The sequence below is a fragment of the Salarias fasciatus genome, chromosome 7 (genome assembly GCF_902148845.1).
Source record: "Salarias fasciatus chromosome 7, fSalaFa1.1, whole genome shotgun sequence".
In the NCBI taxonomy this organism is placed as follows: Eukaryota; Metazoa; Chordata; class Actinopteri; order Blenniiformes; family Blenniidae; genus Salarias; species Salarias fasciatus.
The window spans coordinates 23,871,341-23,994,085 of record NC_043751.1 but is presented as its reverse complement, the minus strand read 5'-3'; the positions used below and the strand labels follow the sequence as shown (position 1 = coordinate 23,994,085).

The 122,745-nt window shown below is 44.3% G+C and overlaps 6 protein-coding genes across 7 annotated transcripts; 5 read left to right on the top strand and 1 right to left on the bottom strand.

Moving 5' to 3' along the window:
• The first annotated feature begins 36,382 nt into the window (after nt 1–36,382).
• Nucleotides 36,383–42,098, top strand: LOC115392494 (olfactomedin-4-like). Its single transcript, XM_030097136.1, has 7 exons — nt 36,383–36,491; nt 36,569–36,691; nt 37,211–37,429; nt 39,411–39,564; nt 39,777–40,004; nt 40,947–41,115; nt 41,550–42,098. Exons 1-7 carry the CDS (start codon nt 36,438–36,440, stop codon nt 41,983–41,985), a joined length of 1,383 nt encoding a protein of 460 aa, XP_029952996.1. The 5' UTR covers nt 36,383–36,437; the 3' UTR covers nt 41,986–42,098.
• Nucleotides 42,099–50,912: 8,814 nt separating this feature from the next.
• On the bottom strand, nt 50,913–55,676 carry olfm4l2 (olfactomedin 4-like 2). Its single transcript, XM_030097134.1, has 5 exons — nt 55,581–55,676; nt 55,251–55,415; nt 53,461–53,673; nt 53,222–53,354; nt 50,913–52,280 (listed from the first exon to the last, which is right to left on the bottom strand). The coding sequence occupies exons 1-5, from the start codon at nt 55,617–55,619 to the stop codon at nt 51,433–51,435; spliced, it is 1,398 nt and encodes a 465-aa protein (XP_029952994.1). The 5' UTR covers nt 55,620–55,676; the 3' UTR covers nt 50,913–51,432.
• A 2,632-nt stretch (nt 55,677–58,308) lies between these two features.
• On the top strand, nt 58,309–61,470 carry olmf4l1 (olfactomedin 4-like 1). The gene is made up of 7 exons (XM_030097135.1): nt 58,309–58,429; nt 58,505–58,627; nt 59,139–59,357; nt 59,534–59,687; nt 59,804–60,031; nt 60,557–60,725; nt 60,927–61,470. The coding sequence occupies exons 1-7, from the start codon at nt 58,376–58,378 to the stop codon at nt 61,360–61,362; spliced, it is 1,383 nt and encodes a 460-aa protein (XP_029952995.1). The 5' UTR covers nt 58,309–58,375; the 3' UTR covers nt 61,363–61,470.
• A 3,201-nt stretch (nt 61,471–64,671) lies between these two features.
• On the top strand, nt 64,672–106,865 carry hydin (HYDIN axonemal central pair apparatus protein). The gene is given in 88 exon segments (XM_030095917.1): nt 64,672–64,758; nt 65,121–65,246; nt 65,425–65,544; nt 65,743–65,874; nt 66,451–66,650; nt 66,829–66,953; nt 69,341–69,542; nt 69,897–69,954; nt 70,231–70,330; nt 70,574–70,692; nt 70,892–71,115; nt 71,224–71,291; nt 71,736–71,977; nt 72,416–72,516; nt 72,734–72,869; nt 74,124–74,288; nt 74,363–74,515; nt 74,779–75,017; nt 75,516–75,810; nt 76,660–76,803; nt 77,122–77,265; nt 77,809–77,901; nt 77,987–78,198; nt 78,853–79,018; nt 79,325–79,534; nt 79,639–79,815; nt 79,903–80,077; nt 80,427–80,554; nt 81,329–81,456; nt 81,641–81,777; nt 82,044–82,171; nt 83,120–83,233; nt 83,962–84,042; nt 84,134–84,283; nt 84,356–84,595; nt 84,828–84,957; nt 85,033–85,161; nt 85,246–85,416; nt 85,841–85,978; nt 86,404–86,546; nt 87,822–87,896; nt 87,978–88,178; nt 88,364–88,492; nt 89,462–89,626; nt 89,997–90,191; nt 90,273–90,473; nt 90,684–90,806; nt 90,809–91,047; nt 91,373–91,492; nt 91,885–92,044; nt 92,119–92,291; nt 92,382–92,580; nt 92,655–92,748; nt 93,124–93,214; nt 93,312–93,480; nt 93,727–93,809; nt 93,899–94,030; nt 94,404–94,506; nt 95,085–95,289; nt 95,469–95,701; nt 95,815–95,963; nt 96,222–96,396; nt 96,477–96,585; nt 97,130–97,363; nt 97,448–97,590; nt 97,805–98,014; nt 98,105–98,265; nt 98,580–98,668; nt 98,776–99,028; nt 99,201–99,401; nt 99,468–99,594; nt 99,667–99,826; nt 99,976–100,123; nt 100,202–100,409; nt 100,494–100,715; nt 101,339–101,508; nt 101,763–101,961; nt 102,066–102,218; nt 102,290–102,457; nt 102,637–102,746; nt 103,330–103,552; nt 103,758–103,967; nt 104,049–104,212; nt 104,314–104,464; nt 104,557–104,787; nt 104,870–105,091; nt 105,488–105,769; nt 106,656–106,865. Coding segments are annotated over 88 exon segments (14,202 nt in total).
• A 1,756-nt stretch (nt 106,866–108,621) lies between these two features.
• Nucleotides 108,622–113,692, top strand: chmp1a (charged multivesicular body protein 1A). The gene is made up of 7 exons (XM_030097039.1): nt 108,622–108,750; nt 109,696–109,715; nt 109,804–109,881; nt 110,381–110,527; nt 110,608–110,736; nt 110,884–111,077; nt 112,679–113,692. Exons 1-7 carry the CDS (start codon nt 108,744–108,746, stop codon nt 112,698–112,700), a joined length of 597 nt encoding a protein of 198 aa, XP_029952899.1. The 5' UTR covers nt 108,622–108,743; the 3' UTR covers nt 112,701–113,692.
• Nucleotides 113,693–115,890: 2,198 nt separating this feature from the next.
• On the top strand, nt 115,891–121,775 carry slc10a3 (solute carrier family 10 member 3). 2 transcript variants are annotated; one of them, XM_030096897.1, is made up of 2 exons: nt 115,891–116,441; nt 117,743–121,775. In XM_030096897.1, exons 1-2 carry the CDS (start codon nt 116,311–116,313, stop codon nt 119,061–119,063), a joined length of 1,452 nt encoding a protein of 483 aa, XP_029952757.1. In that variant the 5' UTR covers nt 115,891–116,310; the 3' UTR covers nt 119,064–121,775. The 2 variants fall into 2 exon arrangements, with proteins under 2 accessions (XP_029952757.1, XP_029952756.1); XM_030096896.1 differs by having other exon boundaries at nt 117,740–121,775.
• Nucleotides 121,776–122,745: the final 970 nt, after the last annotated feature.

Genomic DNA, 122,745 nt, shown 5'->3' with positions numbered 1-122,745 from the left:
TTCTGAGCTTCCTCCACCTTTGGTCAGAAGATGCTCCTCGTCCTTTCCTCCCTCTTGTGCTTCTCCTGGACCTTCTGTTCAGGTTTATGTGTCCCTTCAAGAGGAGGAAGCCTCTAAAAAAAAGGAAGTGGAGCCCATTCAGAGACAATCTTCCCACCACTGAGTCTCTGCTCTGAACTGGAATCGCAATCGACCAGGAAAGCGTCTGGAAAAGTAGATTCAAACAACAGCAAAGTACAATCAACCCGCTAAATGACTCCCTGATGTCTTCCTCCTCTGCTGGATTCCTGCTCATCACCATCATCATCATCAACATCATCTCTTGGTCGCAGTCATGTGATCGTTTGACGGCCATTATGGGGCTCACCATGCCGGCTGCTCTGCTGCCATGACTCACAGTTACCCAGCAGCCCCTCTGGCTGCAGCCATCCACACGGGCGCAGAAGAAAAGCTGTGTGTTCTGTGTTTGCAGTGAATCGATCGTTCACATCGATGCCTCATAGCTGATCGCCCCACTTATCAAAATACTGCATCGAAACAGCCGCTCTTAAAATCCTCCTTCCAGACAAATTACTGCTTTTAAAAAAAAATTATTATTGCACCTCATTACACTAATTCTTGGGACTGAAACCACCTCAGCTGTGACTCCAACTTTTATGTGACCACATGTCCTCCTTTTTGGCCATAAAATTATGTCCCGAGGGGATTTTATACATTTTGCTCAGCTTGTTCTGCAGACAATCAATATTTTAACGCCACCAATGTGTGCAACAGAGAGAGATCTCTGATATGAGGACACCTCAGAATCCCAATTCATTTACCTCAAAGCATTATTTAAGCAATGGGCTGCCTCTTATTGTGAGATAATATTTATTCTACAAATTTTTCATGTCAAACAGAAAAGAAATGTTTTCTTTGTGTATGTTTGGGTATTTTTTTGCAGTATCTCTAAAAGAGGTGTCCTCTTTTGGGGGTTTTCTCAATATGGTCACCCTGTTCAACCGAGACATCCAGAACAGTCTTTCTTTACACTAGTAAGGCAAGGATTTTCTTACAGTGCAACTCATCTGCCATTGTGCACATTCAGTTTTATTATTTTCATGAATCAGGGAGTTTTCAGAACGGAAAAAAAATGGACTGAAGTGCTGATTTTGAGCATTTGACATGAGCATTTCTGAAGACACAGGCCAAACTTGAGTAAGTTTTGTACTTCACATCACTGAAGTCGCAAAACTGGGTTATAGCCAGAGGCATTGTGCATCTTTGTGATGTGTAAAATGCTTTAATTTCATTAGCACAACCCATTTACGCAAAAACATTTCAAGTGAAACTTGCCTGAAATGAGAACTCAAAAAACATGTTGTTTTTTTGCGTTTTCTTTTCAGGCAAGTTTCAATCCCACATGCTATAAACCTGTTCTGTAACACAAAAGCAGAAGCAATGCATGTAAATGGGGTCTAGCAGATCTTCCTGATGATGATCTGATCAGAAATCACCTGTACTATAAAATCCTCCTTTTTTAGTGAATCAAAGGAGCAGAGTATCATTTCTGGAGAAGCATGCTGAATGAACAACAAAAAAATCATTTTTTAAAAAGTCAGTTTAAATATAGAAAAAAAAAACTACCCATGAAATAAATATAGGGTGATTACAATATGGCTAGGCAAACCCATGATTAGGACTTCTATGTCAGCCCCAGAATGTTTGGAGTCTGGAATGTTTTTCGAGGGAACTGGTTGATTTTCTGGGTGTATTTCAGCCACAGAGCCAGGCCACAGCTCAGCGATCTCACAGGTCTCCTGTGGCTGCTATACATCTCTGGCATTTGTCACATGGTCGAGATTTGTGTGAAAGCTCAACGGGAAGTGCACGCTCCAGCGGACACCTGTGACATGCATGAGCTGCGCAGTGGAAGTGAGCAGATGGATGAACACGGAGAAAACATGAGCGTCTACCTCTTCAGCATCACATTTCAAGTTTCATGTCCCTGAAGAGAGAGAGGTTGTTTTTCCTGGATTACCACCATTTGAATGCTCTTCTTTTTATCTTTTTCATGTCAAAAGACTCAATCTTGTACATCTCTATGAGTTAGCAAGTATGATTTAGCCAAATGCAGCATGCTACATCAACACACAGCACTTCTATTTGGCAGCATTAGCATGATTTAGCGAGACCCAGCATGCTTCAGATTGTGATTTTGGTTATTCCAGCTTAGGAGCATTAACATAATTCAACATGATGTAGCATGCTACATTACCACACAGTTTGTCTCCGCTGGTTAGCACTAGCATAATAAAGCTATTTATGTCATGCTCCATTACTACACTGCACCTGTTTATCTCACTGAGTAGCATTAGCATTATTTAGTCACATATAGCGCTCCAAAGTACCACAGTCCGCTTCGATTTAATTCCGTTAAGAACCGTTAGCATCATTTAGCCAAACCCAAAATACTACACTGCTGGAACTCTGTTTAAACCGGCCAAGTAGCATTAGCATTATTTAGACAGGGATAGAACGCTAAATGACTGCACTATGCCACTGTTTAAATCAGCCAAGTAGCAACATTTAGCCACGTATAGCATTCCAAATGAGCAAGAAGAAGCCTAAATTTAAATAGATTTAAAAAAAAGCTCCATTACCAACATGAATCTATGTTTGTTGCAGTGAGTTAGCATTAGCATTCTGTAGCCAGATATAACCTGTAACATGAGCACACTGTGTTTCCATGTATATGATCCAGATAGTATTATCTAGGCCAAACAGCCTCATTATGCATCACTCTCACCCAGGTAGCATTAGCATTATTTATAACTATTCATTTGGGCAAAATGATAAAAATTAAACCTCAACTTACATCAACTTGCGACAACAAAACGTTTCCGTCTCACCAACATGAAATCACAGCCTCAAACTGGCCCAAACTCTCTGTCCCACTGACCTCTGACCTCTGGCCCCTCCCCCCACCAGACACAGAGGCTGAACGAGTCATCGATACACTGAAATGCACTTTCAGCACACGCATACACACAGAGAGGGAGAGAGAGTTTGTATGGATCGCTGTGCATCGATCGGCTCTTTGTGAACAGCTGCCTGCTGTCAAAACACAATCACGCACAAACTATTTCACTCTGTTAAAATCCATCCAACGTCCACTTCATCTCTGTTTACGTGTATCTGTGTGATGTCTACGTGCGTGTGCACTTACACACTCACTGCATTTGCAGCCCTGGATTTCTATCCCATTTTATTTAAGCGTTTCGCTGACGTTTGGGCTTGAATGAGGTTCATGCAGAAAACATGGAATTATTTATGTGCCACAATCCTGAGCGCAAAGTATTGATCACAGGAAAGAAAAAAAAATACAAAAACTCCAGTAAAGTAAAACTTAATCGGAGAGACAATCCAAATTCACACACAGTCCCAATGTTTTTATGGTTTTGTGATTTGCTCTCTGTTTGAAAACCTTGTGTAATGTTGCACACTTAGCTCAGACTGGAATGATGTTTGGGTTTGTGCATGCTCCCAGTGGTCAGGTCACATCGCTGCTTTTCTCATGCTTCTTATAAACACAGAGAGAATTTCACACTCATGATCCTCTTTTTTAAATTCCACAACTGGCTTTCTCACCACAGCAAGATGCTGAAAATGAGTCCCTGCGAGGATTTCAATGCGCTGACAGAAGAAGTGTGTGTTGTCGAAAACTGAGATAGAAGTATAGCGAAATTATCAGAGCAGAAATATTGAGGAGGGAGAGGAGAGGAGGAAGACTCACAGCTTAAACTGGACCAGCAAACAGACTTCACACAGATTACACACAGACCAAAAGAGCCGAGGGGCCAATTCAGTGTGTTGTTCTCCAAACTGCATTTCTTCCTTTAAAATGGATCACATTAAACTGTAAAGAGCTGAGGTTCACATTTGTACTTCTTTTTCTACTCCTATAACTGTAATATGCGTGTTTTTGATCATTTAAAACGCACAACAAATGATAAAATGCACGATACTTTGGACGTATATTGATTTAGACTCGGGTCATGTTCACATGATGACGTTTTCAAGAGCAAACAGAAAACTTCCATGGGCCTCCATATCAGGTTTTTTCTTTAGCTTATTTACACACCAGTCATTCACAAAATTACTCATAACTGGGAAAGAAAACAAAAAAGTGGAAGGGGAATTGCTAAAATGATTCAAATCTCTAAAAGAGATAAAAATAAAGTCATTCTTTCCTGCCATATGGTTGGTTAATGTCATCCTTTCTGTGTTTATTTTGTTCACTGTTAAACCTTGCACATATTGATATTTACAATTCACTATTGAGAATTTCTGTCTGTAACTTATTCCAATTCTTTTGTATTTTGTTCTATTCTATAAAGTCAAAATTGCCTGAAAAATGAAAAAGAAAACCTGCTCAAAGCAGGGAAAATAAAAATAAAGTTAAAGATAAATCATCCCAAACTCTAATTGAACATTTCATACATGCAACATATACAGTTGATGTATGTGTTTCAAAACTACTGTATATATGAAACTTCAGAAGCTGTGTTCACCTCATTTCAAAGGTTAAACGTGTTTACTGAAATTCCACTTGTTGGAGAGAGGCAGACGTCGATTTGTTCATAAAGGTTGCAGATCCTGGGTTAGTAGAGACTCAGGACTTCACAGCTCTTCTTGAGATATGAAGAGGAGAAAAAAGAGAGACTGTGGATCCAGTGTAACTTCTGCCTGAAAACTCTCACTGACAGCACTTCACTTCTCTACAACTGCTGCAACTTTCCAACTCCCTGTCATGTGATGGTTTAAATCCCTCTTGCTAGTTATTTTCCGTCTCTTTGTGGCCCTTCAGCGCCTCTTTGTTTTTGTTCAGCCTCTCCCGGCGGTTGTGTCGAGTCCCGTTATTGTGCTTTCGCTTGTCGTCGGAAACATGTTCCACAGACAGAATGTGAAGTAAAAGCGTGCGGCCCTCCTGAGTGTGCGCCCGGCAGGACCGCTCAATAATCCATCCATGTTTGTACCGCCGTCCTGCCCACCGGTGAGTCTGTTTTTAGCACCGTCGCCTTTTCGCTGCCTCATACGATCGATCACACACTCGTGTCGAATGGTGGAGATCATGGCGGCTCCTGAGCGGGAGGTTGAAGGCACCGGCCCCCCCCCCCCCCCCACATGTCTCTGCTCCGGCCTGATGGAGGAAAACTTCTTCTTCCTCTCCACTCATTATTCATCAAACGTGTGACAGCACTCCCTGCCTTGTGCATAATGTACGCCTCGCATCTCAGTCACGGCTCGTGTGCTCGGGGCGAAGTTCTCCTGGTCTGGACGCTTCCTGCAGCCATCAGCTCCGACCTGCCTCCAAATGCTCTCCACACACACACACACACGGGTTCAGCTGTTTATATCTCGGAACAAGTTAAAAACGCAGCATATTTTCTGTTTCCATTTCTGAAAAGTTCTGATGTGAAAGTGATGTAGTTAGCATGTTGGGCCTCTAGTGGGTGCTGTTTGGTTGTTTTGTGATGTAACCACATTAACAATGGGAGAACATATGGACTTGTAACATTCAGTTTTACAGCTACGTTCACTCTGCAGGCCTTGACGCTTAATCCCGATTTAATGCCGAGATCTGATTTCTTTGTGTGATCTGCCGTGTGAACGTTAGACGACCAGAAAGTGAACGACAGAATGAGGGACGCCATGCCCAGTGGGCTGTCTACGAAGAAGAATACGGATGCTACACAGATCCATTTTCAAGTGGTAGAGCAATAGAAGCCCACAAAGTTTAGAGAAATTGATATGGAAAAGAGGATTAGTTTTGGAACGTACCACTTCCTCTGGCGCTTTTCTTGCTCCTGACTCAGTTTTGCGATCTACCTCCAGCTGAGCGCCACCCACCAGCCATCCCCGTCCCCTCACCTCTCAGTGGTCATAATGTTCTGGCTGCTCGCTGCAGACAGAAAACGACTGCCGGCTGGCTGTCGCTGTTACCGAGTGTGGTGAGTGTTGCTATGGAAACAGCCCAAAGTTCAGGCCAAAGCAAACACAGGTAAGTGTTTGGGTGAGAGAGGAAGAGACTGGAAATGAAATCTACTGTCACATTTTTTATATAGCAGACTTAAGTTTGAAATCTTTGAAACCTTTTTCATCCCTTTTTTTAAAATCCTCATGATTTTTGATTTAGTGATTCTGGTATTTGGGAATGAATTTGGTTGGAGTTAGAGTTGTAGAATTCGAAACATATATATTGACGTTGGAAGTTCTGTTTAATTTAACGTGTTACATTACATTAACATTTGTTGATGCTTTTTATAGATGTAATGAAAATTTAAAAACAATCTAACTAAAGTCAGTCCATTCGAAAAGAAGAAACTCACTAAAATGATCTTAATGTGCCGTGATGGGCAGTAGATACAGAAAATAGACACACACACACACACACACACACACACACACACACACACACACACACACACACACACACACACACAGGCACACTCGTCTTCAGCTCTAAAGCTGTGTGATTTTTATGTGCTGGCTTTATCTCCCGTACGAGCCCCCTGTGGGACCGCTGCAGTCATGTTGAATTATGAATCCGGGGTCGGCCTCGTAGCTTTCTGCTTTCAGAGGAAATTACGAAGCCGTGAAGAGAAACGAAGAAACACACAGCAGCCTTCAAAACACCCGCAGACTGCTGGGAAGACATTTATTAACCTCATGTCTCTGTGTTTGATCATTAATTCTAAAAGTCTTCAGAAAACTGAAGACGATCAGCCGTGTGTGTGTGTGTGTGTGTGTGTGTGTGTGTGTGTGTTTTCCTATAAACACTAGATTATTGCCCCTGACAGCAACAATTAGGTTATAAACCTTTATTTATTTCAGACTATTTATTTTACAGTAAAGACTGTGGTGACTGTGAGTACCACATTACTCATTTCTTATTTCTGACCACTTTTTTCAGCCGTTTTATTTACCATGTTTAGTTGTAACTTTCACATCATGAGTTCATGAAACACTTTATATTGGTTAAGATTCATATTGGGAACTGAAGTAGAGTTTGATGCAAATGCTGAACGCACCTCAACGTTTACACATTTCAGAAAAGTTTTGTACTTTTCTGTATTGTTGGTTTACGTCTCCTCCCCCACCTGCCAGCAGCATGGTTGTTGTCCATCAATGATTCAAACTGCTGCAGACACTTGATGGAGTCTCTCCTGAACTTGAATAATTGATTGGAATAAGTACGATGAGACAGTTTGCATCCATTAAACGATCACCATCTTGAGTTTGTGCAGCCTTCAGAGAGCTGCGTCATGGGCGGAGAGCCGGAGAGCTGCCACTCATCAGGACGGGATTCCATCGTTAAAATGTCAACCGAAACTATTAAAGATGACGGTGCCTCCCGCGGCTCACGGCCACTTTTATGATGGGATCCTCGTTGGGATTCTGACATGACGGATGGGGTCCAGCTCAGCTCTGAGTCGACACGGAGCTCTGATGACGAATGACTTCAGCCGACTCGGGTGTTTTCTGTATTCTGGTAATTGTCTGACGAACGTTTCACCCTGCAGCCCACCACAGAGCGCCTCCAAGAAACCCAGTAAAGGAAATTTGAAATGAAAGTACTGGTTGGTTAATTTTTACAGGTTTATTTTCTAGAAAGTGCCTTTCAATGTGATCAGTTTGCACATGAAAACAGAAAACTTTCGTGTACGGTGCTTGGAGCCACTGAAAACACAACTTTTTGAAAGCTCTCATTCTCCGTCTCCATGGAAACAGTGAGAAAACAACAACAGCACCCACCAGTGGTCCGGCATGCAAACGCCTTGGTTTTTAGTGCTGTTTCAGTGTAAATGGGCATCATTAAAACGTGAACACAAAACTTATCTGAAACAAAAGTGCAAATCGATGGGCTTTTTTCAATTGAAGCGATGTTGTTTAAATGGGGCCTCGGTTGGTCACCCTCAGCGCAGACGAAGCCTCAGGCTGTCCGCTGCTTAATGGCTTTAATTTCCAGTCTGTACATCAGAGCAGATCTATGTCCTGATATAATTTATAATCTCTTCTGCTCGTGATGACGTTTGTTCAGTGGCTCAGATAAATTTATGAGTTTATGCAACGCACTAATCTCCCGTGATTTCCTGCGAGGTGCTCTGTACATACGTGTGATATTAGCTTTGTGTCGCTGCTGCTGGTCACATTTTTAATCACTTTATATCAGCAGTGTTGAGGAGATGATGACTTCTCTTCATTTCCAGGTTTGCCGCTCCCACGGCCTGATTCGTCCTTGACTGTTTAGACAAGCGAGCTTTTCAGTTTGGGATGTGAAAGCACTTGGTTTTTGGCTGGAACGTCTGAACGGTCACGTGAACCCAGAGATCACAAGAATAGCTCCGTATGGGAACCGACACACACTGACTGGCAGCAGCACAACAAGCCAGAGACGAACTGTAGCTGCCCTCTGTCAGCAGTTCTGCACCAGTCTGAGCTCCGAGGGTCATTTTACATCAAGTGAAAATCACATTTCATGATTCTATTTCCTGCAGTAACAAACATGGGCTCCCTGCAATCATCAAATCACACACACACACACACGTTTCCTCAGCCTCTGAACATTTTGTCTTTAACATTTAGTGTTCATTTGGACGAGCTCACGAGTTGGAAGAAGTCTGGAGAATTGGCTTGAAATGACTCATAATCATGTTCTCACTGACATCCAAAGACTGAGTGAAAGTAATGAAGCAAACTGAGAGGAGTTCGGAGGGGGAACTTTATTCTGAAAAGCGGTGCACCCCGGTCACATCTGTACTTTGAATTCACCACACGGGAGGACGAGAATAGAAGGAACACGAAGAGGAAGCTGGAAATCAGGTTAACATGCAGCACAGGAGCGCCGGCCCACCGGCCGCCATGTCATCTTTAACCTCAGCACCTCGCTAATTACTGCACAGGGCTTCCTGGCATCCTGTCACACACACCCACACCCACACATGCACTGACACACACACACACACACACACACACACACACACACACACACACACACACACACACACACACACTCTGAGGTCAGAACATGGCCTGCAGTCCACGCAGGTAATGAGAGAGGGAGCTCGTTTGTTTGAGTTTCCTCCTCCCTGTTATCAGCATGCGGCTGCTTTTCTTTAACCATATGCTTCTTATAACCAGCCACATCTTACACACACGCGCACACACACAGGGTTCCACCCAGACTGCCTCGCCCCGACCTCACAGATGAGAGAAAAGATGAGCTTTATCCCAAAAAAAAAAAACTATCTGAAGGAAACTGAAATATTTACATGGAAGATGGATGATGACATACAAAAGTGAAAAAGGCCAAAATGTGTGAATTTAAAGAGCCACAAAACAAAAACAGCTAAAAAGGCTGAAGTGTAATAAAAATAAAAAAAATAAATGACCAATAAAATCAAAATAATTCCAAATAATTTCAAAATGCAACTAATCATAACAATATGTGGATCAAATGACCAGAAAAGTAGCTGAAAAAGAATAAAATGCAATCATGAAATCAGTGTTAAGTTACAAAACTTGAAGGAACTGAAAGACGCCCCCCAAAAAAATAACTGCTTAAAAAATACTAAATATCTAAATTTGAAGATGAGCTCTGTGGCATGAAGCAATAACAATTAAAAGAGCTTAAAGAGGCTAAAATTCACAAAACATGAGAGGTGAGCTACTAACCAATGAAAATTTTAAAGGAGATAAAATATGAGTTATATTTAACAAAGACAAAAGAGCTAAAAGAGGATAAAATAATCTAATCATCAAAAAAAATAGCTGTGAGTCACAAATTGTCAACATGAACTGAACTCTTGGTTCGTTTGAGTCTCCCTGTTATCAGTGTGCAGCTAATTCTCCTGAATCCTGTGCTTCAGTTCCATGAACCACACTGACACACACACACACACACACACACACACACTGAGCGGCAGATTGGGCCCTGTGGGGCAGGCTGGGTGGAAACAGGGTTCCACCGAAAAGGGTTTCTTTGTTCGTCCTCGCAGACGGAGTAATGGCGCCCGCGATTTCATCAGCTAACAGCCCACAGTGACTGACGGCGACACGCTTCCAAATATAAACCTGGAAGATTAACTCAACCGGACCCAAATCCCACTCTGCGCGCCCTCTCAGCAGAGGTAACCAGCGGTGGAAACCTAATCTGGCGTGTTCACACAGTGTGCTCGCTCTGACCTGCCAGCATCAGGCGGGCGGGACGCCGAGCGGCCCCCAAACAAACCGCCGCCGCCACACAGCTGTCCGCTCCGCTCCAGCTGAATGAGGATAATCCATGGTAAATATCGTCCGGCCAATCTCATTGGGATGGATTACAAAGAAGAACCGCTCGCTTTTCCAAACCCCGTCTCTCTTAAAAACCCAATCCGAGCATGTTGAGGTCTGTAATCTTCGAGCATTTTCAGTCACCCAGTGGTCACTTAGTAAAGCTGTGACATACAGATTAGCAATACATGTTGCTCTTCGCTGTTTATTGGTGTTATTTGTGAATTCTGAGCAGCTTTATGGAAAAAATAATGCAGAAAATTTAATATTGCAGAAAGTAACTGAAGCCGTTTGTTGCAGTTCTACTGAAAGTTCACCCCAAAACCAGATCGCTGCACTTCCAGTGAAACCTTTGAAGGGAAAAATACTTTTTTTTTTCCCTTCATCAGTATGAAGCTTCAAACAGACAGATAAATGGTAATAAAGAGTTCTAACTCTTTTCATGCAGATGTTGAAGTCAGTCTAAATGCTTCACATTTCACGATGTCAGAACAGTTTTGTTTAATCAGTCGCATTGATCCGTCCTGTATTTTAATCCCGGCTCAGGCTTTTTATCGGTGGATGTTGGAGATCCTCCGTCGGCAGTGAATTAAAGCTGCCTGCTGTTGATTCACGGCTCCTCTCGAAAAAAAAAAATGTGAAAAAAAAAATGGCACAAACTTTCTGGACAGCGTCCAGACGGCCGGCCGGCCGGCCGGCCGGCCGGCCGGCTGCAGTGGGCGCGGTATCTAACCGCCTTTTCTGGCCAATCAATCAGACATGAGCGCTGCAGGGTTTCTGGATTTAAGGCCAGAAAAAGTCAGCAGGAATTAAACATCTGAAGCTGGTTAGCCGGGCGATACATCAGCTGTTCAGCCGATGGTCACGTCGCCGCCTCTGCTCTACACTCCGCGCCTCAACTGCATCTCAGATCGGCAGCAACAGGCCGAGCAGAAACGTGTGTGTGTGTGTGTGTGTGTGTGTCTGTGTGACGCATGAGATGATTTATATAATCTCCTTTATGTGTCACAGAGCACAAGTGAGGTTAACGTGGATCCGTGAAGTCATCGTCCCTGCAGCGGGCGCGCGACCTTGGCTGGATCGTCTGGTTGTGGCTCCTCAGAGCCTCAGATTGTAACTTCCACTGATGCCATTATCACCTGGGATCTAAATGTGATGTGATGCTGACCTTTAGATTTAAAAAAACAAAAAACAACAACTGAGAAGTGTGGCGCTGCAGGGGGGCAGAGATACATTGAGGAAGAGTCCTCCGCAGCTGCTCTGCACGTCTTCCGGCCTCCGCCGGCTCTATTTTCTGAAACGGGAGGACGAGATGAGAGAGCTGGGAGGGATGATCCAGGTGGGATCTGTGCCAGCAGCTTGAGTCAGTGAAGGCTTCGTTTTTACACTGCGAACCGTACGAGAGGCCGCTCCGACGGCGCGCAGGGCCAAGGAGACCAACTATTTTGGGCCGCTTAAATAAAACTGATGTGACTTGACGACCTCGACGCCGCACCCCGGAGCCATGCATCCATCACCAGAACCGACCCGGGAGAGCAACGATCTGCTTTATTCTCTGAGAAAAAATACACCCACTCAGTCCGGAGCCACGTTCGTCTTCAAAGTCACACATTTAGGGGCCGTTTCCACGACAACGTTTCAAGAGAAAACTCGTCATTTGGGCATGTTCGTATCAGTAAAGATTCACGTTTACACGGCACCGTTTTGAAAATGAAATGGCAGAAACGCTGAAAATGACGTTTCATGTTGGGCCACTACATAAATATGCATAATTGATTTAAATAAACAGCATATCAAGAAAGGTACGATACCAGAGGAGACCAGTGATCTGCCATGCCCCATTTATATGCCTCATACTCAAGATAGAACTCCAACCTTTCCACATCCACAGCTTCAACAGATAACCAGCAAAGAACACTGAATACCTGAATAATAATTCACGCTTGTTATTGTCGATCTGGCAGAAAAGACACCGCTGAGCCTTCAAACATGAAAATGTCTTGGTTTACTGCGCAGGATGAAGGGAACTGAGCGGCTGCCACCACACAAACTAAATTACCTTTTTCTCTCGGCAGCGGCCAAACACAGCAAACGTGCCATTTTAATTTCTTAACCACCCACCATCCAGATGGAGACGACAAAGCCAGTGCCATTATTGTGAGTGGAGAATTTTCATCTCACGTGTTGAATGTTGGCTTGATTAAAGCACTGAAGTGCTTCTAAATGAAACAAATGAGAGAGAGAAAAAAAGACAAGACAAGAGCGAGGCTGCTTTTGTTCCTGACTGGAGTGGGTGACGGGGGTCCGACTTTTATCTTCTGTTGTTCGAGGCACTTGTAAATCTAAAGGCTGATGAGGACGAGGCTGCCTGCCTGCGTCTTCAACGCAACGAGAGACGGACAGACGGAGGATCCAGAAAAGACGTGAAGACGGGAGGAGGAAGAGATGTAAAGGACACTCACATGAAGGCAGGGGAGGAAAACAAGGAGTCTGGGCAGAAATGAAAGAGAAAAGAGGAGGAGGCGGGTGGAGAGGGTGGAGGAGAGGAGGGTAAGTGGATGTTAATACAACGCCTGCTCTCTAATCAGCTCTGCAAGGTCTCATTATGTCTGTAATCATATAGTCCAATGACATACATGCATACATATATAGGTGCCTCTTAAACACAGCCCGAGTGGTTTCACTCACAATACTTTGCGTCCTTCATTTGAGCCCAGAGGCTATTTTTTGACATTTCCAACTGAAAACAGAATATGAATTTTAGTCAAGAACCCCATGAGCTCGTTGCAAAAAAAAAAAAAAAAAAAAAGAGGCAACATGTTTCACAGGATCCACATTTGCAGCCAAACTCATAATTTCTCAGGTAGTTCAGTTTGTACAACTGAAAATGTTGGATGGGCAGCATCCACGCAATACTGGAGAAGCAACAACAAACATACCTGAATCCCCCCTGTGGTTCTGCCAAGATTTACAAACAGCTGAGCAGAGCTTCCAAACTCCAGGCTATTCTCAAAAAATGAAAAAAACAACATTTTTTTTTCATCATGAGTCTAAGTGTAAAAATATACAATGGTTTATATCAATTCTACACTTTGGATGGAGACAGAAATCATCAGAAACAGGAGAGGAAAATCCTTATCCTTCATTATGAAGCGCAAATTGAAAAAAAAAAAAAAATTCCTCAGGGATCAATTCTGGGTCCATAATTGCAGATAAATGAAAAAACTGTGACACTTACAAATGAACCACTTCATCAGTTAACTGTAACATGATCACAACAGTTTCCACTGAACTTTTTTCATGAAATATTGTTTGAATCAGAAAACATTTGAAGCAGTTGCATGATTGGACGAGTTCTTGTGTTTGAGTTAGAAAAAGCAGCTCAGTGACCGTCAAAAGGGAAATTTCCCGTGGTTCCATTAAAAGAAAATAAATATGGATTAATGCAACTCTATTAAACAACCTCAGCCGCACCAAATGGACCTTCATTTTTTAAACAGATTAAAAGGATTCCTTTGCAGCGCTGTAGACCAGCTGTGGCTTCATGTGGCTCGTCTAAATAAGCTAATCCTGCAGGATTCAGTGAGCAGAGCCCACAGACGCCGTCCAACATCAAGGAGGTGGGAAATGTGTCCGTTGAGAGCCGGCACCAGGAAAGTACATCTTTTTCCTCTCCGCTCACCAAAAGGTGCCAGTCAATGCAAATGATGTGCTAACTGCTTCCACCTGTTTTCCGACACAAAGTGTTCATGTTTGTAGTAAAAAGCAAAGAGGAAATGGAGTTTTTCTCAGACTTGAAGCTGTTATAGATGCTCTCTCTGTTGTCCTTGTCTGTACTTTGAAAGTCTGTCATGCCTCTCCTGGTGTGATCAAAACGTTTATAAGATCGTGCAGAGCTTCAGTCTAGAAACTCCATGATCATCACAACTCTCCTCCATCTGCTCACAGTGTGATTGCAGAGCTTCAGTCTGTTTTCTCCGTCAGGTGTCCCTCCACTTCCTTCCTGCAGCGTTGGATTATCGCGCCATATATGTACATGTATTACCGATGTGTCTGCAGCTGGGCATACTTTTTGTACACCTGATTCCAGCTCCTGAAATGTCTCCACCTGCTCAGCCTTACTGACAAGAACGACTGAAGTGTCTCCACATGATAGCAGGTGGAGAAACATGATGCTGAGCGAGTTGGTGACGGAAGTCTCTTCTGGAGGACCCGTCTCCAACCTCCACTTCCAACCAGAAACCCAGTTCCAACCACACTGTCATCTCCAACCACACCCCAATCTCCAACCCCAACCACACCTCCAACTCTACCTCCACTTCCAACCCCATTCCCACCCCTACATCCACCTCCAACCACATTTTCACTTTTAATCCCACCTCCTATCTCCAACTCCAACCCCAACCACACACCTCCACCTCCAATCCCACCTCCACTTCGAACCCCATCCCCAATCCTACTTCCGCCCCCAACCCCACCTCTACTTCCAACCCACACAACCTTACATCGAACCCTCCCTCCAAGCACACCTCCAACCCTACTTCCATTTACAACCCCACTTCCAACTCCACATCCAACCTGACCTCAAACCCTACCTCCGAGTGCAACTCCACCTTCAATTCTACATCCAAACCCAGCTGCAACCCCATCTCCAACCTCCACCAACAATCCTAACTCCATTCGTATGTCCAAAACTACTTCCAACCCCACCTCCACCTCCAGCCCCCCCTGACCTGCGAGCTCAACTGAATCACGTGTGGGGACATCGGGAGGTGGAGGAGGAAGGTGATCTGACCTTCTCGTCATCACAGAAAGGCCAGAGGAGGTGGGGGGTCGACCTGGACACTAAAAACAAACATGAATCTGCAGAAAGCGAAGCAGCCGTTCGTCGAGCCTCCAGACTCATCCTGAGATATTAATCATCGACTCTCTCGGCTTCCACCGAGTCTCACAAAAACATTGGGTCATTAATCTGCTAAATAACACGTCCAAAACTCACACTCAGACCAGAATTCAGCAGAGAAATCCCTGACTGACTAACGTGAGAACATCCAACAGAAGGTGCAGATCTGGGCGAGGCAGAGCGAGCAGGCCGAGGATCCAGATTCAGAGGAAACATTCGCACATATTGAGGGGACTTCTGCCGAGCTGTCGGCCAGTCGGAAGCCAAAAGCTCCACAGAGACAAAAGCAAACATGGTGATTCCTCTAGTAGCAGCAGGTTTCCTCTAATGCACAGGTTCCTGTGGGGAAACGTGGTACTGCTCTTCCTCTTGAGGCCTTTGCCAGCTGAGTGAACATCTGGTAACTTCCTACAGTTCTTCCTGTTGTGTATATTTTTGATTTCAGATTTCACATAACTTCCTCCAATAATACCTGTGAAGGTCAAACGGGCTCCAAAATCCCCCAATCCTCCAATCTGAGCAACATATTTCCAATATGTGACATTTGTGGACAGTTATCTTTTACATTAGGAAGAAAATTGTGAGGCGTTGAAAAAGGATGCTCCTGCAAGGAGAAGAAAGGCAAAAACAGGAGAGGAAGGAGGAAGAAAAAACAAGTTGAAAAGAACAAGGAGGAAAAAGGAAAGAGGATGGATAAAGACAATAGAAATTCAGAAGGGTGGAGAGAATAAATGCAAAGAGAGGGAAAGATCAGGAGATATGAGGAGAGGAGAGATAGAAGAGGATAAACTGATGAAGGGAAAAAGAAGAAAATGGAGAAAATGAAAAAGAAAAAGCAAAAAGGAGGAGAAAATGTGGCAGAGAGGTTGAAAAAAGAAAAAATGGGAAGGAAGGAGTGGAAAATGAGGAAAAATAGAAAGAGGAGTAAATGAGACAATAAAGACATGAAAGAAAACAGTTAATGAATGAAAAATGAGTTGAGAAAATAAAAAGATACAAATGAGAAAAAAGACTAAAGGAAAAAACAAGTATAGAGGAAGAGAAAGTGATCAGAAACGAGGGAATGGGAAAGAAGGACTGCAAGGAGGACAAAGGTGAAAAGAAAACAATAGGGAAGTTTTAGCAAAGAAAGAGGAGGAAAGCAGAAATGGAAAAGAAAGGATGGTGGAACGAAAACAACAAGAGCTGTACAAGAATGAAAGGAAGAAAGAAAGCAAGAGAAATAGAGAAAAGAGAAGTTAGAAGAAAAGGGAGAACAAAATGAGAGCAAAAATGTTTCAAGAGAAAGATTAACATGAGGGAGGACAATAGAGGACAATGGAAGGATGAAAAAGAAGGGAAGACAGGAGAGAGTGAGTGAGTGAGTGAGTGAGTGAGTGAGTGAGTGAGTGAGTGAGTGAGTGAGTGAGTGAGAATGAAAGGATGTTTGAAAGAAAAAAGAGGAAAGGCTGAGAAGAGAAAACGAGGGGAGAGGATGAGGAAATATGGAAGGAAAGGAGGTGTGAAAGGAAAGAACGGTTGGATGAGGAAGAAAAGGAAAAGAATTTAGAGCTGTGGTATGGAGAGATGAAAAGAAAGAGAGGATGAGTAAGACAGGGGAAGAAAAGGTAAGAAACCAGAGGGGGAGGAAAGGGTGGATGAAGGAAGAAGAGCAGGAAAATGGGGAGGTACTGTAGAAGAGAGAGAGAGAGAGTCAGGGTTTGGAGAAAGAAAGGATGAAATTAAGATTCAGGAAAAAGGAAGAGTGATAAGAAAACAGAGGAAGGGAATAGATGGAGCGAAAGAAAGAGTGAAGGAGAAAAGTAAATCGGAGGAAAGGAAATGAGATGGATCTAAGAACAGAGGGAAGCAGAGAGAGAAAAGGAAATGATTTAAAAAGGATATGACAGAATGAGTTAAAGGAAGATGAGAGAGGAGAAGAGAGGAGGCCACACCTTGAAAAAGACTTCAACAGATTCTACTACAATTTCCCTTTATACACCTGTGATGAGCACACACACAAACACACACACACACACACACACACACACACAGTGAAGAACTGCACTATGCGTTATTATGAAATGTGTGAATGACCAGTCTGGAGCCCAATAGGTGTGTGTGTGTGTGTGTGTGTGTGTGTGTGTGTGTGTGTGTGTGTGTGTGTGTGTGTGTGTGTGTGTGTGTGTGTGTGTGTGTGTGTTGCTAAAATGTAGAAATAAGAAGACAGACAGCACGAGGTGTGTGTGGAAGAGTGTGTATTTCCATTCATGCAAAGAAAACAGTGTGTGTGTGTGTGTGTGTGTGTGTGTGTGTGTGTGTGTGTGTGTGTGCGTGTGTGTGTGTGTGTGTGTGTGTGTGTGTGTGTGTGTGTGTGTGTGTGTGTGTGTGTGTGTGTGCGTGTGTGTGTGTGTGTGTGTGTGTGTGTGTGTGTGTGTGCGGGGTGGGGGTTACCATGTCTACCAATTGGATCATGCAAATATGAGTCAAATGTTTCACTCTGGGCAGAAGGAAGGCAGAAGGAGAAGAATTAGGCGCGGCTGGAACACAAACGCACACACACACACACCCACACGCACGCACGCACACACACACACACACACACACACACACACACACACACACACACACACACACACACACACACACACTGATAAAGCGGGTTATTAAACGTGGAGCCACTGCTGGCGGGTCCGACACACGAGGCAAGAAAGAGGCCACTTACTTGATGGAGGTCTCCCCCACATGGACTCCTTCTTCCCGCGTCCTTCCGACGAGCCGGCCGGGGAAATCCAGCGTCAGAGAGAGACGAAGCGAGCCGGCCGGAGGAGTGAGCTCCGAGCAGGAGGAGAAAGAAGAACCGAGAGCGGGAGCAAAGGAGTCAGAGGCAGCGGGAGGAGTGAGCACCGAGCGGACAGAAAAGAGCCAAGACTCGGAGCGAGTCGGGCGGACGGGGGAGCTCCGAGTGGGTAGACAGAAGAGCCAAGAGCCGGAGCGAGCCGGGCGGAAGAGTGAGGTCCGAGCGCGCAGAGAAGAACCGAGAGCCGGAGCGAGCGACCGAGCCAGAGGCGGCCGGAGGAGTGAGCTCCGAGCGGCTTCAGCACCACACCGTCTGGACAGCTCCCGCTGACGTCACTGCCTGGAGACCACGCCCCGCCCGTTCACACAGAGGCCGCCCCTTTAGGGGCGGGGCGAAGCGGCGTCTCAAAACGAGCCATCATCAAAAATATCACCAAAAAATGTTGAAGATAAAAAGTGAACGTAATCTCTATAAGGTCATGGGTGTGGGGAAAAACCTTGGGAGCCAAAAATAAAATAGAAATGAACATACCTGTCAAAAAGAGCATCTGTAGCATCTGTAGCATCTAATGTAATTGCAAATAATAACAAGTCAGCTTTAAGTAACAGCATCAGCAACTATTGAGGCTCAAAAGTAAGCAAATAAATGGGGAGGAGAAGAGTGAATTTACCAGATCCTGGATTCATCAGCAGTAAAGTGAAAAAAAACACTCTTTATTCAACTCAGCAACAAAGCTAATATTACAACTGAACAACTGGCTCTTCTCACAGACTTTGCATAATAAAATGGAGTACACTTATATAGTGCTTTTTATTATGCATATCACATTCACACACACCGGTGGAGGCATCTGCCATCGAAGCACTCAATGCATCCACTGGGGTTTAGTTCAGGGTTTAGTGTCTTGCTCCTTCAACAAACTGATAGGGCAAGACGGGGAATCAAACCAATGCTCCTTCAATTGCAAGACAACCTGCTCTGTGAGTATGTTACTCACACTAAAATTCAGATCATCTTCTTCAAATAAGGTTTCCTCTGTGAATTCAGCAGGAGAGTAGCAACCTATTCAATTTGAGCTGTTGCCTGTCTTTTTAAAATTTATCATCATTTGGATCAAACTTCCTCATGCTCATCCCATCAATCCCTCACTGTGTGTTTGCAGACTGCACAGAGAAATATGGAGTTCACTTTCGCAGTTTCACAGATGTGGAACTATTCAGGCTGCAGAGAACGCTCAGTGACGGTCGATCACACGGATTCCTCCTGCCCGCAGCTTTCTGACCGGCGAGCGTCGGTCCTGTGTGACGGGCTGAAAGCACTCGGGAGGTGGATCAGCTCAAAGCCTCTTTAATCGCATAATCTTTAATAGAGTAGCTCTTGTTAGCTGCTTCTGGCCCTGCGGGGGAAAACTCCTTGTTGCCCCCGCTCCTCTGTTCCTGCCTGTTACCATCACATCTGCATGCACACATACACTTATACCTCACACACGCAGATGCTGCAGGCTGAAGAAACGAGACAAACACAAATGAAACGTGTTTATTTCATTGAATTACTGAGCGAAAGCAGCTGACACACTTTCTCTTGTTTTCTATCCCACCTCCGCCCATTCCATTGTCACTTCCCAGCCATCTTCCATCCATAAAGACCTGAATCAGCCAATAGCTGGAGGCCGCCCGGCAGATTAGCACAGACACATCATTCATTCATAAACTGAGTCTCACTGATAAAAGTAACTTTTCTTTTCTGTGTGATAAATACTGGAGTGTTCTACAAGTTACTGAAACTTCATACTTTTCATGCTTCATTACAGTGACTTCTGTCAGGATACCATTGTCTGTCTGCTGCTCCCATCTCTCTCCCCCCCGTGTTTCCTAGAATCCAATAGTCTCTCCCCACCTGTGTATTTCCTATTTAAACCCTTGGGTCATCTTCGTTCGCTCTCTGTCGTCCCACAACCTTGTGTGTTTTTGGATTTTCACTCAGTAAATCCTTCAGAACTCCACCCTTGTGTATATCTGCTTTTGGTTTCACCACAGTCATGACAACTTCTTCTTCTTTCTCTTCAAAAAAGTGTTAATTTATTACAAATAAAAAGAAAGTGGTTACCTGCTAAAATATATTCTCCTTCAATGTAATAATAATGATCACATAGCTGGATTAGTGGTGAAAGGGTAACTGTGCTGTTAGCAGTCATGTAAATGCAAACAATCGAGCCATGATCCTTCTGATTATTTGGGTTTTAAAGGTAAAATGGACGATGTTTTAGCCAATGAATGGCGTGATGCGAGCGCCAACTATTGGTCCTCCGACATGTCAATCACGCGGAAAAAATGCTTGCGTCACGCCGTCAAGCGCGCTCGTAGTAGCAGCAGAGCAGGTAGGATGGTCTGGCGCATGCGCGTCTCCAAAAAGCGAGTAACAGACATTTGGCTTTGACATTTTAGAGAAAATCGTCCATTATACTTTTAAACAGGAGGCGTTACCACAGGGATAACTGGCTTGTGGTGGCCAAGCATTCATAGCGACTTCGCTGATGTGTTGTTGCAATAGAAATCCTACATCACTTATTGGGAGGAAGATGTGCTGTAATCTGGATTTTTCTTCAGTTACATCAGTCAGTGGAAGGAAGACACTGCTATTAAAGCTCTTAGCTGATATTATCTGATGAATTTTTGTTCCAATTTACGACTGGAACCGCCGGATCGACTTTCCAGAAAAAAATTCTAATAGAATTTTAAGTGACAGATCAAGATGAACCAATAGAAAAGGAGCCGCTGGTCATATGTGGCAAAGGAAATATTCAAGGACTGTATCCAAGTCTGGAGTTTTGAAACAACGGCTGTTTGGCCAAATGACAACCTCACACTGAACAATCTCTGCAGTTCCAGGTGTATTTATGTCGCAATTCATGCTAAAAAAGTGAAGGTTATTCTCTGTTCCACAGTCTCATCAAGTGTATGGAAATGCAAACCACAGGCAGCTGTAGGCATTCAAGGTCCTTCTCATTGTTCTCTGGACAGAGAAACATCAAGGTTTCTCACACTGACCAGCTTTCTTCAGGGTCACCCAACAGGATCACGATGTGTGTTCTCAGAAAAGTATTCTCAGAAATGCATGCCGGTTCAGATTTATAAATCAAAGTATTAGATTTAAATGTTCACAGTTCTTTCTGAGGTGTCAGAGGTAGAAAACAGTGCGTTGCTTGGGTCGTGTTAGACTCCGTTTCCATGTGTCAAGTAAAAATGCATCCTTTTCACATTTTCATTTCAGAAAAGTTTAGAGAACAATATCTGTGTTCCTGAAAACAGCTGGAAACGATTCTTACCTGTTGGGCTGCTTGTGGGCGCTATTGGTGATTTTTGCAATACAACCACACACACTTGCAGAGGATAATGCACTATAAACATTAAAAAGGTTCCTTTTTCGTTGTTCTACCCACCGTTGTTGCATAAACAGACCGCCATGTTTTCATTTACCAAACCTTGTCATGTACACTGGACCTTCTCCCATCCGTCTAAAAATTCATTAATTCACCAAAGAAAATGCCTCAAGATAATCTTGAGTGCTTGTTTTCTTATTAGCTAATGTTTATCCTTTCACAAAAAAAGTTCCACGCAGACAATCATCTTCATCGTCTCTTTGTTCTGTTTGATTCCTGTAACTTTGTCCATACATGAAAGCTTGGTGTCATTTCTATTCCAGGTCTTCATGCGCATGAAGAGCAGAAGATTCTGACAGAGCTAACTGGAGTTAGCTGACTGGATGTACAGTTAGTTTGTCTTTCCATCTCCAGAGCAGTCATTACATTCCTGGAAGTCATGGGTAATCATCAAAGTTTTACTTTCAGACTAAACACGTCGAGTTTGGATGTTCAAACACGCAGAAACACCCACTCTGTGTCCAACACAACAGCAGACTTTTCTGAAGGGAAATTTAATGCAACTTGTGCTCTGTCTCGTGTGACTTCACGTTTTCTCTTCATATTCAATTCCTTGGAGGGTTTTTTTGTGTTTCTCACATCCATGTTTGTCAGGTTATCTTGTTTTCATGTCTAATTCAGTCGAAGCCACGTCGCAGTGTTTTAACATCTTCTTTTGTTATCAAAGCTGGGTTTCTATTGGTTGTGTCTCATCCTGTCCAGTTTGTCTACACACCAGCTCATGAAGGGCTGTGCACACATAAACACAGCTTCTGGTTGGAGTGCACCACCATGCAGGCTGAAGCATACTTTATTCTGTTAACGACCACAGAGAAGTGTTTTCATTAGTGGAACTGTCTAACTAAGCCCCCATAATGATGGACTTTTCAACTTCGCTGCATTTGAACAAACTGGCTGTGTGTGTGTGTCTGTGTGTGTGGCTTCTTTTCCTCTTTTCTCATTACAAATGAAAAGGATTCAAGTTTCTAAGTGAAGGCAGTATCCATCACGCAGGCTCTTCACATCTTACTCCACCTCCACTTTAAATTGCTCCCTTCAGGTAAACACCAGCGAGTACCGCTGGCCAGAAAAACGGTTATACAAGAACTCCTTCATTCCCTCTTCAACTGGCATTTTAAAAAAGAGACACTTTTCTTTCTCACAGTTTCTCAATTCATCCCCTGCGTTCACCAGCTAGTCATTTATATTGTGTGTGGATTTCTTACATTATCTAAGCCCGAAGACGGTTTTTCGTGAATCTTAAAAGCCAGTTTCTGTTGCAGGAGTCCCTGACGCCACATGAAGGAAGCTCCACATGTGAAGCCTTTTCTCTACATGTAAATCAGGTAACAGGAGCACAAACCCCAGGCTCTGTGCTCTTTGGTGTGTGGCGGCAGAGAAACAAAGCTCTCTGTCCCGTCATTAACAGGAGCACGGGGATTAGATTTTGTGGAGGGGAAAAGCTTTTCTGTTCTGCCCCGTCCTGCTCTATATAAAACACAGAGGCTGATCCAGCTGGACTGCCACACACTGCAACACTGCAACAGCTTAGTGTCACCGTGTACGTGCGCGTGTGCGTGCGCGTGTGCGTGCGCGCACTCACACGCGCACGCACACACACACACACACACACACACACACACACACACACACACACACACACACACACACACACACACACACACACACAACCACGTGAAACTCGAAGGAAGTTGTTGTTATATAAACCAGACAGTGTTTATAACATGGGAATATAATTAAATTCTCCCGGGTGTTCCAAATATAAATAAAAAAAAAGTACAATAACAAGGCCAAATTTGATATCCCTAAAGTTTTACTTTGGCTTTACTATTGGAATACGAGACCAGAATTTATACCAATATCAGTAAATTTCCAAGATGCAATGATCCAACTACTTTGGACACATGTTTGAGGCCATATCCCACTTCTGTAGTGTCAATACATCCTGACTCAGCAACCAGCATTTTTGGAGCAAAACCCCTTCATAATATGAGACTTGAGCCAGATGACGGCACAGGGACTAATTCTTCTGCAGTGGAAGCCAACGACACGACCAGGCTGGGAACACTCACAGTAGAGAGAGAGAGAGAGAGAGAGAGACAACTAACAATCATCTTGTTGCTAACTTACAGATCCAAACACTTCCCAACCAGCAACAGTTCCACAGTCAGACCAGCTTGAGCAGCACCTTCCATGCATTAATAAATACAGACCAACTACATTAAAACGCCGGGCTGGCGAGTTGCTTTCTATTGGTTCATTCTGCTGGAGAAGATCCAGCCGTTGTTTCATTCAGACCTGGACTCATGCTATAGAATTTATCAAGCCCCTATCTGTCATCGTTCACGGTTTGTTGCTTGAGTTGCTTAGTGCGAGAGTCTGGCGCTCCGTTTACAACAACTTTTCATTGTTTCTGGGCTTTCGTTTCAGAAAAGTTTCACATTTCTTGTGGCAACGTTCTAAAAACGATCTTCACTTGCACTGAAACGGTAGAAACAATGTAGGTTTCATGGTGGGCCGCTTGTGGGTGCTGTCGTTTGTTTTTGTAATGAAATCACACACACACGCATGCAGAGAAAATATACTGGAGAAACAGTTAAGTAAAGTTGTGTCCCCCCAATTTTTAGAAAGTTGTGTTTTCACTATCTTCAAGCACTGTTGTCTCATAAATGGAATCCCAAAACGCAACCAAGTTTTTGTGTTTTCACTGGAAATGTCGTATAAATGCAGTCTGACACATTTACATTTAATAAAAGTTACAGTCTCACTCTACATGCAGTTATAATTCAGTATTATTTGTCAACATACACTGTCTCTGTCTATATTTCGATAAAATATTCTTTTCTGCCCCTGATATCTGCAGAACTTCAAACTCTGATCTTGTTTCCTTCTGACTGAACCTTACAGCCGAATGCAGTTCAGCTCCATGCTGTACAGATGCCAGATATTTCCAGGAATTAATGTGGCTACACAGAGAAAACACAGAAATATTCATATGAAATGACAGCATGGAAGGTTCAGGTGAGGAGAGAAGAGGCCAAAAACATTAGAAATGTACCAACTCATTAGCACAAGCTGGAAATATTCCGTTTGCTGAAGCACATTTTGGCTCACCAACGACATAAAATAGTAGACTTTTGTGTAACAGAGTGTTTTTCTGTCTTAATGTGATTGAAGTTGTGTCTAGCATAAACATAAGAGAACTGTATGTGTGTGTGTGTGTGTGTGTGTGTTTGATCAGCAGTGGGGACACGGCTGTAATCGTTTTGAGCTATGAGCTGAGGGGACAGTGTTGAGGCCTCCAGCAGCTCATCACAATGTGTGAGACCCAACATTTGACCAAAAACCCATCAGTCCGTCACTGTTACACAGAGAGGTCTACTGTTGGTGTTTCTGGGTTTTCAGCCATGAAGAACATCTGCAGCAGAAACTCAGAGTGGAAAAGCACAAGTTCAACATTCAAACAGTAAAATAACATACACTCTCTGGACTTTTCCTTTCAGCCTTTCATTTAACTCGGGGACGGTGGATTGTTTCCAGATTTTCCTTCTGGAGCAGCATTTCTCCAAAAATAAATCCGAACTATGAGCTGCCTTGTCATTAGATGGCCTCTTATAGCAGCGAGAACCGATCCCACCCATGCAGGGCCACTCCCTCCCTCCTCCCTCCTGACATCGTCCTCTCTACTCCAGGCCAACACCACTGTGGTTTTGTTCAAACTGCCAGCACAAACTTCTGCTCGTCCTTTTTCAGCAGTGGCAAACATGCGGCCAGCCTGCTCGTAAATCTGCACTCAGCATTCAAAATCAAGCTCCTTTTAAAACCCGCTCAGCTCTGTAAAACAGCTAACATAGAGAGAAACATGCAGTGAAACATGCAGTGGAACATGCAGTGAAACATGCAGTGAAATGTTTTCCTTTCAGACAATTCTGACATTTACTTTTTGAAAAATGATGTCCATTTCCACAGAAGTGGCAGAAATTTTAAAAATAATGTAGTTAGCATGTTGGGCCACAAGATGACTCTGTACAAAGTTTGAACATTTAATCATGTAGAAAGAGCCTGAGGGTGTACCTACCCATCCAAAACAAATTACAGTGAAAAATCAACAATTTTATTAATTCAGTTTGAAAAATATATGAAGGAATTTACTCAACATGGGTTTTATTATGTCTTCAGTCAGTGACTTCTTCATCTCTCCCTTTTGAATTATACCAGTGAAAGGTGAAAATGTGGCGTGGATGTGAACCTGAGAGCGATGTAAAGAGGACTAGGAGGAGAAGAAGAAGGAGGAGTAAGAAGAGGAGGGTGGAGGCCGCGAGGAGGAGGAGGTGTAGTTAAAAGTAGAGCATAATTACTCTCCTAGTGTCTTAAATTAAAGGGGAGGGAGTCTCTGTCAGCCTCCTGCTGGTGCCACTGGCGTTCCTCCTTCACCTCCTCCTCCTCCTGCTCTTCATCCTCCTCTTTCTCATCTACTCCTTTCTATTTTACTCCACCATATGGAGCATCATGAGGAATTCCAACCTCGAGTTTCGTAAGATCAGGAAACACGACGGAACTAAATGCGCCGATAGGCTCACTGTTGCTCTCCTGCTCACTTGATTTCTTCCAGTTAAATCAGATTAAATTGTTTCCATGAACTCAGAATCAAGCGACTGGAATGATGTTCATTTTCTATACACCAAGAAAATAATCGCATACGGTCAGTGGGTCAATCCCATGATGCTTTGCACTGTGATAGTGAGAGAGATGATTATTTGATTCACAGCACCATTTCTCCTGAATCCTCCAGTCCGGCTTTGACACAGACAGTTTCTATGAAGCATTACATAAGAGGCATTTACAGTGAAGATAATCTGACCTGAGCTGGGGAGACATGGAGGATCTGGTTCAGAATATAACATAAAAGGCTGAAATCTTTGAAAAAAAATCAAAGAAAATGTTGCCCAGTAATTAATCTAATCCTGTTATCTTTTATTTATTTATTTATTTATGATTTTTTTTTCTTATATCTGTTTTGTTATGAAACTTGGAATACTTTTCTGCATTTGGCCCTTCTTCTTTGGCCATAGAGGACTGAGTTTTGGGATTTTGTATCATAGTCTGTTTCTATACAAGCCAGGCTTTTGAAATCCATGGAACCTCAGACTTTATCTTTGGATTCTCCGTGACAGAGGAGATGGCGAACCTCCAGTGAGTGAATACTTTCTTAACCCAAAGGGAGGATCAAGATTGCTGAGGATGGGTTGCTTCATTTTCGTTGTTGAGAGGCTGTGGTAGAATTGTTCATTCACCACACCTAACTAATATTTGACTTTCGACAGATTTACTGTAACAAGAACACTTGAAAACTTCACTTGATTGACATTCTCCCCTTTGACTAAAGCAGCTGAACTGAGCAAACCTGGAATTTAAAGGAACAATTTAAATGAAGCATTGAATGAACACTTGAGCCACTATAACATTTCTTTTTGCAACTTCTTGTTTATGATTGAATTGTGTTTACGTTATGTTAAAGAGTTGAATATGATGATCTGAGCAATCTATGCTCTGAACTTTAATTTTTTTCCAATTTTTTAAATAAAATTCATCAACTTTCTGGTTCAAACCATCTTGTGGCTCTATTTATTCATTGCACCTTTTTTCCTTTCTGGTAAATCATCCTACAAACCTAGTTTGCCCCATATCACTCTGTGACAAAAACATTGATTTTAAACAAATTTCTTAAGAGTAGGACACAACACAACACTGAGACCGAGCTGAGATAATAATAATAATGCATTGGTTTTATATAGCGCTTTTCAGGACACTCAAAGACGCTTTACATAGCATTGCATTATTCATTCACACCATACCAGGTGGTGGCAAGCTACTACTGTAGCCACAGCTGCCCTGAGGCAGACTGACGGAAGCGAGGCTGCCAATCGGCCCCTCCGATCACCACCAACCATTCACTCTCACAACTTTCATACTAGGCAAGGTGGGTGAAGTGTCTTGCCCAAGGACACAATGACAGTTTTACGCCTGCGGGAGCGGGGATCGAACCGCCAACCTTCCAGTTATAAGACGATCTGCTCTACCAACTGAGCTACTGTCGCCCAAGAGACATTGGCGATTTTGAAATGAGAGTCAACTAACCAGCATTAAGCCATAGAGTACAAGATGCTACAGGATTTTGAGATATTTCACTGTACTTTTGCCAGAATTCAAACTTGCTTCATGCTGCGATTGCAGTCATTTTCATCACATCTAAATCTATTCACTTCGGCTTGGAGTATCGCAAAAATGGGCCGTGAGCTCAGATTGCGCTTTTTTTTCTTTTAAATTTTTGAAATTGTGGACCACTTTTCACTAGAACAAAATGAAACTTCTGAAAAATGCATGAGTAGGGATGAATATGCTCTTCTTTCTGCAGTCCAACCCAGTCAAGATCAACTGGAATGATTTGGACTCTGCTGGTCTAAACACGTCTATCCTGACATCCTGGCAGCAGACATCTGCCGGCCATCGAAATGGGGGCTAAAACATCATGTTAAGAACTTGACAGTTTCTTTCCAGTTACTGGAACTATATTTTATCAGAACAAAAACAGTAAAATCACTCCTCCTCCTGGACAATGCACAATGTCTGTGCATTCCCATTGTCAATGTTTTAGCATATGGTACTCTCCAGTATGTGTGTTTGGTGTCATTTCAAGTACATAACATCCCCCACTAGTGGCCCATCATAAAAAGTATGTTTTAAATGATTTCATGTAAATGGAAAAAAATGTTGTTGTGGAAACAACAAAAGTTTTTTGAAACCGAAATGCAGTTTTTCATTATCCGTTTGGTTCAGCACCTTTCTGGAAGCTAAAGAAGAATCATCTCACTGGTTGTTTAAAGTTCAACAGAACAAAATGAGCTCAGTTTGTGTTTGGCTGGAAAAGCACAGAATTCCAGGGTGTTTGTGGAGAGTAACCTGGCCTCATTATAGCTCATCACACAAACAGAGAGAAACCCGAGTGGGAAAACACGGTGCTTACAGTGTGGTGATGTTCACTGCTTTCTTTCTCTGAGCTGCGGAGTGTCGAGACACAGCGACCAGTGAGGTGAGCCAGAAAAAAAAAAAATCACCACCTGAATCTGAGGCGCCCGAAAATCTGAATGAATCACAAACTCAGCGTCACACACAACTTTATAAACAGGAAGTAAGGAAATCTGACTGAATCTAACTCGCAGGATCAAACAGAAACAACAAGGCCGTGTTCACGTGACGTTTTCAAGTGAAAATGCATAATTTTTGTTTTCATGAAATAAAACTTTGTTCAAATGGTAATGTTTTCAAAACTATGTCCATTTACTTAAAGTGCAGAAATGCTGAATACAGTGTCGTTTTCAGAGCTACTGGTGTAGCAGCATTTCAAAAAGCTACCGCCATTCCACTCCCAAATGCATGGACAACGTCATGCAGTCACAGCAGCGACTCGTTTAGGAACGCTGTCGTTAGAAATGAACGCCGACCAGACAGGCAGAAGAAGAATGCATTGAGCTCGACATGACGTCCTCTCACTGCAGCTGGTCGGTAGTCTGATAGTCCAGAATCCGGATTTTACAGGGCTGGTGTGAGAAAGGCCCCAAGAAGGGCTGATCCAAAAAAAAATCATCCATGCATTGACAGGCTTCCGGTTCGGTACAGTATTGATTTTAAGATTCTTTTATTTGTTTTTAAGTCGTTGAACAGGCTGGACCCACAATATTTATCTGAGCTCCAGAGCCCTGAGGTCAGCTGAGCAGTTGATCCTGATCCCTGATCACTCATCAAAACCAGAGGAGATCACGCCTTTGCAGTCAAGGTTCTCATGCTGTGGAACTCATTGCCCCCTCTGTGCTGTCTGCGAACGGCCTCTCCATTTTGTTCACCCTTGCCTTCGGCTGAGCAGAGTCGCCTCTCCTGGATATTTCATCTCTTTTGCAGCTTTTTTGTTTCACGTTGACTAGTTCTTATTGGTGATTAATGCACTGTAAAGCAGTCTGGCTGGCCATAGGCTTTTTAAAACATACTATATCAGTAAAGCTGACAGTTACTTTGATATTGTCATGAAAAATCGTTTTCAGTGAGTCTGCAAACATGCATCATTTTCAAAATGTTCCCGTGTGAACACAAAACTTTTCTGAAACCAAAAGCCAAAATGATGAGTTTCCTCTGCAAAGTTGTGGCGTAAACAGGGTCTCAGTTTGATGTGAACAAAAACTGACTCAGAGCTGTGAATGAACGGCACATGCAGGAGCTAACATCGAACAGGCAGCAGAAATAAATGATCTCACACACACACACACACACACACACACACACACATACACCCTTCATTCACATGTTAATCCACAGCTTCATAATCTCATTAAACTCGCTCAGCCTCTCCACACTCCACCTCTCAGTTCTCCGGCTGCACATTTTACCTCGATAACATGACAGATGTGTTATTTTCCCTCAATTCAACCCGTTTGAAAGTTTCCTATTAAAGATCAACGTCTGAGCTAATCGCTGCATGGCTGTAATGTGCTCTGTAATCACGGGTAATGCAGACAGTATGTGCAGATTATAGCGTGGAAGCAGAGGCGTGGTGATAATGCTGATGGAGAGAGAGATGGAGGAGATTAAGGCTCCTGAGACATCATGTATGTGCAATGGAAGCCAACCGATTGGCGAGGGAAACCTCTGAAAGCATCTAGCCTATGTACATTTTGTCCCTCAGTACCAGCAGCTCTTCGGTGCCTCAGAGATTTTTCCTACTACAGGCAACTTTTTCTACACAGAATCAGATACTACACTGAAAATACAGTGAAAAATTCTGATTCAGCTTTAAGTAATACAGATTGTCTGACAGATCTTTCCCAAACCAGCTGGGGGGGGAAATGCTCTACAATCGGAACAGTAATTGCACTTACATCACTAGGTTCCAGGAAGACGCTCCATAATCTGAAATAAATTCATGAACTAATGATGAGAAGAAGCTGCAACAGATCATTTCAACATGCAGGCAGGCCTTGAAAATGAGACAGAGATATCAACAAATATTTTCGCCTAATCACAAAAGTAGCATGTGAGAGCTGATCTGATCATTCACAACCGTTCAAATGATTATTTTGAATGTTTCTAGTTCCTCTCATTTTCATTAGTTTATAACGGTCTACTTTCATCATTTAAAAACTAAGTGTATTAACTGATAGCTGGAAGTAACTCTTGGAGCAGTGTATCATCACCCTGCATGAAGCGGACATTAAAGATCAGTAAACTGTGGCTGTAAATGAGCGCATATGGTCAGACAGACCGTGGCGTTCAGATCATGATCGATTGGCATCAAGTGTCCAAGAAATCAGTTATTCACAAGCACCACCCGGAAGCCGTGTGGACGGTTGGAGGAAGGACCATCTGCACCCTCCAAAACGGCAGACTGTCATTATTCATCTCGTCAGTCAGTGTCTGGTGAGCGGAGGAGTGAAGTCCGGTGAGTTCTCCTCCGGAGGTCGTCCGGTTGGCCGCCGCTTCCCGTCAGCTCCACATTATTCCCTTATGTTCACCTGACCTCCCATATCGACTAGAAATCTGCAGAGCTGCCTCTCACTGCCTTTTTTTTTTCTCTCTGCTTATTGTGCACGGGCAGGGGGTCACTCACTATACAAAAGTTCTTCACTTAAAACCTGGAAAAGCAGGAAATCCTGGTTCTGCGCTCAGCTGTATGTGGAGATCATTACTGCCCTTCATACCAGGCCGGAGATCATAGGGGCTTCGAGGCTTTCTGAACTTTGAAGGCGTTAAAATTGGATTTGCACATGTTGAAGAACACCAGAATAAAACTCTTGTATTCCTTTTTCTTCTGTTCAGGCTTCAGGGGTTTTTGGTTTTTCTTTTACACGTTTCAACAGCGTTCTCCCGTTTTCATCAGAAGTGTCATTTGATGGTGGTGGATGACGTGTCTTTGGCAGTTCTTCAACCTTATTCCAAAATGAATTTTGTGTTTCTTCCCTTCAAGATTCTACACACAACACCTCATAATGACATTGTGAAAAAAAAAAAAAGTTTTGGAAATTATTTCAAATTTATTGAAAATAGAGTTAAACTAAGAAGCATTCCCATACTTTCACCATGAAGTTCGGACCTAAGCTGAGGTGCTTCTGTCCGCCAAGTGTTGAGGAAACACTGAATGCTTATGTACACGTGAAAATAAAGGTGATATAAGGACGATGCCCGGCAACATCATCTCTCACCGGAGAAATGAGCCGATGTCTGATGAGGGCAGTCATCATCACTGGTAACACTCAGCGCTTGATGACCTCGTGCATTAGATGGCATCTTTAATGTGAGCATTAGGTCCTTGTGGGACCGGGAGGGTAGAGGTGAGGCTGTCAGCCGATCAACCGATGTCACCGGATGTTCTTCCTGGCAGTATGAGCGTCCGGCGAGAAGATCAATAAAGATTCAGCGAGACAGCATGAGTCTGAAAACCACCGGGAGGAAATTCTTTCAGTCTGATTTCAAACACCTCGTCCAGCTTACTCTGTCTGTGTCTGTGTGTGCACGAGTGCTCTCAGAATGGGAGTGCACTGCCCCCTGCTGTGTACCACCGTGTACTGCCACAGGACTTGTGAGTTGTTAAAATTCTGATGTAAATTTTCTATGGTCTGTCCTCATTGTTTGAGCCTATTGAGCTCATTTTTCAACTCTTTTTTAACTGAAAATAAACATTTGACTGTATTAAAACATATTTTTTCTCTCAGTTTTATTCAGACCAGCTTTGTTAAATGCAGGTTGAGGAGTCTTTTGTGCACAGCAGCTGGAAGCAGCTTTTTCTGAGCCGTGCTTTTTTTTTTTTTTTAAAAAAAAAAAAAAGAGTCTCTGACAGTAATTGTTGGTTCTGAAATTACACAGAAGCTAAAAGCAGCTTTCTCCTGACTCGGACAACTTCTTACTTACTCTATTTCCAGAGTGACAGAGAAAAGCACAGCTCATTAATTTGATATTTTCAGCTTGTTTGGTCAGACTGAAACAGACAACAGGCGTTAAACCATCACGTAAAGAAGATGTGAAGCACAATCATTTTATTAATTTGACAGGTTATTTGGAGCTGCACACTGAACGTTACACCACAGAGGTTAATACAAGGTACAGTTAGGTCCAAAAATCATTAAATAGTCATTTAACATGTTTCAAAGTACATCTTACTGATTATAGTCCCAATGAAATCCTTGATTGGTTTTTTAGGCCCTTTTACAGCTAATGCGAATACAAACAATCCACGTGCAAAGACTTCAAGAAATACTTAAACCCTCAACCGTTCACATAGTTATAACTGAAAATGAAAACATTCAAGCTTTTCTTATGAACGTTTTGAGTTTTTTCGTTCAAAAATATCTTTAATGTTAATCATATAAAGAAAAATCTCATCTGAGGTGTGAAACTGACCATAACGACACTAGTTATAGTTGATCAAAGAAAAAAAAAATTAAATTAGCCTTGAATTCTCATAGGATGATTTCAGAATGCTTCATACTGATAACTACATGCTACGTTTGTCTTGTCATAAATGTGTCAATCAGAACAGTTTCATGTTCTGGAACTTACAGCTGCTAGTTTTAACAATGAAGGGAAGTCATAAGAAAAGGCCTTCAAGGTCGAGCTGTCTAGCTGACAGGTCTTCACCTGCTCCAGCGCAGACATGTACTCCGCTGCAGGTAAGGAGTCCTTCACATGGAGGACACACGATGAGCCCACACCATCCTACGACTAACCACACAGATCACTGAGAAACATCCTCACTGAGGATGGCAGCAGCAGCACGTCCAGAACTGTAAGTGTGGATGGAAACTGCAGCTACTGAGAAAAGATGGAGACTTAAATTTCAAATATTTCACCTTAAGGTTTCAGTGGTTGGCAGAGATGTCACTTTCCTTCATTTAAAACTCAACAGAATTTTCCATTTCCCTTTTTTGTACATGCCCTCTCATGTTGTTCCACTTTGAAACCCACCCGATAAAGTGGCATTATCACGCACGTTGAATATGAATTTTTGATGCTGCATGAAGTGAACCACATCCTCTGCATAGATCGGAGATGTTAACCCAATAAACTGCATTTAGACGACGGCATTTCATGAAAAAAATTCTTCGCACAAAATAACACTCAGTTATGGCATCTATTTGTAATGTGTGTGTTGTAGCATTTTCAAAGAAACTGCTTTTTCCTCTGTTTCTGTGGAGACAGAGTGAAGGTGTCTTCAAAAATTTGCATTTTCAGTAGCTCTGAAACATTGTGTTAACAGACACCCAAAATGCAAAGTTTTCACTTCATAACTTTGTGATCTCAGGTTGACAGTAAATCCAGGGGAAACCAACAGTCAAACACTGAACGCCCACTTTGATTTTTTTCTCAAAGTGTTCTATTTGCAGACCAATCACTTTCTGTTCCCGAAATCTATATGTGACCCAAAGGACATAGTCCATATTGAGTGTGAGTCTCAATATAGATTGAGAGTCTGTTCCCCATCGTCTTGTGGACTTTACTGTTCTCTCAGTTAGGAACCACGGACCGATCAATCAGCCTTAATCAGATTATAAATATCCTACGCCATCACATCATTTTTAAAATCCTAACACTTATTTAATTCAACAAATCATCATTTTCATTCTGTCTGATTTTTCTTGATGTAACAGTTCAAATTATTTTGCCTTGAGTTTATTAGCAATGGTTTAACTTTTTGTTACTATTAGACTTTGATTTTCATCAAATTGCATTCAGCTTTATCTGACCGTTACACTGTGTTACTTTTGGACCTTTGTGTCTTTTTGGCTGTTTAGTGTATACGACTACCTGGTTGTTTTGTTATCTATTTACAGTTATTTTGTGTCTCTCCTATGTCACTGTTACTATTTTTTCTTTTCTTTGTAGTCAAGTTGTGACACTATGAGTTTTTCGATTTTGAACCTGTGTAGCTTTGTTCTGTCTGTCAGCTTTTTTTTCATGTTTGTATCGTTGTAGTTTCCTTGTGTCACTTTCACGCTGTTCGGATGTTTGTAGTTGCAGTTCCTCTGTGTCTCCTTAATGCTGTTTTGATGATTGTAGTTTCTACTTTGTAGCTCTTTTCATCTTTGTATCTGTCAAGTCCTTTTGAATCTTTGCGTTGTTGTGGACTTGAAAATGATGTTTACATCACAGGATGTTTACTCTGGGCTTCACTCAAAGATCCAGTCCAGAAACAGAAATTTCCTTTTGTGATGGTAGGTGGGTGGTTCATCTTCAGGTTGAATGAGCAGATTGTAATGTGTTTCTTTTGCGCTTTAATTATTTTTGTCCTTGAGCTCTTTAGGTTTCTTTCTTTCCTTAGATAAAAAACCTGGGGAAAAAAATCAAACAGTTATTGTTACAAATAGCCATTTTAAAGTCTTTCAAAAAATATTACATTTTTAAGGCCACAAAGTGATTCAAAAATGAATTGTTTTGGTATTAAATAGCCAAGTATTTTAAGTAAAAGCAGATTTAATTTACACTAATAGAGAAAATTAAATGCTTTCAAACCATTAAATGCTTTCAAAATACATTTTTAGTAAATTTTTCCCTAAAACAAATTCATAAAATTTAAAGAAGAATTATTAAGCTTTTTATTAATCAATAACAAATGTGCAAGACTTTGCAATCCATTTTCATCAACAGATTATACTGATGTCCCAGTATTGAAGGCTAAATCTCCTAGGGCACTCTTGAATGCACCGAACAGAGATATCCACACAACCACGGCTGTATTGTGAGGCTCTTACCAGCTGTTCAAACTAATTTGTGAAGAAATTGCAAGTTTAACAAGTTAATGGGAAGACTGGATATGCAGAGGTGTGGGACAGGGAGGGACACAGACAGAGAGCAGGATGTGCTCCTGACAGGCATTATAGTGTTTTATCATAATCACTCCATGTCTGTGTTGTCAGTATTTTCCCACATTTGCATGAAAAATTTGTGGTCACACTTTACTTGAAGCACCCCTGTATAACACATTATAAGTACATTATAGCACTGTATAACAATAGTTATAAACACTCATGAATGATCACAATGCTTTATAACATCAGGCCCTAACCCTAATCCTAACCCTAACCCTTATCCTATGCTGTATAGTGGATTATAAAGCATTGTGATCATTTATGAGTGTTTATAACTACTTACAGTGGGGCTTCAAGTAAAGTGTTACCAACATTGTTATTTGTCTCATTTGACCAGTTTATTCATTGGGTATTTTTTGAAGTTCAATATCTTTTGGAGTGAAAGTGGTTTGGGGCAGAAACATAGGAACAATGACAATAATAATTCTTAAATATGTGCAGAATGTTGATGAATCACCAGGACTATTTGTGTGCTTTCTGCAGACTGGTCACTTTCTGTTCCTGAAATTTTAATTCCACTGAAAACATTCTTATATTGGCACAGCACGTGTGAGTCATTGATCTCACTCATTGGCTCTTTAAAAGTCCTGTCAGATTCACTGTCAAAGAGCCACTGACTATCGACTTTGTTTTTCCAGAGATTTCTAAAACTCTGAAGCTGTCTAAAGAACATCGTTCAAACAGTTACACACACACAGATACGAACACTAAACATTGAAATAATTTGAATAAACATCTTTGATGCCATTTGGATGTGTGTAATCGGTTTGTGTCTCCTTGTAGCTCTTTTGTTATTTGTATGTTTGTAGTTTTTTCCTGTATTTTTGCTACTATTTCTTAATTCTCGTTGCAGTCAGGATGTGATTCTTTAACATTATTGTTTCCACTGTAGCTGTGGAGCATTAATCACTCAAAAATATAGACAGAAATCTGTCTCTGTCTTCACGTGCGTGCATTGCAGAAACTGTGTCGCAACACACAAACCATAAAAGCAACACAGTTGGAAAGTAACCCGTATGCAGAATTTAGTGGGAGTGTGACTGAGTGTGACTGAGTGTCAGGGTCAGAGAAGGCTTCATTCATCTCTGATCCACCATGAAGCTGCAGGTCGTCCTCTCGCTGTGTGCTGTGCTCACTCTCGGCCTGCAGGTAAGAAACAAACTTCCTGATATTTTCATTCAAGATCCTCTGCCGGTTTTCATGTAGGGATTGATTTCCACTCTCAGGCTCCTCCGCCCGAACAGTGTTGGTGTGAGCTGATAAATGTAGGGGATGAATTTCCTCACGATAAACTCAGCACGGCCGATGGAAACGCTTCGGACTGCAACAGGAACATCACCCCAAACAAGGTAAAGTCCGCTTTCTCCACCTCTAGCCTCGTGTACAATCTAGATTCCATCTAATTCAGATCTGTCCCATAACTGTTGGTAAAGTTTCTTCTTGTTTTCTACCACTTGAGCCCCTTTGCACTGTTAATCGCATTCATCCATTCACACACAAATGAAGGTGACTGCCATGCAAGACCCTCAGTCCATTCACACTGAGCAGTTTGAGATTCAGTGTCTTGCCCAAGAACATTTCAATGTGTGGAATCGAAGTTGCAAGATTCTCACTGAGAGACAGTCACCTGACCAACAGAGCCACAGAGCCCCAAGAACTGAAATATTGTGTTCTGAATGTGAGTCTGAATGTTCATAGGAGGATTTCTTTGTAATAGAGGTGCTCTGCACAAAGACAATTTATTAATGAATAACCTTTTTTATTTTTTGATTTATTCAGCCTGGTCATGTAGATGCTCCTGGGATGCTGCTTCTGGAGAGCATCAGTGTTCAGTGTCCAGTTTGACCTGTGGACTCTGCTGTCTGCAGACTGTGGAGCTGGAGAGTCTGCTGCTGGGTTTGGAGAGGCGCATCGCACAACTGCACCAAGACGTTTCTGTCCTGGAGAGGGAGGACGACGGGGAGCTGTACGGCGTGCTCAGCCTTTACGTCATCGAGAATGAAGTGGCAGAGATCTGGCAGCTGATGGACAGACTGAACAGCATCACAGAGGGAGACCAGCGCCTCACTGCAGACACCACCAAGAGGGTAAAGTCATAGACCTCCAAACGCCACAAATGTCCTTCCACACTGAAATGACACTCTCACGTTGTATAAACAGACAACCAAAATGCAATGGTTCAAAGTTGGCAGTCACCATAATAACAATCCAACTTGGTCATCTGAGTGGATGTCCGTGTACTCCCACTATTAATGTTTATAGTGTATTGTTCCCTGGAGCATGTTTGTGTGGTTTGATTACAAAAAAAACTAGAATTTGGCACTCAGAGAGCGCAGACCTCCGCCACAGGTCAAATCAGTCACCAACAACAATAAGAACACCATATATAAATATAACTAAGCAGATGTAAACAAAGCCTGTCATCAATGTAAGACGTAGTACTGAGGCCCTCTGCTGGATAGATACAGTACTACAGTGGTAAAATGAAACTCGTCACCCTAACGTAACTCAGCAATAAAAAAAAAACGACACAATGACGGACATGCAGAGATGCATAACAAAGGAAACAAACAGTCCAACATAGGGTGAAATCACTTACAGACAAACCTCTGATCAAGTTTTGAAGAGAAGCCAACTTGTGCGCGACTGTCCCGTCCGTGAAACAGGTCCGACTAGGAACTAAAACTAAAGTTGGAGTGCCTCAAGGCTCTATTCTTGGTCCCATTCTGTTTTCATTATATATGCTGCCGCTTGATCAACTTATCTCCAGTCACAACATCCAATTTCATTTTTATGCGGACGATCTCCAGATTTATCTTCCAGTTATCCATAATGATCACTCTGCGCTAGACCCTCTCAATAACTGTCTCCACACCATCAAACAGTGGTTGTCAGAGAATTTCCTTCATTTGAATGAGGAAAAGACTGACCCAACTTCAGTCCTGACCCAACCCGCAGTTCCCCAGATTTTGGTTCATCCACTCCACAATTTGCTTCTGCTGTTAGGAATCTGGGTATGATTTTTGACAATGGACTTAACTTTGAAAAGCAGATCAGTTCTGTTGTGAGGGCGGGCTTTTTCCAACTAAGGCTTCTGAGCAGAGTTAAGCCATTTCTGTCCCAGGCAAATTTAGAGAAGGCTACTCATGCTTTCATCTGCTCAAGGCTTGACTATTGTAACGCCCTTTACACTGGACTTAATCACTCACTCCTCCATAAACTTCAGTTGGTTCAGAACGCAACAGCTCGTCTCATCTCCAACTCCTCAAAATACTCACACATTACTCCGGTCCTTCAAGCTCTCCACTGGCTTCCGGTGCAGTTCCGAGTCCAATACAAGATTCTGGTGTTTGTGCAAATTTATCAACCTTCCAGGACACTACGCTCGTCGAGCCACACCTCCTTGGTTGTCCCCAGGGCAAGATATAGAAAGTTTGGTGACCGCTCTTTTGCTGTTCTTGGCCCTAAGCTCTGGAACTCTTTTCCTTTGCATTTAAAGTCCATCACTGACTTAACTTAATGTTTTTAAATGACATTAAATGTCAATGAAAACGCACTTTTTTCATTTAGCATTTGATGTTTAGCCCCTTTTAGTAATGTGTTTCTTAAAGTGTTTTTACTTTATTTTACTCTGTTAAGCGCCTTGTGCTCCTTTTGGCGGTTGGAAGGTGCTTTATAAATAAAATTTTACTGATTGATTGATAAAGTTCCGCTGGGCGGTACACCCTATCGGTCAATGATAAAGAATCCTTTAAAAAATTCGTGGATCCGGACAGTGATCCGGATCATCACCAAAATTTAATGGATTCTAAGGTAGCCCAAGGGCCACCTTTCCACAAAGTTTTATTGCAATCCGTCCATAACTTTTTCCGTAATGTTGCTAACAAAAAAACCAACAAACCGAAGTGATTACATAACCTCCTTGGTGGAGGTAATCAGCAGCACTTACTAGTGGCTCCACAAGAAAACTGTAAAGAGATATCATTTTCAAAGCATTGCCATATAAACACAAAACTTTTCTGAAACTAAAATGCAGAACCAATGTGTTTTCAAACTGTTCCGTCTCAGCTGAGGGCTCTCCGAGCAGTAATGGAGGAGATGGAGACGTTCGACACCATGCAGGTGGTGAGAGGACAACTGTCCAGCAATCTGCTGAAGATGGACCCGGGCAACTACAAGAAGGGCCTGAAGGCCACCACGGCCCCCACCCAGCCCCCTCAGGGTGAGTCAGCACCTTGTTTTACACATTTATTTTCGACAGATGAAGTCCTGCAAACCGACACCCTGACACAAATCCACTGTGCAATCAAGCCGATATGACCATCTTTTAAGACATGCAATCACCTAGTTTAATTTGTATTCAGTTACAGCATAAAAAAGAAACAGTCCTAGCTTCATTCAGACTGGTGACCTGATGTTTGATTTCCTCCTCAGGAACGTGTGCCCATGGGCAGCTTGTGAACATCACGGGACCTCGGGTCTTCACGCAAGGAGAGTATCCTGGCTCGTACTCATACGGAGCCTGGGGTCGAGATCCTGAACCAGAGCCAGGGAAGGAGAGCTGGTACTGGCTGGTAGTGATGACCTCCACCAACAAATATTCCAACTACATCCGCCTCTACTCCAGTCTGAGCGCCCTTTTCGTCGGCAAGAGCGTCCCAGGTACAAAGTGTGTGGAATGAATCCTTTCCAAAACCAGAGACCAATCAGGCCAACTGTGGCTTGGTTAGTAGAGAAGTTTCAAGAGAAGTGTGTGTTATGAAACCTCCAAATGGTTCCCTTGATTAACATTTAACCACATAAAAAAGACAGAGTGAGTTGCTTGTTTTCTGATGACCAAATCTTGAAGCCTAAATCTCGTGCTGCTGGTAAAGCAAGTTGAAGTCCTGAGGACACTTTACATTTTCCCTCCCATTCTGGACCACTAAACAAGTAAAAGCTTGAAAAACCAGGGGAAAGTCCGACTGCTTCAGTGACTCAACACTGCCACCTAATGCACGACAGTGGTGTAGCTGAAATTCTACGTCCATGTCCTTTGAAGACCGTCAACGACCAGCTCGTTTGGGAGATGGGTAAAGGCAGTAACATAAAAGACCACAGATTGAAATTAGAGTTATTTATTGAACAAAAGAAAGAACAAACAGTAACCAAAAGAGACTCTAACCTAGAGTTAGTAAACCAAGAACACAAAACCAAAAGGTAACTAAAAATAGGGATAACAAACAATTCCTGAAACCAAACACAGCACAGAATGTCACAAACCAACGAACCGAGTACGTACGTACGTACCTAACTAACCAACCAGCAACAGCCACAACCAGCAACTGACTCAAAGAGGCACATGAGCATGGCGGGATGCAGCCAGCTCCAGTCTGTGTCCTGTCGGCCGCTTTTATCCCCTCAGCTGCTCCGCAGGGTTGGTTGACGAGCTGCTCTCTGTCCAGGCTCCCCAGGTGCAGGCAATGAAGATGATTGGGTCCTGCAGCAGCAGCAGCCTGGAAACCAAGCACTCTGACACAGACACACTCACACATGGGGAGGGGGGGAACCGAGAATACGGCGACGGCTGTAACAAAGACACTGAAAACTTCCTTTTCTTTCCAGGTAATGTTGCCATCCACTCCTCCAACCCAACAACCAACACCATCCAGGGTCCCAATAATGTTCTCTACAGAGGAGCTTTATACTACAACTGCTACAATCAGCCTGAAGTGTGTCGATTTAACCTCACCACGAAAACAGTTACCAACTTCAAACTACCCGAAGGCACCAGGTGAGCTGGTGGACTTGTTCTTTCATCTGTCTTTAAAGAACTATTTATCTTCATGCCTCGAATATTCCCTCTTTTTTCCAGTGTTTCTACAGTGGATAATTTTTCCCCATGTTTCCTGCTTTCACGACTCAACTGCTTTCATGTACTCCTCCTCTTCTCCTCTTCTGTCATATGTGACAAAGTCAAAGGTTTGAGTCTGACTTGGACTTGGTTGCCTTTTGTGCAGTTTTTAATCCATTTCTTCCCTCACAGTCCAAAAAAATTTAAGTTAGCTGATTGACTCTATTTGTCCTGTGATGGATGGGTCACCTGTCCAGATGTGACCTACCTTCCTCCACAGTCAGCTGGGACGAGATCCAGCACCTGATGAGCCTACGCTGGCTAAATCTGTGAAGAAGATGCATGAAATCCTTGTGTTTGCTTGTTTTTTCCAGATACAACTCAAAGGGCAACTTCTGCCAGCTGGATGAGTGCTACCCGTACACTGACCTGGACCTGGCCACCGATGAGTCCGGTGTTTGGGTGACTTACACCACCAGCCAGGACTTTGGAAACCTGGTACTTTCCAAGGTGGAGGAGGGCGAACCGCCGAGGCTCGGTCAAACCTGGCATACCTCCGTCCACAAGCGGGCGATCAGCAACACCTTCATGGCCTGTGGTGTTCTTTATGCAACCCGATTCAAGACCAAAGGCATCGAGGAGATCTTTTATGCGCTCGACACGGTGACAGGGAAGGAGAGGTTCAACGTCGGGATCCTCATGAAGAAGATGGCTCCAAACATTCAGGCCTTAAACTACAGCCCGGTGGATCAGATGTTACACGCCTACTCCGACTCCAACATGGTCTCCTACAAGGCTCTGTTTGCATAACTGTGCAACTACTTTCTTTGAGATCAGGAAATCAAAATGAGATGAAGGAGAAGGGTTATCTGAAAACAATGAAACTATGAAGAATCATCTGGTGGATACCTGGCCAAAAAAAAGCCAAATAAAGATTATAAATCACAGCATATTGTGTTTTGTTTTGTTTTGTTTTTTTGTACTGATAATTTATAGTACTGATATTTCCAACTGAGAAAGATTTAGCATGAATAAAAGGAAATTTTTGGAAAAAGAGTAAATCAACAAATGAAAAGGTTCACATAGAGATGGAGAAGCTAAAGTCCAGACTGAATCAAAATGCTGAGGAAAAGGGTGAAAAGAAACACTGGGGCACAGACAAGAGAAAGTCATGTGAATCTGTGGAAATAAATGTGTTGTCATGGTGCAGGATCTGCAGGCTGATTCATTGAAACATGTGCACCAACAGCTGAAAGAGAAGAGCAGGATAGATTTTCTTTCCAGGTACCTCGACTTTACTTGTGTCTTTCCTCCAATAAAGTGAAGGTAAATCACACAGTTCAGAGTTACAGTGAAATGATCGAAGCAGCGGGTGGTAACTGTTATTCATACTGAAATTGCAGAAGTAATCAAGTTATATTCATTCAGATTGGTTAAAGTTACACAGAAGAGTCAAGTCCACTGAAGAATTTTTACTAAAATGCTTTGTTAAATCTGAATTATTAATAATAATCCCCTGCATGTCCTTTGATGGATTTTTGGTTTGGAATCTGTTTACATGCACTCAGTTCTCCAAAAAAATGAAAATTTAAATAACACATGATCAATCTGTCATGACTGACTGTAGACCTATATGCAGACACAGACAGATGGTGGGCCTCACATTGGTTTATTTGTCAGGTCCAGAGGCATGGAAGCCAAAACAGAGACACACAGAAGGCTGCAGGGCGGCTGGGAGAACACAAGGAAGGACACAAAGATGAACCAACACAGACAGAAAGGGGAGAAGACATTAGTCGGCTTGGGCCGGGGTGGACACAAGACACAATAGGTTAACAAGATAAGTGGAACATGAGATAAGACAGCCTCAGGTAGGTTTGATGACACACTAAGGGAAAGACATGGACAACAAGACAGGGGCTAGGGCCAGGTGGGGGGGGGGCGTACCCACCCAGGCATGAGGTGGGACCTGCAGCGTCCTGACAGAAACCACAGTACTGCATGCACTCTGGCTGTGAGTATCAGATGGTGATCTGAATCTCAGGTTACCTTATTGGGTTCCAGTAAAACTTCAAAGAGAGGCCAATGGTTTTGTGTGTGTGTGTGTGTGTGTGTGTGTGTGTGTGTGTGTGTGTGTGTGTGTGTGTGTGTGTGTGTGTGTGTTTGTGCGGAAGAGAAAAAATAGGGGATCTGTGACATTTTCATTGCTGTAAGTTAACAAATGAAGATCTATATACAACTAACACCAAATTGTAGCTGACATTTGGATGAAAATAGCATGTGCTTCAATAGTTATGGAACTACATCCAGAAACAAACTGCCATGGCATAAAATGAACTTAAAGGTTGTATAGAGGATTTTCCATGGAGAGAGAAAATTCAGTGACAGTTAGTCCTTTTTGAAATGCTGCACATGCATGACCCACACCCCCTCCTCCCCTGCTCTCTACAGAGGAACGCCTCCTCCTTACGCATGTGGCATGTAGCAACTTAGCATCATAGCGCTAACACATAGCTGCCAACGTGTCCTTTTGAACAACAAAAAACACAGCGAATATGAGTAAAATCCTGCATGCGCCAAATCCTGTACCTGACCAGTCCCTGCTCTCGGGTGGATCAGAGGAGGACGGGGGAGGTTTGTGTGAAGCTGCATGACTGGAGCAGACGCTCGGAGCTCACAGCTGGTCTGTCTGTGCGCTGCAGCATGCAGGCGTAAACAAACCCACCCCCTCCTCTTCTCACTCCCTGGACTTTTTCATACAAGTCTTGTTTTAAGATTAAAACATACATTGTTTGTGTCTCAAGTCTACAGGTGAAAAGGTGTTGATAGCGGCAGCAGAGCCTAGCATGGGTGGAGCGCGTGGGGGAGGGGGGTACGAAAAGGGTGTAGGAGCATGACAGTTACAAATGTAGAGAGGGTTGATTGACACGTTCGAAAACCAATAGATAATGAGGCTAAAGTAATGTTGGTTTTACAACGAGAGCTGATTAATGTTTATTTTCTTTTTTTTGATCACGATAAAAACAAGGCTGCTACAGCTTAATAACACCATTATTTAGCTTTAATTCATTTTTGTTCGTAATAAAGATCTTCTGGGTGCAATGTGGATTGGGTGGCAGCCGACGGCAGGGTGCCCGGCGACCCGATCCTCAGACACAGAGACTAGCTCTAGGGACATGGAATGTCACCTCGTTGGGGGGGAAGGAGCCCGAGCTTGTAAGAGAGGTTGAGAGATACCGGCTAGATATAGTCGGGCTCACCTCCACACATAGCCTGGGCTCTGGAACCCAACCTCTCGAGAAGGGCTGGACTCTCCACTTCTCTGGCGTTGCCCGTGGTGAGAGGCGGCGGGCTGGTGCGGGTTTGCTTATAGCCCCGCAGCTCAGCCGCCATGTGTTGGAGTTCACCCCAGTGAACGAGAGGGTCGTATCCCTGCGCCTTCGGGTCGGGCATAGGTGCCTCACTGTTGTTTCGGCTTATGGGCCGAACAGCAGTGCAGAGTACCCGGCCTTCTTGGAGTCCCTGGGAGGGGTGCTAGACAGTGCTCCGACTGGGGACTCCATTGTTCTACTGGGGGACTTCAACGCCCACGTGGGCAGCGACAGTGAGACCTGGAAGGGGGTGATTGGATCGCATGGCCTCTCTGATCTGAACCCGAGTGGTGTTCTGTTATTGGACTTCTGTGCTAGTCACAGTTTGTCCATAACGAACACCATGTTCGAGCACAGGGGTGTCCATAAGTGCACTTGGCACCAGGACACCCTAGGGCTGAGGTCGATGATCGACTTTGTTGTCGTGTCATCTGACCTTCGGCCGCGTGTTTTGGACACTCGGGCGAAGAGAGGAGCAGAGCTGTCGACCGATCACCACCTGGTGGTGAGTTGGATTCGCTGGCGGAGGAGAAAACCGGACAGACTTGGCAGACCCAAACGTGTTGTGAGGGTCTGTTGGGAACGTCTGGTGGAACCCTCTGTCAGCATGGTTTTCAACTCCCACCTCCGGGAGAGCTTCTCTCATGTCCCGAGGGAGGTTGGAGACATTGAGTCCGAGTGGACCATGTTCTCCACCTCCATTGTCGAAGCAGCTGCCCGGAGCTGTGGTCGTAAGGTCTCTGGTGCCTGTCGTGGTGGCAACCCCCGAACCCGGTGGTGGACACCGGAGGTGAGGGCTGCCGTCAAGCTGAAGAAGGAGTCCTATCGAGCCTTGCTGGCTCATGGGACTCCCGAAGCAGCTGACGGGTACCGGCAGGCCAAGCGAACTGCAGCCCGAGCGGTTGTGGAGGCAAAAACTCGGGTCTGGGAGGAGTACGGGGAGGCCATGGAGGAGGACTATCGGTCAGCCTCGAAGAAATTCTGGCAAACCGTCCGGCGCCTCAGGAGGGGAAAGCAGGTCTCCGCCAACACTGTTTACAGTGGAGGTGGGGAGTTGCTGACCTCAACACAGGACGGTGGAAGGAATACTTCAAGGACCTCCTCAATCCCGTCGCCACGTCTTCCGTGGAGGAAGCAGAGGCTGAGGTCTCAGAGGTGGACTCGTCCATCACCCAAGCTGAAGTCACCGAGGTGGTTGGTAAGCTTCTCGGTGGCAAGGCACCGGGGGTGGATGAGATTCGCCCTGAGTACCTCAAGTCTCTGGATGTGCAGGGACTGTCTTGGTTGACACGTCTCTGCAACATCGCGTGGCAGTCGGGGACAGTGCCTCTGGATTGGCAGACCGGGGTGGTGGTCCCCCTGTTTAAAAAGGGGGACCGGAGGGTGTGCTCCAACTATAGGGGGATCACACTCCTCAGCCTCCCTGGGAAAGTCTATTCCAGGGTACTGGAGAGGAGGATCCGACCGATAGTCGAACCTCGGATTCAGGAGGAACAATGCGGTTTTCGTCCTGGTCGTGGAACAGTGGACCAGCTCTATACCCTCCATAGGGTGCTCGAGGGTTCGTGGGAGTTTGCCCAACCAGTCCACATGTGTTTTGTGGACTTGGAGAAGGCATTCAACCGTGTCCCTCGTGGTGTCTTGTGGGGGGTGCTCCGGGAATACGGAGTCCGGGGCCCCCTGTTAAGGGCCGTCCGTTCTTTGTATGACCGTAGTAGGAGTCTGGTCCGCATTGCCGGCAGTAAGTCGGACCTGTTCCCGGTGCATGTTGGACTCCGGCAGGGCTGCCCTTTGTCACCGGTTCTGTTCATCATTTTTATGGACAGAATTTCTAGGTGCAGCCAGGGGCCGGAGGGGGTCCGGTTCGGGGACCACAGGATTTCATCTCTGCTTTTTGCAGATGATGTTGTCCTGTTGGCTTCATCGAACCAGGACCTACAGCATGCACTGGGGCGGTTCGCAGCCGAGTGTGAAGCGACAGGAATGAGGATCAGCACCTCCAAATCCGAGGCCATGGTCCTCGACCGGAACAAGGTGGCTTGCCCTCTCCAGGTAGGTAGAGAGACCCTAGCCCAGGTGGAGGAGTTTAAGTATCTTGGGGTCTTGTTCACGAGTGGGGGACGGATGGAGCGTGAGATTGACAGGCGGATCGGTGCAGCGGCTGCAGTGATGCAGTCGTTGTATCGGTCCGTCGTGGTGAAGAAGGAGCTGAGCCGAAAGGCGAAGCTCTCAATTTACCGGTCAATCTACGTTCCCACCCTCACCTATGGTCATGAGCTTTGGGTCATGACCGAAAGGACAAGATCCCGGATACAAGCGGCCGAAATGAGCTTCCTCCGTAGGGTGGCTGGGCGCTCCCTTAGAGATAGGGTGAGGAGCTCAGTCACCAGGGAGGAGCTCAGAGTAGAGCCGCTTCTCCTCCACATCGAGAGGGGCCAGCTGAGGTGGCTCGGGCATCTGTTCAGGATGCCTCCTGGACGCCTCCCTGGGGAGGTTTTCCGGGCATGTCCCACCGGGAGGAGACCCCGGGGAAGACCCAGGACACGCTGGAGAGACTATGTCTCTCGGCTGGCCTGGGAACGCCTTGGGATCCTCCCGGAAGAGCTGGAGGAAGTGTCTGGGGACAGGGAAGTCTGGGCATCCCTGCTGAGACTGCTGCCCCCGTGACCCGGCCCCGGATAAGCGGCTGAAGATGGATGGATGGATAAAGATCTTCTGTACAACCTTTAAGGTTCTACTTCTTGTGGTGCTTAGCCCTCCTACGGGCTTCGCTATTGGTACTCCCCTCTGGCGCCAGCCAATCACTGAGACAAATCTGAAACCGATGCGCCAATCCCCTACGGATGCTGGCACACTGCCATGCCCCTCACCAAGGGGATATAGTCAGTGCGCACCCGCTCCACTTCCTTCTTATTTTTCAGCCCTTGACACTGATCTGAAGCTCCGTTCAAGACAAAGACAAGAAGACAAGAAAACATGGACAAGCCGGCCCGGGAAGAGTCGCCATCCGACGTTGGGTCGTTCTCCTGCCATGGCTGCGGCGCACCGCTGGAAAGGACAGCTGCTTCGCCTACTTCAGGTAAGCAGGTAACTCTGCGTGTTCTTCGGCCTGCCCTCTTCTCCTGCTGGAAGAGGCTCAGTGCCGGACTGCCTTCTGGGGAGCTGTGTTTCCTGCTCTGCACCCAGGGAATCTGACCCGGCAGAGCGTCTTGACGGCTGTCTTCACCACAGCCTCCCCAGGGCACTCAACACACATGAGACGAGGCTCCGGTGTCACGGAGGCCTCCTCCTGCGCGTTTTTCCTGACATCCCGCACTGCCGCTCCCGCTTCCACGCGGCCAGGAGCACCGGGCGCACACCCCCCTCCAACGACATTGGTGGCCCTGTCGGCTGCCGCTCGGACAAGCGGCGGACGGAGGCGGCCGAGGGATGCTCTGGCTGCGACCAGACACCTGTCCTCACCGAGGTGACAGCATGTGACTAGCCTCCGCTCATGCGCCCAGGGTTTCCCTGGCCATGAGCGTTGAGCGGCTCTCTCAGACGACGTGGGCGGCGCTGCATGTCACTACGCTGGGGTGTAGTGACGCCAGCTGAAAAGCCCCATCATCCCATGGGCGAGAGGATTACTGCGCGGACACTGGTTCGAATCCAGCGGGATTTGAGTTGAGAAGCGCCTTGATGTCATGAGACTAAGGAGTGCAACTCCTCACATCACAGCACACAGCCCAGATGTGGCCTTCTTTTCCTCCATCCACGGTGTCCACTCCTTGCCGTCATGAGACGTGGAGTGTCAGAATGAGTGGAGATGCTGGGGTTGCACCCAGACGCTCGCACCACTGGACACCCCGAGCACCAGTTGGTTCCCAGACCTGGTTCAGTTGGCAGTCGAGGATCCGTGGCCGATTCCTGACGGACCCGACGCCCTGTCACAGGCAGGGGGTGCCCTCTGGTCCCGCCCCGTCCTGGGCAGGAGACTCTTGGCCTGGAAGCTGAGAGGATTAGACTAGTGGGACTAGATCTCCCCCCGGCTGTGGTATCCACCATCCAGGGCACCAGGGCCCCCTCTACTATCAAGGCTTACAGGTCTCGGTGGCACCTCTTCACGTCGTGGTGCTCAGAGAAGGGCTGGGATCCGGTCTCCTGTGCCATCGGCGGGGTTCTGGAATTTTGCAGGCGTTGCTGGACAGTGGTCGCGCTGCACCCACTTTCGCGATGTTTGCATCGGCCATTGCGGCGGGCCATGACCGCTTCAGCCATTTCTCTGCGTGCAGTCACCCGCTGGTGAAGCGGTTTCTGCGCGGGGTGTGTCGGCTGCGGCCGCCCCCTAGGCATGTGGTTTCCCTGTGGGACCTCCACACGGTGTTGGATGGGCTGAAGGGGCCCCCCTTTGAGCCTTTGGAGCAGGCGGAGGACCGCTTTCTCTCCTTTAAGGCTGCCCTTCTGTTGGCGCTGGCATCCGCCAAGAGGATTGGGGATCTCTGGGCCCTGTTGGTCCATCCCTCCTGCATGGTGTTCAGTCAGGATGGGGGACTGGTGCATCTTTGGCCTAACCCAGCCTTTCATCCCAAGGTGATCACTTTGGACTTCCGGTCGAGAGTGATCCGGATCAGGGCACTTGGCTCTCTGCCTGGCTCATCAGGGGACAACCCTCAGCTGCGGTTGCTGTGTCCGGTCAGGGTTCTACATTGCTACGTTGAGCGCACAGTTGGCTTTCGCACTACGGACCAGCTGTTTCTGGGGTTCGGGATCAGGGGGCGTGGAGCCCCGCTGTCCTCCCAGCGTCTCACCCACTGGGTCGGGGGCGCTATTGCAGCTGCCTACGAGGCACTGAATCGCCCGCCGCAGGCAGTGATTCGCGCTCATTCCACACGAAGCATGGCTGCCTCTGCGGCCCTGTGCAGAGGTGTCACGGTGGGTGACATCTGCCAGGCTGCCTCCTGGGCATCCGCGTCCACCCTTGTGCATTCATATCTGATGGATATATGTACGGACACTATGGCCATGTCAGTTTTCAGTGAGAACAAGAGTTCTGTCGCTTAACTGCGTTGGCTCTCGTCCAGTCCGGCTTCTGCTTCCCCAGGGGGGATCCAGACCGGGTGTGGTTTTACCGCCCGCTGTTGTGACTTGGTGTCTCGGCCGGCGTGTGTGCCGTTGTTACGGTGCTTAGACACGTCTGCGGGCGCCGCCTAAGTGCAAGGCTGCCTGCCGCTGATGTCTTGGAGGTTTGGTGTGGCTGTACTGGGCGTACGGCCTACTTCCTTTTTCCGCGCCAATCCTGTCAGCACAGGCACTACTGTAGCTGGCACTACATTCATCCCTACGGCCTCCGCCTTGGTGAGTACCAATAATAGCGAAGCCCGTAGGTGGGCTAAGCATCACACGAAGTAGAATTAGTAGTTACTAAACTAAACGTAACTCCAGTTCTACGAGTGTGTGCGTGCCCACCTACCTGCAGGCCCAGCTGCCCTGCTTCCTTTTCTACTGGCTGTTCAGAAGAAGGAAGTGGAGCGGGCCGGCGCTGACTATATCCCCTTGGTGAGGGGCGTGGCAGTGTGCCAGCGCGCGTAGGGGATTGTCACACCGGTTTCGGATTTGTCTCAGTGATTGGCTGGCGCCAGAGGGGAGTACCAATAGCGAAGCCCGTAGGTGGGCACGCACACACTCGTAGAACTGGAGTTACGTTTAGTAACTACTAATTATTAAAATAAAATAAAACAAAACTTAAAAACTATATCTGGGCACCTTGCCGTGGGCCACGACCCAATCCACATTGCATCCTGCCCCTACGGTTCCCTTGGTGGGTGGTGAGCCCACCACCAGAGGCCACCAGAGGTCAGGCCAAGAAACTAATACAATAAATACATTTAATTGAAAACAAAAATGTAAATAACAACAAAAGTAACTAAAGTCTGAGTGGAACTCTCAAACTGGTTAGCCTCATATTAGATTTATTCTTTGTATTCCAGTAATTACCTGGATTTTATTAATTTCTTTTATCTGATGTGAGTTCATTTCTTTTGATTCATTGCCTTGACTGTTACATAACTTAACTCCTTTTACTGAAATTCAGCCTTCCTTCACTTTGGTTCTAAATTTTATATTTGTGAAGATCCCTGTTATAGTCGCAATTATTTTTTTTACATCTGCTCTGAATATTGATGATTTTCTAACATTTCTGCATAGGAGTATTCTACATGCTACTATATCAAGAAATTTCTGTTTTTAATTGACTGAATGATTGGTTTGTTGGATCTATGTATTTTTATAAATTTCACAGTCAGAGAAAACCATAGAGAAAACCAGTCTGACCACAGTCAGACTGGAACACACAACACACAACATCAAACCATCATGAAAAGTTTTAATTTCAATTACTTTATTAGTTTGACAGGTTATTTGGAGGTAAAACTGAACCACACACCACAGAAAGTACACAGACATTAAATGGTAATTGTTCATGCTTTAAAGTACATTTTTACTGATTATAGTCCCAACGAAATCCGTGATTGATTTTTAAATATCAATAATTCCCATGCAAAGACGACAAGAGGCTCTTAAACCCTCAACCCTTCACATAGTCACTGGAACTGTCTCAAACTGATCACTGGAGTTTCACTCCTTTTTTTATTACTAACTGCACTTTTAATTTCTAAGCTGAAATATAACAAACTTACATTTTGAGTAAAGCACTGCAGCAGATTTAATAATCTCATCTGTCCTGACCTTAAACATCACAATTCTCTGGAGCTGTTCTGTTTTCATCCTTACTTTGGGTGATATTTAGCTAGATTTGCAATTTTCAGAGTTCAAGATGCTTATGGAATTGTTCATTTCATCATTTGTTGTTGATTGTTCAGAGAGGAACACTTGAATGAAGGATTGGAGACTAGAAGTGCGCCTGGTAGGACAGCAGATATCCGTCATTGTACATGTAGAGCTGTTGGTCTGTGGGGTTATAGCTCAGACTGGCCACTCCATTGGCCACCTTCTCCAGAGGCAGAGTGAGCGAGTTGTCCTCTCTGCCCGAGGCCGTGTCGAAGGCGTAGAACACCTCCTCGTGGAATTCGTCCACGTAGCGCGTGGCGTACAGCACGCCGCACACCATGAAGGCGTTGCTGGTGGCCTTCTTGAACTGCCTTGTCTCCCACGTCTGCGTCACATTCAAGGTCCCGGCCTCAGAGTCCCACAACAACCGGCTCACTACCAGGTTGCCGTGGTTACCGACGGTGGCGTAGATGGCCCACAGCCCCATCTCATCGGCCTCCAAGTCGACATCGCTGTTCAGCCGGCAGTCGAAGTAGCAGTAGGGGAACTTGTTGTTGAAGCCCACCCCAGTGCCCGGTAGGGTCACCCGGGAGACCAGGTTGGTCTTCAGGTCAAAGCGGCAGACGTCTGGCGAGCGGTAGCAGTGGTAGTACAATGCCTCCCCATACAGGACTGCGCCAGGACCCTCCAGGGTCTTGGAGTCACTGAAGGATGGGGCGAAGGTGAAGTCCTGGTGGTTGGTGGAGGCCATGAAGTCCTCGTAGGTTTGGTAGACTCGCAGAATGTTTCCATGGATGTGGCCGCTGGTCAGAGGCTGGACCCAGTAGCTGTTCTTCTGTGCCTTGCTGTCTACCTGAGCCTGTTTGCCCCACGAACCGGAGATGTAGCTCTTCCCATGAGGGCTGATCTTGGAGGTGACAGGGTCGCTGATGCCAGCGATAAGACCTTTGTAGCAGTGCCTGTTCTGACCTGCAAACAGAGTCATGAGAAAAGGCCCTCCAGGTGTGAGACATGTGTGACATTTGATCTGTTTCCATAAAACATCAGCACAACACAGCAGCACTCACCAACAAACAATAGCTGAAAACACAAGAATGACAACAGGCAGCTCTTCAAGTCTAACATGGAGCATTTAATGTTGAAATGTTATTTTGATGGTCTCAAAACAGGAAATTCCTCGAACTCCATCTATGATCTCTGACAAGACAACAAAAGCACAACCACATCAACCCACCACTTTGGATATTAACCTACTGAAAATGACGACTGCTACTAGCTACGTCACCCTGTCCATTTAGGATTGTAAAACTCAGATTCTGACCTCACAAGATCCCCTTCCATTTAGCTTGGCTTAAGGTAAAAGTAACTTCCTCTGGAAGCTAAAAGAACTTGACAAGTCTTGAATGCCATGCTAGCTTCTGTTTTTGAGTATATTACATTTTTACCTATAGGGCCGTCAGCATTATCACAGCAGCTTCCTGCAGTAAACTTGTGATGACGATAAGAAAGAATGGTACTGGACTTCTGAACAACTTACTAAACTTAAAAAAAAACATCCAGATGGTTCAGTTGACAAGTCAAAAGGTAACCTTTGTCAAAACGGGTTTAGTTTTCACCAGCAGACATAACGGTTACTATATGTGACTTCATGTTACTTATTGCACCAAAATGTCTTTTTGGAGCAGACCAGTTGGCCCACATGACACTTTTTAGAAAGAAAATAGAAAAAAGGAAAGCAAATGCTTGAAATCCTCAAATTTAACAAGTTTGTTAACACTTAGTAAGGCATGATTAATTAGTTATTGCTTGACTGACTGGTTAGCTGGTTGATTGATTGATTGATTGATTGATTGATTGATTGATTGATTGACTGATTGATTGGCTCTGGGTTGATTCATTGACTGACTTACCTCTGAAATCTTTAGGGATAGACTTGCAGGACTCCACGTTGTTCTTCAGGTAGCGCAGTTTGTCTCTGACAGTTTTCATGTTGATTGTGTCAGAAGTTTTCATCTTCCTGGCATCTTTCACCAGGGTAGAAACCTAATAAACACGTTCAGACAAACAAGCAAAACTTCAGTCAGGACCTATTATTTGATCTACCCCGGGAACATGACAGGAAGCAGTCACATGGCAGCTTTCTTTGTACCTCTTTGCGAAGCTTATGTGTCTGAGTGCTGTTTATCTGCCCATGGACGACGCCGATGTCTGTCTCCAGCTGGCCAAGTTCCTCCGACAGCTCACGCAGCGTCAGTGCCGTGTACAGGCCCCGGCTGTGCAGGTACTGGAAAGGTTCCAGCCGAGCCGTCATGTTGATGACCTGATCCTGCATCAGAGGGAGGCGCTGGGTGGAGAAACTGAGCTGCAGGGAACCAGAACAGAACCTTTACTCACAGTACCAGCGCAAACAAAGGAAAATAGTTTCACACATGCATATCTGCACAGCTTGTAGTAAGGAAAGCTGAACTGCTAATTATCTTTTTCTGAGGAGATCGGGCTAAATCCCATATGTACGTAAGCATGGTCATATCAGATTTTAATGTTACTGTGTTTATTGACTCTTTAACAAGATTGCAGAAATGGGATAATTTTTTTTGATAAAACAAATATTTTAGGGGATAAAATGGCACTTTCAAAATAAGGCCTCAGAAACAGCTGAGAAATGGACCCCGTTGGATTAAATGTTAATGTGAGGTATTTTGAACCTCCTCCTCTCACTGTGCAGCACCTGGGGTGAAGATTTGTCAATGCATTCTTGCAATATGACTCCTCAATTTTGAAAATTAGAGTTGCCACTCTGTGGAACACTTCCCTTTTTTTTCATGTCACTGGAAATGCAATGCCATGTTTTGCACAATGCTGACAGCACAAATCTGGCATATGTGAATCGGATGAAGAACCAATTTTATCGATGAACAAAGAAGTCACTGATTGATTAGCGCAGGGGTTTTCAAAGTATGGAAGGGTGAGGCACCCCCGAGGGACCACACGGCAAGTTACCACTGCCACAATTTGCGCTTGACCCTGCTGCATATTTTAGAAGATAGCGAAGCAAATAACTTCTTTCCTGGTTTAATTTTTTCTCACACCGTGCCTCCCCTGAGGTGCTCTGTCACCCCCTAAGTGGAGGTGTCCCACACACTTTGAAAACCACCGGATTAGAGGTTTCATAATATCCTCAGTATGGTCATACCTGAATTCAAGAGGGCGTTCAATATACCTGACAAATGTAGTTTCTTGACTTAATTTAACTACAATTACACACTTATTGATCATATGATGGCTCCATGTGACCAGTTTTATAACTTTTCATCGTTAGTGATATGTAAAGTATAAATTACATTAAATTTGCACCATTTGTATGGATTATTAAGAGATCAGACTGTGACATAATTAGGTTTCAATTTGGAGTAATTTTGGCATCTCCAGCTGAGCAGAAAAGTGTGGCCTCGTCACAGTGTGGTTAGAGTCAAATTCGACAATGTCAAACCATGTCAATCAGAATATGGCGAGGCTGCTGAGCTGAATATGCCAAGATTTCTGCCATTTGAAGCCTATTGGTAATTCTGCCTCCTGCCTGTTTTTTTTTTTTTTTAATCACAGCTACTGTTGAGACATTATAATGCTAATGTTAATAATAATATGTTAATGCACCATAAGCTTATAGGAAATCAGTTAATGTGGATACAGGCTACTTAGAGTGGGTCATCTTTCACATTGTTGACCGTCAGGACTGAGCGTTCCTCCTGTGAGGTGGAATTAGTTGAAACAGTAACTGCCTTAATATATTGTTTGCATTAGGAGTATTAGGAGAGGTAAAGTCCATTTAACAGGAAAAGGGATCATAGTTTCACAAGAGAAATGAGTTTCACTCAAGATTTTTGCCATCACAGACCTGAGAAGATGCTAGACAGTGACCCGGGCGTTCAGAGGTCATACCTGTTCCTGCAGCTTGGTCAAAGATAGCTGACAGGTCTTCATCTTCCCCAGGACAGACATGTACTCCTCTGCAGGGAAGGCCCACATGGAGGAGTCCACCTCACACTGGCAGGAGCCCGAGCCCGGGTCCCACCAGCCGGGTACAAGACGAGCCCACACCTCATCCTGCAGGCCGACCACACAGATCATTGAGAAACATCCAGAAGATTGTGTGTGTGTGTGTGTGTGTGTGTGTATGTGTGTGTGTGTGTGTGTGTGTGTGTGTGTGTGTGTGTGTGTGTGTGTGTGTGTGTGTGTGTGTGTGTGTGGACGAGCAGAAGTGTAACTCACTGAGGATGGCAGCAGAAGCAGGAGCAGCAGCCGCAGCATGTTCACAACTGGGAATTCAGATTGAAACTCAGCCACTGAGAGAGGACAGAGACTTAAACCCGCCTCGCAGACAGCGGAATTTAAAATATTTCATCACAAGGTTTCAGTGGTTGTCACAGATTGCATTTTCTCTTCCGTTCGTTTACAATTCACCGGAATTTTTCAGTTCCCTTTTTTTGCGTTCCGCCCCATCTTGTTCCTCTTTGACACGGCAAGATAAAAATGATTTTACCATGGAGGTTTTATATAAATTTCTGACACTGCATGAAGTGACTCACATCTTCTGCAAAGAGATCTGGTCTTAGGAGATGTTTGCCCACTTTCCATTGAGGGTTGAAGCAACATATGCAAACTGAGCTTTTCTGTGGTAGTGCTGTGGGGACACAGCATCATTTCAAACCACGTCTCTTTACATGAAAACAGCAGAAACACTGAAATAGATTTAGTTTTTTATGTTGGGCCACTAGTTGGTGCTGTTGGTTGTTTTTGTAATGAAATCACACATGAGAACAATGCAATAAAACGATGGGAGGACAGACATTTGTATGGACAGACAACCAAGATTGTTCTGATTGATCTACTAAACATGTGCTGAACTATTTACTGCGGTCCTGGTGTGCATGTGCAGCAGCAGCGTTTTATTTTCACTTTTTCCTAATTTGTTTATTTATATTTACAAATGCTGACTGCATGGAACTGGTTATTACAGGAAAACATACAAGGAAACCACCAACCTGAATGTTTTAATACAAGGAAAACAAAGAGATCCGTCATTCCTCCAATCATGACTATGAACGGTTTGGTCTCTTCAACCACACTGAAGGAAGATTTTGGTTTTCAAGTCAGTTCAGTCACAAAGCAACTGTGGTTTAGTTGATGATAAAGTTTGAAAATTTAGATACAAGGGTTATTCTTACAAAATAATACTCAATTATGAATGAATAAAGTAGGTGTGTGTGTCAGTCTTTTCAAAACACTTAGCATTTTCATGTCTTCCCATGGAGTCGATGGGTTTTGAAATCTAGTATTCATTATATATTTGGTCTTGTCTCTCTGGTCTGTTTGTGTCAGGTCGTCTGATGTGCTCATCAGTGTGTTGGAGATTCTGCTCCCTCTGATTTCCTGGATTACCGAACTCTCCTTCTGGACTTTGAGTCGAGCTTGGATTACCCTTTTGATTTGTCTGTCTGAATAGAACCTGATCAGAAGTCTAAATCGTTTCCTGTCTGCTTTTGGGTTGACCCGCAGTCCGTGACATGTTGTTGTGTAAACGGAGCCTCAGGCTGCAGCTACATGTCAGGTTCACACAAATTCCAGAGGAAAACACGCTAGTTAAATGTAGAACATGCAGACCGATCACTTTCTGTTCCTAAAATTTATACGTGACCAAAAGCACATAATTTATGCTCCGGCTGAGTCTCAATATAGATTGTGAGTCTCTGTTCTCCATCTTCATGTGGGCTTTTACGGTTGAGGAACCACTGACCCGTAAACCAGCTTTAATTAGACTACATATATATATATATTATTATTCTTTTTTTTTTTTTTTTTTTAACCTGTCCTGCCCAGCAGCAGAATGAAGATCTGGCTGCTATAATTTGCTTGACAGATTTGCTCTTCCAATATGAGCTTGCAAGTACAGTATAGGACTCCTCCTGATGATATGGCTTCGTACTTTACTTGATTTGTTTTGAAAACTGATATTGCTGGACCTGACTGGGAGAAACAAAGGCAGGAAGAGAGAAAGAGTGCAAGGAAAACAAACAAACCAACAAATGAACAAACAAACGAGCAAAAAAGAGTGGAGAGAAGGAAGAGAGTGCACAACAAAAATCGTTCGATTGCTCCAGATGACTGGCTACTACACCTGCACAGAGATATAACTGTACCCCCATAACTTTTGGGATTTTAGAAAAAAAGTGTAATAATTTAATAACTCTTGAAGTTAGAGTATTTTGGCCAGAAACATCACAACAATAATAATTTCTTAATATATGCGCAGGATAATGATGAATCACCAGGACTATTTGTGCGCATTATGTGCAGACTGATAATTTTCTGTTCCTGAAATTTGTTGAAACTAAAAACTGTGTAGCCACATGTGAGTCACTGATCTCCACCCTTCTCTAAAGTCCTGTCAGCTTCGGACCCGCCGCCCAGGAGCCACTGACGGTCGATCAACTTTGTTCTTCTAGAGATTTCTAAAATCCTTCAGCTACCTGATGAACACAGGTTAAACAATCCACATCAACGCAGCTTCTTATCTGAAGATCAAATTATTTTCATTAAACAGCATTAATGTAAACATCTCTGTCACTCTATGGATGTTTGAGTTTATGTAGTTTTTTCTGTCACTTTGTAGTCGTTTGGATGTTTGTACTGTTTTCTGTCCATTTGCCACTGTTTCACTTTTTCCTCTTTGCAGTCAGGGCGTGACTTTTAAGCTTTTTTGTTCCCACTGCAGCTGTGGAGCCTCAGTGGCTCAAAAATAAACTCAAACATTATTAATTCAATAACATATTAATCCCAACATGATTTATAGTTTGACATGAATTTTTTTTCAACCTCTCAGAAATTCCTGTCTGTCTTCATCTGCTTGCAGTGAAGAAATTCTGTCACAACACTGAAAAACCACAAACCTACAAAAACGTCACAGTCGGAAATCAACCCAATACATATGCAGAAGTTGGTGGGAGTGCGACTGAGTGTGACTGAGTGTCAGGGTCAGAGAAGGCTTCATTCATCTCTGATCCACCATGAAGCTGCAGGTCGTCCTCTCACTGTGTGCTGTGCTCGCCGTCAGCCTGCAGGTAAGAAACAAACTTCCTGATACTTTCATTCAAGATCCTCCGCCGGTTTTCACGTGGGATTGATTTCCCTCTCAGGCTCCTTCGCCCGAACAGTGTGGATGTGAGATCACAAATTCAGGGGACGATTTTCCTCACGATAAACTCAGCACGGCCGATGGAAACGCTTCGGACTGCAACAGGAACATCACCCCAAACAAGGTAAAGTCTGCTGTCTCCACCTCCAGCCTCGTGTACGGTCCAGATTCCATCTAATTCAGATTCATAATTTCACTGTCCCATACGTAACTGTTGGTAAAGTTTCTTCTTGTTTTCTAATCGCCTTCATCCATTCACTCACCAATGAAGGCGACTGCCATGCAAGACCCTCGGTCCATTCACAGGGAGCAGTTTGAGATTGAGTGTCTTGCCCAACGACATTTTGATGTGTGGAATCAAAGTTGCAAGATTCTCACTGAGAGACAGTCACCTGACCAACAGAGCCACAGAACCTAAAGAACTGAAATGTTCTATTCTGAATGTGAATCTGAATGTTTATAGGAGGATTTCTTTATGATCGCGGTGCTCTGCACAAAGACGATTTATGAATGAATAACCTTTTTTTTCTTTTTTGATTTATTCAGCCTGGTCATATAGATGCTCCTGGGACGCTGCATCTGGAGAACGTCAGTGTTCAGTGTCCAGTTTGACCTGTGGTCTCTGCTGTCTGCAGACTGTGGAGCTGGAGAGTCTGCTGCTGGGTTTGGAGAGGCGCATCGCACAACTGCACAAAGATGTTTCTGTCCTGGAGAGGGAGGACGACGGGGAGCTGTACGGCGTGCTCAGCCTTTACGTCATCGAGAATGAGATGGTAGAGATCCGGCATCTGATGGACAGACTGAACAGCACCACAGAGACAGACCAGCACCTCACCGCAGACGCCGTCCAGCAGGTAAATTCTTCACGACACAAACACCCTTCCACACAGAAATGACACTCTGATGTCATTAAAGTTGACAGTCACTGTATTAATGAAACAACAAGGTGTGTATGGACGTCCATGTTTCAAACAAAAAGGCAGAAAAGATGCATTTTCACTTGGGCCTGACTCAAACTGTTCCGTCACAGCTGAGGGCTCTCCGAGTGGAGATGCGGGAGATGGAGACGTTCGACACTGCGCAGGTGGTGAGAGGACGACTGGACAACGAACTGCTGAGGATGGACCTGAACGACTGCCAAAATGGCCTGAACGCCACCCCGCCCCCCACCCAGCCCCCTCCGCGTGAGTCAGCACCTTGTTTTAAACAGAGATTCGTATTCTACCGATGAGGTCCAGCAAACTGACAATTGAAACAGTCCTATTCAGACTGGTGACCTGATGTTTGATTTCCTCCTCAGGAACGTGTGCCCATGGGCAGCTTCAAAACGTCACGGGACCTCGGGTCTTCACCAAAGGAGAGTATCCTGGCTCGTACCCATACGGAGCCTGGGGTCGAGATCCTGAACCAGAGCCAGGGAAGGAGAGCTGGTACTGGCTGGTAATGATGACCTCCGGCAACAAATTTTCCAACTACATCCGCCTCTACTCCAGCCTGAGCTCGCTCATCGTCGGCAAGAGCGTCCCAGGTATGAAGTGTGTGGAATTAATGCCCTCAAACATCATTTGCAAGCAGAGTGGTTGTCTCTAATTGGACGGTTGCAGGTTTAAACTCCCCTTCTCCACCATCGAAATTCAAAGTGTCCTTGAGCAAGACACTGAACCTCAAATTGTCCCCAATGGAAAACTGAGTACCTTGCATGGCAGCCTGTTCCACTGGAGCGTGAATGGATGAATGCACACAGTGTAACACACATTGGGGGCTGCTCAAGCAGTGAAAAAGTGCCCTGTAAGTGAAGTTAAATTAACTGGACACTCTTAATTAACTGGCTGCTCTGAGCCTTACATTAAAGTCAGACTGAAATTCAGCTTGAGGAGCTAGTCTAGATTCTGTTTTCAGGTTGATGTGTGAAAACAAGTAAAAGCTTGAAAAACCAGGGGAAAGCCAGACTGCTTAAGTGACTCAACACTGACACCCAACGCACAAGAGTGGTGTAGCTGAAATTCTACTGCCATGTCCTTTAATGACACTGGAAAATCCATTTTCTTTCCAGGTAATGTTGACATCCACCCCTCCAACCCAACAACCAACACCATCCAGGGTCCCAATAATGTTCTCTACAGAGGAGCTTTATACTACAACTGCTACAATCAGCCTGAAGTGTGTCGATTTAACCTCACCACGAAAAAAGTTACCAACTTCAGACTCCCCGAAGGCACCAGGTGAGCTGGTGGACTTGTTTTTTCAAGTGTGGTGTATCCTTGAAAAACTAGTCGTCTTCATGCCTTGAATATTCCCTCTTTTTTCCAGTCACATGTTTCATGCTGCCATCACTCATTTCATTTTTTCCCATGTTTCCTGCTTTCACGCCTCAGTCTATGAAGAAGATGGATGAAATCCTTGTGTTTGCTTGTTTTTTCCAGATACAACTCAAAGGGCAACTTCTGCCAGCTGGATGAGTGCTACCCGTTCACCGACCTGGACCTGGCCACCGATGAGTCCGGTGTTTGGGTGACTTACACCACCAGCCAGGACTTTGGAAACCTAGTGCTTTCCAAGGTGGAGGAGGGCGAACCGCCGAGGCTCGGTCAAACCTGGCACACTTCCATCTACAAGCAGGCGATCACCAACACCTTCATGGCCTGCGGTGTTCTTTATGCAACCCGATTCAAGACCAAAGGCGTCGAGGAGATCTTTTATGCGCTCGACACGGTGACTGGGAAGGAGAGGTTCAACCTCGGGATCCTCATGAACAAGATGGCTCCAAAAATTCAGGCCCTGAACTACAGCCCGGTGGATCAGATGTTACACGCCTACTCCGACGCCAACATGGTGTCCTACAAGGCTCTGTTTGCATAACTGTACAACTTATTTCTTTGAGGTCAGGAAATAAAAATAAGGGGGAGGTTATCTGAAAACAATGAAACAAGGAGGAATCCAAATCCACTTGGCAAAAAAAAAAAAAAAGCAAAATAAAGATTCATAAATCATCATATATTGTTGGGGGGTTTTTTCCGACTGATACTAATACTACCAGACATGGGTCCAAGTCACAAATGTCTCAACTATGTCTCAAGTCATGTTTTCTTGGGCAAGTCTACTAACTTTGCTAAGTTTTAAATATTTTTTTCCTGACGTAGCAGTTGATTCTGGATTTTCTGGTTGGATTACCGCTCACAGCGATTTGAGTGCAGAAATACTCAGAAATGTAATTTTGTGGGGTTTTTTTCAACACACATTAACATGATGTGAACAATATGAAAAACATGATTTTCATTGGAGTGCGTCTTTAACAGTTATTCAGGAGCAGCAATCAGTCAGCTGAGCACTTTGAAACTCTACTGAAAACCAATCCATTCAGTATCAGCTAAACGAGTAATCTGGGCTTCTGCTTTTATCCTTTTCTTTCATCCATTTTTATTCTATATATTCTCTTTTACTCTTGTATTTATTATTAGCGTATTTTATTTATGTTCTGATGCATTTTATTCAGTGTATGTAAGGTGGTATTGTAATCCTGTACAGCACTGGTCAACTGAGGTTGTTTTTAAATGTGCTCTATAAATAAATTTGACTTGACATTAGAAACGTGCCTGGGAGACTGAACAGGCTATTTTTTTAAAATAATAATTTAACATGGCAAGCAATCATGTATTTCATTTAAGTCCCCATCTCTGAACTACTGATACTCTCAACTGAGAAAGATTCACGAGGCTGAAAGGAGCTTCCTATTCAGTATTTAAGGATAGGAAGGGAAAATGCTTTTACATTTGAAGAGGATGTTTATCCGTTCTCTGTACGACGTATTAATGTTAAACCACGTTTGACAATTTAACTGAGATGAAAACGATGCCAGACAACTATTATTGAATATCTCTAACCTTTATTACATTTGTGAAAATTAAAAAATAGCATGTTTAACAGTAAACTTCTTAACTAGAACACAGTGAGCAAGTCTCAGATCAAAAACTTCTGTCCTATAGGCTTCTGAAATCTGGACTAAATTATTCTGAAGATGATATACTTTCCCGGTTCGGGAACCACAGGATTTCATCTCTGCTTTTTGCAGATGATGTTGTCCTGTTGGCTTCATCGAACCCGGACCTACAGCATGCACTGGGGCGGTTCGCAGCCGAGTGTGAAGCGGCAGGGATGAGGATTAGCACCTCCAAATCCGAGGCCATGGTCCTCGACCGGAGGAAGGTGGCTTGCCCCCTCCAGGTTGGTGGAGAGACCCTAGCCCAAGTGGAGGAGTTCAAGTATCTTGGGGTCTTGTTCACGAGTGGGGGACGGATGGAGCGTGAGATTGACAGGCGGATCGGTGCAGCGGCTGCAGTGATGCAGTCGTTGTATCGGTCCGTCGTGGTGAAGAAGGAGCTGAGCCGAAAGGCGAAGCTCTCGATTTACCGGTCAATCTACGTTCCCACCCTCACCTATGGTCATGAGCTTTGGGTCATGACCGAAAGGACAAGATCCCGGATACAAGCGGCCGAAATGAGCTTCCTCCGTAGGGTGGCTGGGCGCTCCCTTAGAGATAGGGTGAGGAGCTCAGTCACCAGGGAGGAGCTCGGAGTAGAGCCGCTACTCCTCCACATCGAGAGGAACCAGCTGAGGTGGCTCGGACATCTGTTTAGGATGCCTCCTGGACGCCTCCCTAGGGAGGTGTTCCGGGCATGTCCCACTGGGAGGAGACCCCGGGGAAGACCCAGGACACGCTGGAGAGACTATGTCTCTCGGCTGGCCTGGGAACGCCTCGGGATCCTCCCAGAGGAGCTGGAGGAAGTGTCTGGGGACAGGGAAGTCTGGGCATCCCTGCTGAGACTGCTGCCCCCGCGACCCGGCCCCGGATAAGCGGTAGAAAATGGATGGATGGATGGATGGATGATATACTTTCATTAAAACTATGTCTGAGTTGTGAAACCTGCGCTTCTCAAATATGGAATAAATTATTCTACAGATGCTACACTGTAAACATGACTGCAAAAACATTTGGCACAGACAAACTGAAGTGAGCACAGCAAAGCAACCCACGTGAATCAGTGGAAATAATTTTGTTGTCATGGTGCCATCTGCTGGCCGATTGATTGAAACACATGCACCAACACCTGAAACAGCAGAATAGTAGATTTTTTTCCCCCCAGGTATTTCTACATTTCTCTTGCCTTTGCTCCAAAAATGTGAAGGTAAATCATATTGTTGGAGTTACCGTGAAATAGCGCCGGTCTCTGATATATATCTATTGCGAAAAATATATCATATTCATTCATTCATAAATTCATATGAGTGTAATTAGATTGTTTCAATTCATTTTGTTTAGCTTGTATTTTGTTTTCTGCCTTTGCTTTGACATGTCTCGAATAAATTAATAGTTAATTTAAAAAAAGAAGGGAAGCTTTGTCCTCGCGTGTTGTTAAACTCAGCCAATCAGAGAGCAGGGTGCGTTACCATGGCAACGAAGACACCAACGCTGTGACCGCTGTTCTGAAGTTTGCTGTACCGTGAAGAGACTTTCTTCCTAATTATTACTTTTATCTGCACTGTGGTGAGTGTTTTCTTCAAACCTTCACCTTTATCTGCTATTTTGAACAGAAATATATCATTGAAAACTGGCGCGTGTCACATTTTTATCATGCTGACTGTGCGTATGTGGATGGATTTCCGGGTCAATAGTTGCGTCGTGATTAAACCTCGCAAATGTCTTTGAAAAAGGATTCAGAGTCAGTTATTAACAGTATCATTGTCACGCCTTTGTGTAATCGTGTTTTCTTTTGTTTTTGGCATGAATTGTATATGAGTGTGTGTGGCTTTCCACCTGTGAGTCTGGTTCTGTTGAAAGTTTGTAACTGTTGAAAGTTTTTTCCATTCCTCCGTCTCCTCCGCTTGCTCCTCGTCTCCTAAGATGAGACAAAAAAAAAATTTCTCTGTGAAAATACTTTGAAATGACTTTGTTGTGTTTGGCGCTATAGAAATTAAATTGAAATTGAACTGACTGTGTTGGAGCTTCTCAGAATGTGGGCCAGTGAAACACTATGTGTGAAATAACTTATAATTTGACTACTGGACACATTTTCACATCAATATATTCAATTGTTCAAAATTTAGTTAAAAGAGGGATTTACCTCTCTCTTTTTATTTCATTCTATTTACAGGTATTTTTTCTAAAAGAAAATGAAAGCTGCCGGGAATCAAAATCAGACCAAGGCAGCCTTGCTGTGCAATAATCGACTTGTGAAGGAGGATAATAAACCAAGAAAGGTGAGAATGTGTTCCTTTTTATCCTTCCTGTTAACTGAGCTTTTTATTATGGACAGTACAATCAGCACTGTTAAAACGTTGTCCTGTTTTTTTTAAATCCTGGTATCATTGTCCTGGCTAAAATCTTACAATTTCTTAATTGCACTATGCAAGTTCATAGTGTGGGAGGCTTTGGGATTCAGTTCTGGCCTCTGGGCCACATGTTTGAATCCATCAGTGTATACCGTGGATAGAAACTCAGAATCCAGCAGAATGATGTGTTGGTGATGGTGGTGATGGGGATGATAATGATGATGATGATGATGATGATGATGATGATGATAATGGCGATGATGGTGCTGATGCTGATGTTGTGGTTGCAGGTGACTCCATCAGTCTTCACCCAGGAGATCTTGCAGTCCACAGAAGAACGTCTGAGTAACAGCACCAAGGTTCGCCCTCCTCGTGTCCTGGAGTGGCTGGACATCGGCGACGTGTCACATCACAAAGTAAACATCAGTTGACACCTTGATACACACCTCCTTCAATGCAAAGTTAGAATACAGTGTAAAAGACACTGTGTGTGTGTGTGTGTGTGTGTGTGTGTGTGTGTGTGTGTGTGTGTGTGTGTGTGTGTGTGTGTGTGTGTGTGTGTGTGTGTGTGTGTGTGTGTGTGTGTGTGTCCAGCTGTCTTTGGTAGACCTCGAGCAGCCAATTTTCCAGCCATATCCCTCTGAGCTGGTCTTCCAGAACTTCCTTCCTGCACAGACCTACATGATCCCGCTGCTCCTCCTCAACAATGACAAGGTGTGTGAAGAAATTCCGAGTTATGAGAGGTGAAAAAAATGTCTTACCAAAAAAAACTCCGCTATTCTGTGAGAAAGAATGACACAAACAATCCAACTCTTAAAGAGGTGTGCAACTCAGAAAGAAGCAAAATGTCTGTAAGAAGAGGAAACTGAGGACCTGTACTATTTATTATATGAGATTGTGTCTGTTGTGAAGGTGTCACGACGAGTGAAGCTGGAACAGCAGGACTCAGAGTATTTCCATGTGGATGCACCCAAAGAGGGAAACAAGGTTGCACCAGGACTGTCTGCCACCTTCACAGTCTACTTCACCCCACAGGAGAACAAGGTACTGCCAGATGGATTCCAACAGCTGGAGTCACTTTTACTAACATGACAAATACAAATAACGCTAAATAAAGGCAGGCAAACATGGGATATTTTTTAAAATTCCCCACTCCAAAAGCCTTTCACATGCGCTAATGTTGACAGAGATTTACCACTATGGTTTTCAGAAATGCCCTCATTCAGCCAGTTTGAGCTAGAACCTGACACAGAAGGAAAGGCTCCTGAAGATGGTTGGTTAAAAATATTGTGTTTTCTGAATATGTTACTTAGTTTGGTCGTGTGTGTTGTCACAGTTACTATCAAGTGGCTCATGCTAGCTCCAGCTCACTGTATGGGTAACTGTTAGGGTTCATATTCTGCTGAGAATGTATTCAGTAGATCGGTCGGACAGAGCTCCACTGCCACAGACAGTGGTTATTTCGCCGCAAGACGTCATTAAGGGAAAATCTCTGAATCGCCTGATTGAGCACACATCTGCTCAAAAGTGGAGCAAGCAAGTGTGGGAGATGGCAAACCATTACAAAGGGAATTTTGCATAGTATGAGACAGAAGTGATATTTTTCTTTTTCTCTTGCAGGACTACCACCACAGTCTGGTCTTTTCAACAGAGAGGGAACGCTTTGAGATTCCAGTCTGTGCCATCGGGCCACGTGCCATTCTTGACTTCCGAGACAGAATTGAGCTCCCCCTCTGTCCCGTGAAAGCGTCCACAGAGAAAACCCACCTGGTCCGCAACATAGGAAACAGCACAGCCAACTTCCAGTTACTCACACAGAGGTACGAGCCCAACTGATGCAGCTGTCTCAAATCTTTTCTGCCTCTGAGTCACAGTAATAAGCCTAAAAAACTTATCTTAAGAGTCTTATTGCTCTCTTCATATTTAAGAGATTCTACAGGCCGTTGAAAGAAAAACTCGACCTCTTAATATTTCTGACCCAATCCCTCCTGATGTCAGGCCTTTCTCAGTGACGCCCACCTCCGGGACTCTTGAGATAGGCGACAGTATGCAGGTGACGGTAGAGTTTCACCCCATGACTGCTGGAGACCACTGGGAAGACTTGCTCCTCCACTACCACACTGGTGAGAGCAGTCACAGCAACAACAGAAAGGAAGCCACCACAAGAGTTCTGAGTGACTTTTCAGGCCTTTTCTTTCATTTTTGATGACACTTAGAATGCATATGTTATGCTGATTGATTAGCATACAATGCACTACATCAGGGGTGTCAAACATAAGGCCCATGGGGGAAAAAAGCAGCCCACAAGAGGTTCCAATCCATCCCACCAAACCACAAAGCAAGTTGTAGAAATTAAAAAAAAAAACATTGATTTCTCAACAAATTTCCTAAGAGTAGCAGACAAAACACTACATATACCTGTCTGGTGCTCCATCCAATGGCGATCTCAATTAATAGTACAGATTTGAAGAAACTGATGTTATTCCTATTAATCGTGGCCCACAAACTCAAAGCAAAGTCTGATTGTGTGAACATACTATTTAGTTTGATCTCAGTAAATCTGGTCCAGTGCTGGAAAACCCAAATACATTAAGAACACATTTCTTCACTTCACCTCTCTGCGAGACAGCTTATTCTGTTTCCACCTTCAATAATAGAGCGCATATGAAGTACCGTATTGGCCCGAATATAAGACGACTCCGATTATAACACGACCCCTATTTTTCAAAGATCATTTTGTGAAAAAAAAAAAAAATGCTGAAGACAATATGGTCACTCATAAAACAACGTTTTATTATACAATTATTATAAACTCAAAAATGCACAACTGAGATAACATTTCACGTGATATAAAATGAAAAAATATATTCTCTTTCTCAAAATAACAAACAATAAGCAACAAATAAGAACCTCAACGGGTTAAAACTGCATAAATGATGTAAATAACTTTCCAGTGCCTTCAGCTGAATCAGGCTCTGGTGGTGGGCATTCCGTCTTTCCGTTTCTCAGAGACGTATTCACTCACCCTTCTATCAGTCTCTCTGAAGCGTCGCTCTCGGGACCACGGAAAGCTTTTCTCATAGCGTTAGCATTCTGTAGGCGTTTTTTCTGTGCTCTCCAATAAGAACGAGGCTCTGCTACACCATGTCTCCTGGCGGCTTGGCAGTTGTTTGATGACTCTGCTGTGTTGATCACCATCAGTTTAAAGTTGGTATCATAACTTCGCCTCTGTTGTTTGCTCAGTTGTCCAGCGTTCAGCCCCTTTGTTCCAGACGATCCGCCATTTTTCATCAGATCATTTCATCTCATTTCATCGCGCCACTCGCTCTCTGGTCAGTGATACTTTGGCTCCATCTAGCGGCGCGGATGGGTATTGACCATCTACCGTAAGTCCGCGATTATAACACGACCCCACTTTTGAGAACGCAGTTTCTGGAAAAAAACATCGTCTTATATTCGGGCCAATACGGTAAATAGAAAGTCTGTGTCACTATTACCCAAATATATTCTCTAACATAGTCAAATTCTAACTTTACTTCTTTGTGCTTCTTGATTTGAATCTATTCATAAAAAAAGGTTGAACTCAAGTACAAATAGCTCATTGGTTGTTTGGCAAATGAGCAGATACTAACGAGGTGCTAACACGGTGATTGGCGTGTGCGTGTGTGTGTGTGTGTGTGTGTGTGTGTGTGTGTTCTCGTATTTCTATCCTTGTTGGGGCCAAATGTCCCCACAAGGATAGCAAAACGTGAAACGACGTGCCTTGTGGGGACCTTTTTCCGGTCCTAAGTAGGAGAAACAGTGTTTTCTTGACCATGTTGTTGTTACTGAAAAAAGTAAAAGTGCAAAAACATTTCTTTAGGGTTAGGCTTTGTTGTGGTGTGGGTTAGGGTTAGGTTAAGGGTCAGGGTTAGGGGCTAGACATGAATGGGAGTCAATGGACGGTCCCCACAAGGATAGAAATACAAGACTGTGCGTGTGTGTGTGTGTGTGTGTGTGTGTGTGTGTGTGTGTGTGTGTGTGTGTGTGTGTGTGTTGAAGTCATTGGTAACATCAGTAATGATAATGAGGGGGGAATCTAAACGATCCTGAGGGACATGAGTGTGGTGAGGATTGTGCTCATGGGGGCCGTGTTGTCTTTTCTGCTCTCTGCTTCTCTCTCTCAGGCCTTGTTATCCCTCCTCCCCTCCTTTCCTCCTCTCCTTGGGCTTAACTTCCACAGGAGCCTGTCACACCCCTGAAATAAATGTCTGCAGCAAAAAATCAGATGGTCAAACAAAGGCGTAGTCATGAATACACAGAATGAAACCATTAACCGTCTAATATACATAAATGACATGCAAAGTCACTGGGAACAAAGCCAGAACCATAAGCAATACAGATCGTGAATGCAAATAATATTGTTGCTAATTAGCTGTTGAAGAAGTCATGGAGACCTAAAGACAGTCTGTCATTTCAAGCATGTCAGGAGAGCACCAGGAAAATGCCCAATCTCAACATGTTTTTTCAGGTGAAGATGTGTACATCAGCTTGTTCGGGTCTTGTGAGGAATTGAACGTCCATCTTCAACCCGACTCAGTCCGGTTAAACAAGACCTTCATATCCCTGGCCAGTGTGCGCACGGTGTCCCTCACCAATGACAGCGAGACGTCCCTGCAGTACTGCTGGACCGCCGGACCGATCCAGCCGGAAGAGAGCCTGAGCTCTCTGAGGTACACACACACACACACACACACACACACACACACACACACACACACACACACACACACACACACACACACACACAAACTCATCATAAGATATACATACAAATCAAATCACAATCTCTATCCATATAAAGGAGCGGTCCCAGTCACAGGTTACATATATTCAATATTGTTTTAAGTGAAAACTCGTTCTTATTGTCCATTTACTGAGCGTGCGCAGAACAAATATGGACCACTGCACAGGAGCAGTAGCAGCATTTTAGAAAAGTTTCCTCCATTTGTTCAGAGACTGAGTCGGACAATGTCCATCAGTTTCTCTTTGTTCTCTTTACATCTTTGTTGTTTCCTCCTATCCAGGGAGAGCTCTGTGCTCCAGCACATGGAGAAGCTTCAGTGTGAGTCCAACCCCTCAGCGGTGCTTCGTTCACAGGAACTGAGCAGCCAGACAACAGAAGACCTCCTCCTCCTCCTCCAGGAGTTCTCAAATAACTGCATCACTGTGGAACCAGCGGTGTGTTTGTGTGTCCCAGTCTTTCCAGAACTAGACACTCCAACTGTGCTAATTCACATAGAGCATCTCCCTCCCACTAACTAATGTAACTTCAGCTAACATCCAGAGCATTTTCCTCCTACTAACATCCAGATTGCAGAGCATCTTCCTCCCACTAATTTATCTTTCCCTGTGGCTCAGGAGGGATTAATATGGCCCAACATGACCAGACGGTTCAGCGTTATCTTCAAGCCTGAAGAAGCCAAACTTTACCAGCAAACCATCTATTGTGATGTTACAGGTCAGTGTCAGATCAAAAACAGACACAACTCACCAACATTTAACATCAAGTAGAAGGTGAAATGGTCAACTGTCACATTGCATTCATCCAATTCATCCAAATTGTGTAGTCCACAGGTGTCTTGTCATTTTCAGTTAATGTCACAGTCAAACTGAAATCAACTCATGTGGCTGTAAACATAAAAAAAACTCTCTTGCAGTCTGTTTGTGTCTTTAAATCTTTTTCATGTTTGTCTGCTCTCAGGTCGTCAATCACCGCTTCCCCTCAGGATCCAAGGTGAAGGCATCGGACCTGAACTCTGCCTCAACTATAACATGATGAACATGAAGAATGTCTACATCGGAAGCCCAGAACTTTACAAGGTAAGATAAACCAAGTAGAAAGATGCTGCTGTTGCAGAGATTCTCAAATAGACCCGTGCGGTGATCAGGGAAGTTGCTCAATGATAAATGTCTGAATGTGAGCCTCAAATATGATCAAAACCTGTTCTGTTTCCTGTTTTGTACTGATGCTCTCAGGATGGCTCAGGCTCCCCTCTCTCCTCTTTTGTTGTCCGTTCAGGTGCAGCTGATGAACAATGGGCTGATCAAAGCCCCTTTCAGATGGTCCGCCCCCGACACCACCTTCGGCCGCTGTTTCACCTTCCAGCCGGAGGAAGGCGTGGTTCCCCCCGGAGCCAGTCAGACTGTGGAAATCGGCTTCCAGAGCCGCAGTCTGGGCTCGTTCTGTGAGGATTTACTGCTGATCGTCACCGGACAGCCGCAGCCTCTCGTCATGAACTTCAGGTGAACCTGGACCAAGATGGAGCCAATCATCACATCAGTCACCAGCAGCCCTCTGCTTATTGTTTCTGAGTTTCTCATGCATTTTTCTTTCTTTCTTTTTTCTTTCAGGGGTTGTGTCATCGGTCCCAATTTTCACTTCAATGTTTCAGAGATCAATTTTGGAGATGTAGCTTTTGGTGAATTTCAATATTTTCCTCAGTTCTTTCAAGACATCATATATTTAAAAAAGTCAATTAAGGATTTCTTTTGACATTATTTATCTTATTTAGGTAGTTAATTTGCTAGTTAGTTACCGGCAGTTATTTTGATGTGCCACGTTCCAAAAATGTAATTACTGATTTCAACCAGGTATTGTTCAACTGATCCAAAATTACTGTGTTGCTAAATTTATTTCATGATAAAATCATGCATTTTGATTATATTACAGAGATACAGTTAGTCATTTCTTTTCATAGCTGCCATAATTCTCATAAATCTTAAAGATATGTTTGGTCAGAATTTGCTAAGTTATGAAAGTGGTGATAATATTGTGGCTGATTGCTTTTTTTTAAATTGTGACATGCAGAATACAAAATCTTTCATAGTCAGCCTGGTTTCCTGTTTTTCATCCCTTTCCATAGGCTTCCCAATGACCTACATCTGTACCCTCTTCAACCCATCGTTTGTGCCCATGAATTTCTCCCTGCGTGTTCTGGGAGACGGACTCGGGCCGCCCAGTGTCACCGCTGACCGGCAGGTGGCCGATGAGACTCTGAAGACCTGGCGAGGCCACACCGCTCGAGAACTTCACACACAGCCGGCGGAGTTCACCGTTAGCCCAGCGACGGGCTCCGTGAGAGCGCTGTCAGACATCAACGTCAAGGTACGATCCTGCAGAGACTTAGATCACAGATCAGAGGTCAGAGATCCAGAAAAACTCAAAGATCAGAGATCAGAACAAGACCACGAGAAAACCAGAACAATAAACAGTGAACACAGCATCAGTTACCAGAAACACAGTGAACATGAGGACAAGAGACATGAAAGCAAAGAACAGAACATAAATCTCATGCTATAGAACAAAAAACTCAAGCTAAGGAACATAAAACAATTCAACATATAATACATGCCTGAGCAAACTGCCCTACTAAAACCCTGAAGTGACTGAGGTGTAATGTTTAGTAAGACTTTTGTTAGTGAAGCAGCTCATGTGAGGTTCAGTAGCTCCTGAAAGCGATGTAGCTTCACCTGTCTTCAGTACAGCTTCCTTTGGTCTCTGAGTTCTTGTGGCACCACAGTTTGTGTCTGACGTGTTTCTCAGGCGACGCTGTGCTCCAACACTGTGGGACGATACAGACTGGCGCTGGTGGTGGATGTTGAAGGAGTTGGGGAGGAAGTCATGACTATTCCTATCAACGCCAGGTCAGACACATGCGCAGACATCACCATGCACACACACACACATTAATTGATATGATAGTCCCGGATTAGTCACTGTGTGTGTTTGTATATTCCTGTGCCAGTTTTCTTTTCTTGTATTCGAGAAAAGTGTCTTTATCTGATTAAATGTAAACAGAGCCAGAATCAGATCATGTCTTCTCGTCTTGATCGTCCGTCCCTCCTCTCTCTTTGTTGAAAGGTGTGTTGTTCCTGAGGTGTTGGTGGAGAACCCAGTGTTGGATTTTCAAGGTTGTTTCCTGAATCTCGCCTACGAGCAGCGAGTTCGCCTGACCAACTGCAGCGATCTGCCCGCCTGCTACGGCATACTTGATCAGGTGAAGCAGCTAATGATGAATCTACAACATGAAGATTAAAATCTAAACTGGAGAAAAATGTCGAGGCATACGGAGCTGTAACAACATCAACTAAAAATGTTTCTCTAGAATCACAAATAATTATATTAGCTTAGCTTCATATCCACATGATTCATAAGCAGCACCTCATGTCTCACTAATTCAAAGTCTCAGCTCACATGTTGATCCATCATCCAAAACAGTTCCAGCACACTGGAAGTGTATTCTTGTCTGTAGTCCCATCTGGGGCAGTTTGGTGCTCTTTGGGGCAGGTAGGATTAAAAATAATGGTCGAATGGCAAAACTATGAACTTTTTCATCAAAACACACATTTTATTACAGAATTTGTTGTGACAAAGGTGAAGTTAAGTATTTAAAAAAGTGCTTTAAAATGATCAGTGTACCAACAGTCGCAGACTATGTGAAAAGACGTGTTTAAGACTTCTTCTGAACTGACGTCAAAGCCAGATTTCATTTTGCTCAAGTTAAAACAACTATCAGCGCTTAAAGCAAATCATGAAACAATCCTGTTTGTGAAACATTAATCCAGGGAGAGTATGGTCACATATGAGACAAAAAAGAAAAAGCTGTGGTTTTAAAGCTATTTGTAGAAATGTTTAGTTGTCTCCTAATTTTCTCTTGAATCATAAAATCATAAAAATGATCAGAATGTTTTCACAAAAAGTCAGAAGTGTTAACTTTGACAAAATTATTGTCATGAATTAATGAAGAAAGACTTAACATCCCTTTGTGATAAAATTGAATCTCTCATAAAATCATTAATAGATTTTCTTTTTGCATTTTTGTGTTGTTGTCTTGGAAACGTTTGTTTTAATCAACATAATATTTTAAATGTAATTGCCATGCAAGGAATCTGTGTCCCACAACATACACGCAACCCAGTAAGCCAATCATTTTTAGCATTATAGAAGAAGAAAAAGAAGAAGAAAACAGTAAGTTCAATGACACAAAGAAAATAACAGTTTCTGTCCCTGAAAATAAGTTCACATTAGTATGAATTTTCAGCCACGTTACTTTGATTGTGTCAAATATAATGAAGTAACAAATGAAATATGTTATAAAAAAAAAGAAGCATTTGATGCCTGAGCTCAGTCAGTCAAGCTTATTACCTAATATTAATGGAATACATAACAAAATTGAGGAGGAGAAGATGTATTTTTCAAAATGACCCGTTCACAGCAGGTTTCCTGCTCCGCTTTGTGTGACTGTTTCCAGGAGTGTGAGGAGAATCCGGGCCTGGTTCTAAACAGTTCTGTACCCAGAGGCCTGCTTCCCCCCGGCTCCTCGGAGGAGCTCCCGGTGCTCCTGCTGGCCAAAGCCGTGGGGAAGCTGCGTCACACTCTTCGTATCGCCGTGTTGGGCAGCCTGCAGCCGCCTCTGGTCAGTGTGTGAGTGTGTGATTGCAGATGGTGTCGGAGGTCTCTCTTTACCTTCTGTCGTCTGTGTGGATGCAGGAGGTGACGGTGTCCTGTGTCGGCCGGGGACCGGTCCTCCATCTTCACACCTCCCAGCTGCATTTTGGAAGAATCCCGGTTCTGACGGACGTCTCAAAACCCCTGCAGCTGCTCAACCAGTCACCCATCGCAGCTCACTTCTCCACTCGCACGGTATGAACACACCTGAACATCAAACTGCATCGTTTGTCCAACCGTCCCACCCTCCACCTGCTGCCTTCCTGGATGAACCGTTTTCCCTCTGATTCAGGCCCCCGTTCACATCACAACATTTTCAAGTGAAACAGCAAACTTTTGTTGTATTTTGGGTGTCCGTTTTACACGGCAGTGGTGCTTGGAGTCACTGAAAACATAACATCTCGCCCTCAGTCCAGAGGCTCACCGGCTCCTCTGTGCCTCTCTATCTTTCACCTCAGAGCCAGAGAAGGTCATGTTGGCGTGTCGAGCCCAGCGAGGGTGAGGTGCCTCCAGAGAGCCAGCTGGAGATCAGGGTCATCGCACACCTCAAGGACACACTGACCTTCAAGGACAGGCTGGAGGTTTGTGTTCAGGACGGTCAAACACTGGCCGTCTGTCTGTCTGCCGAGGGAACCGGGACCACCATCGTCAGCGACAAGCCGTTCGGCCCCCGCCTCGACCTCGGCACACACTTGAGGTAGAGCTCACACACAGCTCATTTTCATCTTCGATGAGCCAAAGTGACTGTAGTGTCAGAATGACCTTTAAATTTAGACTTTAAAGTGTTTCTTTGTTCAGGCACAGAGTCTGTGTAAAAATGTTTATGGTATGTTTTCCCAAAAACCAAACAATTACCAGAGAAAATGACTATAATCTCAACATAAAGCTAGTATGAATGAAATCTTCTGGTTCAAAATACAATGAAATGTCCTAAAAAAATGCCTTAACTGACAGTGTGGCTAGTTTGTATTTTCCCAACAGGGTAGCAAGCACTCTCCAGCACTCCAACCCTCTCCAGAAATGTGTTTAAAAAAAAAAGTCAATGTTTTGGCTTTGGGTGATCCTTATTCACAGTGATCTCTACCAAAAAGTGTCTTTACAATAAAGGAATCCTAAATGAAACATGAAGTTTGTCACAGTTCTGTCGTGTGTCATTGACAGTCTGTTCTCTGGTTTGTCCTCTGTTTGTTGGAAGCCACGGCTCGTGCCAGTACCGCTTCAAGCTGACCAACCTCGGCCAGCGTGTACAGAGGCTGTACTGGAAGACCGAAGACTTCTCGCCTAACACGAAGACCCGCGCGGGAGACAGCTTTTCCAACAAGACCTTCCTGCCGCCCATCTCCGCTCCCAAGAAGAAAAAAGTCGTGAGCAGTGGAGCGGCGCTCTCCGGCCAGGACAGACCCGTGTTCAGCCTCAGTCCTCCTCGTCTGGAGCTTTTTCCAGGCTGCTCTGTTGACATGGTTCTCGCAGGATCTTCAGACTCAACTAGGGTAAAAGAGTTTTCCTCCATGCAGTGAACTCAGTGAATTCACAAGCCCTGGTCCTGTTCACACAAACTTTCGTTGAATTCTGGGTTTCTTTTTACATGGCAATGGTGCTCGGAGCCACTGAAAACGCAACTTTTTGAAAACTGCTCCCAAGGTGTACCTTTTTGAAGACAACCCATCTTTGTAACAATGGGAAAAAAACAACTTTTTGAAAACGGTCTGCCTCCGTGTAAACGGGCCAAAATAAAAACTTTATTAAAGTGTTCCACCTTTGCGGAAAAGAGTCGGATCACAACTCTGTGAAAAGGGGGAAACTGCAACTTTTTCAAAAATGCCCGGACTCTGTTTCCATGGACATGGGAAAAAATCTACCTTTTCTAAAATGCTCTGTCTCTGCAGAAATGGGGGGGACACAACTTTTTGAAAATGTTGGGCTGTAAAGACAGCAAAAATGCAAGTTTATGGACATCACAGCTTCACACTCCTGTAGATGGACAATAAGGTTTGCCTCCAGAGCATCATAATTCCTAGTCACTTTAACAACAATCAAGCTTGTCATTGTTAATGTTTATCATACATTGTTCTCTGTGAAAGTCTGGTTTCATTATAAAGACAACCAACAGCACCAACTAATAGCTCAACATGAAAAATACATAGTTGTCAGCATTTCTTCCATTTTTTGAACTACCCACATTTTCAAAGTGTTGCCGTGTAAATGCAAAACTTTTCTGAAACGAAGATGCAAAAATGCTGAATTTTCACTTGAAACTTTGACGTGTGAAGGGGTTCACACCGTTTGTGCTGGAGTGGTTTCAATGGCATATAATGGGTTGTGGTTTTCTGTCTCCTCAGGTTGTACGTGAACGTCTGGTGTGCCGTGGCATCATCGGCCAACAGGGCACACTGGAAAAAATCATGTCTGTGGACGTCGTCTGTCACTTCGTTGCTCCGTTGCTCAGCATTTCTCCAAAACAGCTGAACTTCCGTGCAAAAAAGGTTTGTGATCACCAAAAGTTTAAATCAGACCAATACATATTTTTATATTTTTTATATTTTCATTGTACTCTATCAATATAGAAAAGGTCTCATGTTTCTGCCAGCTCATTTTTCTGTAAACAAATATTCTAACCAAGGCATTTGAAGTTGAAACTATCGATGAGCGAAAGCTTTAAACATCGATTTCTTGAAAACTTAGTTTTTTCTTCTTCACATTATAAAAGAGAACAAAAGTATGAAATAAAACATGGAAGTATATATAATAATCTAATAAACTGCAGTTTTGTTTTTTTCTTTATTTAATTTATCTGCGTCCAGGTCAAAGGACAGAATCTGCCCCTCGTGTACAAGAAGCTTGTCCTGAACAATGTGTCGTCCCTGTCTTTGTCCATGGAGCTCACTCTTGCAGAGCCTTTCTATCTCTGTGAGGCCTCAGGAGAACAAAGCTCGACTACAACTAAGGTGCACATCTGTACCTTTTGTCGTCTCCTTCAACTTTCGCTGTTGTTTCATTTCAAGTACATAGACAATTGACTGGTTGCTCAGAAAATGCATCCGGTAACACATTAATTTGTAGGGACGCTATATCAGATTGGAATCATTCATCTGGTGTACACCAGATGGCACTGTTGAGCCATTTTATTGACACAGACATGCAACACAGAAAACACCACTGTGTGAGTAATTAACTGTTACTTATTGTATATCAGCATTTGATAAAGAAAGCATTTTTTTTTAACTGCTAGTGAACAGTTATGTGTAGTGTGCATGCAGTGCTTATAATAATGTTAGCGTTAACTGGTAACTATATGCTTAGAGCGAACTGGTGGCAATATTTCATCTGTTTGTCATGGTGGCCATGTTTTGAAGAGCTGTGACCGATTGTTTGGGAATACTCTTGAAACCTGATCAGATACTGGAAAAAAGTCTTTAAATTACACATTGCGGTTGAATGTCACAACAGCAGCATGAGTTCTTTGATAGCTCTTTTCTGTCTTTTCCCAGTCTCTACTTTTAGGTGACAAGAGCCAGGTGGAGTTGTGGGTTTGCTTTAATCCAGATTTCTATCAGGATCAGATGTCACGGATTGTGGATGAGGTATTGGAAAACCATTTGTGCACATCTCCCTCCTGTCCATGTCCACTAATGCAATAAAACAAAGAACTCCTGTTTGATGTGCCAGGTGCTAGAAATCCGTCACAGAGGACACCCACAGGAGGACGTGGTGGCGCTGCATGCAGAGGTCCATTACCCCAACCTCCACTTCTCGTCCACTGAAGTGGATTTTGGCTGTGTAGTGAACTGCACGGAGACCTGTCGAGAAATCACCATCACAAACTGCTCTCAGCTGCCCGTGTCGTACCGCTGGGCCTTCATGGATGGTCACAAACAACGGTAAACACCAGACGTTACTCTACCGTCACCAGACTGTGCAAAATGTTGACTGAAACAGAATTGAATAGGTGAGGTCTGAAGGCTTTGCAGCGGAGACCCCTGCAAAAACAAACAAACAAAAAACAAACAACAGCACCCACTAGTGTCCTGTGGAAACAGACATTGTAAAACGTCTCTTAAACTAAAACAATGCTTTTTCACTTGAAAGCTTGTCATGTAAACGGAGCCTGAGACTCAGAATTTGTTGCAGATTTTCTCTGCCGCTTGCTTATTAAGTATGCACGATATAGCAGATGTACAATACATGCTTATATCATATCAGTTTACTCCAGGGTGGCTGTTGGGACATACATAGCTTACCACCATTGGCTATGGACTGAATGACTAATGACTTTGAGTTCCCGGAAAGAAAAGTGCAATATAAAACCAATGCATCATCATTATTATTATTTTATTACATGAATTACTCTTGACTCTACTGTCTGCATAAAACTTTAATGTTTCTTATTACTGAAAAGAAGCCTTGTTTACATTTCTTGTCTCTCTAAAAGCAAGATGTTCCATTTGTGTCATATTTGTCCAGTATCATTATTGAAGGGAAATGCAATATTGAACTGGAAGGATGTTCATTGTTATTGTGTTTTGCTCTGAAAGAGTGATGATGAATGAAGAAGAGGATCTGAAAGACTTTGGAGGTCTGCCTGAAGGGAGGATGAGCTCCTCTGGAACTATTTCTCCTGCCTCTTCATCTTCTCACGGCTCCGGACTGAACGCTGATGATCAGGACAGAGCAGCACAGTGTCGTCTGTGTGTTCAAGAGGTACAGCAATACACAAACGGCAACAAATCAGATCCTCCGAGGACCAGCAGCAGAAATCAACACAGGCAGGAAGCTGAAATACTTCTGATGGGATCAGAAACACAGACTGTTTCAAACTGAGCCCCAAAAGAGAAACAATACTGTTATCTGTCTGTGCAAATGTCAAAACAACACTCAGACATCAACATCAGATATATGAGTCTTTGTTGTTAAGTTCTGGTGTGAACGAGGCCTCACGGATTTTATGTTTTATCTGAAAGCATTCAGACTACACACCTAATTTACTGTTTCTCCTCTTGCAAACAGATCTTTGATATCCTGCCGATGTATGGGGATCTCCAACCTGGAGAGAGGCAGCAAGTCACGTTTTCCTTTTATGGTCACGAGAACATCAGCAAGGACATGGTGGCACAGTGCCGTGTCGACGACGGGCCAACGTATGAGCTCAAACTCAGAGGAGAAGCGTCGGAGATCAGCTACAGGCTGCAGCCCACTCGACTGGACTTTGGTCTGCAGGTATGAAAAAGAGCCTCTTCATTTGCCCTAGGATTTTGAGCAAAACTATAAAAGCAACAACAACGATCAAAAGCCAGAATGACTTCTCTTCACTTCTGTTCCAGCTTTTCCATCAAGTCGGGGAGGTCGAAGTCAGTCTGAGAAACACGGGTGGAGTCGGCTTCAACTTCCGAATCCTAAGAGAGGAAGAAGATGAAGGTATTGATGAAGCAGAGGGAAACACACAGGACGACGGAGAGCAGCAGGTCAGACCTGGCCGTCCTACAGTCATCCCCTCTGAGGTGAGCTTGATTTACGTCTGTGTTGGGAATGTTTTCAGCTCAGTCATGTTGTGAGAGAGTGATCTGAGAAGTTTCCATGGGTGTCAGGGTTACATCGACGGCGGTGCAGAGCAGAGTTTGCGTGTGCTCTTCCTCCCGGGCGTCCCCGTCGTGTTTGAGAAGAAGCTTCAGCTGCAGGTGGCGTTCCTCCCACCGCAGGACATCACTGTGACCGGGGTGGGACTTTTCCCCAGGATCAGCTTGAATCTACCGCGAAGCCTTCGTAAGTATTAAAGACCCTCAGAGAAACATGGGTCAGCAAACTAAGGGTGAATTTAGACCGTGATACACAGTTGTGATTATAGTACAAGATGTTTCTGATAGAGAATCTGTAGTTTCACTTTCTGCTAGTTCAGAGAAGTTCTCTATAACATCTGCTCTTCATCAAACTCCTTGGATCTTCAGTTTGAGAGCAGCCTTATTTCTCCAGATCAGTTGTGGACAACTTGGCCTTCATCTCTTTCTGTCGTTCATTTTGAAAAAGAACAAGTTGCAAATTAAAAACCAAAAAAAAAACTTCTACATGACATACTGTATGCCCTGTTATCACGTCTTCTGTGACTGTCTCACAGCAGAGGAAAGTTACGGTAAAGTGTTGGACGAAGCCAGAGCTGCTGTGGAGGCGTCCGGAGTCCGAGACGAGCTGATGGATGGAGTCACTCCTGATGGACATTCAACAGAGACGATCAACACATTTACAGTCAGTAATTCAGGAGTTTCAGCCAATCATAGGGCCTGCAATCATTGTTTTTCAGTGTGTTTCAATACACTCAGTAGTATGTTTCCTCTTTTATTCTGTCATTTTTATTAATTCAGTTATAGGAGTTCAGTTTTTTGAAAAAAGTTCACTCATGGTCCTGAAAAAATCCAAGATATTTAACACTACAGCTTTGTCCTCTGATCTCTGAATGCTTCATCTGGACATCTGGACTTATGTTCTTGATTTGAACATTTTCTCAGTCGGTATTTAATTTGTTTATGTCACAAAACCACAAAGTTCAAGCTTTTATTCTTGAAATATTTCATTTGATTAAAGTATTTGAAAGTGTCAGCAAAATACACATAGGTAAGCTCGCAAAGGAGGCATTAGTAGAAAGAATGCTTGCTTGTCACACCAAAGAGGAAGATGATCAGTCGAAAAGAAGAAAAGTAAAGTGTATCGAGAGTTATAGATTATGGCTTCATTGATGCAATGGACAAAATTAAAGATTCATTTATCTTTTGCTGTGAAAAACTGGTGAATGAAGGTTTGAAACTACTCAAGCTGAAGTGACACCAGACCACCAAACACCTGAGACAGAATGTTAATCTAATGAGTAAAACCTCAGAGGAAAGGAACTCATCCTTACAGAATATAACAAAGAGTTCTCTAAAGAAGTTTCAGCAAACCATTTATTTCAGGTCTTGCGACCGTGACGGTATATTTCTGCTTATGTAAGTCTGAAGTGCTTTCTTTTTCTTTTTTGGTTTCCAGTATGAGGATCTGCTTCACATGGAGGTCGAGAGGTTACTGGTCAAACAGAACGCTCTCAGTGCGTCCGATGGCCAGCCAGGTTCAGGAAACTCACTCGGTTCTTCTAGGAAATGGCACAAACTGAGCAAGTTAGTACAAACGGAGAGATTTAAATCCAGCGATGGAAAAAGTGTGTGAAGATGGTTCACTGATTAATCAATTAGAAACAAGTCAAACATGAAATAAAATGCATGTGCATTAATTTTACTGTGGTTTCAGTGTAAAAAACCTTGTTTGTTCCTGTTTGATTTATGTCTCTGTACCGTCTTCCAGGTTTCCGCTCCCTGAATACCTGCTGGATTTTGGATTCGTCATTCCAAACAAAGTCATTGTTCACACAGTGAGAATCACCAACAGCGGATTTATTCCCGTCTCCTTCCACGCAGACTGTAAACATCTCGCAGGCACAGGTAGAGTCACATATCATGTACTTTATCATCTCTCATCTTTCCATCAATACTTCACACAGAGACTCAATCGTGTCACATATGGAATAATAAAAACAGCTCCAACAGTCACAATTTACAAGTGATTTTATTAATTTCCCAAACCTTTGTGCATCTGTTTAACTGCGTACATAATTGATGTTTTAATACTGGTTTTACCTTGTGTTCACCCTTTTCTGTTTTTTCCTGAATATTTCACCAAAAGTGAGTCTGTCCCTTCTGTTTTAAAGGCTTCACAGCAGAATTTGAGCGAGTGAAGAGCCTTCCCTGTGGAGAGACACACACATTCACAGTTAAATTTGATCCCCTACAAAGCAACATACAGACGGGGGACATCGACGTCATCCTGCCAATACAGGTACAGCGGAGGAAGAAGGCTGCATTTACTCTGTCGATGGGATGAACATGTCTTTATCCATTTTTTTTTTTTTTTTTTTTTGAGTTTGCAGTTAATGTCTGGCTCAGCAGTAGCCTGAACTGCAACTGGCTTGAACCCAAATGCAGACTCAACACAAGGTTGAATTCCAAAGATTTATTTGAAACAGGAGAAGTATCCAGAAAGGAAATCCACCGAGAATAAAACGAAAGTTATGAATGTAACCAAAGTTCTATGAATCGCGGATGGCATGATGAATTATTTGGTAGAGCGTGTAACTCACACATACGTTTCGCCGAAGTAACAGCCAGTAGAAAAGCAGTCTTGCGTGACACTCACTGTAGTGCTGCTGTTGCCAAGGGTTCAACGGGAGGCTGACACAAGCCCTCCGGTACTAAGTGCAGGTCCCATGGTGGAGCTCGTGGGGGTCTCGGGGGGGGGGGGGTGAAGCATCAGAGCCCCTTTGAGGAAGGCCGACACCAGGATGTGGCTCTCTACTGTGCTGCTTGCAACCTCAGCATGTCAGGCTGATGTTGCTGCCATATACACCTTCAGGGTAGATGGAGAGCGACCACTATCCAGAAGAGATTGCTAACAATCCAAGACTGCAGGGACAGGACAAAGCACCGGGTCCTCAGATGTTGCACCACTGTACAAAGAAATTCCATCTGTTATCGTACTACAGCTGGGTGGACGGCGTTTTTCCATTAAAAATGGTCTGCCGGACAGGCACTGTGCTACCGCTGACAGCTCCAACACACTGATGTGATGACACACATACATGACAGCGGTGTTTGAGCCACTGCAAAGTCCTGACACTGTGAAATCCTAATTCTGTGTGATCCTTTCAGTTATTATCCGTTCTGTTACTCTGTTGATGAAGTTCTATCCTGTATATTATTACTATTATTGTCATGATGTGGTTTCCAGGTGTCAGGAGGTCCGCTGGTACCGGTTCGGCTGTGTGCTGTGCTCACCGTGCCGGCTGTCACCGTCTCCACAGAGACCCTGCAGTTTGACACAGTGCCGTGCGGCATGTGTCAGGTAATGCAGAAAAACACCGAATCACCCTTTAGCATGGGACTAGTTACCTGTCGGAGAAACAGGAGGACATGATCGCTTCCACTGAGAATGTGGATCAGTAAAGTGAAATACTCGTTAGAAACATGAAAGTGAGAGTTTGCATTATATCATAGAGCATACAATTATAAATACAAACAAATGCAATTCATCACTAGAAAACTTGAATATGAACAACTATTTAATGACAAGGGTAATCTGGTGAATATTTACTTTAAAATCTGTTTAAGATGAAAATTTGAGAGTTTTTTTTTTCATCAAACTCAAACTTTTCTTCTGCTAAATGTTCATGAAATCTATTTCTACTACAGTTCAGAATTTTATTGGAAATGAACCTGCAAACATGAGTTTTTGACTTCAGAATAATCAGCTGATCTTTATATGTCCACTAATCGGAGCAAACAAGGAGAACAACTTTTAAAATATACAGCTAACATTGAGTTTTACAACAAATGTAAAATACTGTGTTTTGATGCTAAATATGGTAAAACTGTACCTGAGTGTGAACACCTGCTGTGCATGATGGGAAAGAGCCACAGATATTACAAATCACAAAGACATGAGTGTTAAAGAGAGAAAAGTAGAAAGTGCCAAACTTGGTTCTGATTCTCCGTCACGTACTGCAGCCTGCAGCATCTCTAAAGGTTCCATTTAATCGGAGTGATCAGATGTTTCCTAACTGTCCCCGTCAGATGAGGACGATCCAGCTGCTGAACCAGAAGTCTGTGCCGTGTCAGTGGACCATCGCTGAGGAGGTCAAACCATTCAAAAAGGTAGAGATTTGTCAGATTTTATTCCTTCAAGCTGAAACAGATGAGACGTCTGTGCAGATGAAGCCATCTGTTTATCGTTCTTCTGCTCCAGCTGGATATGTTCCTGCCTCTGCACAAGCGTGTGGAGCTCCTGCAGGAGCAGCGAGCGCCGCCGGCCGTGTTTGAGGCGACTCCCTGCTGTGGAGTTCTGAAAACTGGAGAACGAGTTAACGTCCACGTCAAGTTCAGCCCTCTGGAGGAGGTACGAATGACTCACATCAAGAAGTGTTCAGTTCCAGCCTGCAGAGACGCAGCACGTCTTGTCCTCCACCAGTGTTCCTACAGCAGGAGGCTGCTGGTCAGGGTCGCCGACAGTCCGCAGCAGCTCTTCATCTCGGCTCAGGGTCGTGGCGAGGAGCCCCGGCTGGAGCTGGACCCGGCGGTCCTGGAGCTCGGACCCTGCCTGCCTCTCAGCATTGACACGGAGGCCGAGGTGGTTCTGAGGAACCCTGGTTCGTTCCCCCTGGAGGTCTACATCCTGGAGCTGGACACGCAGCACCTGCAGGAGGAAAAGGTAAAATCAAGCACAGCCTCTGTCTTACCCTCCAGTATCGGAGTGGGTTTAGTCTGTGCACTTTTGACTTGGAACAAATCAAATCATTTTCACAGCTTTTGCAATTTCTCTGAAGTTGTTAACGTTTGCTTATTTTTAAACATTCTGACCCGGAAACTCAAAATCAGCTCAGTTTTCTTTCTCATCACTTGTACATTTCTCTATCTTTCTATCTGTCCTTCTCACCCCTCAGATCCTCCGTCTGATGAAGGGTTACGATGAAAAAGGCCTCCTGCTGCTTCCTCCCCGGGTCCCTGGAGCTGGTCTTCCTGTGGAGTTACTGGACTACTACCAGGACCTCTGCTCCCAGCCGCAGGACGACGGTAGCTTCAGGAACAATTTAATCCCACAGACCAGTCCAACTCTTCTCTGTGTGTGACATCTGTGTTCATGTGCAGCGGAGCCGGAAGGAAACACGGAGGATGAAACTGAGAAACCTGAGAAACTAAAACCAAGTGACGCTCATCTCAAACGCAGCAGCATGAGCACCAAACCAGCTGAAACATGTGAGTACGAGTCAGACATCTGTAAATATACATAAACACATATCACCCAAAAAAAATTAAAAATTGTCCTGATCTCGGTGTGAAGTGTGTGTTCTGTGTGTTCAGTCATTTCAGAGCTGAACAGAGAGCAAGACAGCAGCAAACTGGGAGAGCTGGAGATGACTCCGGTCTGCAGAGCCATCGCTCGCCACATGGGAGTGGACCTCTCCCCCGAGGGCCTGGCTGCACGCAACCGCAGAGGCATCACCATCATAGTGCACGGAGCCCCGCAGACAGGTAGAGACGCACACACACACAAACGCGCATTCAAAGATTGAAACTGATAACATTTTTACGATTCCGATTTTGTTTTCGATTCTGCTTAACAATTTTGTGCTTTATCGATTCTCATTTGGAAAAAAAACGATGAACAGGCATTCATTTACCGTCACCAGAAAGTAATAGCAGATTTAACAATGAATGAGCATTAGTTAGTTAGTTCGTCAGGTAGTTAGTAAGCTCATTGCCTGCAGAATTGACAGCAGAGGATGTGGTAGTGTCGCTGCTGCTGCTGCTGCTGCTGCTGGATTGAGATTTACTCTGCAGCAGATCGAAAACTCAACGTTCATTCAAAGTTAATATGTCAAATGACTACGCTTAACTGAAACATTGAGAACCAGTTCTCTATCGCCAGTTTTTCTGAACTCATGTTTGTTTGTAGACGGGAGCGGCGCTGCAGCTTCTCTGGCCCGTCACTACAGCTCGGCGATCCTGAGCGTGGATGCAGTGATCAGAGACGCTCTGATCCAAGGATCATCGCCAATTAGCACCACAGCCAGGCGCCTGTATCAGGACGCTGGTGAGATTCACTTCACATACACTGAACATAGCAGAACACCAGAACAGAAAACTCACAGAATGGAGGGACAGATGAAATGTACAGTGGTTTTATTGATTGATTTATTTATCTAGCTCACCTTTAGTTTACCAGACAGATCAATCGAATTCAAAGTCTGATTTCCCAAGAGGAAGCAAGGAGGCACAACAAAAACTTTCTGTGTAGTGATCCTGATCACCTGAACTGATTCACCACATATTACAGAGTCAAGTGCACCCCTGGTGGTCAAAAAATTTAAAGCTATAATTTCTTACTGGAAAATTTCATATCCGGATTGGACTCTGAAGCACCGGTTCTGGTCCGAAGACTGTATATTTAGTCCCCCCTGCTGGAAACTTAAGCCTCACCTATATATAAAACGTCCGTTTGTGTACTTTCTATCTCAGTTCAGGTCATCAAGGCTAGGACAGAGGCATCTGCTATAGAAGCACCTGCGACAGAACCTCCCAGCACCTCTGATCCAAATCCTGAAGCTCCTCCTCTTCACACCGAACCAAGTGAAGACAGCAGCAGGAAACAGAACCTGGAGGTGAACCGCCTGATTCACTCCCTCACATTCTCTTTTACTCAACGCCTTCAAGTACAGCAAAGACTTACAAATTAGATTTGTATTTTATGAAGTTTAAATCTATAGGAAAGAAGGACAGAAGTCTTTTTTTTTTTGTTTGTCTTGAATCTCAGAGCAAACGGAAGAAAACAATAGATATATAATAAATTTGGAAATGTAGATATTTCTCGTATTTTATCAGATTTTTGTGGATTCACCTGTGCAGATAGGTTAACTGCGTTGCTTTTTTTGACTATCAAGCAATTTTATCCTTTGTCATTTTTTGGGACATGTTTAAATTGTTTCCTCCTTTAGCCGATTTTAGTTTGTTTCTTTGTTTGTTTTTGGAGCTTCTATGGAACAAGATGTAAACGAGGATTCTGCCACCCCTATGACCAATACAAGCATTTTTGTGATTTTCCACTAAAATAAATTTGCTTTTAACCTTGAAAATGAGGCAAGCACAGAAAGTTTCCTATATACAGTAGTTTTGAAACACAAACAAAAGCTGTACCTGATGTTGCATTTATGAATTTTCGATTATGATTTAGGATTCTGAACATTTGATTACATATTCAGCTGTTTTTGTGTCTTATTTGATCAGTTTCATACTTCTTTTCAAGCATATTTCAAAAAATGTATAAAACAATACAACACAAGACAAACAGTTTGTTGATCCCAGAGGGAAATTCCTTTAATGATTGCTCCACCGGGAATGAATAAAAAGAAAGTTGAATATCTAAAGCGACAAAATTAAATTTGAATACATAAATTTCAATATTAATATTTACAAAGCTTAACAGTGACTATATAGTGGGAGGAGTTATACAGTCTTATAGTCACAAGAAGGAAAACATTTTAACCAATCTGTCTCTTTTCTTAGCAATTTTGCTTCTTCTTCTTTTTTTTTTTTTAATTTTAAGATTTTTTTCCCCCCTTTCAGAAATTCTGGTCATTTTAGCATTTTGGCCCATTGTAAAAATTGCACCTTTTTTGAAAGTCTTTTTGAATCCAAGAGATAAAAGTCATTTTGAAAATGACTCCACTGTGTAATAAAAATAAAAATAATATAAAATGTTTATTTAGGTATGATTTGGTGAAAACTTCATCGAGCCGCTGTAAAGAGTGTGGTTGCACGTGTGGTTGCAGACCTCTGCTGTAAACTCTGCTCCAGAAGGTTTATTTCTGTGTAAAACTCATCTCTGTCCTGTAAATATGGCAGAAAGTTGTAACTGTGTTGAGTTTGTTCTCTTTCAGGGAGCAGATCCGACCCTCCTCCGCAGTCTGTTTCCTGAACAGCTGCTGGTTGATCTGCTGGCAGAAAGATTTCAGGTACATTTAAACTCCCTTCACCAAATTCAGCATTCACATCGAGTCAGAATCAGAGCTCATCGCTTCTCTCTCTGAAAGCAGCTTGGTGACTGTCACCACGGGCTCATCGTCGACGGCCTGGACTCAACCTTCACTCCGTCTGCAGCAAACACTCTGCAAGTCGTTCTCAAAGCTCTCAACAACCGCAAGCACATCTACGTGGTTCATCTAGCAGACTCCTACCAAGCTCTGAAGGCTCGAGAGCGAGCTCAGAAAGAGGCAGGAGCAAGCTGCAGTGCAAAGGTGTGTGTTTCTGTGTGTGTGTGTGTGTGTGTGTGTGTGTGTGTGTGTGTGTGTGTGTGTGTGTGTGTGTTTGTGTGAGGGAGGAAGAGAAATTCATTCATTATTTGATGATTTTTTTAAGTGTCCTGCTGCATCCTTGATGTGTTTTCTTATTTTAGACTGATGTGTTTGTGGCTTGTTGTCAGACTGCAGAAGGTGCTGAGGTCAAGAGGTCAACAGAAGACGCAGAGGCCAAGAAAAGCAAAAAGATAGAGGAGAAGGAGAGTAAAGAAGTTCTGAAGAAAAAGAAGAAGGGTCCAGCTGGGAGAAAAGAGGTCTGGACACACTCAGTTTCTGCCTCTAAAGCCAGGTTTCACTCGCATCGTTCGGCTCTGATGATTGTCGTTTCATCTGCAGTCAGTGACGCTGGACAGTCCTCAGACGTCGTCCCCACCGGACTCCAGAAAAACACAAAGTTCAAATCAAGATGCAAGCAAATGTAAGGAACTATTTTATCACATTTGTTTAACATAAACATTTAGTTTCACTGTGTCACTATTTCCATTAGATTGTTTCAGTGTAAACATATTAAACAGTGCTCAACTGTCTCTTTATGAAACTACCATATCTTATAAACTATCAGTTAGATCTATCACCCCCCCAAAAAAACTCATGAAGAGGTAAAAAACATTTCTATAAAATTGGTGTACAACAAGTTTTTGTGGTTTTCTTTTTCTGTGTCAAAGTGTGACTATTAGTCCAGAAAATATTTTACGTTTAAAAATACAAGTGAGCAGAGTTTCTGAGAAACTACTGTTGTGCTGATAATAAAATGACATCTGTGCTGTATTATTCCACAGTGCATCAGGATAAAGAGGCTGAAGAAGTGAAGCGATCACACACAGACTCTCCTCCACCTGCAGGGCCGCCGGACGGAGAAACGGTCAGTTTGGACATTCAGTCGACTGTTTCTGCTTCTGATTGAAGTGATTCCACTACATGACACTCCCAGTACTGAGGATTCAAAAATAGGTCTTTAATATTTTAGGCTCCGTTCACACGATGTTTTCAAGCTACAATGGAAAAATATTGTTTCCAACTATTCTGTGCCACCTACTTCTAAATTAAAGTTGTGTTTACTCTTGACACCTTATTGTGAAAGCATTAATAGATAGCGAGGTCCTACAGGAATGGATTTTGAGGTTTTGTTATTATTAAACACTGTGTTCTCCATTTTTTTCTTGTGATTGATTCACTGACACCGCACTTTGATTGACACCTGTCTGTCCCTGCTGCGCTCTCAGTCCTGTGTGGACGAGCTGCAGTCTCGCTTCAGGACATACGAGCAGGACCTGGTCCAGGTGGATCACATCCTGCAGTGCTGGGACCGGGTCCAGGGCTTGCTGCTGGTGCCGCTCCCCGCTGAAGAAGCTTCGCCGGGGTCCGAGGACCTCCCGACAGAGAAACAGGTGAGTTTGTTCTGTTTAAGCTTTCTGCAGAATTAAAAGGCTTTTCTGGATCAGACATGTTTTTATGAAGAGGTGGTGGTGAGATGTTTGTTTTGTATTATTTTAAGTGTAATTTTTTCAGGCTGAAAATACAATATATTGCTGTTTTCAAAATTCAGTGTTCCTGATTAACTCTCTGACACTGGCTGTGTTTTTATGGTCACTTATTTCAATCACATTTTAGTTCTGAGGCCACATGCAGATCAGTTTCATCCTGTAGCTGTTGCATTCTGTCTTGGCCCACAGGCATTATGTTTGACTCCCGTGATATAAATGCATATTTTGCGAAAGAATACGTTATTCAGCCTCATCCATCTTCCCTCGTTCTCAGTCTCCTGCTATAAAGAAGAACAAGAAAGGAAACAGCAAAGTCATCTCACCAATTTCCAGCCAGATCGCAGCAGCAGAGGTGGAGCGTCCGTCTCCAGCAGACATCATTCCTCACATCATGCTTGACGTCACAGAGACGGAGTGTTTCAGTCCCGAGGAACTGGTGAAGAGCAGCCGTCTGCCTGCTCCAGACGAGGTCTGAGTCTCGCTCTCGCAATCGTCTCCCCTTTAATAAAGCAAGCTGATCGATGTTCTACTCATGGCTGCTCTGTTGCAGGTGCTGGATGATTTGGGATTAGGACCGAGCGGCCCGCCGATCCCTCCTCCCATCTCCTTCTCTATCGTCCCCTTCCCCAAACACAGAGAACCGGCTCAGATTCAGCAGACATGCTTCACTTTCCTGGTTCCATCAGGGACAGATGAGCAGGACAAGGAGAAAAAAGACTTGGAGGATGACTTACTGGCTTCCTTTGCAAAGGTAGTAGTGACTATATCAAACCCTGACTCACTGAGATTCAAGAAAACGCCTCAGAATTTGGAATGTGGTTCATTTTCAATTCGTGCTTCAAAGCATGATCACGTGTGTGTGTTCTCCCAGGAGGAGACAGGAACCAGTGTCTCTAAAAGTCGCATGAAGGGCAGCATGAAGGAAAAAGACAGGAAGGGCAGAGAGAGCCACAGAAGCAAGAGCAGGACAAAACAATCAGAGCAGGCTCGCTCGGCTCTCCAGACCTCCGCCGACTGCATGGAGCAGGACCAGCACCAGGCCGTCGTGGAGAAAAAACGCAGCCAGAGGTCAGGCGAGCACACGGAAACTCCCATAAGCACCTTCCTCTCTCACTTCACTGAACGTCTGAATCTTCCCGTAGCCTGACGGCGTTTCGCTGGGTGGTCCCGTCCGGAGGGGAGGTGGTCCTGAAGGTCTGGTTCTACTCGGAGTCTCCAGGGATCTTCGAACAGACCTTCACCCTGGAGGTGACGGGGACGCAGAGACAGTACCAGCTGACCTGCAGGGGGATTTCCACCTATCCAACCATCTGCAAGGACTACATGTGAGGCTGTTGACACAGATGGAAACTCAAGATGAAGCTGGGAAAAAGGAAAGAATTCATGATGAAAAGTACAAAAAAAGAAACAGGTGTAGCGGGTATGAATGATCTGATTCATTCCAGTGATTGGAACTACACCAGGGTTGTCAGTCACATTTCACTACAGGGGCCACATTCACATCTTGAGTGGGCCACACCAGTGAAATAGCGCCATAATAAGGTGTTTTTGTTTAGCAGGTGGAGACATTTGGACTGTCATGTCACATAATGAGTTGAGGCAGTTCAAATCTGTCTCAGCTGTTTACTTGTTGACTTGTTGTTTTCACAGGACTCTTTTCGCTCACAGTAAGAAGGTGCCTCAGATGAAAGAAGACCTCCAGAAGAGCTACGTGATCAAAGCTCAGTGCTTTGAGTTTGGACCTTTACTCTGCAGCAAGACCAGAGACCGGTGAGATACAAACCATCGATCCTGCTCAAACTGTGAGGCGCCCAAGAAATTGGTCCTCAGTAACAGGAAGCAAAACGTGTTTGAACCTTTACACCATTTTTTCCCCAGTTTTTCTTCTTTTCAAACCAGTGTAAACAATGTTTTCTGAATTTTTAGAAACTGACTTGTGGGCCACAAACAATGGGAGCATGGGTCACATGTGGCCCAGGAGCCACTTCTCTTCTTTCTGAGTTCTTAGAAAAACAACCAACAGCAGTTACTAGTGGTCCAACATGAAAACTGCATTGTACTGCAGTGTAAACACAAAAGTTTTCTGAATTCGAAACCTCTGATCTGACAAGCTTGTGTTGAACTTCCTTCTGCATTTATGGATTTATGTTTGTCCTCTGCAGATACAAAGAAATTCCATACCCGGAGAACGCGGAGAAGCTGGTGATTCATAACGACTCGGGTCTGCAGGCTGACATTCAGTTTGGTTTCCATGATGACACCCAGGCCAACACGTTTCTCCTGGACCCTCCAACCATGAGCCTCGAACCGGACCAGAAGCAGGTACTGTCACAGCACGAACAGCTGATGGGCCACTATACAAATAACTGAACCGAATTTATTCTCCTCCCATCCAGGAGCTGACAGTGTGGGCCTACCCAACCAAACCGGGGCCGGTGAAGGACAGGATCGTCTGTCCAATCAAGGACAACCCGGAAGTTGTGGTCATCAACATTTCCTGTTTGGGAGTTCGACCAGAGCTGCAGCTGGACACCAAACAGTTCCACTTTGACAGAGTTCTGGTGCACAGGTACTTTTATTCTGGTGTTTGGAAAAAAAAAACCCTCAATAAACAAGGTTTTTCCTCCACCCAGCTGCCCTGTGCTCTTCATCTCTGTAGGGCAAACACTCGCAGTGTGGCCATGAACAATAAGACGGCTCTGCCTGTGTCGTGGAGGCTGCAGGGCGTGGAGGAGCTGGGCGACGATTTCAGCGTGCCTCAGGAGGAAGGCGTCATCGCACCCAACTCCTCTTTCCATCTCAAGCTGCACTTCAGAGCCAAAAAGCCTCTTCACATTAGAAAAGTCCTCCGTGTGGCGGTACAGAACAGCCTGGATCCAATCATTAAAACTCTGCAGGAAATGATCTGATCTCGTTTCATGTTCTCTTTCAGGTGTCAGATGTGGACAATATTGTAGGAATTGTGCACACTGAAAACATTCAGGTGGTTGCTGAGGCTTACGACATGACCTTTGACATCCTTCCAGGTACAGTTCATACTGTGATGGTAACAGTTAAACTGATCACACACTGAGGTGCATGTGAAACACATCAGGACGAGAAACAGCAATCAGACACAAGGAGGGGACATTAAAATGCTTGAAATAAGAATTTCATTATTACATAGTTACGGAAATGTGCACGACACTGAAGGCACGAAACACTGGACAAAAGTAAATTTGAGAAAGTATATAAATGTCTTCAACTGTGACCATTTCTCCATACAGTTCTTTGAAGCGTAATGGAATTGTAGAAGATATATCTGCTCTTTAACATGAGATCCAGTTTAAACTCACTAATTTAAATGAATTCAGCCTGAGCTTGATCCTCAATGTAAAAACACACTGATGTTTCTGTTGCAGACTTTTTGGACTTTGGAACCATCAAAGTGTTCGAAGAAGCCAAACTCTCTCTGAAAATTAAGAATCGAGGGAAATATGAAATCGCCTACAAGTGAGTTTGAACACTTCTTTCAGCTCCGTATTTAATCTTGCTTTCTGACCCCTGATATACTTCTTTTTTTTTTTCTTTTTTTTTTCATTTTTCTCAGGTGTGTGTTTGAGCGGAGTGACCCCAGCCAGCCCGAACTGGACTCCATGTTCACAGCCTCGCCCCAAAGTGGCACTTTATCCGCCCACGAGAGGTCCACCACTGTGCATGTCGTCTGCACTCCCAACAGGGAGGTCTCCCTCAGAGAGCAGCCTGTCCTGGCTTTTCAGGTCTGAACCAAACGGTCCCCGGTTTGAATCCCAGTGCCAACTCAGGAAATATGAGCTTGACTTTATGAGATTCCGCTGTGTGTATTTGCATGTAGATGTTTTGAATGAACCACGCTTGACCTCTCATCTGTAGTCTGTTTTAGAGGATAACAGGAGCAGGGGCACATTTTATATTCACCTTTTCAACAAAGTTTCATAGGTTTGTAAAAACATGAGACGATGAACACTAACTGAAGTCTTGTGCAGATGATTGATCCCAGCATCGGGAGTGGAGGAGAAACAATCACCACCTTGGCCATAAGAGTTTCGGTCCAGGCTGTTTTCTCCAGGTTAAAACAGAAGCAGTATTATGTTCGTCATTAATGTTCTCATCAATGAGACATGAGCTGTGATGATTCTGTGTGTGAACACCTTCTAGATATAAGATCACGCCTGCGTCTGACATCAACTTCGGTCCTCTGGTTTACGGCTGCTGGAAGAGCCAAAGTTTCACCATCGAAAACACTGGAGTGTTCGAGGTTCAGTTCAACATCTCCCGCATGACGTCTGAGCCCGCGGCACCGAGACGGACAGGGTCGGGACACACACACACACACAAACACACACACACACACACACACACACACACACACACACACACACACACACACACACACACACACACACACAGATTAGCTCAATAAGTATGTTGTAAGTGGCTTTCCACCTCCACTTTTCAGACCCAGTTCCAGAAAAAAAAAAGAATTTATTCCGTTGATAACAATAGGGTGTGTCACATTTACCTGATGGGTGCTCTTTTTCATTATTAAATATAAGCTGATTGAAAATGATAAACTAGTGTATGATCTTGAACCACGGTATCTTTGTTTTATGACTCATAAAAAGAAGTGCTTTTGTTTTGGTTTTTTTTATACTGATCTCAGTGGTTCGAGTAAGCTGATGCCTGCTGACAGCTTCTCGGGGAAGCCTGCTGCTGCAGTCAAGCTTAGACGGAAGAGCATTCAACGGGACACTGTGACTCCTCAGGTGAGAGCACGAGATGATTTTGAAAATCATAAAATCGATAATGTAGAAGCCTAAATCCTTTTTGAGTTTATTCAGATGAAGAGCTTAATTTTCATATTTAAATGGTTATTTGTCTTGTGAGAGCATCGTTGTCAAACCGACAAAATGCAACGGAAGTTTTGCGTTTTCGCTTGGAAACGTGGCGTAAACGGGCTCTCGTCGCTCACCGTCACCCCCGTCTTTACAGAAACATTGCATTATTTTATCTCAGACTTTTTAAGTCCTTATTCTGTGTTCACACATCATAGCAAATTTTACAGATTTAGAGGGAGCTACTCTCAATCACTTACGAGAGAAAATGTATTTTAATACAGTTATATGTACATTACATGTTTTTTTTACCCCATTAAAACTTTTCCATCAATTCAAAAATGATGAGGAGAAAATACTTTGTCTGTGAAGCCGTACAGGTCGAAGTTGAAGTTATTGATTTATATCGAATATAAATGTTCCATATTGCACCTTTTAAAGCAAACTGAAGATGTATCTCTTTAGCAGAGCCTTTAACTGAGTGTGTTCCTCCTCTGTGTCCCGTTCAGAACCTGCTGACCATGGGGGTGTTCAAAGTGTCTCCCTGCACCGGGAGCCTGCAGCCCGGAGCTCAGCAGCTCGTCACAGTGGACTGTTTGGCCGATCAGCTCGGTTCCTGGAAGCAGGGTTTACTCATTAGCATCAGTGGCCGTGACCCCTCCGACCACCCTGACGGCATCCCGTACATACTCCTCGCTGAAATCTGCAAGCCAGGTGAGAGTGTGACCGTTTTCACGCATGCTGTAGGCCGAATGAACAAACAAACAGCAAAGCAAACAAAAAAAGACGCAGTGAAACAACCCAAACCTGTTCAGTGCAGAAATACAAGGAACAACATTGATAATGTGTGTTATTGTATCTGGCCCTCTTTGTCTGTTGTTTTTATTTCTCAGGCATTTCCTTAGACATGGCCTCCATCTTTGAGGAACACCATCTGTGCCACAACTACAGTCAACTCTCCTCAGAGCAGTTCGTCAGCGCTGAAGGGATCTACGTCCTGGACGAGAACAAGTTTGTTTTTAACAAAGTGTTGGTGGGGCGAACTGTTCAGGCCCGCTTTAAACTCACCAACAACAGCAAAGTTCCCTGTGTGCTCAGCTTGGCCATCAAACATGGTGGAGCTGAGGTGAGGCAGTAAACAGTTTTCCCAGATACAACAATAAATGTGACTGCATTGATGTGAGACCAGTGCATTAGTGGTACAGTCAATAGAAGTTTAGAGAGCTATTTTTCTTCCAGACGCCTCGGAATGTGGAGTCTTTTGATTTGCCCACTACCACACTGAACATTCCCAGCCAGTCGCACGCCTTCGCCGTGGTCACCTTCACGCCTCACACCATGCAGCTGTACAGCGCTGTGTTCGAAGCCACCATGGAGGGATCCAGCTGGTAAATACCAACCACGCCTTCTTTTTCTATCATTCAAAGTTGTAAATCAAATTTATGAAAGAGAAGACTGCAATATAGATTATGCAGAATAAGAAAAGCAGCCCCCACAATGAAAGCCTCAACACTGTATTGTGAACGCACACACTTAGACATGTACATAAACACACATTCACACACACTCAGACACGGTGTCTGAACTCTTTGTGTGTTAAAGGAAACGTAAAAGGCTTCATTAGTATCTCCTGTCACTTCTCCCAGGAAGGTTCTGGATGTGGAGCTGATGGGGGAGGGCACCCTGCCCAGTGTGTGTGTGCTGCGTCCCGCTCTGAGGAACAGTCGAGGAAGCCCCCTGATGCAGTTCAGACGGGTGCTGGTGGGCCGCAGACGCACTCTGCCTCTGGTGCTGCTCAATGACGGGAACGTTCCCGCTCAGGTGAGGCGACGCTTCTCAACCCGATTTAAAGTGGAAGTTATTCCAGTGTAATTAAACCACTCTGTGGATTTATCATTCAGGTCCACATCGAAATGCCAGATGAAAACCGTGTTTTTAGCCTGAAAACTGCTGCGGGAAACACCTGCAGCACCGTAACGTCCACTGAACTCCAGGACACCGCGGATTCAGGTGAAACTTCAACTGTTCACACCAAACTGCCTTTTGTCACTGATTAGTGTTGCGTTTATGACTGCACTGACAGGTAAATATAGGTTCTTGAGTTTAATTCAACATGTGCACAATAGTTTTCTGATGATTTACCCGTATATTCAAAAGGTGGAGAGAAATTACTAAAATACTGATTCAACAGTTCAAACGACTAAAACAGTTTAAACAACTCATACATCTTGAAGAGCTTCGACAGCTAAAAACTGAGAAAATTTAGAGAAGAGCTTTTACTTCAGGTGTTAAATCTTGAAGACAAAATGTGTTTTGTGGCTCCAGGTGAAGTTTATTTGATTGATCTAAGTGATCTTCGTTCCTGTAGATTTTGCTCGCTGTTGATACTTTTGCAAGTAGTTCTTTCCAACTGTAGACTTTGTGGACCTCATTTGCAATAGTTCTTCTTGGTTGTAGAACTTCTTGAGTGTAGATCTGGTTGGCTTAGAGCTTGATCACCGACCCCTTCACTAAACAGATGTTTGTGATCTCTCACCCATGACTTCTTCCACAGAGCCTCAGGTGGTGCACAGAGTGACTTTGAGGCTGAACGTGAACCAGTCCGTGGAGTTTGAGGTCGAGCTCTGCTCTGACCGTCCGCTGAGTGTGAAGGCGGAGATGTCACTGCAGGTGGAGGACAACCAGTACAGCAACAGTCCAATACGGGTGACAGGAGAGGCCTACCAGGCGATGGTCTCACTGGGAAACCTCCGGAGGTCTCAGAGGGACATGGACCAGGAGGAGGAAGGTAGGAGGAGAGGACTGAGACGGTGCAGCTCCTCCACCATCATGCAGAACTGCTCTTTAAATCCCGCCTCTCTCGCTGTCTCAGGTCAGGACGACATGCTGGATTTTGGCGACTGCCACGTGGGCGCCTCGCATCAGGAAAGCTTCACCATGTCCAACCACAGCAGCAGCCGGGCAGTGAGGTTCGAGTGGCCTCCAGGTGGAGCCCAGCTGGTCTTTTCACCACAGGTGACCCACAGAAACAAGGCTGTCATATCACCTAGCTGTTTCCAAGTTACATACCCATCATTCTGCTGTGCTCATCTTTATCATGTCCGCTGGAGCTGCATAAAATATCAGGAATTTATCTTTATCTAACTGTGTTTCCATGCGCCGTCACTTCATTCTCTTCAAGATGTTTGATTACCCAGTGAAACATTTTGAATGGATTGATTCTCCACAGGTTGGGCATCTTCACGCTGGATGCTCGAAGGAAGTCACGGCCACCTTCACTTCCTGCCAGCCGCTGACTCTCAGCAGACAGTTGGTGAAATGTAAGCTGTGCCAGGTGGAGTTTGAGCAGCCTCTGGACGAGGTGGCGGACTGGGACGACCGACAGAGGACGGTCCGGTGGCTGAGCTCCGGAGCATCGCAGCAGGCTGCAAACAGCAAGGTGAAGAAACTGAATTCACACTGAGGAGTGTCACACAGCACGATGTGAAAAGAAAAAAGATCTGCTTAGTTTACGTGTGTGTGCAAACAGGAAGTGAAGACGGATCCTGAGCCCAGCTGCTCGGTGGTGGAAGGCTCCCAGTGGGAGCTGGATCTGCGCGTCAGTGCGGTTTGTGACTACGTGAAGTTCAGCTGCAACACGGATGCCGTCCACTTCAAAGACACGCTGCTCTACCAGAGCAGGATCCACCAGTGAGTCACAGCTCATTCAAAACCCCCTTTTACACAACGTTTTCAAGTGAAAACACAAAGCTTTTGTTGTGTTTTTGGTGCTTGTTTGCTTGACAACGGTGCTCGGAGACACTGAAAATGCTCTGAATTTAACTGCATTGTTTTCACCGTTTCTGCCGTGTTCGTGTAAATGGGCATCGTTTTCAAAATGTCACTGTGTAAACATTAAGCCTCTTCGAAACAAAACTGTGTGCTTTTGTTTCAGAAAAGTTTTTTTCCGTTCTCTCTTAAATCGTCATGTCGTCGTTGTGTGTGTGTGTGTATGTGTGTGTTAGACTACAGATTGTGAATGAAGGTACAGTGAGCCTGGATTTCTCCTGGAATGTCTTCCTGGATTCAAGCTGCAGCAAAGAAGACCTAAGAAGTATGACTTTACTGTATTTACCGTATCAGCTTCACCTCTTCTTAGTGGAGCAAGCTTCCAAAAATTTGACACATTCTGCGACTGTGAGCCGATGTCGTCTCGAACAGATGGGAGCTCCAGCAGCTCCAGGCCTGGCAGCAGGTCTTCACAAGGTTCCACGCCGGTCTCCACGCCTCGGTCTGCACCGCGTCCCTGCAGCGCTCTCACTGGAGTGATGTCCCTGCTGACGGGGGCTCCTGAGCCGGCTCCTTTTGAGATGGAGCCTCACACAGGAAGCATCGAACCGGGGGCCACGCAGGACTTCAGCCTCCGCTTCTCTCCAGTCCAGGTGCTTCGATTCCAGGGCCGGGTGCTCTGCAGGTATGTACAGTAACCTCATCAACGGCGTATTTTATATAGTTTTGGGTTTTTTTACTTTTTGAAAAGCAGGATATATGGATGTTGACAGAATTCCATCAATAAAGTGTTTGCTCTTTAATATGTGTACCAGACCATCCTGCTGGACTTTGAGCTCTGTGTGTTCGTTCTTCAGTATTCCTAACCTGCAGGATGGTGAGCAGCCCCCTTGTGTGTCGGTGAGCGGGCGTGGTCTGCTGCCTCACTGTCACTTCTACCTGGAGGACTCGGACTATCTGAGTGGAAACCGCAGACCGCCGGACTTCAGGACTCCTCTGGACCCCAACGCCCGGGTGTTAGAGTTCAGCGCTGTGGGCGTCTCCGCTCCGTCAACAAGGTACCTCAGACCAGCCGTGGACCCTCTCCGTCAGGCCGAGTCCTCACTGTTTGTTTTCTCCCACAGACGTTTTCATGTTCTCAACCCGACCAGCAAACCGTTTTCCTTCAAGTGGAGGTGTGAGCACAAAGGAGACGGCCCCTTCTCCTGTCTCACCCCGAGTGGGACTGTCTCACCCGGGAAGAAGGCGGAAGTAAGACGGAAAACACACACCTCTTCGAGATGTCGTTCATTTCTTCACACCCGTGTGTGTGCGTGTGCACAGGTGTGTTTTCAGTATGTGGCCGGGCAGCAGGACGTGGTGGAGTCATCGTGGAGCTTCGTGACAGAGACTCTGTCTGTTCCCTTCCTATGTGTGGGAACAATGAGGGAACCGCTGGTCTATCTGGACCGAGTCCACCTCCAGTTGGGGGAAGTACTCGTTGGTGTGTAACAACACAGTCACACAGTTTTTATTGTTCCAGTGTGCAACAACCGTTTCTTAGTTTTGGCACACCATCAGACTCATCATGAATGAAAAAGTCGATTCTCTGGAAATACTTATTCGTGTGTATGTGTGTGAATGTGTGTGCAGGCTGTAAAGTGGAGCAGCTCGTCGATGTGGTGAATAAAGAAGAAGATTGGTTTCAGTTCTCTGTCCTGCAGTCGTCTCTGCTCAGTGAAGATCAGCAGTCCAGTCTGAGTGTGCAGCCCATGAGCGGCAGACTGGCTCCGAATCAAAGGTTCCTGATGTTCTGAAAGAGTGTGAAACTACATTTAACTGTGATGTTTTCCCCTGATCAGCTGCTTCTTGACGGCAGGCTGCCGTTGAGCATCTCCTTCACTCCGTCTCGGGAGGGAAACGAGAGTTTCAGGCTGATTCTCAAGGTGAAGAGGAAGTCTGAGCCGCTCATGTTGAGCGTCAAAGCCGATTGTTTTACGATGAGCGCTTCCGTTCACGTGGACAAATCTGACGGATCCTTCGAAGAGGTCGACCCCGACTGCCAGGACACGCTGGACTTCGGACAGGTCGGTGTACTTTAACCTCAGAGCCACTCGAAGCTCTGGACATCAGGATGACCCTCCCGAGTCTCTGCATGTTCACGTTTGCAGGTTGGAGTTTCAGAACAGAAATCCTTCAACCTCCTGATATCCAACCTGGCGAGGTCGGTCCTGGCTGTGACCTTCGACCTGACGGCTCCCAGAGAGCTGCTGCAGCATGTGGAGGTGAAGCCGCAGAGCGCCGCCGTGGAGGTGGGACAGCAGCTACAGGCCGCCCTGACCTTCTGCCCCCGGGGCGTCTGCAGCCTGCAGGACGTCACGCTCAGCGTCAGGGTGGGTTTGAACTCTGCAGGCAGAGTTTATCTGTCACAGTTAAGATTCCTTCAACCATTTTCCAGGAATAATCCCCGATGTGGGTATTTTGACCAGGTTTCTCCTCGGAGAAAAGCCGAACGGCGCCTCTGATTTCATAAAACATGACAGAGATACTCTCTCCGTAAAATTTGCAATCTGACGTTATTCAACATTTTTCTTTAAAGTAACTTTACCAAATAATTTTTATAACTTTGGCTTAAAGAAATTCAGCTCTCAATTGTTGTGAAATGTTATTTCATTATTGGCTGTTTTGCATCCGCTTTTTTATTTATTAATTTTCCTTTTTCAGTTTTTCAATCTTTCTTGTCTTTTTATTCTTTTTTCTTTCTAACTTTACTTTAACTTTTTTCTTTTCTTTTTTCTTCTACAACTGTTTTATTCATTCATTTTCTTTGTTACATCTCTGTTTTTTCCATATATTTTCTCTTTTTTCCTTTTTTTTAATTCTTTTTTCTTCATCTGTTTTTAGAGTTTTAAAAAACAAATGTGTGAGTGTTTTTCCAAAAAGTTTCTCAAAGTGTAATTACATGATTATATGAGCAGTGCGGTCGATTTGTCCTCATTGTGTGTTCGTCTTGTAGGTGAAACATGGCTCAACGTTCAGTTTTGCCATTAAAGGATCGGCTGTAGCTCCGAGCCTGGAATTCTCCTTCAGCAAGTTGAACTTTGGGAAGTGTTTCCTCGTATGTCCGGGCGTGACGCCGCCCCGCCAGACCCTGCTCATCACCAACAGGGGCCAGAGAGCCGTCAGGTGTGTGGAGGAACGGCAGTGGAAATAACTGAACCAGGCAAATCCATTGCCTGTTTTTACATAATTCTATTTACGTAAACGTCAGATATTCCATCTTTATGGATGCAAACATGTCAAACTGATTGTGTGTTATTTTGCATGTGTATCAGACTCGATCATCAGTGCATCCTGTTAAAAGATCAGCTTCCACAATATCCAGATTTTATGTTCTGATATATTCAGTTCAGCCTGAGCGGTTCTGTTTCCCGCCTCAGTGTCCAGTGTCAGTTTGAGAACACTGCGTTCCTGGAGATGGACTTCCACCCAGACGTTCTGCCTCCCGGTGCCGTGATGGAGGCTCCCATCACCTTCTGTCCTCCAGAGGCTCGGCGCTACCACCAAACGCTCCACTTCGTCCTAAACGGCTGCGTGACCAAAGAGGTGGAGGTGCTGGGGCAGGGCGTGGAAATGAAGGTGAGAAACCAGAGTCATGAGGCTGCAGTTAATCCTGAACCTGTGATCTTGATCATGTCAAAGGTCAAACATTGAGAATCACCTGATTTGTGTCTGTGCTCCAGCTGGAAGTGGAAGAACCACGCCAGAGGAAGCTGAAGCTGGGCTCCCTCATGGTCGGCCAGAAGGTGAAAAAGCAGCTGGTTCTGATCAACCGCAGCACTTTGGACCTCACTTTCTCCCTGATGCTCACTGCAAGTTCTCCACTGGACCCAAAGGTGGCTCCAACACACACTCTGATGCATGCACACTCAGGAACACACACACTGAGCTCCTCTTGCTCCTCCAGGACCTGTCTGTGAGTCCAGCCGGTGAGCTGAAGCTGAAACCTGCTGCTCGGTGCATCGTTGATCTTCAGTTCTCCCCTCAGCAGCCCGTCCCTCCGTTCACTGCCGAGCTGCAGGCCGAGTGTTCAGGTCTGATCCAGGATCTGCTGATCCTCCATGGCTGCTGTCAGGTAGGCTGGAAGGCTGGAACTACCTCCAACCACCTGTAAAGAAATGTAATAGTAGCAATATTTTCTTTCTCATTGCTTCTCGGGACACTGAGGTCACTGCACATGTCAAATTGAACACAGTTCATGAGTTTTGTCAGCCTGGCCTGCTGGTGAACAGCAGCTGTGTGTTGGGTTGTCAGGGTGTGGAGGTCTTCCTGGACCAGAACCACCTGTCCTTTGGAGCTGTGGTCCAGCGCTCAAGGTCCCAGAAGAAAATCCTCCTGATCAACACAGGAGACATCGGTACCAGGTGAAGTGTCGCTACTCACACACACATGCACGCACCAGAGCTTCCCCACAGAGAACTTAGAGGAAACTCCACGACTGTAAACCTCAAAACTCTTATTTTCATCTCATTTCATTGTTTTCTTCATTGGACTTTGTTCTTTTTAATAACAGTTTTAGTTGTTATTACAGTTTTGACCTCGTTCTCTTTGTGTGATGCGGGGTGTGTATTTTAATTTTCTATTTTTAATGCCACAGCTCATATTCATTCTGTTTGTAAGAATTTTAGTGATTTGTAACCTGTTAGAAGATTATTTTCAGAATTTAAGCTGTTCTCCGCTATACATGTACTTCTTAAAATGTATAAATTATAGAATGACTTTCTCTTATGTTAGATATTAGATATTTTTGTCCTTTTAATATTTATCTAATGGTCATAATATTGACATATTTAAATGTTTAAAAAAAAGGTAAGCTTGACTGCTTGATTTGTATATAAGATTTATAAAGTCAAACACTTCCTGTCTTCCTGTGTTTTTGTGTATTGATGTCGAAGTGTGATTCCTGAAGGAGTTACCTCCCGCACTTGGATTTTTAATCCTGCTCAGGTTCAAATGGAGGCGAGAGGATTTCCCCGCAGAGCTGTCCATCGCCCCGGCTACCGGCCACATCGGCCCCGGCGCAGAGCTCCCCCTCACCGTGACCTTTGCCCCCGTGGAGCTGACTAACGACGCCAGATATGAGCAGCTGTCCTGCTGTGTGGACGGCTCGCCCTCAAACCTCAGTCTGACCGTCACGGGCTCCTGCATCGCAGCCTCCACCGCCAAAGAGGTTCGACTCAAGCCTTTAACTCACTTTGATGAAAAAGAAACTGTGACTCCTGGAGGTCTGGGAAGGTATCGCAGGTTTGTCATAAGAGGCACTGACATGTGAATAAGATGTTTTTAGTGGAACAACCTGATTTTTCTGTTTGTTGTTTTTTTTTATTGACTTGCGTTGGTCCAGCAGCCTCCAGTCTCTGCTGTTCTGCCCCCAGGTGGTGACTTTTACCTGCCCAGTGCGAAGCTCCCACACTCAGACCCTCGCAGTCCTCAACCCCACCAATCAGCCGTGCAGCGTCCGGCCGGTGATCGAGGGCGAGCAATGGAGCACCACGCTGACCGTGGCCTTCGATCCCCACCAAAGCAAGCCGCTGGAGGTCACCTACAGACCCCTGACTATGACCCCCAATGGAAAGAAACACCTGGTAGGACTGCAGCGACTCAAAGAAACGTCCAGATAGAGAGAGTGGCATGTCATCTGGTCTGGTTTGTTCTCCTTTCTTCAGGGATCGATCTTCTTCTCCTTCCCCGATGGCAGCGGCGTGCTGTACGCTCTGCAGGGAACCGCCGAACCTCCCAAAGAAGAAAACGCTGTTATTAAAGAGCTGCCGGCCAAAACTCAGCACGAGGAGCTTCTGCCTGTGCAGAACTGGCTCAGCAGACAGCAGAGGTACAGCACACACATCACATCAGTTTGAAGCTCTCGGTTTATCTTTCATTTCTTGTTCATGCCAGCAGATGTGGAAGAGTTCTTCCTCTCTTCCTCCTCAGGTTTCGTGTGCTGATCGAAGCAGTGAAGCCAGACCGACTGGACGCCACGGTGTCCCTCAGCGGTCCCGGGTACATTGAAGTCCCCGCTTCGTCCACGAGGGTCTACAAGCTGCGTTTCCAGACGTACAGAGAGGGACAGTTCCACACCAAGGTCTGAGTACACACACGCACGCACACATATTCCTTCATTTTCATCTGCTTCTCTTCCTCCTCATCGTCACCTCTATCCGACGCTGTTTTCAGGTGACGTTTCGTAACGAGGACACTGGAGAGTTCTGCTTCTACCTGGTGACCTTTAAGGCCTCGTCTCCCGGAGTCCTGTCCACCGTCTCCCTGGAGGCCGCCGTCCGCCGCACCGCCTCGGCCTCGGTGGAGCTGGAGAACCCTCTGAGCACCGCCGCCGACCTCGCCATCCACTGCAAATGCTCCGACATCAGCGCTCCGGCTCAGCTGACCGTTCCAGGACGGTCCAAGGTGGGTTCTGCTGTTCTGAGACAGCCGTGTTCCCAGCAGCTCTGAAACCGGGACCCACCTCCTGCTTCTGCTTGGTCCTCAGGGCGTGTTGGCCTTCGAGTTCCAGCCTCTGCTGGCGGGAGAGTCCACAGCCCGCCTGACTCTGTTCAGCCACGATCTGGGATCGTTCCACTACGAGCTGCAGCTCAGAGCTCTGCCACCTCCGCCCGAGAAGACCGTCCACTTCAGCACCACGCTGGGCAGCAGCCACTGCGTCCTCGTCAGGTTCAGCAACTCCCGCTTCAAAGCCAAGTACTCCTACAAGGTCAGGAAAGGTCATTGCTCTCCAACAGCTCAAAATATTGAACACCCACAAACAAACATTTGAGGGCACTTTTAGGATGTTTCACCACCAAGCCTTTACCTCAGTTTACAGCTTATGTGACTTTTCTTCATAAAATTAAAGCTTAAAACATTACATTACAATACTTTCTAATACATTACGATATAATGTAATGTGATATGTCCCACATGAGGTTATTTTTTTTTTAAATGTAAATCTCAAATGGAATTTGTTCTGCAATTTATGAAGCATACGAATAGAGATCACTGAGATAAAAACACCTTAAAGATATTTCACAGTCTTGGTTTGGATTTGATCTCAAACGAAGGTTTTTCAGAAACTCTATCGTTGACATGTGGGCTGTGTCCTCTGCCGCAGCTCGACGGTGCAGAGTTCATGGTGGATAAGAAGGTCAGAGCACTCCTGGAAGCTCCGGCGGGGTCAGAGGTCAGCGTGGAGGTCTGCTTCGAGCCTCACCAGCTGGGAGAATCCAGAGGTCAGCTCACACTGTCCTCAAAGGTCGGGGGTCAGTACGTCTTCCCCCTGCACGGCCTCTGCCTGCCCCCGAAGGCTCAGGGCCCGTTCAGCATCAGGACCGGCTGCAGCGTCTCCATCCCCTTCAAGAACGTCTTCCTGCAGACCGCTGCCTTCTCCTGCCAGGTACAGACCGGCTCCCTGACTCCAGACCGCTCTGGGTTTTAAACAGGAGAAACATGAGAAAACCACCAGTGGGTCCAGACGCCAAACATTTAGTAAAAACAAGTTGCTTTACTGCAGGGATGCAAATTAATTATAAATATTACTAATTTGAGACTGCCATGAGCCTTATATGGAATTATATGAATCATTTCATTTATCACTAACAAAATTTAACTTTTTTTCCTTTCCACTGTCAGCAGTGTAAAGTTTATCAAAACTTTATACTAGTGTTTGTTAGCGTCTATATCAGGGATGTCAAACACATTTGACACCCAAATTTTCAGAAAACCAAATAATCTGTCACAAAACTTCCTACAATCTCAACATAAAGCCTATTATAATGAAACATGCTGGGAAAAACAGTGAAATGTCCCAAAATAATAATAATATATTTAGTTTTCTGTAGCACTTTTAAAAGATTGTCAAAGTCACTTTACAGGGAAGCTGAAAACAAAGAAACAAGCAGGAGAAAAGGGCCCTGTGTTTGACGCCCCCGATCAACAGCATGAGACGAAATCAAAGATTTGCTTTATTCAAACACTCTTATGAGAAATTATTCTGTTCAAGAATGACCCAATCATTGAGTCTGTATTTTAAAGAACTAAAATAAGAAACAAAAGAGCAGTGATGGTATTTTTTAGCTGAAAACTTCCAGGAGTTATGAACGGACCACAGAGGAGTTGTGATTATAACAGTGAACACAGGATGGCGCTGTTGTTTCAGTCAGATGATGAATTCTTGAAGCTGTTCATGAAGTCCTGAGTCAAATTTCCTTCAGCCTGGAGCAGTTTTCCGATGTCTGCTCTGAACGATGCTGAATCAGATCCTCGCTGTCTCTCTCCTCCAGGTGAACAACCCCTGCTTCTCGGTCGAAGGAGTCGACAGGATCGCCTCCAAAAAGACCCAGGACATCCAAGTGTCCTTCCAGGCTCCTCCGGGGGCCGCGGATGGGCCCTGGTTCGGCAGGCTGACCGTCTGCAGCCAGAGGTCCGAGGGCCACAGTAAGCCCTGCTCCTGGGTGTACTACCTGAGGGGCCACAGGCCCGGCCCCGCTTAGACACACACAGAGTTCAAAATTCACTGTGATTTTCAGTTCTTTGTGTCAACAGATAATTTATCTGATTTTAATGCCAAAATTTCTGTTTTTATTCTCCAGTTTAACTCTAGTTGAAAGGAGCGGGGATTGTGAATGTTCAATAATTAAATGAATAAATTCTTACTGATACAAGAAAATAACACTCAGTTTGTTATTCTTTAGTTTACAGAAGGTAACACACACATGCCAGAAGACTAAACATAAAGCAGTGTGAATCGACCCCCGTTCCCGCCGTGTTTCCAGTGAAGAGGCATCGTTTTGACTTTTTCGTTTCTGAAACATGAAAACTTGAAAACGATGCAGTTAGCATGTTGGACCACGAGTGTGTCCACAAAGAATAGTCTACTATAAACATTAACAATGGGAGTTCACAGGCATTCGTATCTACAGATGACCAAGCTGTATTGTTATTACGGTGACTATCAACTCTAAAACTACCAAGTCTAGGAGAATCTGGACTGGGAGTCATGACACTCTGGAGAAAAACATTTCTGTTGTTGTCCATCTACTGAGCATGCGCAGAACAACTGTTTCTTTTGCTCAGTCTGCTCGATGTTATTAATAATGACACTATCTGTATGAAGTGCAGCAGTTTTTTAGCTTTTAGGAAAAGCTCACTGAGTTTGAGACCCTGCTCTCCCAACCAGCCCGTCTGGTGACAGCCAAGGAATCTCAGTCCACCGGCTCTTCTGACCATCAATACACTGTTCTGGTTCTGTTAGATCTCAGAGCTGCATTTGAGACTACTGATCATAACGTCCTGCTGTAGAGACTGGAATAGATTATTGGGGATTAATGGGACAGTATTAAAATATTTTTGAGCAGACAGTTTCCTCTTCATTCATGTTAATGACTTTTCAGCTCAGACTCAAGTTAAACATCAAGTTCCACTGGGTTCTGTCCTCGGACCTATACTCTTCACATTACACATGCTTCCTGTAGGGAATATCATCAGGAAACATTCCATTAACTTCCATTGTTATGCATACAATACACAAATACTTATCTTGTGAAACCAGATGACACAAACTATAAACTTAAAAACATTAAAGCCTGAATGAGTCGTAGTTTTCTGTTGTAAAATTTAGATAAAGCACAAGTCATTACATTTGGACCAAATCACCTGAGAGAGAAAATTATCTGAACATATGTTGGCTGTGGATCGTGTTACTTTGACCTCCAGTAAGGAACCTGGGAATTTCTTCTGAACAGGACTTCAATTCCAACTACCTAAGGCAGCTTTTTTCAGCAGTGTAACACCTCTCAGATTAGGAATATCTAGACTCAGAAATTACGCTGAAAAATTGTATGTATACATATATATATATATATATATATATATATATATATATATATATATATATATATATATATATATATATATATACATACATACATACATACATACATACATACATACATACATACATACATACATACATATGTATATCAACAACTGAAAGTTAAAAATAAAACCATTACTACAAGTAGTTAAATTTAATTGGATACTTAGATCTAATATACACAAAACCATTCATATAATAGACACATCTGGACTATAATTTCGTGTTGGTACTGATAAGCAGGAGGTGAACAGACAAAAGAACTCCAGATCGATCAGTTTGTATACATTACTGCTTTATGACAGTGAGTGGCGCTGTGATCCAGTTGGACGAATCACACAGCCGCTGGAGAAGAAGAAGAACAATTCTGGTCACGTGGCTCCTCGTAGAACCAGGAAGTGATCACCGTCACATCAAAACAAATCCACATCGTTTCTCCGAAAAGCTGAAATAACTCGACTTTTAAGTGATCACCGCATATTGGAATCAGCTCAACATGGAGGGTAAGTCCCGTCTCACCACGCGGACTCTGTATCCTGCTGAACTGCATCGATGTTTTGAAACGGACAAGTTGTCCGGAAGAACTAACATTAGCCGGTTAGCTGGGTGTGAAGCTAACAGAACTCCTCTCATTTTCACTTTTTTCTCATTAAATCTTTATTTTTAGGCTGCAGGTTGAGTTTTAATCGGTTCCCTGTTCGATTTATGATCGATACTTGTTTTCCCAGTAAATGACAGCTGAGTGATCTGACACTGATTCCTAACGAGAGTTTATTACATGAAACAAGATGAAGACAAAAACACCGACAGTTTTTACATAATACTAATATATTTCGCACCAAAACGACACCTTAGGCGTTCATTTTCTTGGTACATTCATCGTCTCAGTAATTATGTAAATAATTGACTAATTAATTATGAATTTAAATAAGCTGTACAAGACAGCATTATATCTGATTTCAAAAAAATCTTCAAGAAAGCCTAAGTGCGTTTTAGAGGCACTTAATCCTCAAAGATACTTTGTTGTGATTAATAATTAAACTCATGCTGTTTGGATCATCTCCTCATACACTTGACTGCGTTCTCTCGCACTTAAAGATATTGAGTGATTGCTTTATATCAGCTACTACAGGATCACTGAAGTCACTTTCTGCAAATCTGTATTTTCTGTGTAGCCCTAATAGTGATACAAACTGAGTGAAAATAAAATTTTCCCTCAATGCCCAGTATGGTACTGTCATGTCAAAGGCAGGATACTCTTTTTTTTATCACATGGTTTCCAGCACTGCCAGAAAACGAGGAATATTTAATGTGTTCAAACAAATCCATGAAACTCTTCTGTTATCAAAAACAAACAAACCGTAACATATGGTGGTGATAAAGCTACTGAAAGGTAAATATCTGACTGTGTGTTTTGTAAATCTCTGTCACTCTTTGTTTCTCCGCAGACACACTCTTCCAGCTAAAGGTACGTCTATGAAAACCTCAACCAGCCAGATCGCTCACTGTCTGACTCCAAACATTCTGTCATTTTGAAACTCTTCTTTGGTTTGCAGTTCACCTCCAAACAGCTGGAGAGGCTGGCCAAGAAGGCAGACAAGGAGGCGGATAAAGAGCGAGCCAAAGTGAAGAAGGTGAGCAGAACGATCTACATCTCTAGAAGAATACAAATGGGTTAATTATTGCAAAGTGAGTTTTTTTTACATGGACATATGGTGTTATTATGCCGTAATTATCTTTTCATGGTTAAAGACACATGAAGAGCACAATTTTCAATAACACATTTTTTTAAACATGAATATTTAAAAAATAAATATTTCAATAAAGGCTTTTGTAAATCGAACAGTACATAAGAAAATCAACATTTATTTCAATAAAATAAAAAAGTATAACATTTCTCTTTCAAAAATTGTCACTTTATAAAATAAGATAGTATTTTAATAAAAATTCAAAAATTTTTAAAGAGAATATATAATTATATATTTCAGAAGGATTAAAAAAACAATATTTTATAAATTTAGCAGTAAAAATTAAAATGTATAAAACATCCTAGAAAGTATATACCAATTTATGCATATCCAACATCCATCCATCCTTCAGTGAGCGGTGCTCAGTGTTTCTTCCTCCTCACAGGCGCTGCAGCAGAAGAACGTGGAGTGCGCTCGCGTCTACGCCGAGAACGCCATCAGGAAAAAGAATGAGGGTCTGAACTGGCTGCGCATGGCGTCCCGGGTCGACGCCGTGGCCTCCAAAGTGCAGACGGCCGTCACCATGAAGCAGGTGAGTGGGCTGCCGTACGCCGAACGTTCGAGGAGGTTCCCGCTCGTGACGGTGCGTCCGCCTCTCTCTGCCTCCTGCAGGTCACCAAGAACATGGGCCAGGTGACCAAGGCTCTGGACAAGGCGCTCAACTCCATGGACCTGCAGAAGGTCTCTGCTGTCATGGACAAGTTCGAAACACAAGTCCAGAATCTGGACGTCCACACCTCAGTGAGTCCCTGCAGCCACAACACACACACACACACACACACACACACACACACACACACACACACACACACACACACACACACACACACAGAGAGAGAGTTAGCCCATTTCTGTGGGCTCATCTGCTTCCTGCCCCCTCCCCTCCAGGTGATGGAGGATTCCATGAGCTCGGCCATGACGCTGACCACGCCTCAGGAGCAGGTGGATGACCTGATCCACCAGATCGCCGAGGAGAGCGGGCTGGAGGTGATGGACCAGCTGAGCCAGCTGCCGGCCGGAGCCACCTCGGTGGGGGCGGAGAGCGCCCGGTCCCAGGACAAGGAGGACCAGCTCAGCCGACGGTAGGGGGGGTCTCGGGGGGTCTAGGGGGGTCTGCGCAGGACTGGCACGGGCTTCTGTTTTGAAAACACCTCAACAGAAATGGTTTCCTTCAGTGAATTTGGGCTTTTCTCTCTGTCTTCATCTGTTTGTTCTGTCACAAAGCCTAATCTATTCTCCATAACGATAGATGACCACCTCCATTTAGCACGGTGTGTCTGCCGGCCTCAGCTACAGTGTGTGCAGTTCAGCTCAGCTCAGCTCAGCTCAGCACTCCTTAGACATTTAGTGGTACACACAGTAGTAAATAGTCAGTGCTGACGAAACTTTTCTCAAACTGAAACACTTGTCAGCAGGTTGAAGCAAACCAGAAAACATTCTTAGGAACATCTGGTACTCCGTGTTCTCAGCAAACAGATCAGCTGCACTTTAAAAAAAACTTGTCTCCTGCAGAGGGTGTTGTTCATCAAAACTTCATGAAAATTTAACAAACATTTTAACCGGTTGTCACAGCCTTTTACCCTATATACAAAATGTCAATTTCTGTCTAGAGGAAATTATAAATTGAGAAATTTTAATTAAAGCAAACAAAAGAGGTATGCTGCTGCGACTCTAAGTTTGCGCATATCTGTGCGCACGGTTGATAAATGAGGCCTCTGGATCCACTGAGCAGTTAAACCAATGAGCGACATCGTTCTGATTCTGCTGGTTAAACTGCTGGATCTGGCCTCCTCTTCATATTTCGGCACAACAGAATTTGAAGTCTGTCTTACTTTTGTCTTTCTCATTAATATGAAAGAGTCTCTGAACAGCGGCAATCCCTGTACCTGCTGCTGACGCATGACGTCACATAATATTAGACACATTCAGTCGATACTGGGATTGGTATCGATGCATCTGCAGTTTTTATTTTTTAGCCTTGTGTCTTTTCTGTTTGAGTCTTTTCATGCGTATGTTTTGCTGATTTTGTCATATTTGTTGTTTTTTCAACTCATTTAGTGTTTTTGGAGTCTTTTCTTGTAGTTTTTTTTTGAGAGTTGTGTGCTGTTTCTCTTATTTTGATGTTTCTTTTTAATGTTTTTAACATTTTTATTAGTTCATATTTTTTTGTATTTTTTACAGCTATGATGTGCTTTCTCTTCGAGTCTTCTCATTTTTTTTGGTTGTTTAATTTGTGTCTTTTGTGTTGTTTGTTGACCATTTTTTGTATTTTGTTTACTCTTTTTTGGGCTGTTTTTCAATATAATCTTTCTTTTCTGATAATTTGCAGTTTGTTTTTTTCATTATAATTTTCTATTTTTTTCTTGTATTTTGTTTTGTTTGAGGTTGAGTTTCGGTTGCTTTGTCTGTTACCTTTAACACCTTTTGTTGTGTTTGAGTCTTGTTTTACCTGTTTGTGTTGCTGCTTTTTGATGGTTTCTTCTGGTTTTTGCTGTTTCTGAGTCTTGTTTTCTGTCTGTCGTGTGTTTCTGTGATTGTTTTCCATCTCCTTTTACTTATTTATTACAATTTTTTTATCCAGATTTGTTCCTTTTATGTCTTCCTCTACTAGTTTTGCGTGTATTTTCTGTTATCATGAGTGGTGTAGTCCCTCTGATGACTGTTTTTTTCTTTTCTCTGGCAGGTTGGCGGAGCTGCGAAACTGAAGCAGCGGTCGGTGTTGACAGACGGCCGCGCGGAAATAGGAGAAGGAATGAAAGGAAGAAAAAAAAAAGTCAGCAGAGGCGTTTTAACAGGCGCCGTGTGTGTTTTTATTGAACTGTTCCTACCGGCAGGACTTAATGAGCGTATCGATTACAATCCCACCCCCACACACACCGCCCCCTCTCCCCCCTCGCTCTATAAATAAACACACACACACACACACACTCACAAAACAACTATAAATACCACCTGAGACGTCTCTCTCTCTGCGGTTCACCTTCCCGTTTCCATCCCCTCGTCTTCCTCCTTATTCCCCCGTCGGGTCTCACTTTCCCTCCCTTTTTCCCCTCCTCTCTCCCAAATCTCCGGCTGCTGGATGTAAAGAATGTACAAAAACACATTTTACAGAGCAGATTGAAGAGTTCTAAGGAGTCGTTGCGGTGCAGGGTGCAATTTATTTTCACCTTTTTTTTTTTTTTTTCCAATCAAAGAGTTTAAAGGACATTTAACGGAAACACTGACCGAGGAACGTTAGCAGCACTAACAGATTTCAAGTTTTCTTGCTCTTTGGGTTGTTTTCATTTCTTTCATGTTGTGTTGGGTTATTTTCTTGATTCGAACGCCTTATTTGTGGGATGCGGGTGCTTGCGTTAGGTGCTTCCTCCCGTCAGTGCCTGAAGGACGGGAGACGGTGGAGGCTTTCTGGGTCCTTGGCGTTTCCTCTGCAGCCCGATCTGTCTCCTGCGGTTCACTTCCAGCCTGGTTTTGGATATTTTTGGAGGCGTATCGCAGCCCGTCTCCGGGTTTTCTGTCCCCAAAGCCTAGCAGAGGTGGAAGTCACAGATGGGTGGAGGTCACAGTCCAAGGAGGAGGAAACTGGACCTCCACTTGGGAGCGAGCGGCTGTTTCATTTGTCTGCAGCACTTTTTTGTTGTTTTTGTATATTTATCTCGTGAGAATAAAAGGGTGCCCTCTGACGCCGTCCTTCCTCTGACCGCTGCCTTTTCTTCTTTTGTTAGAATTCATGTAGTTCGTTACTCGGAAACTAAAACATTTTCCTTTTTTTATTGCAGTGATATTTTACCTTAAAATTCATGAAGATCTGAAATGGTGTACCTTAAAACATCAGAATATTTCTTGAGATCAAATGTTTTTTAAATTTAAATTTTATGAATGCTCATCTAAAAAAAAAAAATACCTGGGATTTCACTCCACAGAAAAGTGGGTGTGCATGTCCTCCACCAAATCTTCCTCACTACCACCTTCCACCTCCTCCCCCTTCTCTTCCACCACCTCCTGTCTCATGCTGTGTTCAGAGGGTAACCCCCACCCCCATGCGAGCAGCTCCACTTCAAACCACCCTTCACATATTCAAAATCTCTCATTCTCCATTCATAACCTGCATATTTGTTCCCTGGAGGAGGGCAAGCGAGGCCACAGTGTCACTTCAGTGCTTCATCAGCTGCGTGTCCTCCTTCTGTCACTTCGGTTAAGTCAAAGCTTTCAGAGAAGGTGGAACACTCTGGGACTGTGTGTGTGTGTGTGTGTGTAGGGTGTTTCCTCTGTGGAAACACTGCTCTGACGTCAGGACGACCTGCTGAGTGCGACTCTCTGGCCTCCTCTGTGACATTTCAGAGCAGCGGCAGCCGGTTTGTTGTGTTGTTTGTTGTGCTGTTACCTGGCACGCATGTCTGTGCTGCTGCTCCATGGGCGACACAAACATCGGGAAGCAAAGGCAAATAAAAACAAAAAGAGACACATGAACCCCCAATAGACACGTATAAAAGACATAAAGCAGCAAATGACAGACACACTCACGAAAACACAAAACAACTAAGAAAAGACACAAAAATGACAAAATAAATATCCGATACATGTACAAAACACACAAAAGACATACAACATGTAACAGCAGGAAGTCTCCGCCTCTGAGTCTGGTTCTGCAGGTTTATTTTTGTTTGAAGGGAGTTGTTCCACTTTCTCTGCTTTCTCATGTTAAATGGATGCTTTTTCTCTGAAAAACTTCGTTGAAATGAGGGTGTGGCAAATGGTGCTATAGAAATATGTGTAATTTCATTTAATTATTCCTACTTTTATACCATTAATAGATATATGAATGCCTTTAATGTGCACATCGAACTATTTATATCTATCTATCTATCTATCTATCTGTCTATCTCTCTGCCATTTCCTTGTGCTGTTTCTATATTCACTGTTTCTGTGGAGCAGCAGCATGCTCCCTGCTGTTTGGATGATTAATGTGGAAACACTGCAGCTTTATACCGCCATGTTACAGCGGAAATGAGAACCACGGTGGTCCACCTGTGGCTGTTTTCTGGGTAATCCCCTCCTTCTCCTCCCCCTCCTCCTCCAGGACCGTGTCACGGTGCTCCCTCCGCCATGTGACCGCCCTGCTCATTGTGTGAGCGGGTTGATGTGAGGCTCTGGGCCGCTTCCCTTGGATTAGCGACTGGCTGCGTCAAGAGAGCCGCAAATACTCTGAGAGAGGCCGGAAGAGGGCAGACAGCGTTCGAGAAGAAATATCAAATCAACCTTTATTCGTATAGCACTTTGAATATTCATACAAAATGCTTAACAGCATTTAATGCCTATTAAAGATGTTTGTTCCTGCTATTGTTTATTTCATCTCTCATTTATTGCTGGTAGTTGTTGTTTGTTCCTGCTATTTCTTTACTCATGTATTAAATCTACTTTTTGCTGATTAATGTTCATTTCTTTTTACTTATTCCTTTATTTTTATTTTTTTTCCAAGTTTTTTTTATTAATACAACCTCTCGTAGAGGACAATTATTTTTATTTTTTTATTTTGCTAGCATTTAAGTTTTGCCATTGTAATCTCTCCTGTATTTTTTTTAATCCTATTATTATTTTTCAGTTATTAGTTATTGTTTATTCCTGGTGTTTGCTCAATTTTATTACTCCTGTTATTCTTTATTGTCGTTATTGTGTTTGTATTGGGGGTTTTTTCTGTTCATTGTCTTTTCTGCTTTTAGTATATTTCCACAGTAGTTTATTCATATAAAAATCTCTTTGATTAGATCATTTGTATTGTTTGTTGTTCACTGTTATTTCTTTGTGTTAAGCATGTTGTTTTTTTTTTTTTTTTTTATCTGTCGACTCTTATTGTTGCGCTCCAAACCGGAAGTAGTTGTCTCTTTTCCGGTACCTTGATGTAAAAGCTTGGGCGCAGCGGACGAGTGGCGGTGGAGCTACGATGCTCTCAGTCTGCGTCCGTAAGCGAGACGAGCATAACCCGGGACGAGGCGAGGCTGCGGCTCTCCGAAACCGAGACCTCCGCACCGAGTAGCGGGGACCTGTGTGAGTTCGCTGCCCGGGGCCGCCGCTGCTCGGCCGGGCTCCGTCGGCGCAGGGCGGGGTGATGCGCGGGTTCCGGTGTAACGGCGCACAGAAAATGAAGCTCAGACGAGACGTGCGGCCGGCCGCCGAAGCTGCGCTTGTGTACCGGAGACTAGAATGAGAAGCAGCCCGCGGCAGTGTGACAGGGCGGCGGTGTAAGCGTCCGGAGAGGCCGCTGGCGGGGGGAAGAAGCGCGTCTCTGCGGCGCCCCTCCGCCCCCTGCCCGTCACTACGATGAGGAAGCTTTTTACAGTCTGCTGCCTCCTCCTGATCACCGGCGGGGCGCACCGGGCGTGGGCCACCGGGAATCTGACGGTGGACAGCGGCGACGAGACCGGCCCGACGACCGTGAGCGGCGGCAGCAGGTACCCGATCCCCGGGAAGGAGTCCCCGCCCGGCGGCGTGACTGTCACCCACAGCCGCTGTCACATCCCGCTTTATGTCACCGTTCGGTCTTATTTTCACCATTTTCTGGCTCTTTTTTGTTTGTTTCGTGTATTTCCATCTCTAATGTGGCTCGTATAGCTCATTTAGTACGCCTGAATTCATGTTTCCATCATTTTTGTTCCCCCCATTGTCTATTTAATGCTCTGTCTGTCGCTGTTTATTCGTCATGAGTCTTGTTTTGTCTGTATTTAGTTTCACTTCCCTTTGTCTTATTTGCTTTGTCTTTTTATTCGTTTTGTCTCTTCCAACGTTTTCTGACCGTTTCTGTGTAGTTGTCTTTCCTTCTCATTGTTTTATAAGCCCTTTTTTTTTAATTAATCCTATTTTTCTGGGTTCTTTTGCCTAATTTGGGTTTTTTGTGGTTATTAGTTATTCTTGTTTCTTTCTTATTTAGTTGAGTGAATTCTGTTTTTTTATTATATTTTTTGTCTTGTGGGTTTAAAAAAATCTTTCACATTATTTTTAGTTTTGTGGCGTGTCCTACCGATTCTTTTCTTCTTCAATCACCATCTTTTTATCACTCCGGTATTTTTTTCTTTCTTTTTTTAGTTTATAAACTTCTTTAGTTTAAGCTTTTTTTTTCCCTCAAATATTTAATTTTGTCTCTTTTCTTATTTTTTTATCTTTCATCTTATGGAATTTTTTTTTTTTTTTTTGTCCTTTTTTTTGGGGGGGGTATCTTTAGCAGAGTTTTTCCGCTTATTTGAATAAATTTAATGGTGTGTATGGTTTTTTTGTAGTATTTTTTAGTACTAAAGCATGTTTTGGTTTATTTTCCTAAAGTCTTAATGACTCTTTTGTGTCTGATTCTGGTGGTTTAAAATTTCCCATGGTTTTGTGTCTGTTTTTTTTGTTGTTTTTTGGGTTTTTTTTGGCCGTTTCAGCATGTTCTCATGTTGAGTGTGTTATCTGTTTTTGAGTGTCTGCGTTCACACCTCAGCATAGTTGTTTTGTCTTTCTGTGGTTTTTCCAGTATCTGTCTTTTAATTTAAGTTGTTTGGTCTCCTCTGGGGGGAGTTTTATGTTTGTTTTCAATGTTTTTGTCACTTTAGTCCCTCTTCAGTTGTTTGCTCAGTTGGGTTTTTTTGTTTGCTCTGCGTTGTTTAGTTTCTTTTTAGTTTCTTCTTTGGTCTGTCTCTCTGTCTGTTTTTGAGTGTTTCACTTTTGTTCTCTGTCTTTGCGACCCTCACTGAATCTTTGTCTCGTCTCTTGACAGCAGCAGTGAGACCAACGTGACAGAAGACAGCAGGTTTATCAGAATCGGAGACGGATCCTCTCAGGAATTCGAGTTCCCTGAAAACAGCAACGGTGTAATTGTGATCTCCAGCCGGTATCGGAGCCCGGCAGCTGGCGGCAGGAAGGGCCGGCAGAGTTGGAAGCAGACGGTTCGAGTCCGCTCTCTGGACCCTGACGTCCTGTCCATCCTGAACGTGACAGACGGCGGGCGTGCCGGATCGGCTGCTAGCTACATCATCAGCATCCGCTCAGGGTTTCCGGGCCGGGCGCAGCTGGAGATCCAGCTGCTGGACCTGGATCGGGACGCGAAGCCGGTCCTGATTGAGAAGAGGACTGAGTACTCCATCAGGGTGGCCCCCGGGAGCGATGACCCTGTCAGCCGCCTGGTCCGCTCGGGCGGGCTGTCGCACTTCTCGGAGAACCCGGTGCTCTTCGCCTTGCTGCCCCTCATCTTCGTCAACAAGTGTGCCTTCGGGTGCAAGGTGGAGGTGGAGGTGCTGCGGGGGCTGCTGAGGAGCCCGGTGCCCCTGCTCCTCGGGGTGCTGGGGCAGTTCCTGGTGATGCCCTTCTATGCCTACTGTGTGTCCCGGCTGGCCTTACTGCCCACCGAGCTCTCCTTGGGGCTGGTGATCACTTGCTCGGCGCCGGGAGGCGGCGGCGGTTACCTGTACAGCCTCCTGCTTGGAGGAGACGTCACCCTCGCCATCTCCATGACGCTGGTGTCCACAGTGGTGGCGGTGGCGGCCATGCCTCTGTCGTCGGCGCTCTACGGGCGGCTGCTAGGTGTGCACGCCGCTCTCCACGTGCCCTTTGTTAAGATCCTGGGCACGCTCCTCTTCATCGCCATCCCCATCTCGCTGGGGATGCTGATCAAGCTGCGTTTGCCCGCGCTCACCCGCGTCCTGCTGGCACTCATCCGCCCCTTCAGCTTCGTGCTCATTGTGGGTGGCATCTTCATGGCGTACCAAATGGGGGCCTCCATCCTGGCCAACGTGCGGCCACAGATCGTGGCGGTGGGCGTGACGGTGCCTCTGCTGGGCCTGGCGGTCGGGGCGATCCTGGCGAAGGTGGCGGGTCTGGAGGCGCCGCAGAGGAAGACGGTCAGCATCGAGGTGGGCGTCCAGAACAGCTTGCTGGCGCTCGCCGTCATGCAGCTGTCATTCCGCCGCGCGGAGGCGGACTTCGCGTCACAGGCACCGTTCATCGTGGCGCTCAGCAGCACCTCGGAGATGCTGCTCATTGTGCTGGGGTACTTCGCCCACCGGAGGCTGTGTGGCGTCGTCGCTCCCAGGAGCAGCGCCTGATTGTAGAAGCCACTTTTCTTCTGAACGTTTTTTTTGACAACTGAATCCTTGCAAGTGGCTGGCGTTAGGGGGGGGAAACTGTCGTACGTTTCTGCAAACCAAGTGTGTGCCGAATGTAACGAGACAAAGAGCACCGTCGTGCTGTTCACTCAGCCAGTCAGCAGGAACACAGCGAGTGACTCATGTAGTGTTCAGAGCTCAGAGAGTCTCTGTCTCACGCCCAGTTTTGGTTATTTAACTCACCGATATATTCATTTGGTAATTTTTTTTTCCATTATTTGTCCATTTTGAGTTCTTTCGTCTTGTGTTTTGGTAATTTTGTCTCATTTTTAGTTGTTTTGTATCTTTTGTGTCATTTTATCTTCAAGATAATTTTGTGTCTTCATGTTTATGTTGTGTGTTTATTTGTATCTTGTCTTTCTTTGTGACCCGACAATCCCTTTAACAGGACTCCAGATCCCTTTTTTGTTTCTCTCGCCTCTATTCATATTTACTGTTGACATCACGTCTCCATTTCTGCCAAAAAAAATACAAACTGGTGACAAAAGTTAGCCTTAAATGTAAATAAACACCAGGCAGGCGCAGACAGAAAAAGTTTGACTCATAATTAAACCTTAGTTGCTTCCATGTGAGGAGACGTTGTGAACCACAACTACGCCGTGTCTGCCAAATTTTGTCAGCAGGGACCTTGCCAAAGCAAAAATACCTAAAAAAAAAAAAAAAATATGGATGAAATACATTAGCATGCTAAACTAATGCTCATCAAGTGGTATTGCTAATGTGTTGATTATATCATCTTAGTATGTTTGGGCTGGCATCGAAATTTGGTCTATAGTTTGCTTCAATTTTTTTCTTTGACCTCTCCTTTTCCGACCTAGAATTGAACCGTCATTTGTGTCATGAGGTGACAGTGCTAATCACTTTTCCACGTTGCCGTACAGATTTTCTCAACACATTGTCAAATTTGAGTTTAGCTGACAAAATCACTCAGGATGTCATTGAGCGATCAAACTTTTCATTCAGGAAGACGCCACTCGCCAGCATCCTGCGATAAAGGTGCAGTTTCTAAAATTTTGATATTCCTTTGCAGTTTCTATATTTACAGAACTCTATAAATGGTCCAGATCCAAGATTTCCTGTTTTTAATTATCTCTTTGAATGAGGTCGTCATGTCGCACTGCCGTGGTGCACCAGGTTTTCGCGCTTGCCGGAGGTTCTCCTCGCACTTTTCCTGAAACTGACCGCGCTGCCATGTTATTTAATGCCCGTTGCCATGGCGATAAAGTTGTTGGTAGATGCCCTTTTCCACCGCCACCAGCGGTTCTCCTGGAAGTCTTTGGGGGAAGCATTGTGTGAAGGTTGAAGGTACCTTACACACTGTACCTTTTTGAATAGCGTTGTAGTTGTTTTGGTCAACTTCAGCATTTGACAGGCTCATTGGAGCATTTTTCAGGGCCGCCGTAGGTTCTCTACTCGTGACCATTTCTAACATTGCCAGCAAGGTTTTATTTTTCAAATTTTTTTTTGCTAACCTTGCGGGGAAAAAAAAAAAATCTTTTGCATGTTCCCATGGCAACAAAGATCTGTTGTTGCTTGTACCTTTATTTTTCATGCCCACTAAAGGTTTTCAGAGGTTGTAATTTGCGTTCTCACCACAAGGTGACAGTGTTCGGTGACATAAAAGTGAGATTTTGAAGATTTGACCCTTTCCGTGAAGTTAACCAAGCTGCCGCTTTTTTTTTTTTTTCCTGTTGTTACCATGTTGACGAAGGCCGTGGGTTGCTAGCAGGTGTATTTTCACCACCACTTCAAGTTTCCTGATGACTCTTTAAAGGGCACAGAGAACGAGATGCGCCGTTGTCAGCAGGCGCCGCCAAATTTCATCTACCATTGCAAAAACCAAACTGCAGTAGTACTTTTCTGTCTGTTACAAACTTGCTGGTAGGCGTTTCCATGGCCGCTGTAGCTTCCCTCTGAAATCCACTGTTGGTGGAGATGCAGGGTGCAACCTCACCACAAGGGGGCAGTAAATTGAACACACTTTGCTGAGGGGTTAATTTTTTTTTTTCCTGTCTTTTCATCAAGCTAGCTGTTGTGTCATACTGTTGTTCTCTGTTGCCATGGCGATGAAGGCCTCGGTTGCTGCGGTTTGCAGAAACGTGCGATGTTTTCCTGGAACATCGTGCTCCTCCGAATCCTGTGGAACGCTGAAGCTCCAACCCAGTCGAGACGAGACAGCGAGTTTAGACTCTTTTTGTGCTTCTTTACGTCGTCGTTTTTGGTATTTTTTCATGGAAACCAAAGGCCTTTTACCCCAACACACACGCACACTCACACACACTTACCCCACTCCCTCCCTCCTCCTTCTGGGACCTTTTTGTGTTCATTTTACAATATGTACTTTTTCAAATCAGATTATACTGTGAGGTACATACCTGTAAATATTCGTAAGAAGAGAAAAACCTATCAAAGAAAGTGAATATTTTTCTACCAGATTACCTTTTTGTAATCCTGAAGCAAAGATTGATTTGTACCATGTTTACAAAGGTCCACGTGTCTTAGCCTGAGGGGGGGTTTCTCTGTGGGTTTGAAGCGGAAACATTTGTGATGATTTTTGAAAGTATTCTCCACTGATTGTGTTTCCTGGATCTTTGAATCCACGTACTTGAATATATTTGAGAGGTGATAAAGTGAATAAAAGTCCTTGTTGAAGCAGATTTTACTGTTTGTGGAGTTTGTTTGCTCATCCATTATCGAGATGTTTACTTTAACATGCAGATGATGAAACTGACGGTTGACACATGTTCTCTCCTGTTTCACATGACCTGACTAAAAACACTGTTTCCATACTGGAGGTTAACACAAGGACTGAATGTTTTTACATCTTGAGAACGTCATGGAGTCACTTTGTTATTCATAATCTAGATAAAGCAGTTATTTAACATTTATTTTGCTAGCTGTCAGACTACTGACTGAGGAAGACTGATAAACTGGATGTTTCAGAGACCACCAACATGCAAACACTTCTTCGATGTGAGAGCTAACTGAGATCCATGCATGCTAATGCTAAGCACAGCTAATGCTAAAGCTGCTTGCAGATGGGGCATCATTCAAGTTCACTTTATGGTACAAGTTAATGTTTAATATTGTCCTGTGAATATGAGGCAAGAGGGGCCTCCTGCACTTCCGCCGCTGTTTTCATTCCCAGCTGGCCGACTGAATTCTTGTAATCTATCACTGATTTACAGCTTTAATAGGACTCCTGCTTGTGGAGGTTAAAATTTTTCAGTTTCACTTTTATTTGTATAGCAGCTACTCACAACATGACTCAGCATAGGAGATGTTGGAAAGGAAAAACTCCCTCCAAACATGAAGAAACCTGCAGAACCACATTAGAGGAGGAGACTTTCTGTTGGTCCCGTTGTTCGTAGTTTATAGAAGAAGAGAAAAGGATAGGAGAGACTGAATGAAAGAAGAGATTCTATTCAAAAATGAGTCTCACTGCTATTTATTTTACCCAAATTTCTCAAACTCTTTGCTCCACTTCCTACTGTTTTTAAGTTTCAGTTTGTTTAGCTGTTTTCTTTATTGAAAAATATTACATTTTCGGGATTTTTGTGTGTGTGTGTGTGTGTGTGTGTGTGTGTGTGTGTGTGTGTGTGTGTGTGTGTGTGTGTGTGTG

Excerpts from the sequence above, each read along its gene's own strand:
- olmf4l1 (XM_030097135.1), top strand. The coding sequence starts at position 58,376 with ATGAAGCTGCAGGTCGTCCTCTCACTGTGTGCTGTGCTCGCCGTCAGC. Across the intron at positions 58,430-58,504 it reads TGCTCGCCGTCAGCCTGCAG|GCTCCTTCGCCCGAACAGTG; the intron begins GTAAGAAACAAA and ends TTTCCCTCTCAG. Across the intron at positions 60,032-60,556 it reads CGTCGGCAAGAGCGTCCCAG|GTAATGTTGACATCCACCCC; the intron begins GTATGAAGTGTG and ends TTTTCTTTCCAG.
- olfm4l2 (XM_030097134.1), bottom strand. The coding sequence starts at position 55,619 with ATGCTGCGGCTGCTGCTCCTGCTTCTGCTGCCATCCTCA. Across the intron at positions 55,416-55,580 it reads TGCTTCTGCTGCCATCCTCA|GATGAGGTGTGGGCTCGTCT; the intron begins GTGAGTTACACT and ends GTCGGCCTGCAG. Across the intron at positions 53,355-53,460 it reads CACATAAGCTTCGCAAAGAG|GTTTCTACCCTGGTGAAAGA; the intron begins GTACAAAGAAAG and ends CGTGTTTATTAG.
- slc10a3 (XM_030096896.1), top strand. The coding sequence starts at position 116,311 with ATGAGGAAGCTTTTTACAGTCTGCTGCCTCCTCCTGATCACCGGCGGG. Across the intron at positions 116,442-117,739 it reads ACCGTGAGCGGCGGCAGCAG|CAGCAGTGAGACCAACGTGA; the intron begins GTACCCGATCCC and ends GTCTCTTGACAG.
- chmp1a (XM_030097039.1), top strand. Across the intron at positions 109,882-110,380 it reads AGCGAGCCAAAGTGAAGAAG|GCGCTGCAGCAGAAGAACGT; the intron begins GTGAGCAGAACG and ends TCCTCCTCACAG. Across the intron at positions 110,528-110,607 it reads CGGCCGTCACCATGAAGCAG|GTCACCAAGAACATGGGCCA; the intron begins GTGAGTGGGCTG and ends TGCCTCCTGCAG.
- LOC115392494 (XM_030097136.1), top strand. The coding sequence starts at position 36,438 with ATGAAGCTGCAGGTCGTCCTCTCGCTGTGTGCTGTGCTCACTCTCGGC. Across the intron at positions 36,492-36,568 it reads TGCTCACTCTCGGCCTGCAG|GCTCCTCCGCCCGAACAGTG; the intron begins GTAAGAAACAAA and ends TTCCACTCTCAG. Across the intron at positions 37,430-39,410 it reads CTGCAGACACCACCAAGAGG|CTGAGGGCTCTCCGAGCAGT; the intron begins GTAAAGTCATAG and ends GTTCCGTCTCAG.